Below are 144,179 nucleotides of genomic sequence, written 5' to 3'. Positions count from 1 at the left end.
TAACCCCTATCCCGAGCCACAACTCAAGGGATACGTTCCGAGCCACAACTCAAGGAACTCCAGCAACCTCACCTCTAAAGCACTACCAGAAGCCTTGTAGAACACCCTATGAAGTCCAACATACAGCAGCTAAACCGCCTGGCGGGGGACACGTACCGCTAGGCGCCACAGCTTCCAGACCGCTTGGAAGCTATGATGAGTCGAACCTTGGCTCACATTCAATAATTAACTTTTGGGGAATTTAATATTATTTTTGCGCTTACAAATTTGATATTAGTTGCATCAAATTTATTATTAGATATCCTTGGGTTTAATAATGCAAGTGTAATTTAATTTAGGTCCTTAAGGGTGTAAATAATCCAGGTACTAAATGCACCCCCAATTCTCATGTTTACACCCCTTTTTCCAAATGGAATATCTATTATTAAAATAAAATATTTCTAGAGCTAGCTGCACCCCCTGTTTTCAGGTTTACACCCCCTTCTGTAATTTAACTTTAAATTTCTACTTTGCACCCCTCCTTTTTACTAAGCTGCACCCGTAATGTCACTTAAGATCTAATCCATCAGATTTCGCCACATGGCAATCCTTCACTTAATAAAATAGCCACTCGCAGTTTGCCACATCATCAATCCTCCACTAACTCATATTACCAATCAAAACATGCCACCTCATCACTCTCTCTCTTTCTCTCTCTTTCACACAAGCAAAACCCTAACCCTAATCTTCTTCTTCTCTCTCTTACGCACCAATCCATTCCGCAGCCGCCACCTTCGTTGCCGCCACGACCTCGTCCGACCACCACTGCAGCTCGACGGAACAACTGCCATCGACTTCCTCCTTCGCGCCTACTACTCGCCGGAATAGCAGCCACCCTGTCGCGCTCACGCCGGAAAATGCAACCACCATCTACTACGACGCATTCCGCTGCCACCAACGCTGCATAGAGCTCGGTCCAGCCTCCATGATTCACGGAACCACCGCGTCATTAACCTCCGACCACCGTCTTCGCAGTCGCGTTGCCGGAACCACCGCTTCACTTGTCCATCTCCGTCACGCATCAAGCTCAGACTTGAAACTCCCGTGCCACCATGAACCAACCACCATCTCCTTCATCGCGCCTCTGTCTAGTCTCCTTCCTCGTTCATCTGCCACCATCTCCTTCATCGCGCCTCTGTCTAGTCTCCTTCCCCGTTCATCTCGCTGCCACCACCATGGCAACACCAACAGAGCTCGCGGCCTGCCTATATCGAGCCTGCAACTCGCCAGAACCGCGGCCACAACCACCGGCAACACCCGCGCCAACGCTCACCCGCACCTGTGCTCGCGCCTCACCCTCTTCCTCGCGACGTCAACCATGGAAACCACTATCTATTCCGTTCAGTTTCACCAACACAGATCTGCAGTGGAATCTGCACCTCCATTAGTCGCGAGAACCAGAAGCACCACCGTGAAGACGAAGGTACCCGCGACAGAAACCACGGTGGAGAAAGGAGGAAGAACCCTAGTTCTGGGAAGAGAAAACCACTGCCACGTGTCCGCTTCTTAGTGGACACTCACAGAGTCAAACTGGTCAACCAGTCAACTCTGGGCAAGGTTTCGTCACCGTTGGTCAAACAGATTATTTTTTTTTAGCATGTGGTTCCTCTTTAGGAACCCTAAATTGCCTAACAGAGGAAAGAATCGTCTGGCGGCAGTCCATCGCCGACCAGACAATTTCTGGAAATATTCCCGAATCACCACTTTAATTGGAATCCAACAATTCATACAAAATCATACCAAATTCAGAATATCAATCATAATTAAATTGATCGACGCATGAAATTACCCTATTTAGCATGCCAATCAAATTAAAATTAAAGTTAACGCGTAAAGCTCCCCTAACCTGGTTCCTTAGCTTAAATTAGAACAATTGATGAAGCTCTCCCTTGATCACCAATGGCCACCCTTGGTTTCCCTCAATTCTGCCTTCAACTCCCTCACGTCAGCCCCTCTCACTCACCCTTGCCTCTGTTTTTCTAAGTCTAGGTTCAGCCTTGCCAAAACCTTGCCTAAACTCCAACTTTTTCCTTTTAAACTAGTACTTTAGGTTACTTAAAAATATTAAAACGAATTTAATTTCATTTACCTTTTAATAACCCTCCATCTCTCATCATGAATGGGAATGCAGCCCCCCCCTTGGCCGTACTGCTTCCCATTGCCTCTGTTAACCTTTCCCATTTCCCTCTAAAGTCACCATTAGCAAAATAAAAACAAGCATAATTTCCATTTAGCCTTCCCAAGGTTTGAACCCATGACCCCTTTGTTACCACTCAAGTGCATAACCATTTCAACCAATCATGTTTCATGCTAACCTTCACAATTCAAGTATCATAACATACAAGAACATGTTTTCATAAATTTAAATAACAAAACCATAACATCAAAAGTCAGCATACATAGGACTTGAACCCAAGTCCTCTCGCACAATCAAAGTGCTCTCAACCATATGAGCTAGCACTTTTCCATGTCTTACCAACCATAATTTAATGTCATAATTACTACCCCTCCCGTATTTATTAATTAATTATTTATTTAATTAATTAAATTCTACGGGTCTTACAGTGACCGAGGCTGAGTATTGGTGGATGAGCATGCAACAACAAATGCTAAATAGGGCGGAAGAGGTGACATGGACCAGTTTCATGACGAGGTTCTTGGAGAAATACTTTCCCGACAGCGCTAAACATGAGCGCGAGGCAGAATTCCTCACCCTGCAGCAGGGAAATTTGTCAGTGCAGGACTATGTGGAGAGGTTTGAGTACCTCTCAAGATTCTACTCGCAGACAGTAACGGAGGAGTGGCGCTGTAGAAAGTTTGAGGGCGGCCTCAAACATGAGCTGAGGCGTTTCATTGTGCCACTGAGGGTGCGAGAGTTTCCGATTTTGGTTGAGCAAGCCAAGAGTGTAGAGCAGCTAGAGATGGGACCCAACCGGGTCAACCGCACACAGAAGAATAGTGCTGAGGGCAGATTCCAGAAGAAGCCCTATAGTAGACCAGTTGCGTCTTCATGGAAACCGAGGTGCTATAATTGTGGGGGTGAACATCTGTAGTGAGATTGTACTAGACCCGCCCGCGGCGGAGGCAATGGCATGGGCACTCGTAAGTGCTATGCCTGTGATCAGCCAGGACACTTTGCCAACAGATGTCCTAATAGAAAGACTACTTCAGCATCACGACCTCAGCCATCCTCATCCGACAGGCCGAGAGCCGCAGGCCGGGTTTTTGCCATGACTAGCGCAGAGGCCACCCGGTCAGGTAATCTGATTCTGGATCATTGTTTACTTTTTGGTAACAGTGTGTTAGTGCTATTTGATTCAGGAGCTTCGCACTCCTTCATATCACATGATTGCGTGAAGAAGTTGGGGTTGTCTACTCGTGACCTTGGATGCGAGTTGATAGTCTCGACACCCGCATCTGGACAGGTTTCAACAAATGTAGCCTGTATTGGATGCTTGATGGATGTAGAGGGCAGACGCTTCAAGGTGAACCTAGTTTGCTTGCCCTTGGAGGGAATGGAGGTCATACTGGGAATGGACTGATTGTCTATCAACCACGTGGTGCTTGATTGTGGACAGCGCAAAATTGTGTTCCCAGAAACAGAGGGGATGGAGTTGGTGACATCTGGAGAGGCAGTGAAAGAGATAAAGAGGGGGTCGACTTGTTTTGTGATAGTGGCCCAAGAGAAGAAAATGAGTACAGAAGAACAGATCAGTAAGATACCGGTAGTGGATGAATATGTCGACGTATTTCCAGACGAGATACCTGAGTTACCACCCAGCCGGGATATAGATTTCTCAATTGATCTAATCCCTGGAGCGGGTCCAGTTTCGGCAGCGCCATACAGAATGGCACCGGCTGAACTAGCAGAGTTGAAGAATCAAATAGAAGACCTGCTAGAGAAGAAATTCATCCGACCCAGCGCTTCACCATGGGGAGCCCCGGTGTTATTAGTGAAGAAGAAAGACGGTAGTTCTCGGCTGTGCGTCGATTATCGGCAGTTGAACAAGTTAACGATAAAGAACAAATACCCACTGCCGAGAATTGATGATTTGCTTGATCAGCTCAGAGGGGCAGGAGTATTCTCCAAGATTGACTTAAGGTCTGGCTATCATAAGATCTTAGTCAAGCCAGAGGACGTCCAAAAGATAGCCTTTAGATCGAGATATGGACATTATGAATATGTCGTGATGCCCTTTGGAGTGACCAATGCTCCAACTGTCTTCATGGATTATATGAATCGCATCTTCAGACCATATCTGGACAAATTCGTGGTAGTGTTTATAGATGATATTCTCATCTACTCTCAGACTAGGGAGGAGCATGCAGACCATCTGAGAATCGTGCTGGAAGTATTGAGGGAACACCAACTGTACGGTAAACTGTCCAAATGTGAGTTCTGGCTGAACGAAGTGCAGTTTCTGGGGCATGTAATTTCTTCGCATGGTATATCAGTGGATCCGAGTAAGATTGAGACAGTGTTGAAATGGGAGAGACCTCAAACTGTAACAGAAGTCATAAGCTTCTTGGGATTGGCTGGGTACTACAGGAGGTTTGTGGAAGGGTTTTCTAAAATGGTGAGTCCATTAACTCAACTCACTAGGAAGGATCAACCCTTCTCATGGACTGATAAATGTGAGGAATGCTTCGAAGAGATGAAAAGGAGGTTGACTACCGCTCCGATTTTAATTATTCCAGATACCAGTAAGATGTTTGAGGTATACTGCGATGCATCCTACCAGGGTTTGGGTTGTGTACTAATGCAGGAGAAGAGGCCGGTAGCTTATGCCTCTAGACAGTTAAAGGTGCACGAGAAAAACTACCCTACCCACAATTTGGAGTTGGCTGCTGTAGTGTTTGCTCTTAAAACATGGAGACACTATTTGTATGGCTCCCAATTTCAGGTGTTTAGCGATCATAAAAGCCTGAAATATCTGTTCGATCAGAAGGAGCTAAATATGAGACAGCGGCGTTGGATGGAGTATCTCAAGGATTACGATTTTGAGTTGCTTTACCACCCTGGTAAAGCTAATGTGGTTGCAGACGCCTTGAGTCAGAAACGGATGCACATCTCAACTATGATGGTGAAGGAGTTGGAGTTAATTGAGAAGCTCAGGGATATGAACCTGGGTATATAGCTGAGTGGGGATTGCATCAGATGCGGTGTGCTTACATTGACTAGTGACGTACTGGGGACTATCCGAGATCAACAGAAGGATGATGTTGAGTTACAGCAATTTGTGAGTTGGATAGGGACTGAAAAGGGGAAAGACTACAGGCTTGGGACAGATGGCATCCTAAGGTTCAGAGACCGAGTTTGTGTGCCTGGAGATTGGAGATTAAGGAAACAGATTTTGGAGGAGGGCCATAAAAGCCGTCTTAGCATACACCCAGGTATGACTAAGATGTATCACGATTTGAAACAGTCTTTCTGGTGGAATGGGATGAAGACCGACATTGCTGACTTCGTGGCATCATGCTTGGTATGTCAGAAGGCCAAGATTGAACACCAGCGACCAGGGGGTACACTTGAGTCGTTGGATATTCCTCAGTGGAAATGGGATAGTGTAGCCATGGACTTCGTAACTCATTTGCCGAAGTTTGCGAAGGGGCACGACTCAATATGGGTAATAGTGGACAGGTTGACAAAGTGTGCTCATTTCCTTGCTATTAATCAGAAGTGGTCAATGGACATATTGGCTGAGTTGTACGTGAGGGAAGTGGTCAGATTGCACAGTGTGCCGGCCAGTATAGTGTCAGATAGAGACCCGAGATTCACATCTCGTTTTTGGCAATCCTTACAAGCAACGTTGGGGACTCAATTGAGGATGAGTTCTACATACCATCCTCAGACTGATGGGCAGTCGGAGCGTACTATTCAGTCTTTGGAGGATCTGTTGAGGGCTTGTGTATTAGATCATATGGGGAGTTGGAGTGAGATGCTTCCCTTAGTGGAGTTCACATACAACAACAGTTATCACACCAGCATTGGTATGGCTCCATATGAGGCGTTGTATGGGCGGCGGTGTAGGACGCCATTGTGTTGGAACCAGGATGGGGAATCATTAGTGTTGGGTCCCGAGTTTTTACAGCAAACCTCTAAGAAGGTTAGGGCAATCCAGGAGAGAATGAGGGCTACACAGAGTAGACAGAAGTCCTATGCAAATAGGAGGAGGCGACCTTTAGAGTTCGAGGCTGGGGATCAGGTATTTCTCAGGGTAACACCGACGGCTGGTATTGGGAGGGCCGTCAAATCGAGGAAGCTAACTCCGAGATTTGTTGGGCCTTATCAGATTCTAAGGAGAATTGGCGTTGCAGCTTATGAAATCGCCTTGCCACCACACCTGACGAATCTGCATAACGTGTTCCACATTTCCCAGTTGAGGAAATATGTTGCAGATCCGTCGCACGTACTGGAGTCAGATGATATTCAGATTCGGGAGAATTTGACGGTGAGCACTAGACCAGTGCGAATTCTAGACTCACAGGTGAAACAACTGCGGGGGAAGGAAATTAAGACTGTGAAGGTGCTGTGGGATGAGACTACTCAGGAGATGACCTGGGAGATGGAGGATCGCATGAAGCAATCCTATCCGCACTTATTTCCTGGTAAGTCTTATTTTCGAGGACGAAAATCTTTAAAGGTGGGTGTAATGTAAGATCTGGGAAAATTAAATAGTTATTTAATTAGAACGGGTAATGAGAACATTTAAAGCAATAAATGTGTGGAGCTATGACGTGGAAAACTACTAGCTCATGTGGTTGGGAGTACTTTATGGTGTGTGAAGACTTGGGTTCGAGTCCTATGTGTGCCACTTGGATGTTATTTAAATTATGTGTTTTTGTGTGTTTATATATTGAATGCGTAGTGTAATGATAAACTCCTAAAATTGTAGAAGTTATCATGAAATATGAATTGGATGAGTGGTTATATACTTAAATTGTAAATTGATTGGTTGTGGGTTCAATCCTTGCTAAGAACAAAACTAATTTTCTTTTGGCAATTTTGGGTTGCATGGTGTTGAAGGGACGTAGAAACCCTAGCTGCAGATGAAGGCAGTCTAATGGGTAAGAAACCATTCAATAGTGGTTCATGAGTAGTCATTAGCAAGGATACTTAAGGTATTTTCATTTTAGCATTTAGCACCTTTAATTTGGGTAATAAGTGAGAGAGAACATGCTAGTGGGAGACGCAAAGAGTACCACAGTGGGTGTAAGGGTCGAATAGTAGGTTTTCAGAAGGGAAAAACTGATTGTAAGAGGGTGGAGTGGCTGGAAAACATTGTGGACGTGTAAGAGAGGGTTAAGGAAGCTTTTTGGATTGGAGATACATCAAGAATTCGTGGTTTGGCAAGAAATTCCAGGTTAGGGGAGTTGCTTATTGTGTTTATATTTGTGATCGATTAGTTTTGTGCTGCCATGTGTAAATGTATGAATTTCCTATCTGTCTGACGTTGTTTTCACGAAAATTCTGGGTTCTCGCCCAGAAACCACCTGGCGGGTATAAAGGTGCTGCCAGGCGGCACATCAGTTTGACCTAAAAATGTTGTTTCTGCTATGAACTGCCTGGCGGTGAGATTGAGCCGCCAGGCGATGTAAGCTGTACTGACACTGTTTTGATTGAACTGTGTTGTATGTTGTTTTGTGTTGATTGCCATTAACTGCTATAATTGCGAGGTTGTAAAAGAACCTGATACTCCTGATGTTGGCACGAGTTAAATTGTCATTGGGGTAGAAAAGAGAGGAATCGTGAGTGAAAGGGAGAAATTCCATGGTTATTGAATTGAGTATATAATGATGTGTCTGGAAATTTAATGGGATACAATGAGTGGTATGATCGAGAGCGGGTCTAACAAATTATGTGAAACTGATGGTGCGTTGTTAGAGGCGAAAGCGGAATCAAATTCTGAATTTTGGTGTTGAGTGCGAGTGCAGAAATCTGGGTATGGTGCCCATGATCTGATGCACCGCCTGGCGGTGGATAACTAGCCGACAGGCGACAATGTTTTATCAGAGTGGTGTGAGAAATCTGAAGTGCGTCTGATGGAGAATAAAACATGAGAGAATTATAAAGGAAAGGTAGGGTGGATAGTAGATCGAATGGGTGAAAAGGGTGAGTCAGGGTTGGGATTAGGAAATTCTAGGTATTGGTATGTTAGTTAAGGAAGGAGGGAGGATGAGAGAAGGCAAAACGAGGGAAGAAGCATATGAATTGGGTATGAGAGGAGTACGAGACCAGGGAGTTAACAAGAGTGTGTGGTATGTTTAGGGGTGTGATAAAAGATAATTGTCCTGATAGCAGTTTCCTAGGATGGATGAAGTGGTGATTTTATGTTTAAGCTCTTGTTAAATTATAGAGAACTTAAATGAGTGGATTGATCGGGGTATAGCACATGTATTTGGTTACATATGATAGTTATAGATTCCCCTATGTGAGGGCTTGATATTGGGGTTTTCATGTGAACTTTGTAAGGGAGTTAAATGGTAAATTGGATTAACGGGGGTGTCATAAACCAGAAAAGTACTGTTCTGGTATGGTGCCTGGCGGTATATTGATACCCGCCAGGTGATGGATTTAACAGGAGAGCGCGGAGTACTAAGGTACGCTTGGCGGCACGTCGAGCTCCGCCAGGCGGTGACGAGGAAACAGGGGCACTAGCACAACGCTAGCGCCTGGCGGTGAGTGGTTACCGCTAGGCGGTCTGGAACAGTTTCGCCTAGCGGCGTGTGGGCCGAGCCAGGCGGAAATGCTGTTGTTCTTTGCTTTCTGGTGTGTTGTTTTAATTGATAATGATGCTTTGCTTGGATCGGGAGATGCTGTGCCATGAGCGGGTAGGTTCATGGATGGTGTTTGACATGTGATGATATGAACGGGGAGGTTCATATCTAGTTACTCTCACGTGGGGATACGAGCGAGGTAGGTTCGTATGTTCCGTGCTCACAATGAGAGATGCCACGTGCGGGGAGGTACGGGGGCTGGTGGATCACATGTGTTGGACTACGGGAGGGTAGGTCCGTAGAGCAGGACTACGAGCGGGGAGGTTCGTAGAGGCAGGACCACGAGCAGACAGGTTCGTGTGAGCATCATATTCCCGAGTCCAAGGCTAACCAATTGTATGATTTGAAGACTGATAAGTCTTGGGGCTAAGGTCTTGGCCAAGAATTACATATATAATGAATAAGATGGGTATACGATTTATCTTGTGTTTTATATGTTTGTTATTTTATTTTCTCAGCTCACCCTTTCTGTTTGTGTGTGGCGATGATCGTGTAATTCGTTACATGGGAGCAGATGTTGATACAGGTGGTGTTGAGGATGCTCAGATGGCGGAGTGAGGGCTAGCATGAGATTAGAGCTAGGGTTTTGCTAATTTGTAATTTATGTTTTAGATACAAATTTTGGAAACTTGTAACCTTTTATGGATTTAGTTATGAGTTTTGGCACACTATTTTAATGAGTTTAAATTTTTCCCGCGTTGGGATTTTTATCGAGATGACTATTAATGTAATTATTTCTTTTAGTATTTATTTTTAAGTAATATTCCCTAGGGATGTTACATGCCCCACTAGCCGACCCCACCCCGAGTAGTGTCGCCCTCACCTTCTTCACATCCTTCCCCTTGCCGGCTCGAGGCGGCAACTCGGCCTTCCTCTTCGTTCCGCCATGCACGTGTACCTCGACCATCGATTCCTGCAGGTTGGGAACATCAGTCTTCCCAGCTGCCTTTGCTTTAGCAGCCATTTCTTTCCTTAACGACTGGAAGAGCGCCAAATTCTTCTTCAGTGATTGCGCCATGTGCCCTACAATAACATTTTAAACCCCGGTTAAAACAACTTAGAATAATTAACAAAATTTAAGTAACAAACAAATACCTTCAATATCAATAATCGGGTGCACCGAATTATAAACTCTAACTAGGCCCTTAGTGGGCAACTTATCAACAAACTTCATCAAGGTCTCCACCACCTCCTCATCCCCTGCCGACAACTCGTCGGTACCCATATCCTTATACCGAGAGGGGGTCCCCGTCTAGCTGAACGGGAACTTCGTACTCCCATCGGCGTTCAAGAAATAAGGCTTGTCCTCTTCCTTCACCACAACTTTGAAGTATCCGTCCTTAAAATGCTTGAAGGACTGGGAAAATGCGTCCAATCTGCTGATGCTGGGACGACTTATCAGAGATAGCCAAGTGGTCGGTTGGCGAGGCCTAGTATAATAGAAGTACAGAAATGCGTAAGGAGAAGGCTACAAATATAGGGATTGACACAAAATACGGAAGGCTTGCATGTAAGCCCAACTGTTTGGGTGTAGCTGCATAAGTGCAACATTCAGCGCGCGCAACACACCCATGGTGAAATCGTCCAGCGGCAATCGCTTATGTAGCTGAGAAAAGTGGCACATGTACATATAGAAGAACTTCTCGGTTCCCCCTTCTTGCCCGTGACACACATGGTCGACGGTGTTCACCCTCTCCAGGGAAACAATACCCCCGCTTACACCTTTTATGATAACAGGTGTACAATTCAGCCAAGAGTTCAACAAGCGAGACCACCGAAATAAGGATGATTGATTACGAACGTCGGCAGCCACCCACCCATAACCGCCCTTGGCTAGCCAGTTACTCTCCGCCAACTCCTCTGGGGGATCTTCTCGGACCTCCCTCACCGTTTCCACAGGGATTCCGCCCACCATACCCCCAGAACTGGTGCTCTCCTCTTCAACGTGTCTACCTCTACTCCTCCCAGACTCTATACTCTCACTACTAGACGTAGACAATGACACACTATCACTACTATACATACCTTTTCTCTTTTTTCTGGAAAGATGTTGGCTGGAATTGGAAACTAGTCGGACAAGAAAACGCACACAAGATCTCTGACTGGAAATTCTCGCAAATGAACCAATAAACCCTTACTCGTTTTAAAATCCACATTTATAGGCCAGAATCCCAAACGGAAAAAACCCCTTCCCGCCAAAATAACAACCCATACCAATCGACACAATCATTCCAAAGGACATAAGTCTTAAAAACGAGGGCACAAAAACCCCTTTGATTTGACCCCTGACATCCCTTCACCTGCAATCAACCCTTTCTCGCCTTTAGCCCTAACACTGTTCATCACACTTAAAGGTTGGGGGACTGGTGTACCACACCTAGCCGGCCCCGCTAACTTATCAACACATGTCACCCTTGACCGACACCTATATCGGCCAAGGCTGGGGGAACACCATGGGGTGCCATGTGATGTGAGCTTTAGCAATCCACATTATCTACATCATGCGGCTTTACATAGAAACAATAGAAAACGATTAGCACCAAAAATCCTACAACCCAGTTTCTAGTTTTGTGTCATTGTTCTTGTGAGAAACCGGATTGCTATTTGAGAAATTATAATAATATACCCTTCTTTTAATACTACTTCTTTTTTATTACATCAACTTAGCTGAAATATATTGCAAACTTTCACTGATGCTTTTCGGTTAAATTTGTTAAATTTGGGATAATTTTATTCAGTTCATTATATTTACAATTTATCTTTTTAATTCAGTAATTTTTTGAAGTTCTGCCACTAGTTTTGGTCATCTACCTAAATGTTAATTACCAGATTAAAAACTGTTAGGTTTTTAAAGAGGGGGTATCACTAGGGAGATACAACACCAATGAGATCTGAGCCTAACCATATAAGACACTAACACCACTCTCAACCCAAAACCTTAAGGCAATGGGTTTATGGGCCTTGATCCTTATATGGTGCTCTACTTTCTCATTTCTGGTCAATGTGGGACTTAGACTCACACTTGGATTCCTAACAATCTCCCCCTCAAGGGTGAGTCCCTTCAACCACATTGGTACACTCCCCCTCCAGCGGAAGCTGTCCAACCACGAGTACTCCTTTTCTGCCCTTTTCTGTACCGTCGTTCTTCTTAACGGGACACGCTTACCTGACCCACATTGTCAGGAAGACTTTCGATACTAGGACCATACTGGTACTGCACTCGTCTGAGCCGGTATTAACCATCGGCTCTAATACCACTTGTCAGGTTTTTAAGGAGGGGGTATCATTGGGGAGATACAACACCAATGAGATCGGAGCCTAACCATATAAGACACTGACACCACTATCAACCCAAATCCTTAAGGCAATGGGTTTATGGACCTTGATCCTTACATGGTGCTCTACTTTCTCATTTCTGGTCAATGTGGGACTTAGACTCACACTTGGATTCCTAACAAAAACTTTCTCAGAGAAATAAAATGGAATGTTTAAACATAAAAATATGAAATTAATGAAAGTAATTGTCATCTAAACTATTTATAATCCATTAGTTATGTAAGTTTAATCTTTAACTCTATTTCAGACAAGACAAAGGCCTTTTTTTTTTTCAAACTATATATATACACTATAACAATCGATTTTAAAAGGCTAAATAGTCTTATTTCATAATTTAAGAAACAAAAACCATATGTTCTTAGAAAACTAAAATATATATTTAAATTTAAGGAAAAATTACAATTTTTTTAAAATCATATTTATTGTTAACATGTATGTAATTTTGTTACTTTCAAATAATAATTAAGATATGTTAGTCAACACTGATCTTAATTTTTTAAAAGGTTGTAGAAGAGATAAGAGTGTATCACTTCCCAGCATAAAGTCGAATTGGCTTATCATAATCAGTTCCAATAAGAAAATAGAGATAACTATTAAAAGTGATAGCATGATTTTCGATAAGTTTTTATTTTGTTTTCATCGGTTCAAAAACTCCTCTAATCGAATATCTAAAGGAAGTGATTAGTAGGTATTGTTTTAAGCTTTTCGAGAATTTTGAGTATGGAATATTAGTTTTTCATGTTTACATAGTTTTTTTTTTTAAAAAAAACATCCATACAAAGTAACATTCTCAAGAAGGCTTAAATATACATTTGATCCCTATTTTTGTTGTTTTTATTCAATTTCGTCTCTATTTTCGTCTTGTGTTCAATTAGGTCCTCATTTTCGTCAAATTTTGGTCAATTTGGTCCTTTTCACTAACGGTGTTTAAATAGTTAACGTTTTTGAACAGTACATGCCACGTGTCAGCTCCTAATTTTTTTTTTTAATTTTTAAAATTTTTTTAATTTAAAAAAAATTGTCCACGTGTCAAGTCACAATTGTGCCACGTATCAATTTGTGGTAGTATTATTATTTTTCGTTTAATTTAGTTCCTATATTCGTTATTTTTGTTCAATTTAGTCCTAATTTTTGTTAAAATAAATCAATTTTGTCCCTTTCAAATTAACACTAAATTTAATATTTTTATACAAATTATATTAATATTTTTTCTAAAATTGATATTTGAATTTATTATTTTTTAAATTCAATTATAAATTATTAAATTTAATTATAAATGGAATAAAAACAACAAAACTAGGAACCAAATGTATATTTAAGCCTTCTCAAGAACTTGTTCCCTACATTTATCAACATATATTGCTATGACAGACATATACTAACTTTTGAAGAAGTTAGAATTTATATATTTTGTCTAATAATATTTTCATTAATTTTATTTCTTTGTTTATCTATTTTTTTTTTCAGTGTAATAGTTAAGAGTCAACTATTAATGTCTCCATATATTAAAATTCATTTAAAAACTAACTTCTCCAAATGAGTATTCTTTTATATTCAAACAAATTTTATCATTTCCACATATTTAAAAAATTGATTATCTATCAGTTTAATTAAAAACGTTGGTATTTATTTATGAATTTAGCTCTTACCGTAGGAAATCATCCGTGAGTTGTCTCACTTATTGATGAGGAATATATACAAAATATCATAGATAATTTCGGTTGCCATTACAATGACTAGCTATGATTTTGGCTAATCTTTAGGTAATTGATACTATAGAATATTCTCAAAATAATAATTTATTAGACACAATAATATCTATCACACCCCCTCTGTCGAAGCGGGAGGTTGACGAATGCTTAGACTGTTCCAAAAATCATTAAAAAGTATGCACAAAAGGCCTTTGGTAAAAATATCAGCAATTTGATAGCAGAACGGAACATGAAGAACACAGATTTCTCCACGAGCAACTTTTTCTCATACAAAAAGGATGTCCATTTTAATGTGTTTTATTCATTGATATTGTACAGGATTACCAGATATATAAATGGCACACACATTGTCACAGTACACTATTGTAGCTTTTTGAATTGGGCAATGAAGCTCAAGAAGAAGGTTTCAAATCCAACAAGATTCTGAAACAACATTAGCTACTCCTTTATATTTGGCCTTAACTCTACAACGAGATAATGTAGGTTGTCGTTTGGATGACCAAGAAATCAAGTTATCTCTGAGGAAAACTCAATATCTAGAGGAAGATCGTCTAGTATCTGGACATCCACCCCAACCTGCATCTGGTAAGAGAGGAGCTTGTTAATATTGGATTTGTACAAATGCAAGCCAAAATCAATAGTACCCTGTATGTATCGTAAAATACACTTGAGAGCATGCATGTGCTCTTCCTTGGGATCATGCATATAAAGGTATACTTGTTGCACCGCATAAGAAATGTCAGGCCTCGTAAAAGTAAGATATTGTAATGCTCCAACAAGCCTTCTATACTTAGTAGGATCCTCACATGGAAGGTCATTACACGCACCAAGTTTAGGCTTCGTGTCAACTGGTGTGGGACAAGGTTTGCAATTAATCATCCTTGCTCCGTCAAGAATGTCTTCTGCATACTTTTTTTGTGAGAGAAACATATTGGTTGTGGTACGGGTAACAGCAATCCCCAAAAAATAACTAAGTGGACCAAGATCCTTCATAGCAAACTCTGCACTCAGGAATGACATAATGTACCTTCTAAGAGAATTAGAGGAAACCACTAGAATATATGAAATATCAGATTCCTTATTCTATATGAATAAAGAGTGATCAAATTTACAATGTTGGAATCCAAGTATGGCCATGTAATCTGCAAACCGTTGATACCAAGCACGAGGGGCTTACTTTAGGACATAAATTGACTTCTTTAATAAGCAAACATAATCAAGATGAGATGAATCCTTAAAACCCTTGGGTTGATGAATATAGACGATTTCATTGAGATTACCATGTAGAAACACATTTTTGAGGTCCACCTGATGAATGTGCCATGATTTGGACAAAGCAATGGTTAAAATTGTTCGAATTATCGCTGGTTTCATTATTGGACTGAACGTTTCATCACAATCTATGCCTTTTTGTTGTGACTTGCCATCACCTACAAGGCGAGCTTTATGCCTCTCAAAAAAATCGTCAAAATTATGTTTATGTTTACAAATCCACATAGACCGAATTATATTGACATTAAGGGGATGTGACACCAACTCCCATGTCTTGTTTTGAATTAGAGCATTATATTCATCAGTCATGGCATTTTTCCATTTTAAGTCATGAAGAGCACTCACCAGATTCTTAGGCAAAGGTGAAATAGAAGTGGTGGTTGAAGCACTCAAATTATGTGAATATTTTATGTTTGGTTTAACCATGCCCCGTTGACTACGAGTGGTCATGGGATGGGACCTATGATTTGTAAGCTGGTTGGTTGAGGTTTGAGAAGGGGGAAGGTTAATTGGTGGGGTTGAGAGGGGATTGTTGTTAGGGGATGGTGGTGAGTGAGAAGAAAGTGAAGTCTGAGGGCTTAGGCCTGTATGTGATAAAGGTTGTGGAAGATGAAGTGTAGGTCATGTTAGTTGATTTTGTGGTACACAAGTACGTAGGTGATGGATTAAGGGTGGAAAGGGGTCATCACTTAAATGGTTATACTCACTTGGAGATGTGTCATGGATTTTTTAGAAAGGAAATTGTGTCACAAAAAATTACATGACAGGAAATAATTATCTGTCTAGTCGAAAGATCATAGCATTTGTACCCTCGATGATTTGATGGGTACCCTTGAAAAACACACGGGGTGGATCTGGCTTGCAACATATTATTGGTAGTGTTTCGAAATAGTGGGTAGCAAAGACAACCAAAGACACGAAGATGGGAAAATTATGGAATTCTACAATAGAGAACTTGCATCGGAGAACGATATCCTAAAACTTTGGTAGGGAGAATGTTTAGTAGATAAGTGACCATTTGAAGAGCATGGTCCCAAAAAGAAAGTGGCATGGATGAGTGGGCTAATAGGGTGCGAACAATATTGTTAATGGATTTAATATGCCTTTCTGCTTTGCCATTTTGAGGAGAAATGTAAGGGCAAGAGAACTTAAATTGCAATCCACTATGTTGACAAAATTGTTTAATGTCTCTTTCAAATTGGGTTTTAATTTGATTGTGATTTTCTAGAAATGGGAAAAGTTCACAAAAATTTGCTAAAGTCATTAAGAAATAAGACGTAATATCAATGGCCGAATGAGCTATATATTGGTGTTCCAAATATCACTATGGATAATATCAAAGGGAAATTCAGTAAAAGACCAAGAAGCTCTAAATGGCAATTTCACATGTTTAACAAGAGGACAAGAAGTGAAAAAAACATTATTGTATTTATTACAATTTATAAAATTTTGATGACAAAGAGAGTTTAAAATAGTAGCTTCGGGATGGCCTAAATGATTGTGCCACAAGGTGGAAGACATAGCTGGAAAGGTTAAAGTAAAAGTTGGCGAAGAGATTCTTTGATATTTGGGATGGATGGGGTAGAGATCACCAAAGCTATTACACCTCATTAGATGGTTCCCCGTGCGCAAGTTCTTCACCGAAAACCCAAAAGGATCAAACTCAAAAGAAACTAAGTTGTCAGTGGTAAATTTACGAACAAAGATGATGTTTTTAATTAATTTTGGTGCATGTAACACATTGTTTAGTTGTAAAGGAGGATGAGGTGGAGATAGTGAAGTGCTTCCATGACCACAAATAGGAATCAAATAACCATTACCAATAACAATATTGTTATCTTTGCTTAAATCAAAATAAGATAAGAGTGTACCTTGATTTGTTGTCATATGAGATGTAGCACCTATGTCCATATACCAATTTTCATCTGGTTGGGAGATTGCAAGAGTATGCATGGCCCATTAATGTCTGTAGGTGTGTACCCCATAGTAGATGGTGTGGATGATGTGTGGCAAGATTGTTGTGATAGTTGAGGTCCAATAACCTCATCTTAACGAGGAGGTGTAGGTTGCCATGAGGCTGCAAGATAAGGACAAAAAGGTTGGACCTACCCAGTCCAAGGATTTAGGAAGGGATGTTGATATGGTGGGTAACCCTGAGACTGGTGGTATTGTGGTTGTTGATATGGTGCACCATTTCTTTCAATGTTGGCACCCCCACCGTTGCCATGTCTGTCTCTACCACCACGGCTGTTGTTGCCTTTGCTTCTGTTGGGTTACTTACCTCGATTGTAGTTATGACGACCTTGTAGAGGAATTGGGGCCTTCATTCATGATTAAGAATCCAGAGGAACAAGATTCACAAGTTGCTCGCTCCTTAATCGTGGTCTCTTCCAGCTTCAATCAAGAACATGTTGTAGCAAAATTGGGCAAGTCATCCTTTTGCTACATAATCGTGACAAAACCAACATATGCTTTGGGTAAGCCAACAAGCAAACAGAGCACTAGACGTTAATCTAAAACAAGAGCCCCAACATTGGCTAATTGGTGCGCGAAAGATTTGAGGCGGTTGCAATATGCGGAGATTGTGAAAAAATCCGCTAAGTTCGTATTCGTGAACTAAGTTTCAAGATATACTGCCCTAGAGTTTTTGTTATCTTGAAACAAGTCAGTGACATGTTGCCAAGCGTTGGCAACAGAATCATTAGCCACAAGGATCGATGTGAGGATATTAGGAGATATTGTGGCATATATCCATTGGAGAACAACAACATCAAGGCGATTCCATAGAGGTAGATTAGCGGCCTTGGTTGTTTGGTACGTTGTTATGGTAGCAGATTCCGTAGGAGGGATGATATGTTTAAGTACGAAATGAACTTTAGCTTGAACTTTAAATAAGGTTGCCCATGAGTGATATTGGCTGGTTTCCATGTCCAAAGTGATTGGAATGTGATGTTTGATGTTGGTGACGACTAGAGTAGAATGAAATTTGGTGTTTTCAGCCATGGGCAACTATGGAAGAAAGGGAAAAAAAAGAAAAAAATGACTAGGTTTTCTAAAAGGGAGGAAGGAACCTAATCTTCTGATACTATGTAGGAAATCATCTATGAGTTGTCTCTCCTATTGATGAGGAATATATACAAAATATCATAGATAATTTTGATTGCCATTACAAATGAGTAACTACAATTTTGGCTAATATTTAGGCAATTGATACTACAGAATATTCTCAAAATAATAACAATTTGTTGGATACAATAATATCTATCACTTACTACTATGCTTTTGTATTTTATATTCTTCTGATACCACAATATTGGTTTTCATACTCTTATGAGCATCCGAAATAGTTTGTGAGATTTTTGAGTGAGAAAAGTTTATTTTTACCTCATCGTGAGACCTTGTGCTACCTCCATGATAAAGTTTGTACCTATTAATGAAAAAATTTGCAAAAGTGTAACGATACAAAAATGTGGGCAACAAGTGTAGTAGAAAATGATGGTAAAAAATGTCAAGCAAGTCAAGACTTACACTGATTTAATTAAAAAAGAAAAGAAAAATAAGGTATTTTTTTAATGATTATTCAATATTTCAATTCTACTAATCAAATAATTTATTAGATATAATCAAATGTTATGGATATACCGATGATGGAAGAATTACAAATATGAAAACAAGGAAAGATTTCTTTTATGAGAAAATACTCAAAAGAAAAGTATAATAAAGATAGAAGCTAAAGATTATGTTGAAGATTATATCTATGTTGCAACGATCATGTACATTAAATATTGATTGATGAGAAGACCCACAAAAGAAAAGAAAGAGTAAATCAAAGAATGATAACACAACTTTCTTATGCCTTAGAAAAACAAAATCAAGAAAATTGATACGAGAATATATTAAAGAAAAGCCTCAACGATCATATCCTAAGAATTCCTATAAATAGAGGTACAAAATTATGAAGAAAGACAAACAAGATATGATACAATAGAATATCATAAACAAAAACAACGAGAAATATACAAGATATATCAATGAATCTACACAATAAGTGGTATCAAAATATAAAAGAAAAAAGAGATAGAGACATTGAGTGCATAAAGTCAAATCCAGAAAAATTCTTGTGTGAAACATATTGGATTGTGACCTTCACCATTGTAATATTTTTCACTTTGTGAAGTATATCATGTGAGTTTTTATTGTACTCTCTTGCTTTCAGAGTGTTTCTCTTTATTCCACTAAGAGATCTTAATCTGGGGGAAGACTAACAAAGTTGTACTTAAAGAGGTTTCTACTTGTGATACCTAGAGAGGTTGATACTCGTGGTACCTAGAGAGGTTGATACTCATATTGTAATCAAATTGAGATATTTGGTTAGTGAAACTTCTTAAGCTTGGTGCTTAACAAACTAGAGGTAGCCCTTACATTAAGGGTGAATCAGTACAAATTTTGTGTGTGCTTTATGTCTTGTAAACTTTTATTTAATTGTTCTATATTTGTACAAAAATGTTTAAATTATCTACAGGCTCTATTCAACCCCCTTCTAGAACCATTTTGCACCAATAGTTGTTTCTCCACATGGAAGAAGATTGATGAAACATTTCTAGAATTTGATGCGTAGTAAAAAACTCAAGAGTTGGACTTACTACCGATGATATGAATCCTTATGGGAACTTAAGTAATAAACATAGTTCATGGTCAGTTTTGTTGATGATTTATAATTTTCCTCATTCATTGTGCATTGTCTATGATGGTTTCGAGACCTAGACAACCAAAAAATGACATTGATGTGTACCTGAAGCCCTTAATTGATGATTTGAAACTGTTGTGCAAAATAGTTGTTGATGTCTTTGATTCATTCAAGAAAATTCTGTTTATCTACAATGTTATTTTACACAATAAGTGATTTTCTAGCATATGGTAACTTGGGTGGTTATAATGTTAGAGGTAATTTTCCGTGTCCCATATGTGAAGAAAACATGAGTTATATTCAATTGAAGCATGGGAAAGGACCATGTACACTATGTATTAAAAGTTATTTCCTCGTAGTCATCCTTACTGTAGAATGAGGAAGGCATGAGGCAAAGGTGCGTCGAGACCCCACAATGGTGAAGAAGTATATGATTGAGTGAAAAATATTAACACTATGTTCAAAAAAAATCAAAAGAAGACCATTGAGAATAATACTTGGAAGAAACAATCAATATTCTATAATCTTTCATATTGATGTAAACTTGATGTAAGACATTATATAAATGTGATGCATGTTGAAAAAAAAAATTATGATAGTCTAATTTGAACTTTGTTGAACACAAAATGAAAGAAAAAATATGAAGCCAAAGCATGACAAAATTTGGTTGACATGGGCACTCGTTTGAGTTACATCCATAATTAGTTGGACGATGTTTGTACCTATCGTCAACTTATCATACTCTTTGCAAAAAAGAAAAGAAATTTTTTTGTCAGTGTTTGAGTAGTGTGTAAGCGTCACAAGGTTACTCTTTAAATGTTAAGACTCTTCTATGTATGCAAGATTTTTGAGTTAGTTTGTTTAAAGTCTCATATTATCATGTGCTGATGCAACAATTTTTTCCAATGGCTATCTACACCATCTTACTTGCTTCCGCTAGAGGTTTATAACATATTTGTTTTTGTTCTTCAATGTCATATGTAAGAAATTTATTGACTCCCAAGTGTTAAATGATTTGGAAAATGAGGCAACCACAATAATATGTCAATTGGAAATGTATTTTCTGTCGTTATTTTTTTATATCATGGTACATTTCATAGTTCACTTAGTGATAGAAATTTGATTATGTGAGTTAGTTTATTTTAGATAGATGTACCTAATTAAGAGATACATGAAAATCTTAAAAGGATATGTGTGAAGAATCAGTATTGTCTCTGTTCTTGTGGAAACAATAAAAAATTATCATGAGACATAAATCTTGTCTTACCCAATCTTGGAATCTCTTGAACAGGTACTCTTCAATCTTGTTTAGTATGTCTTAGTTTTGAAGGTTACCTATAGAAAGGACTCCAACGATAAAGTCAGCGAGAGCTCTCAAAATCAAATTTCAATTTTTAGTATTAGTGAATTGCATACCTTTAATTGCTAGGGTCCACCTATATTTAGAAAGCTTTAATTACAATTTATCTTATTTATGGGTTGGGCCCTTATTTGGGTTTGTATAGGCCTGGTTTAAGGCCTAGGCTTCAAGTTTGGCACATGGATTTGGGTGGCTTAACTATTTTATTTCAAGTTATAGGTGGCAACCTCTTCTGAGTAAGCGACCTTTCTTGAGTAAGTGGCCTTTTCGGGGCAAATGACCTTTTCTGGGTAAATGACCTTTTCTGGTTAAATGGGTTATAATGCACTTTAGCCGCTAAGCAGGTGTTCTTTGTACTTGATTTATGCTTATAGTAAATATTAGTTAACAATCAAGTTTGGGTATTATTTCATGCCTGTCTTGTCCGAGTTTTGTATAGTACACTCTCAAAACTTCAATTGTAAAATAGTACATTGTAGAAGAAGCCATTGAATTCTACTTGAATTTTATACTAAGTTGAGAACCAATAGAAGTTCCTTAGATTTGACATGAAGAGAGATGTGAAGGTAAGGATATTCGAACAATAAAGATTATAAATGTAAGTCGAAAATAAGTTGATTAAGCACATCTTGAACAACATTGATGAAGTCATTCCTTACATGTTGTAACACATTGATGAAATCAAATCTGCACATCCAAAAGAAATCAAAAGAACAAAACAGAAATTAATGCGTGATCACTTTTCAAAGAGTGTTAACACTAATTTAACAGAAAAAATCACATTGAATTCTTTAAAATAAAATAGAAATCAAATTGAGGACAAAATAATTAAATATAATATAAGGTTTTCTTTCAACGGTCTTTTAAGTTTAATTTTTTTTATGTAAATCAACATAATAATTAAGAAAATCAAATAAATATATTACTTTTATAAATTATAACAATTTTAATATAATAATAATAACAACAATATATTATTTTGTATTTACTTAAGTAGGTTAACTATTTTTGTATGACAAAAGCCTTTTAAAATGACTTTAGACTCCACAATTTTAGGCAAATGAACTTGTATAAAAGCCTGGATTTAACATACTTGCCAAAAAAAATTAAACACATTAAAAAAGAGGAATTGTTTAATTAAAAATAAGAAATATTGAACATTGATTTTTAAAATAGCTTTGTTTCTTATTCATAACTTTATTTATTATTATGAATATATATTTTTTTCTAACTCATCATTATTGTTATATCAAAAAATAGTCCCATATAATTAATTATGAATTAACCAATACAGTCGATTAGATTCACTAAGTAACTTTCTTTCGCGGTTGAATATAGAAAAATACATGTGGGGTCCACTAGCTCATTTCAGTTTTCTTCATACTTCTTTACAACCTTGTTACTCACCCTATCTATTTAATTTTTCCCTACCCTCCTCTTCTCTTCCATTGCCACCAAACTAAACTTCAGTTATGCTTTTATAATTAGATTGAATATTGTTTTATTTATGTTTTCTTAAACTAAAATGTTTCATAGTTTTATTAATGTGTTACGTTTATAAACCTATATATTAAATTATTTTTTTGTTCATTGTCACATCTACGGTTTATCAAAGATCAAATAGTATTTGTGAATGATAATGGCAGAACTAGTTGGGAAACCAAAACATATCAATTAAATTAAATATATTTAAATATAAAATTATTGTTTTAAAATATATATATAAGTAAATTAAAATTGTAAATTTTTGTGAAAAAATTATTGGAGATTTGCCTGAATATGAAATTTAAGTGAGAAAATTTAAAAACAGAAAACGATCTCTTCAATGTCATGCTTACTTCAAATATAATATTTATGTATATATATTTATTATATATTAAAATTAAATGATAGAAGATAAAATACAAATACTCAAGTAAAAAAGGTTTGATATATTTTTTTAAGATGTATTAAAACCATACTTAGTTTAATATCTATGTGTGTGTTTGTTAAGAATGACAGAGAAGGGACAACTTTAAAAGTACATTATAAATAAATAAATCTTTCAAAAATCTAAAAATGAATTATTTCAATCTTCGGAAGATAATTGATGCAAAACATATATGCAGATTGGTTTCACCTGTGACACACATAAGACTTCGATATGCTTCAATTACAACAAATAACTACTTTCTAAAACTCCAAAATTTCAATCATGAGTTATTCGAACCATGTAACAAGAAATGTTGCAAAATTATGAGTTTCCAGAGGGCTCTTTCTGGTCGAATCAACGCACAATCTGGCAGAGTAGCCATAAACATACATTGACTAACAAAAAGGGAAATTGTATGAAGCATAAGAAAGGAAAAAGTGATACACATCATACGATCAAAAACAAAAAAGGGTAAAGTCAAAGTCTTAGAACCCTAATAATCCAAAACAAAGTAATGATTCTGCAGTAACAGATCAGTAATCAGAATCAGACACTTCTCCCTCATCGGATAACTCATCAAATGATCTTATGTCAAGCTGGTACCGAAGAATTCCACCAATGCCACCAAACCCTCTGCAGAACTGTGACCCTTCTTGAGATTTGTTGGTAACAAATTCCAGGGAGCATCCAAATCGTTTGTACTCATTGGCAAACCACTCAAGCAAGGGCATCTTCTCCTGAACTTCCAACTCTGCAGAGGTTGCTGCATCACGGAAGTTGCTTTGATTACTCTCCTGTTCCTTGCTCAAGTGCTTTATCACAATTTCACCAGTGACACCATTTTTCAGCACATACCTATTAATATCCAAATTTTCCCACACAATGAGTGTTTCCACAGCACCCATTTCCAGTGCCTTCAGAGTGTCATCAACCCCAAACACATATCTCCCAGTGTCCTGACTGATTTCCTCAAAATATTTCCCTATCAAGCGTTTCTCTTGAATGAACTTCACATTGGACAAAATCTCAGCAGATAACTCAATAGCTTGATTGAATCCATTTTCCCCACCATAAGAAACATCCACCACATTCAATATTTTTGCTTGCAACCGAGGGTCGAACATGTCGGACTGACTCAGTTCAGTCTTGAAGTCAGCAGAACCAGCCAGTATAAGTCCAGAAACATTAGGTTGACTGGTTGCAGGATTGATGAAAAACTGAGTAGCAAGTTCTGCAGTTTTTCTTACATAGTTGTGCCGTTTTTCCATCCTAAGACGAGCAAAACGCAAAGCTGATTGACCTCCTCTACCGTGCTTCTTTGGAAGATCAACAGTAAATTTGTGAAGCACCTCACGAGTGTTTCCACTTAAGGTCCCAAAAAGGGTACCGTTTCCATCCATAACAATGAAACCGAACTTGTCATCAGATTCTAAAAGTTCATTTAGAGCTTCTGTGTGAAACTTGTTATCACAGAGGTACAATGATGCATTGATAGGCTTGAAAGGTTCAAAATCAATTGTCACCTTCTTTTCCTTGCCATCTTCAGTGACAATGGTTCCTGTGTAAAGAACCAACCCATTTGGAGGGACCTTGTTATATAGTTTCAACCTCTGCTGAGCAGAGGTAATGGCTCCCAACACCGACTGTCGGTTCACCCTACTTTTGATGTTTGAAGCAGTTCCAAATTCATCTCCCAACATCTTAGTGACCCGGGATATTTGATCACGTGGAGGCATGATCAGGGAAATCATGCTGGTCCCGTTACCTCTAGCAGCTTCCAATGCCTTGATCAATTTCTTGATCTTCCATATCTCAATGTTCTTGTCTGATTCTTGACCATCAGCCATTGTTTGTGATGACAGGAAGACTAGCCTACAAGCATAGCAGCAAGCAATTCAGCAAACAGAAAGTTAATCAGTTAACCTCCAATGCAATTGAACCATGATTGAATTATTTTTTATAAACACATTAGTATGCAATGATGCATCTGTTAAAACAAAATCGTGATTTCAAAATAACATAGCCCATTGGTGTTTTTTTCTGGCGGCAGATAGATGGCACGAATGTATTATGGATTGGATTACAATGCAGCTGGAAAATCCATTTAAGATCAATCAAGTAGTTAAACACCTAATGCACCCATTATTGGATAAATTGTCAATTTATCCACTAATAACTTTTTATGAATGATATCCAATACATCCATTAGTAGTTTTATCATCATTTATTTTTCAAACCCACACTCTCCTTCCTCTCATTCACTCTATTCAGTAATGCAACTAAAGCACCTGATTACGAACAGAAAAGCCTATTGACAGCTTGTGTATATAATAGCAAAGTTCAAGAATTAAAGAGGTGAACTTTGCTGTGGAGGATTCATCAGTTAGAATCACGCAGTGGAATGATTAGCGTGTGGACAAAAACCAAGAAGAAGGAAATAACTCCAACTCGAAAGTCTCTGAAGGTTTTGAGGATTCAATCAACAATAAAAAGTGTCAAAAACCAAAAGCAAGTTACAGGAAAGAAAAGCAAATCTACCAAGAGGATTGATGGTGGAGTGCAGCAGAAAAGTTGGGAAAGGGCAGCAGCAGTGAGTGATGATGAATGATGACAGCAATGAAAAAACAGTAATGAACTGATGATGACAACAATAAAAGCGTGAAGAGAGGGAAATATTCCGAACTTAGACAGTGGTTGCAGGGTTTTGGCTATGAAGGAGGCACAATAAGTAGCTGAGGAGTAGATAGACGAGCCTGGTGATCCTTCAACCACCCAATGACGGAATTGTAACACTAAATTTAGCGAAGTAAAAATCAATACACAGATGGATGGATAATGAAGATGTGCCATACTTGATATTGAAACTACTTTAAGTTTATACATTATCTATAAATAAATGGCACATCTTAAACAATGTATAGTGTAATTGTGCATTATACATAAAATCTTGGTAGCTGGCACCCTTGTATATGTGATGATATTCTTTCTTACCAGAATCCATCAAGAATCATATATTGAGATCCCCACAAGCTAATGTAGCATCATATTTGGTAATGAAAAATAAAATAACAAACAACTGGAAAGCGAAAAAAATGAGTAAGACATGCAAAACTGACAGATGGAAAAAGATTATAAGGCCTTACTTTCACACAAGGCTCAATGAGTTGAATTTTTGGACTAGGATGAAAAAGAAAAAAAGTGGTTAGATTTTTATTTTCCTGCATCAATAAAAATTTATATTATGCATTGTTTCATTCATGCGTATGTGAACAAGCAAGCTTCCCTATAAATACACACACATATATTTAGACACACGGGGCAATAGAGAAAGAGTTTGTAATGTGTTGCAGGAAAAACTTAACAAAATTGTAACGATACAGGGTAACGCAGAAACTCAAATGTTCAACAACAACTTGAAAAGCACTTTCTAAATCGTTATAATCAAGATTGTCCCCGCGCCCCCAATATCATAATATTAGAGAAAAATACTGCACTTTGTTAATATATTCAGTTAATACAAAGAATACGAAAGGTGATAATATCTTTTCAAGCATTTTGTTCGAGATGAAAAAAGAAAATAATTTTAATTTTCTAGCAGGGTCTCTGTAAAGATTGTCACACTTTCAAGCAATTAAAAATCATCTTAGGTATGGGTTAACTATTATAAAAGTCTACAAATTTATCATAAATGGTTAGATAACATAATAAGAGCATTCTAATTAAATTTTAAAACAAGATCCACACCAGCGTCCTGATTTAGACTTCTAAAGAACCTGAAAACATGGTAAGAATAAGAAAGGAAAAATTTAATCTACCTACAACCTAACATGTAAAAATGTCACAGCAAAAAATGAGATCTAAGTGAAAAAAAGGGAAAAGTATGTTTCTGAACTTTGTACTTTTTGTAAAACTTGGGTTTCGTCGGTGTATTTTCAAATTAAAGTCCTCTAACTTCTGCAAATATTTGATTTTAATCCTTGTTTATATTTAAACCTCACATGTAATGACATTTTGTTTACAGTCATAACATCGAGGGAAGGAAAAACTCATTTTCTTTGTAGTTCGAAGACTAATTCATCAATTTGAAAGAACAATAACCAAATCCAAGTTTGAGAAAAGAATACAAGGACAAAAAACATATCTCTCCAAACAATACATCCATAAACATAGTAAGCACTCTTAATTCAACAATCCCAAACTTTTGAGTTAGAAAACATCCATCAATTCCAAAAGATAGAAATGAATTCGATAAGTAACAACTTACCACAGGATTTTTTTGCTAAAAGAAATCCTTATATTTTCATTTTACTAGAAAGCAGAAAACTTGTTAGACCCGTATAAGAAAATGCATAAAAGAAAAGGTAACATAGCTGTACTGGTCAAAACAGATTCAACTTTGTAGTCAAAACATGAAAGACACCAGCTCAAAACTGCATATTAACACAAAAGTGAGATTACCAAATAAATCAAATCCAACCACGACGAGTTCACTAACATCATCCCTAAACAAATCAAATCAACCCAAAATGAAACCTCTTGGAGTCCAGTTAACAAAAAGGCTACACATATTGCAAATCGAAAACAAATTGTTCAATCTAAGGATTTGAGTCCAGCATGTGAGGCTTCAGATGTACGAGAAAAAACAGATTGGGAAAGGGTTCGTACCTCTGTGACGAGGATGCTGGAGATGAGAAAAGGGAGTGAAACTGAAACTCTTCCAATTAGGGTATTAACAGTGGTGCTTGCTTCTTCAACCTATACTTGTTCATTATTATTATTATTATTTTTTATTTTTTTTTCACTTGGATTTGAATAATAGTTGCGTGGACCCACCACCGGCATGTTGCTGAAACGATGATGCCTCCGTCTCACATTTTTTTAATCTTTTCTTTTTCCGTTACCACCATCGTTTTGCCCCCTGATTAGGCACTAACTTTCTGATAAAAAAAAACTTCCAAATTTAATTAGTATTTTATTAATTATTTTGTGTTTCTATTACATACTTATTTTTGTTTAATTTGCAAACCACGACAATATAACCGTTTCAAAGTTGAGTCAAGTTATTTAAAAAGTTTGCAATAATATAATTGTTTATTCAAATTAATGTTATTAGTTTTATTAATATAAATTATTTATAGATAAGTTAAATTGTTAATATTTTATTTCGTTAAAAACTCATACTATATAGTGAGCAATGGGTGACAATACGGGTTGATCTGTCTGTTCAGGCCTGCCCTGCACTTGACATGCAAAATGCAGGCTAAAAAGTATGCTCCGTCCTGCATCAATGTGGGTTTGCAGGTCAGCTCATCTTTTTTTAAAGAAAAAATTATAAAAGTTTTTCAATGTTAAACAAATTGGAAAATTTTAACAAGTTCACAAAATTAAACAAAGACTTTGGAAAGTTGGATGATAATTTGATAATTCAATATTTTCATCATATTCATATTTGTACTCTAACATACAAGATGTCTTTTTCAAATTTTAGCACATTCAAAAATACATAATACTTGTAATTTTCAATCATACAAGAAGTTGGAATGTTCATGTAGAAGTCTAGAAGGAAATTAACCAATATACACTAATGTAATTTTTTTATGCGGGCCAGCGAGCCAATCTGTGCGAGTTGCGGCTATGCAGATTGGACTTTTTCTAGCCAACAGACACAATATCTCAACTCGTCCCGCGCTTTTTTGGTGAGCTTGCCGGTCCAAGTGCAAATTATCACCCCTAATGTGAATGTGAACTTTGATCTCAGATCACAAGATTTAACAAATAATTTAATGTTATCACATTCAATAATCCATTAAAAAAAGATAAAAATAAAAATAAAAAATGGCAACAAACCAAATTGATGCTCATAAACATAAAAAACAAACTCCATTAAACTTTAAACTAATAATAGGAAGAATTGAACTACTTAAACTCTTAATCCTCACACATCTTCGTGCATTTTTTTCTACTTACCTATAAGGATTTACAAAACAATTTGAGGGAATGAAAAAGATTAATTGACCAAAGAATCACATTACAACCACACACTACAAGAAAATATCATCTTACCGATAGAATTTTACTAACGTAATAAAATTTGTTCATAAAACAGAACTTACCAATGAATTTTCTCAATGAACTTTATGATTTTAATTATCAATAAAAAATATTTGTTGGTAATAAATCCATTGATAACATTTATCAGTAAAATTCGACATCAATTCAACATTAATATTACAGACAATTTTTTTGTCAGTAAATTACGTAAGCAAAAAATGGACAATTTTTTTGTCAATAAATTACGTGAGCAAAAATAGAAGAAGAAGAAGAAGTAAGAAGTATTAGGTTTTATCCATCCCACATCTAGAGGAAGAATGTGACCCCAATAAGCCCTAATACACCTTCAAGCCCCATTTCGAGTGCAAGCCTACTTAAAGGCCCAATTACAAGATCAATGATGAAGAAGATTCAAAAGGGCCTCCCATTAAATGATCACAAATTCAATGGACTTCTCACATTATTTACATGGGCCAAAGAGATCATAAAGACTTGAATAAGTGTATATAAATCTAGTAGTGTAGATTTAAATTGGGTCATTGTTTGCGCTTTGCTTTCAATAATGCATAAGACATAAAAACATGTTGATTGAGATACACATTGGGCTCGACCCAATTTTTGCTTTGCATGGCCGAGAGCATCACATGGTGCAAGGGAGGAGAGCTCACAGATTCATCACACCTTCATCTAAGGGCTAGGAGACTTGGCTTCCTTTTCAAGCTAGGATCGCACGGCCAAGATCAAGCCTTTTTCTCCAAGCTAGCATCAAAGGCCAAGATGCTTTCTCCTTCTCATCCGAGGGCCGAGATTCCTCATGTGTAATAGTATAAAAGCCTTAATTTTTCAGCATTGTACTTATTCTTGAAATTTTATGCAATAGATGCTAATTGAGTGAGATCACTCCTCCATCTATTGCCTTTGAGAGTCACTCTTTCTAGAGATTTCCTCTCTCTACCTCTAGCCACCTTCCTTAGGCTAGCAATGGTTAGGAAATCCTATCACCTCTTTCACCTACCATAGCTTGCAAGTGCCTTCAAAACTTGCCTCCACTCATTCATCCAATTTCCGCTGCACCATGGAGTTCTTCATGCACCTTTGGAGCTCCACCAAGAAGAAGAAGAAGAAGTATTAGTATTAGGTTTTGAAGAAGAAGAAGTAGTATTAGGTTAAGAAGAAGAAGAAGAAGAAGAAGAAGAAGAAGAAGAAGAAGAAGAAGAAGAAGAAGAAGAAGAAGAAGTATTAGGTTTTATCCATCCCACATCTAGAATCTTTTAAATGACTTGAATAGGTCTTGCTTCTTTTCTAAGCTTAGTTCCAATATCATAGAACTTAAAAATAGAAAAGTCAGTCATATCATTATTCATTACTTTTATGGAACAATTACGTAATAGTTTGACGTACCCTTTAATAGTGTGTATGTTGAGTCGAGATTTATGTTTTATTCCTTACATGGTTTCTCATTTTGCATAACATCCAAAGAATACAAATAACAACTACAAGGTGAATATCCTTCACCAAAGGAATAACAATAACTTTGAAGAAATGAATAGTATCATTAGAAGGGGATAAATCACACTTGAAAAAGCTTGTTGAAGCTAAAACTAGATTTAAAGGGCAATTACATTTAAAAAAAAGGATTAAAATACTCGTTAGTCCTCGTTTTGGTTTAGACATCTCAAATTGGTCCTCTTATTTTTATCAATCTCAATTTCATCCTCTTTTTTGTTAATGTGGATTAAATCGGCCCTTTCAGTTATCTGTTGGCAAATGACGTTTATATATGATGATGTGGCTATAATGTGTATTATTACGTGTCATTCACTTGTGGTTTAGCACTGGAAATAGTCGTTCTTGGTTTCCCTTTTAAGGAGAGGTATGTGCCCCTAACATTTGAAGGTAAGGGTTTGAAAGAAATGGAAGTTGTCTTCTCTGTTTTGATTTGTTAATGTCTGGTAATGTCTCCTTCTCATTCTTGCTCGTCCTACACTTGTAATGGTTGGGGGATGAAAAATTCTAGCGTTTCTTCTCATGCGGGTGTGGTGAGGAGGTTCGATTTAACACTCGTTTGCTATTGCGGTGAGAAGGCAATCACAAGAACTGCTAGAATTGCTAAGAATAGGGGAGAAAATTTTGAGATTGCCCAAAAGTTCAAGGTATTATGTATGGAACTGAATTTAGTTCTATTTTTTGGTGGATGTTGTTTGTATATTTTGGTTTTTGAAAATCTAATTTTGTAATTGGTGGTATTGCTTTTTCGTTGGATAGTGTGGAGGTGAAGAAGTTGTTGGCTACAACTTTTTTTCATGGTGTAGTGAAAATGTGATTGAAGAAAGATGTGGTCGCACTATGAAGAATGATGATGATAGTGATGGTACTACGATGAAGATGGTAGAAAAGGATGGGGAAAGGAAATTATTAAATATCGAGAAATATGTTTTGACTTTGGAAAAATGGGTCAAAGTGTTATTTGGAATAGTTTGTTTTTTGTATGTATTAAACATATTCTTATTCACAATGTTGCTGAAAATTCCATGAATGTGAAAGTTCCAGCATTTCTTAATATCTTATCTTTGGAATGTAATGGATTTTCATAATAAAATATGACATGGATTTATTTCAATAAACTGTGTTGAATCATGACCTAAATTATTCAACCAAATCCAAAAGTTCATCACAGCTTAATTGTTATTGAATAATTGTATATGATATTAAGTGAACCTAATTGAAAATGATATCAAAGCTTATGTGATATTCAATCATTGCACACATATTATTGAGTCAAACTAAGAAATGATAAATGATATATACTGACTACACAAAATATGGAGTCAAACTAATTAAAAAGTTCATCACACCAAAAGTTGTTGGCTACAAAAGTTAATCACACCAAAAGTTGATCATGACTAAAGCACAAATTGTTCAAAATATGAAACATTGTAGCAGATTCACAATACTGGAAAGTGGACTGCCTATCAAAGGCCCAAAAGTCTTCATGCCTACGAATCTTAAATTAAAAAAAGTTTGAAACAAGATCTACAAAGCATATTCAAATTTGTTATCTAAAACTACTAAGGGCTTCAAAACATATCCCCTTCTAGCCTAGATTTTGTTCCTCATTGGTTGGACAAATTGGTTGCTTGATGGGTGTTGAGATGGACCGTTAAATGGTTGGGAATGTTTGGCTGATGTTGAGGCATGCGTGCGTTGTTGTTGGGTAGTTTGTGTAGGTGGCACAGGTTGTGTATGTGGTGATGGGGTTGGCATAGATTGTGTGGTTGATGCTGGTGGTGGCCCACTTTGTGTATCTATTGGTGCGATTGTTGCTGGTTGTTAAGATGGAGCAACTGATGATTGAGTTGGTGGTGGCATATGTTTTTTGGGACAAGCAGTTTTGTTATGACCAATTTCCCTACACAGCACACCTTTTGCGAATTCCTCCCTTTCGTAATGTAGTTTAATCCTTCTTCAGCTCCAAGGTTCTAATCTTCTCTTCTTCTTAAGTCTTCCAAGCATTATTCTTTTGGTTGGGGGAAAGACATCAGGATAGGTTGTAACTTCCCACACTTGCTAACCATTAACCGGGTAAACAATTGAGTTGTATGTCTCCTCGTAAGTTGACTTCCTAAACCAATGGGATATGAAATCTTCTCCTTTTAGATTCAAAAATTTCATGACATAAAGTGCATGGCAACAAGGAAGTCCAATTATGCTCCATTTCCTGCATGTGCATTCCATTTTGTGAATATTTACCACAAACTGTTCGCCAAGATTTGAAGCATGCCCCACTTCAAACAACTTCTCTACTGACCACCTGCGTATAATACAACAGAAATAGATGACTACTAGAGAAATAAATTGAAGCTTCTAATGAAGAAAGCTAAAATCTGTTAAGTTTGTTGACATAAATATATTTCAAGTTCTTACCTTGGTAACTAGTGTCTTGTTAAGCCTGATTCCTGCTTAAGCCTGTCAACAATTTTGGGACACACTAAGCCTTTAAAAGATGTCACCTTTGATTTGTTTTGGCCCATCTCTTCATGATATAAACACGAATGTCCTCCAACATGATTATGATGGGCTTAGTTCAAGTCTTGAATAGAACATTATTGAATGTCTCACACATATTATTGACTAAGGTGTCATATTGAGATCTTACGATGAATCTAGATCTCGACCAAAACCTAGTATCAGGTAAAGAAATTAGTACGTTAGTATTACTCATACAGTAAATATGATGCAAGAATTGTGGATGTGTTACCTTGGAGGAATAATAATCAAGTGTTTGAATGAGTCTTCATTAACCTCCTTAATGTCCCTCATTACTTTCTCCCAAGCTTGTGGATATGTGGCTGTTGCAGCCTTCCACATGAGACATTTTAGATATTTTCCGGGAATTGCTTTCTAAAATTTTCATACAGATGCCTAACACAAAATCTCTGGTCAACTCTAGGGAGAAGTTCTTGCATAGCTGGTAGAAGACGTTTACATATGAAAAATAGTAGTGTTAAAATTTGCATACTACATGATGTTAAAGTAGAAAATAATTGAAGTAAAACATCAAAGGTTTTAGGAATAACCTTTTGTTGGTCTGATATAAAAGTCCATGATGCCCAAAATGCATCCCCACCAAGATCATTAATCAAAAGATCCAAGAACCATCTTCACGAGTCCTTATTCTCAACTTTTACAATAACATATGCTAGAGGTAGAATCTGCTCATTCTCATCTCTTCCAATTGTTGTTAATAACTCACCACCATACCTACCTTTGAGAAAGAAACCATTCAATCCAATGAAAGGTCTGCACACGTGAAATTATCTTTGCATGTCTTCAAACATGCATAAAATCCTTTAAATATGACTTCACCTTCAATGTTCTCAACATTTACCTTTATTGTGGACCCTAAATTTGTTCTCAAAAGCTCGTGTGCATAATCATATATTCTTCTGAACTATTCAGAAAATGACCCATCCACGTGGTCTCTAGCAATAGCTTTAGCCCGAAAAGCCATATTTTTAGAGATACCTACGTTTCATTTCCTACTAACCTTGTCATGAATGTCCATGACCTTTATATTAGGGTTTTCTCTAACTTTCCTCCCCATCTTCTTACTTAACCACTTTGCATTCAATAATTTGATGTTAAAATCTCTAGAACAAGTATGCTCATATATTGTTTTCCTTAGTTGCCATGACTTCATTACAGCCATATAACATAATAAGCATACAATTTGCATTTTCCCTTTGCTCCCAAACATTTCACTGAAACCTTCTTTTTGTCATTTTTTACAAATTTCAAAATTTTCCCATTTGCAAGTGCATAGGTTCTAATTGCTTCCGTGAATTCATGTTTCTTTATGAAATAAGTTCCTATTTCCAATCTATATTCGTCCATCTTTTTTTGGCATTAAAAATGTATGAAATGTCCCATAACTCTCAATATCAACATTGACCTCATCAATGTCTGAACCACTAACCAATTCATCTGAATGTAACTCAAAATCTGACCCTCCACCGTCAATCCTTACTTCATCATAATCTGAATCATTTGACTTTTGTGTTGTGTACCAACCTTCTCCAGCGGATACACTTCCACATTACTATCCCATGAATCACTATGTCCATCACAATTAATGTTTACATCAACTAGACCTTCCTCATTCATTGCTTCACCCTCACCTTCATACCCTTCCTTTGTCACATGTTCACCTACACCGTCACCTTCAGCCCCCTCCCCTAACACTACATCAGTTCCACCATCACCCTCACCTTGAGCCCCTTCCTTTGCCAACAATTCACTTGCACCTTCTTCATGGTCATGACCATCATTTTCACACCCACCTTCATCAACATGCCCATTCCTTAACACTACTCTAGCTGCAACATCACCTTCACCCTCACCCCTCTTTCCCAGTACTTCGCCTGCATCATCACCATGCTCATCACCCTCATTGACACAATTAACTACATCAATAACCTCAAAAGGACCAACCTCCCCATACCAACACCCTCAATCATGTTTATTATCTCAAGTTTCGTCATTTCGTGTACCACATACAAATGAACTTCACCATTTAACCTTGCTAAGTTGGCCATATGCGTAACCCCCTTATCATCACAAAAAAACCTCTAACATATCTTTTAAAACAGTCCCACCTCCTAAAGAGTACCAAAACTCCTTCAATGTTACATGTCCTAACTTTTTTAATCCAGCAATAACCTCAAAATACCCCCACGTATCAAGGTCGCAGAACCACATGGTTGTTTCCCCATCATATTCCAATTTCCCATTACTAATAAAGTGGTCACTATGGTGGACCACCACTACAAAACGATCAACAAACATTCTATATATACACCTGTATATATTGCCCCTAAGTCACACATTACAATGCATACCAACACATAACCATGCATTCAAATTGGGGACCACAACTTAAACAAATTTCAATGTGAAGCATGGGGGGAACAACAACATTAAAAAACACATACTACAATCCATACAGTCACTGAACCATGCATTTGAATAAGGGACCACCACTTAAACAAATTTCAATGTCAAAAATGGGGGGACCAACAACATTAAATAACATAATATAAAAGCAATAAAACATCATACCCAACCACCATAACATCACAAAACCAATACAAACCCAAAACCTATAAACGTGAAAAAACCTACACCTAATCAACTAAAACAACCAATGATCATCCACAAATTCAACTCACGCTCACCTTCAGGGTTGACGCTCAATCACGATCACGATCAACGATGGTGACGCTCTGAAATCCTCGATCTCACCTTCAACTTCACGGCCTTCGCTCATTGTGACGGGATGAAGAAATCCCTTATTACCTAATTTAGGTTTTCACTTAACATCAGCCTCACAATCCACTTTTTAATTTTCAGTCTAAGCACACAATTTTCAATCATCAAAATAATAGATAAAGCCACGTCACAAATTAAAAAATAACTTAACATTAATAATTTTAACATTGTTAATGATTGGGCTGATTTAATCCACATTTACAAAAAAGAGGAAAAAATTGAGATCAATAAAAATACGAGGACCAATTTGAGATTTCTGAACCAAAACAAGAAATAATTGAGTATTTTAACCTAAAAAAATGTGTAATGAGTTGCAACCTACACAAAAAAAAAAACACAAAGCACATAGAAATATATCTATGTTGAACATTATAATTTGAAGGAATTTTATTATGTAAAGTTTCCAATAATATAAGAGATTTTGTCAGAAGAATAAATTTCATCCAAATTAACCTTCCCCAATCATATGGATTGTGAGAATTAAGAAAGAAATCCTTAGCCACCTTCAAACTTAAAGTATCATAATCATCTAAAGTCTAGTTAGAAATGTCAAGAAACATAGTGAAAATCATGTTATCAAGATTATCCAATCTAGGAATATTAGACAAAGAATGAGATAAGACTATGTGGAAATTCAAAACTAGAGAAAAAAGAATAAAGTCAGAGAAATAAATGATTGATGAAAAATTCAATTCCAAATATTTGACCTTGATCCCTAAATTGATCCTCAAGAGTTAGTTATCAATGGATGAAGAATAGAAAAAAAAATAAGAAAATAAAATGAAAAGAGAAAATGAACAATTACTAAAATTGAAAAACTAAACTAATTTTTTTCTCTCCCCTCATTAGAGCGTATTTAGGTTATATATATATATATATATATATATATATATATATATATATATATATATTGTGTAGTGTGAAGTAAACATAGGCCTAAATGTTAGCTCTAATTAGGTCTATAAGTCGAATTCAAAAGTCTAAACTAAAATAAGAAAATTAAACTACATAAATTTAACTAATTGTTAGCTCTAATTAGGTCTATAAGTCGAATTCAAAAGTCTAAACTAAAATAAGAATATTAAACTACATAGGTTTTTATACAAAAAATTAGGAAATTTGCATTACTTCAAAAATACCATTAAAAATAGTAGAAGAATCTAAACCTAGAAAACCATGTCTCTATTTTAAAGACCTAGAATTATAGAACTTAATGCAACCGGAATCAACCAAAAATAATATCTATGAAAAAAATTATGGCCAAAATAGTGAGTAAAGGTCAAACGAGTTAAATTCAAAGTTAAAGAAATTATATATATTAAACCTATTTTATCAATTTTAAAAGGAAATGATTAAAAACTAAAAATGAAACATATTAGAAGAATTTTCAAATTGCAATAAAGTTGTAAATCTATCCAGAAAATATGTGTCATTAGTAAAGAATAATTTTTTAGCAAATTATGGATTGTACTGATAATTTTTAATGTGTTTAAAAGTTGTATTTGTTAAATTGTTTAGCTACATGAAGTTAATTTTATGATATTTTTGTTAGCATTAGACGAGTTTGATATTGAATAGATTTTGATGACAACAAATCATATAATGAAATAGAGAAAGATAAGTATATATATATATATATATATATATATATATATATATATATATGTTACAAGTAAGTTTAAGATGATTAGAACTATATCTTAGATAATGTTTTGCACATAGAGAGGATTAGTCAGATCACGGACTTCATTAGATACATGAACATGACCATTAGACGATCCAGGAACGTGTGCATTATATACTTATAAAGGTGAATGCATATATGTATGTATTTTATTCAGCTAATGTGATGTGACCCCACCAAGCCCAAGCCCATTAAAAGGCCCAATTACAAGATCAATGATGAATGGGATACAAAAGGGTCTCCCATTAGATGATCACAAATTCAATGGGCTTCTTACATTCTTTACATGGGCCAAAGAGATCACAAAGACTTGAAGAAGTACATGTAAATCTAGTAGTGTAGATTTAAATTGGGCCATTGTTTGGACTTTGCTTTCCAATAATACATAAGACATGAAAGGAACATAGGATGGGTTCAAATTGGGCTCGACCCAATTCTCTTCATACATGGCCGAGATTATCAAGATAATGAGGCTCCTTTACTTCATGGTTTGACTAAGGTTGGTCATCACATCTAAAGGCTAAGAATCCTTCTTGTTCTTCAAGCCAAGATCCAAGGGGCGTGATCTTGTCTCCTTCTCCAAGCTTGATCTAAGGGCCAAGATCAAGGCCCACTCCATCCAATGGCTCTCCTTTCTCATGTGTAAATGGCTTCATATAAAAGCCAAAATTTTAGTCATTTGTAGACACTCTTGAAATTTTATGCAATAGATGCAACTTGAGTTAAGAGCACTCCTCCCTCTATTGCCTTTGAGAGTCACCACTTTCTAGAGATTTCCTCTCTCTACCTCTAGCCACCTTCCTTAGACTATCATAGATTAGAAAATTCTATCACCTCTTTCACCTTCCATTGCTTGCAAGTGCCTTCCAACTTGCCTCCATTCCTTCATCCATTTCTGCTGCCCATGAAGCTCTTCATGCACCTTTGGAGCTCCACCATAATGTTTGGTCAATAAGTGAAAGTAAAAGTACAACAAAAGAACAAGTGACATAGAGAAATATGAAGCCTAAAGTCTGAAGCAAACACATGAAAGTGAAGCTTGAGGGGGTGTGGGGTTCCTTGCGCATTATAACGTGTAGATGTGTGATTTAAGTTATAATAAACACTACAAAAAAGTTGCATATTTCTAGCTAATTCTTCTCTAATCCCTCGCTAAATGAAGTGAGAAAGTTTTAGACTTTCTAGCTAATTTGTAGCTAATTTGTCGTAACTTTGATCTCGCTAATCTGTAGCTAATTTATCGCAAATTTGCTCTCACTAATTTATAACTAATTTATCGCAACTTTGTTTTCGCTAATTTGTTGTAATTTGGTTCTTGCTAATACGTAGCTAATTTGTCGCAATTTTGTCTTTGTTAATCCGTAGATAATTTGTCATAATTATATTATCGCCAATCCATAACTAATTTGTTGCAATTCTATTAATCCCTCACAGGTATTATTTTGCTAATTGCATTTACATCATAGTTATTCACTTTCCATGATTGGTCAAGTCCATAAACCTGTGCCCATAATGAAAAGGGAGATAGAAAATAAATGATTCACAAGAGCCTTTAAACAACTCCAATATTTGCATATATATTGAAAGAGGAAAGTAGACAACTAATCCTACAATGATCAAAGTATATCCATCAATTATAAAAAATAGTACAAAAACAACATAAAAGTTTCCATTAGTATATAATGGTTTTTGGACACAAAAACATTAGAATGTATTAACAAAAAGTAATGTATTAATACAATTAAAACAAAAACAAAGTTTTGGATTCTTTGAGGCACATCTTCACTCTCGTGTCTTTAAAGCAGACAATAATTCTCTCTCAAGATATTGAATTTGCTCTTGCATCTATTATTGCATAATTGCTTGCATTTTTGCTTGTTTCTTCATTTGTGTTTGCATATCAATATGTTCTTGCAACTGTGTTTTCACTTGCTCTTGCAAATTAGATATTTATGCAGCTAATGTAGTGATTTCTTTAGTTGTTCGATTTTGAAGTTGGGGAGAGGGGCCTTCAACTATTGAGGATGAAACATGTGGAATAATCCCAAGATCTAAATTGTGACCGATGCCATAAATTCTACCCTTACTATTTCCCCACTTATTTTTATCCAAACATCAAAGTCAACTATATGATGCTTTGCTGTGTCCCCTCCATATTTTTCAATCGTAGCATTTTCATATGATTCCTACATCAAATCAATATGTTAGCAATATTATAAATAAGTAGTTTAACATTTACAAAATATACACATACTTACAATAAAGCTTTTTGCTTTGTTAGACACATATTGACCATCTTTTCTTTTATGAACTTTGTTGTTCACCATAAGAAATAGGGCATTAATATTCCTCTTCTTGTGAAAAAATATGCAATTCAAGATAACAACCAAGTGAAGCAAGAATTAATCATACACATGTTAGAAACCATACATGCATGAGTAGGTGCAACTATTATATTAGTTGTTGTATATGAATCATGGGTAATACATAATATATGAAAAATATTAGAATGGAACAGAGTGTGAGGGAAAAAATAAAGAAAAAAGACAATATTACATTGAATATGACTTGACAAGTTGGGTTGATTGATGGTATGTTAGTTATGGGGTTTGTCTTATTATTATTTAAACATACAAAATGATGAAGAGGCAACATAAGATTGGTTAGCATCAATTGGTGGGCTAGTGGTTGTTGATTGATTACCACCGGTTGAATGACTAACATCAGTTGACAATTCAAGGATGGAAGTAGCACCTAAGACAAAAAACAATGAGATAAGACATTGTATTCAAATAACTAAAAAGTTAATAAATTGGATATCATTAAAGTATTTTTACTATACTTGTAAGACTCGGGAAAAATTAAATAAATAAATAAATATTTATTTAATATAAATGCATATAAAGGAACCTTTATAGTATTTAATGCGAAGAGTTATGACAAGGAGCAATGATAGTTCAAGTGGTTAAGTGTGTGGAATGGTGTTGAGAGGACTTGGGTTCGAATCCTGTGTGTGCCATTAGTTTGATGTTTTAATTATTTATTCTATTTGACATGTATACAAGATCACGATCTTTTTACGCCTGAGGGGAACTTTTAGACCACGAATCAGATTACTAAGATTCTGCCCAAAAACCGTCTGGCAGCAATGAAGGCCCCTTAGGAGATACCAACTAGATTGAATGGGTACCTTTGGTTGTGGGTAGTTTTCTGCATGATTGATGAACCTTTGTTAGATTTTGCATATTTGAGTACCTTTAAATTGACCAAAGTAAGTGCAATTACGATGTTTTTCATATTTTTTGTGTAGTAGGGACCGCCGAGCGGTGGTTTTCAATCGTTAGGCGCAAGGTCTCTGGTTTTGTTTCGTTGAGCGACTATGTTTTTTTGGTCTGTGCACTTTTCATACAATTGCATTTTCTGGTTCGTTAACCATCTAATTTAATTGAATTTTTTATAGTGGGTTCATAACATTTTATTCTTTAGTTTGAATAGGGTGATCTTAGTTTGGATGTCTGTAGTTGGAGATATATGATACACATGATTGCTGGTTTGGAAGTCTTTAAAATGCATGATCATGTAGGGATGATAAACTGTGGGCTTCACATAATGCATGTGAAGTTATTGTAAAATTAACAGATTGTTATTGTGGGATTCATATGTATGAAATTATTGGCATGTGACAAGGTTAAATTTGGGTTGGTATGCGAGATTCAAGGGAATGTTACAACTATTATTTGAGTTATTTTATAAATTTCATGAGTTGGATGCATATTGGGTTCCGATTTTGAGTTCCTTATAACATGAATGGTTCTTATTAAACCAAGTATTGGCATAGTATAAATATATGAGTTCTTGTGTAAAATTATATATGTTTGACTCTTATGACTTGTGGAATGTGCGTTGAGTTTCGCTAGATGTATAAACATCTTTTTGGTGTTTTGGATTTGCGTGTGGGGTGAGTAGGTTCATTAGAACCTATTTTGGAGTGCCAAAAATCAGTAACATTGACGCTACTAGTGTGGCGCCAGGCGGCATGGGGTAAACCGCAAGCAATAGTGGGTGCAGGAAAGCTCTGTGAGAACACAACATCAGGTGACATAGGTGACCTGCCAAGTGGTTACGTGGAATTTTGGGTCTGGACCAAATCTAGTGGGCTGAAGCCTGACGATGTGTGGTCCTCTGCCAAGCGGTCTGCACTAATTTTTCCTAGCAACACTAGGGTTGTGCCAGGCAATACTGAGGGCGGTGATGGTTTGTGTTAGAGGTTTTACACAACTTTGGATGAAGTCCTTGAGGAGATGACTTGTTGAGGGCCCATTTACGAGTCGTAACTTGTAATGGGGAGTTAAACACGTGACCATTCTAGGTTAGAGCCTGATGGTAATGGAATTCAGTGTGAGTGTGCTAGTTGTGGCTAATACGAATGGTTTGCTTGATTGCTATTCACGATTTTAGCCAGTGGAGCTGGTAGTCTCGTGATGAATACAAATTATGGTTCATATTGGGAGCTCCATTCGATGGTAACCAACAAGTTTGTAACTAAATAATTCCCGCGCGTGGACATAGGTGGTGGCTTATAGTCGGAGGGGCGAGATGTCACTTATTGCAACATGTATCAACTTAAGGATATCATCAAAGGGTGTAGAATCAAAAGGCAGACAATAGAAGAAGTGAATGGTTGGGACTAAGGGTTGTAGGTCTTCAGAAGAGGTTGAGTTGATTTTAAATACTTTGGATGATGGCTTTAGGGTGGAGACTTGGTGGAGTATTCCTTGAGTTGTGGCTCAGAATGACATCCCTTAAGTTATGGCTCAGGATGGAGGCTAAACACGTGGTGATCCAGGGTTGTGGCCTGGTGATATTAGTAACCGGTGTGAGTGTGCGAGTTGTGGCTCGTATAGAGGGTCTCCACTTGCTTAGGCAATCATAGGTTGTGGCCAATGATGTTGCTAATCTTGTGTCGAGAGTACGAATTATGGTTCGTATTGCGAACTCCACCAGCATTACGGATGGTGGTTCGTAACAGGATACACATGTAACATCTTAGCCGGATATTACTTATTTAAAAAATTAAATAAGGTAAAATAAATTCAAACAAAATTTATAAAATATACTTTCCCAAAAATCACGGGAAAATTTTCATCTTTATTTCATAAACGCCAAAATATAAAATCCATAAATGCGTTCAACGCTTACAATTATCCAAATAGTAAATAGAAAATGATTACAAAATAAACAAGAAAATCCATAAAAGAAGTCCATGAAAATTCCCCATGTTGGCCCCTCTCCGGCTCTAAGTATCCACGAGCTCACTTGCATCGACATCTGCTCCCATGTAACGAGTTACTTGATAATCTCTAAACACACATATATAGGGTGAGCTCAAATAAAATGAAACACAATTTAAAATACAATAACAACTTCAAACCCATGACCCTTATTAGAATCCCAACTCTTAAACCTTACTTTCATGTATTGCTCTGAACGCATCTTGATTCTACACCCTTTAATGATTCCATTGATCGATCTTTGTTGCCACAAATGTCTACTCGCCCCTCCGACTACAGGCCACCACATATAGTCCACACACAGGAATAATCTTGTCACGACCACAATCTGCAACATCAAGTGGAGTTCCCCAATACAAACTACAGTCGGTATTTTTCCTAAGACTACTACTCGTCGGATAACACCGAGGAAGGCAATCTTCCATAATCCATCTATACGAGCCATTATCTCGCACACTACATTGGACTTCCAAAACCACCAGGCTACAACCTCGAGTGGCCATGTGTTACCCCAATACAAGATACACTCGTAACTAGGCCCCTAACAAAACATCACATCAAGACATCCATCCAAAGCTATATAGAATCCCTCGCGTAATCCATCGCTGCATTTGGAACTGCCTAGTGCCACACATCCACGTCGCTAGGCGCACTCGCGCTCTAGGCGGCCTAGCGGCCACCTCACACTGCCAGGTGCCACGCGCCTTCCAAGTCTCTACCAGATTGCTTCCGCATGGTAGAACCACCTCTTCCGCCAGGCGCCACGCTCCCATTAGTTCCTTGTTTTACCCTTATCGTCTGGCAGCTCATCTTGTGCCGCTAGGCTCCACACCAGTAGCGTCACTACTACTGGTTTTTGGCATTTCAAAACTAGTTCCAAGGAACCCAACACTCCACATAAAATAAAGCATCACCACAAATACTTATTCCATAATAATAACATGATTATTATGCATTCCACCCACTCACAAGCATTATAGATTCATTACACCATTTATTTGCTCAAGTAAAGCATGCCATGAAAATTCCTACCACATCACAACTTGCACATACACACAATACTCAAACAGAGCATATTACCACATCACTGTGAACATAACACAACAATTACCTCATGAATTCAGAAGCTAGAATTATGCAATCACACATGTTGTACCAAGTTTCTAATCCACATTTTTATTTTCACCAAAATAATGCATAACTTATTAGATAACGTCAAATTATAGGTAGCACATAAATGAATTCCAGACCAAGGTAGGTTCACTGATACTGTCCAAACAATGACTACACCATTTACTCTCTTTTACCCCAAGTATCACATATTCATCCATAATTAATCAATCTTTCATACAAAAATCCCCCTTCCAATACTTCTTGTCCAATACTCCATATTATGCATACAAATATTCCAGATAAATTTTCCAGAACCTACGCGAAAGAACAAAACCATTGTCCACTTCTTCACTGGTACGTCGCTTGGCGACAACTTGAGTAATGCCAGGTGGGGCCTGCAAACTTCCCTGCACAGATGCAAGACGCAAACCCCCTTATAATCATACACATTCATGCAATTTCACAGTCTGACCATACAATTATAATTCCAGCTTTCATACATTTTATTTAGGGTTAAGTATGCTTTTAATCCCCGAACTTTGAGTATAAATTGGAATTTGTCCCTGTCTGAAACTTCGATACATTTTGTCCCTAAACTTTAGAAATGAATGAATATAGTCCTTTTAACCCAATTATGTTAACTTTTTTTTGACGTGTCGAACGCTTTTCATATTAGTATTGGAGTTTTTTACACTGTTTGACACATTCTTGGTTCAATATCTACTGAGAAATATGTTTGACACTTCAAAAAAAGTTAACGTAATTGAGTTAAAATGACTATATTCATTCATTTTTAAAGTTTAGGGACCAAAATATATTCAAGTTTCGGATAGGGACAAATTTCAATTTTAAATCAAAGTTCAGGGGACTAAAAACATACTTAACCCTTTTATTTATCACAACAATAATTCAATTCATAATTTGAATTCTAGGTTTCCCATCAATCCCGAGTCCCAACATCATCCCCCATGATTAACCATTTCAACATTCATTCAATTGCAATAATCACACGACTATTCCATCAAACATTGTCAATCTCACGGAAGCCCCAAAGAAACCTTAAAATTCCCAAAGAAAACCACAAATCACATAAAATGAATCATGTCAATGCACGTCACCTAGCGGACGTTCCTCACTGCCAAGCAGTTCTTAACAGAACCCAAAATCTGGGTTTAAACCCCATGAGTTGCTTGGCGGGCCTTCAATGAAAATGCATTGAAAATATTTTTAATTGCCATTCAAGAATCATTATTAGTTGTTTTTTTAGCCTTCTTGGCTACCCCTCTTCCAGCTAGGGTTTCTAGCTCTTCACCTTCCTGCCAAAAGTAATTTTAGCAAAAAGAAATATTAATTCATGTCTATCAAGGTTCAAACACATAACCATGCCAATGTCAAGCCAATGGACAACCACTCAACCACTTCATGTTTCGTGATACTTCCTATAAATCTAGGATTATAATATCACTCCTCCTTATCAAGCAATTACCAAAATAATAAACAATTAAAATAACACATAATTGTCATACATAGGACTCAAACCTAAGTCCTCTAAACATAGCCAAATACTCTCAACCATTTGAGCTAGTACTATTCTACGTCATAAAGGCTAGTATTATTTCCATAAAGGCTCCTCTACATGCATTTATTAAATAATTATTTATTTAATTATTTAAATTCCTCAAGTCTTACAATATACATGTATCTACGAGTTGTGGCTTGTAGATGGTGGAATCACGATTGTGGCTTGTGGCAGCAAAGTATATCTTAAGGTCATCATCTAAAGATGTAGGATGTGAATTACATGATGGTGGTCATGTTGTCTGGGCTTAGAGGATAAGGGTTCTCCTTCGAGTGTGTGTTTGTGCACTTTAGTTTGTTTGGGCTTAGAGGATAAGGGTTCCCTACCTTTACCACAAGTAAGCGGCCTGGGTCGAACACCCTTAACTTGATGTTAATTCGTTTTAAGTTCCCCACCCTTACCACAAGTAAGCAGCCTGGGTCCAACACCCTTAACTTGATGTTAATTCGTTTTAAGTTTCCCACCCTTACCACAAGTAAGCAGTCTAGGTCGAACACCCTTAACTTGATGTTAATTCGTTTTAAGTTCCCCACACTTACCACAAGTAAGCGGTCTGAGTCGAACACCATTAACTTGATGTTAATTCGTTTTAAGTTCCCCACCCTTACCATAAGTAAGCGACCTAGGTTGAACACCCTTAACTTGATGTTAATTCGTCTTAAGTTCCCCACCCTTACCACAAGTAAGTGGCTTGGGTCAAACACCCTTAACTTACGGTTAATTCGTTTTAAGTTCCCCACCTTTACCACAAGTAAGCGGCTTGGTCGAACACCTTTAACTTGATGTTAATTCGTCTTAAGTTCCCCACCCTTACCACAAGTAAGCAGCATGGGTTGAACACCCTTAACTTACGGTTAATTCGTCTTAAGTTCCCCACCCTTACCACAAATAAGCGACCTGGGTGGAACACCCTTAATGCAAAATCGCATTTGCTTACCATAATGTTTCTTATCAAACTAAACACCCTAAAGCAAACACTACGTACATCAAACTCCCATTCACGATTATATCATACCATAAACGCGCCGCTATAACACGAGTCAACGATATCAAATAAACACTAAAGCATACACAAAGCATTCGTCACATAGCACAAAAGTAATTAGTGTACGATTTATTACAAACTTAGAATCAACATCAAATTGGAAGTATTAAAATAACGGTTCTAAGTCGCCTCTTGGTCAGCATCCTTCGCAGCTTTACCATCAACGTTCACATCCACTTCCTCTGTCCTCTTTCCCGCATCCTCCTCGGGACTAGATTTCGCCTCATCCACAAGCATACCGTCAACACCCAATTTCGTCCGGGTAAAAAAAATTATAATTTTGTTTTCAAAAAATAGATAGGAAGAGGAAGAAAAAAAAAGAACAAAAGAACAGTGAACATTGATTTGAGTATGGATATATTCCTGCTTTATTTTCATCTCATTTTACATTTAGTTTAATCTTGTTTTATTTAATCTTGGTTTCTTTATCTTGTTTATTTTATTTTATTTTATCCTTTTTATTTTATTTGATGTTATTTTTATTTTTTTATTTTAATTCTTAATTTTGATTTTAATCATATTTTGTTTACTTTTTATTTTATTTTGTTTTATTCCCTTTTCAAAAAAAATGTATGTAAAAAAATGAAATAAAAAGATAGAGGAAGAGGTTAACATAAGATCTAAGGTCTCTGATAGGTAGGGATGGTAGCTAGTTGGCCAGGGTCATCATGGATGAACAAGGAAAGAGCAGGAAGCAACATCTGCTTTCAACCTTATCCCACGTCTCAAGGTAGGAAATGAACAGAGCAGAGGCACAACAAATATCATCAAGGTTCTTCATTCAAATGGACCTTCACCTTCTTCACTCAGGGGACTTTCCCTCATTCTGTTTTCTAAAAAAATAAAAATAAAACAGCACCTTCATCTTCCCCAACCTTCTTTCAACGACACCACCATAATCCATCATCCTTTCATTTTCACTCCACCCCAATATTCCTACGCAACACAGATTCTCTCCCATGCATACACTTCATCTTCTACCTACACCAAATAACCAAAAACAGAGAGCCTCCATTCACCTTCCCCAAAAACACTTCATTCACATAACCATGCTATCCCATCCCATTGAGCTCTCCATTACCTACATCGATCATTCATCCCCATCCACGCAAACACAAACGGAAAATAGGGAGACAAACGGAAAACAGGGAGAGGAATGAGTTGGAGTCTCAAACAAAGGCAGTCTTGATCCCGGCGGCCAAAGGGTTGGCTTCCATGGTGCTCACGAACCCAGTCGCGGTGGTCGGCACAATGGTTGCGAGTCGCAAAGCCTATGGCGCCTTTCTCTCTCGCGAAGGAAGAGAACCAAGGATTGGAGAAGAATGGAGGACCGACAGTGGCTGAAACCGGTGGCGGTAGTCTCCGGCAAGCATGGCCTTGCGACCGTGAGAGGATCTGGTGTCGTCTGCGATGACGAGGAAGAAGAGGCAGCCATTGTCTCGCACGCAGGAAGAGGAAACGAGAAGGGGGAAGATTTGGGGAGTTAGGTTCTCGCTAGCGATGCCTCCGCTAGTGGCTGGCGTTGACGGCGGCGTGTCTCTCCAACCACGGGATGTGAAGTGGCAGCACCGTGCTAGAGTTGTGGTGTGCGGAGATGAGAAGGAAGAAGCTGCTAGAAAAGGGGAAGTTTTAGTTTTAATTAGGGTTTTTAAAAGATTTGAACTTGTTTTCTTCGTGCACTCTCCATCTTAACCTCTGCACCTCTGTTTTCACTTCATACACCTCCATAATTACTAACTTCGCACCCCTGCCACACTTGTTTCACATTTTACTCTACGCACCTTTTTTTTTTCTTTATCTCACACACCTATTTTAATTTTATGCTGTGAGTACCCCCTATTATTTACTAACCTCGCACCCTACCACACTTGTTTCATGTTTTACTCTGCGCACCCCCTTTTCCTTTATCTCACACCCCTATTTTAATTTTATGCTCCGAGTACCCCCGAATATTTACTAACCTCGCACCCCTGCCACACTTGTTTCATGTTTACTTCATGCACTCTCATATTTACTTCACGCACCCTGCCTGCTTACTGCGTGCACCTCCCATATCTTATAACTCGCACCCCCTATGTCTTTGTTTCTCATTTTTGGGCCTATGTTTATGCATTACTCGTTGCACCTCCCACATTACTCTTGTACCCTACTATTATTGTTTTTTTTTTACTTTTATTTTTTTGTTATTAATTTTTTTTTCTCTTTTCCTAAAAAAGAGAAAATGAAAATATTTTAAATTATAAAAGATTACAAAAAAAATTGAAAAATCTAAAAAACGAAAAATGTTCTTTTTTGATTTATTGTGTTTGTTCGGTCGCCCGCACCGTGTTCTTTCTCTTTTAGTATCTGTCCGACCGTTCGTGTCGTATGACACATTATTTCAAGTAATTAAAAAAAATACAAAAAAATACAAAATTTTCAAAATATAAAAATATCAACATTTTGAAGCAAAAAGTCTTTTTTAAGAACTACGTGATTCTTGATTCTCCATTGTGAGATACGTAGGAGCAAGGCCAGTCCTTGTCAGGTTCACCTCCAACAAATCAAATCATTTTCCAAATAGTTTTTTAAATATCTTTTCAAGAACTACGTAACCCTGATTTCTCATCTTTAATGAGAATACGTAGGACCAAGGTAAATCCTTGTCGGACCCAAAAAATTAAAAAAATATTTTTGTTTCTTTTTAGCATTTTTGTCTTATTACTTTTTCTTGGGGAAAATTAACATTTTGAAAACCACATCGAATTTGCATTTTTAATTAAAGGTACCGCCCACGGGCGGGCGCGTAGGGTGCTAACACCTTCCTTACGCGTAACCGACTCCCGAATCCAAAATTTGGTTTTTCGCAGACTTTCTTTATTTTATGGTTTTCCATAGTTTTCCAGAAATAACTATGGTGCCGACTCCCAATATCTTTTTAAACCCGTTTTCTTTTTCGATTCGCCTTCCCGTCGCGATTCCGGTTGCGACACATACCATCCACCACATCCTTATTACATAAAACCGCGAATCATTAACATCAACATCCTTATAGAAAAAGGACGCTTGCCGCAAACCCTTCTGGAAGCCATTTATATGCTCCTAGATAACACATCTCTTCAAATCTTCCATCTCCACCTCCAACCCGTCACATTTCTCTTTCAATCCGGCCTCCAGATCCGCAATCTGGCCCTTCAACTTTTCTTCCAAGTCTAGGCAGCGCACTTTCCAAGTTGTCAGCCTTTTCCTTTCTTCTTCCCATTCTTATTTCTCCTTCTTCCAGGCCTCTTTCTCCTCAACATACTTGTCAACCTTTCATTGCAACTCTACAATTTTCGCTTGGCTCCCCCCTTCAACTCTCTCTAATATAAAGATCCCACCTGCCGGCCCAGTATCAGCGTTTTGTTGCTAAACTCAACCATAGCCTTCACTAAAGCATTAGGCTCCATATTATCAATTGAATCAATCAACGATTTCGGCATATCGATCTCGATGTCTTTTCGCACAGTTGTCTCCGGAAGCTCAATCAAGCCAGCCTCCGGTCCTTTGCCTCCGCTTGATGACCCCAGCCCCATCAAGGTGGCCCGCACTTTCTTCACATCCTTTCCTTTACCGCAACTCTGCCCTCCTCTTCGCTCCACTGTGCACATGCACATCTACCCGCGACCCTTACAAGTTGGGAACCTTAGTGCTCCCAACGACTCTAGCTTTAGCCGCCTTCTCCTTCCGTAACGCTTGGAAGAGTGTCAAATTCTTCTTTCCCATCTGTGCCATATGACCTACAACCCACAACATACAACCGTCAGAATGCTCAAACATAAAGTAACACTCAAAATTACAAAAAGATACCTTCAATATCTATAATCGGGTGAACCGAATTATAAACCCTAACTAAGCCCTTAGTGGGCATCTTATCGCTAAAGAGCATCACTGCATCCACCACCTTCTTGTTGGCCACCGACAACTCCTCCCTCGTCATCACCTTATACCTCCAAGTGTTGCCGGTCCAGAAAAATGGGAACTTAGTATTGCCGTCAGCAGTGTAAAAATGCGAACGACCAACTTGCTTTATCACCACTTTAAAGAACCCATCTTTAAAGTGTTTAAAAGATTGGATAAAAGCATTCAATCTGTTAAAACCGGGCCGACTTATAAGCGACAACCACGTCGTTGGACTTCTCGGCCTCGTAACAAAAAAGTAGTGGAATGCCCGCGGAGACGGTTACAAATACAAAGCCATACACAACGGCCGAAACACCTGCAAGTACGCCCATCTGTTTGGATGCAATTGAGTAGGAGCAACATTCAACAGCCGCAACACTGCCATGGTAAATTCATCAAACGGCAGCCGGATGTGTAGTTGTGAGAAATGACACATGTACATGTAAAAAAACTCCTCAGCAGGTCCTTCTCGGCCATGGCAGACACATTCTACAACAGTTACCCTCTTTGGCACCACTATGTCCCTTCGAGCACCTTTCTAAAAGATTGGCGTACAGTTCAGCCACGACTTCAGCAATCGCGACCATCAGAATATCGACTGTTGTGTTCGCACGTCTGCTGCAACCCACTCATATCCCGTCTTTTTCGGCCAGCTGCTTTCTGCCAACTCCTCAGGTGGATCCTCCCTAACTTCAAATATCCTCTCCATGGGAATCCTCCCCACATTTCCCGATTCCTCCCTATCACTACTATCCGATTGACTACTCCCGCTCCCCCCAGACCTCTCACTACTCGAACTCGACAAGGAAACCTTATCACTTCTACTAGACATACCTGATTCTTTTTAGGATGACGGTGGACATAAGGAAGATATCGAACAGCTCTAACGCACATAAAGTAATTGATCTCATATTTTTTACAAATGAAGTAACATGGGCACACTTTCAACAACATCTTCATTTATAAGCATGAATTCCAAACGCCACAACTTCTTCCCTCCAAAAGTCACAACCCATACCAATCGTCACAAGGCACACCAAAGGTCATGAGCATAAAAAATGACGGCACAAAACCCCTTTGGATTGGACTTTTGACACCCCTTCACCTGCCACAAACCTCTTCAAATTTTTAGCCTTAACATTGTTCATCACATTTAAAGGTTGGGGGACTGGTGTACCACACCTAGCCGGCCTAGCCAAACATGCCAACACTTATCATCCTTTTTCGTCATAGCTATACCAGCAAAGGCTGGGGGACTGGTGTACCACACCTAGCCGGCCTAGCCAAATAATAACCATAAAACCCGTCTGTGTAACCACCAAGGACGTAAATAATAGCAATCACCATACATATGTTGAGTGAAAAAAATTAACCGGCCTAAGCCACTAAAAGAGCAACAGCGGCCAAGGCCACTAAAATAGCAACAGCGGCCTAAGCCGCTAAAAGAGCAACTGGCCTAAGCCGCTAACAGGTAACCGGTCTAGGCTGGTAACTCTAGGAAACTAAGCAAGAACTTGACAAATTCAGAACATTAATGGTAAGACCCATAGGGCCCAGGATGATCGAACCAAGGGACCTGGACTAAGGCCCAAGCCCACTTACAGCCCAAACAAGGGCCCAGCCCATGATGTGACCAGACATAATTAATAATCTTTAAATATGCATAGACCCCACAAATTAAAGGTACGCATTCATTACTCTTCTAATTGCGAGATTTGACTTTCTAAGAGATCTTGCTGACTTGAGCATCAGAGTCTCTTCTACAGGTAACCTCCCTCGGGTCCAAGCCAATTCATACCGAGATATCCACAAGCAACACGTATCAGTCGGGAGGAAGCCTACTGAGGAGATTGCGAACCGGAATAAGGTAAAACTTGTGTCTGACGTATCTTATTTGTTCTCTACAGGAACATCCATCTTTCTTCACCATAAAGAGCATTCATAACCATATCATGATAGGGATTTGATCTAACATAAAGAGCCTTCATAACCATATCATGAAGTGGAATTGTATTCGCTTCAACACGGTCTTGGATGACAGACGCACCATCTGTCCATCTTGATTTAACAACAATTGTCTTAAAAAGGTTGAGTACATACAATACATTGAAAATTTTTTTATTTCCCGCATGTGTTACAATGGAAATGGTTGTCATTCCTTTTACTAGAATATAACTCCCTTGAACTATCTGAACTTTTGAAATTTGTTAAGGCTTAAGTTCCTTAGAGAGTTCCTTGTCATGAGTCATGTGATTAATGCACCCACTATCAACTGGCCAAGATTCACTTTATACATTTCTTGAAAAACAAGTCACAATAAAAAGTTGATCTTCCTCTTTTTCGTTTGCACTTTTAACAACTTCTTGTTGTTGGATTTTTTTCCTACAAATCACAACTTCATGTCCAAGTTCATTGCATTTATTACATTTAGCATTAGACCTTCTCCAACACTTGAATGAAGGATGTCTATCTTGTTGCAATGCTTGCGAGAAGGATACCTTCCCTACTTCCAACTTTGTTTTCATTGTTTAAGGAACTTTCTCTATTTTCTTACATCTTGTTCATGTTCTTTATATCTCCCACCATATACATGTTCGGCTAGTAACGCTTCCTCACTAAATCTTTCTTCTCTTATAGGCATTCCTTGTTCTTATGCTTGTAAAGAATTCAACATTTATGCCAAGGTCTAGGAATCGCAAGTGTAGGAAATATGTATTCCCTTTTCATACACATGCTTGGAGGAAGATTGTAAGGTGTTAAAAAGACCTACCAACACGAGTATTGGCTACTTGAAGTACTGAATAGGTTAAAACCATATGTGCAAAGTCCAAGCCTGACATTTTGTGGATCCAAAGCAAATGTAGGATGAGTTACATTATTTTTCCCAAGCTTCTGCATCAGCTAGATGTGACATCATTGATTGATGTTAATGTACTCCATCTACATGCCATCACATATATTTTGAAGTTTTAAGAACCATAAAGATGCGTTGAAGTCTTGGAATAATGCAGAAATATCTTAACACCGAGTAAGGCGTAATCTTTTCTTTTTTTTGTCATGGGTTTAAATCTTGGTTCTTTACATAATAAACAAACATTTTTATTTTCTTTGTAATATACCATACAATGATTAGGCCATGCATATCTTTTCATATCCTAATCCCAATTCATTCATCATTCTCTTGAATATGTACTAATTTTCTAGCAACATTTCTAACTCTGAAAGCATGCTTTTGATCACAACAATCATTCAATCATAATAACTAACATTCATGTTAAACTCTAACTTTAAGTTTAAAAGTCATGTTATTGTTGACAATATTGTATGCTTTTTATTAAAGGTTCATCATCATTATTTAATAAGTTAAAAAACTTCTCAACAGATAGTTTGGATCCTCTCCCACCTCTTATTCTTCTGGATTTGATCTAACATAAAAAGCATTCATAACCATGTCATGATATGCATTTGTATTCACTTCAACACGGTCTTTGACAACCGACACACCATATGTCCATCTTTCTTCAACATAAAGAGCATTCATAACCATATCATGATATGGATTTGATCTAATATAAAGAGCCTTCATAACCATATCATGATGTGGATTTGTATTCGCTTCAACATGGTCTTGGACAACAGACACACCATCTGTCCATCTTGATTTAACAACAATTGTCTTAAAAAGGTTGAGTACATACAATACATTGGAAATTGTTTTATTTCCCGCATGTGTTACAATGGAAATGGTTCTCATTCCTTTTACTAGAATATAACTCCCATGAACTATCTTAACTTTTGAAATTTGTTAAGGCTTAAGTTCCTTAGAAAGTTCCTTGTCATGAGTCATGTGATTAATGTATCCACTATCAACTGACCAAGATTCACTTTAGACATTTCTTAAAAAACAAGTCACAATAAAAAGTTGATCTCCCTCTTTTTTGTTTGCACTTTTAACAACTTCTTGTTGTTATTGGATTTTGTTCCTACAAATCACAACTTCATGTCCAAGTTCATTGTACTTATTACACTTATTACACTTAGCATTAGAACTTCTCCAACACTTGAATGAAGGATGTCTATCTTGTTGCAATGCTTGTGAGAAGGACACCTTCCCTACTTCCAACTTTGTTTTCATTGTTTAAGGAAGTTTCTCTATTTTCTCACATCTTGTTCATGTTTTTTTTATATCTCCCATCATATACATGTTTGGCCAGTAACGCTTCCTCACTAAATCTTTCTTCTCTTATAGGCCTTCCTTGTTCTTATGCTTGTAAAGAATTCAACAATTATGCCAAGGTGATCTTGGATAGGTCCTTAGTGCTTTCTAACGTGGTTATAATTGCCTCAAATCTTCCAAGTATAGTAACTAATTTTTTTCCAACAATGTGAAAATCATTAAATTGAGTACCAAGTACACTTACTCTATTTTCTATGCTTAAAAGTCTTTTAGAGTATTTCTAATGTCTTTTTATTCTTTCTTATTATGATTTTGATGCTAATTCTATAATATGTTCTAGAGAGAGAAACACTTAGATTAGTTTAGTTCTTAATAAATATCTTGCAAAAGCTATGGAAGGAAGAAAGCTACTCCATGTTCATCTTGTATACATCATCATGAGGGCCAACCCGGCCCGTTTTGGCCCAGCCCGCTTGTGGTCCGCCAAAAACGGGTCGGGTTGGGCTGGCCTGGCACCAATAAAAAGGTTGGATATTGTAACCCATCCTGTCTTAGGGCGGGCTGACCTATCTTTTTTTTATTTTTTTTAATTTTGTTTTTAATTTTTTTAACTTTTTATAAATTTTTGTTTATAAATCTATTTTATATATATATATATTTATTTATATAATATAAAAAAATATTATTTTTTAATTATTTTTAATTTTAAACATAAAAAAATTTAAAAAAAAATGGGTTGGCGGGCTGGCCCATTTTGGCCCGCTAAACTAGCGGGCTAGGCAGGCCGAGTTATAGTGGGTTGGCGGGCTAAAAATTTTAACTCGACCCATTTTGACATCCCTAGTTGGGATTGAATCTAACTTCTAAACTCTCTTTGTATTGCACCAGATGATATATGCATTGTGTTCTGGTTTTTACGTGTTGGTTACTTGATTTGTATTTCACTTTGTGGTAATTTGGCCAATCATCATACCTCATCGACACTAGATGTAGAGACATATGGTCTAGTGTTTAGATCCAATCAAGTCTCCTAATCCTTGGCATATATCAGACATGGATATGCGGGTTTAGTTGGTTTAAATAGTCTTGTTCTTAAAGCAAGGGTTCCACCACTTGGATTGGGAAATCCTGCATCTGACACCCCTAGGTTCTTTCTCCAAGGATGTGGTTAGATCTACAAGTGAAGCATACTTCTAGGAACACTAGAAATAAATAACCAATATATAGATAATTAAAGGCAGTACAATGAAGTTAAGAGGCCAGGTAAAGTCCCAACGTCTTAATTAACATCATCTCTCTCAAATATATTTTAATCTATCTTTAACAAAACCAAAAATCAAAAATAATGTTATTTTTCTCTTTCCAAACTCAGGTTAAATTATAGACCGCTAATCTAGTTACCAAATCCTTGTGGATATGACCTTGTTGCACTACAACTGACCCAATACACTTGCTGGAAAAGTTACACCCTTAATTGGGTGCAAAAAATTAACATGTTCATCAGCTTCTCCTCTTCGAAGTTTTTTAGGCTTCCTAGGTTGTGTTTTCTAAATGGGTAGGAGTAGTTCTGGTTGATTACTTTTAGGCCAAAGTTGTTGTCCATTGATTGGGGTAATTTGAGACCCACAACAAGCTTGATAAGCATATCTTCTATAATATGCATGAACATAATCCTCAGGGTTTTCTATCTTATAGTTAATTGTTGCCACAACATGTCTACAAGGTATGCCCACCAAATTCCAAAAATAACAACTGCAATTATGCTTACTTAGATCAACCACAAACTTTTCCATTGTGAAACCCCCCAAGTGACTTTAAACTCACCATCCCCTACCTACAAAGGAAGTCAATTCCCATTTTTTCCCATTTCCTTATCAAGCCTTTTTCGTAGTTTAGGCATAATAGTTCCAAAAAATGCATTTAATTTTTCTCTTAGTGTTGTAAACCTACTCATGATGTATGACCTAACCCATTCCATCATAGTAATGATTGGTTTATTTCTAGCCAGTAAAATAGTACTATTAAATGACTTAGAAAGATTATTCCTTAACACATCAAATCTTGGATAAGTGCTAAATGTGTGTTTACACCATGACTTTCTAGGAATGGCAACTAGCCAATTAAAAGAATCCGGATTAACATTCTTCAACTCACCCATTTTATTTTCCATCCCGTGTAGAAATTTGCCTTTGCAGGCCTCATCATAATATCTCTTATGACTACACCACCACCAAATTTCTTTTTGAAATTGCTATGTAGGTGCCTCAAACAGAACTGATGTTCCACGCCATTCAAATTCTCATGAAAGACTATCATAAGTCCTTGCAAACAAATGTATTACTGTGTAAAAATATGATACGAATTAATTTGTATTTTGTTAAAAATTAATTTATTGAATTAAAATGACCTTTTTGTTGACCTGAAATGAAGACCCACAATGACTTTTAATGTTCCCATTATCTGATGGAGCTCAAAGCACGATTTTGGAGAGGAGAAGCTTCATAAGGCAGCGGAAATGTGTGGACCAAGGTTGGATGCCCTTGAGCAATGCTTTGGATTGGGGAAGTGAAGCTCTAGGAAGGAGACCTATCCTAGGGAAGGAGGCTAGAGGAGCTAAAGGAGAAACTTAGTCTAACTTTGACTCTTAGGGCAATTGTGTGGAGTGATCTCAACATCATTCAATTACCAAGCAAAGAGTAGCCAAATACAAGTGGTGGAGGCTCTCATTTATAGTAGAAAGGCCGACCAAAATGCAATGCAAATTAACATTGAAATGAAATGCAAACTTGGCTTACACTACAAGAAGCCTCTTGGATCCATTGATGCAACAGATGCAAGGATCATGTGCCAACTTCTTTTTCACGTTTGATGCTCGGTGCCATGTTCAACATGTGCCTTGAGTACAACTCACGACCAAGCTTTACAATTGGGCTTGAATTAGCCCAATTTGAAAGCTAATCAACAATGTACATTTGCGAATTATTTTATAAAGCATGGCCTAACATGTGGCCCAAAAATAAAGACTATACTAATGTTTTTACATGAAACCCATCATATTTTGATGTCCTCTTTAGCCCATGAGAAAAGCATTTGAAGCCCTTGAGGATTATTACCATCTTGATGTAAGCCCTCTTGAATATTTCTCATCATACTTCTAGTTATTGGGCCTTTTAGTGGGCTTGGACCTTAAGGTGAAAGTGGGCCATGTAATTGGCTTTTTGTGGATTCATCATCTCCTCCCCCTTAGAAAGGATTTGTTCTCAAATCAAGATTTTCATCATCATCCACGGTTCCTACAAAAGGAATTAAGTCAGATATATTGAAAGTGGAGTGAACACCATACTCAAAAGGAAGATCTAATTAATAGGCATTGTCATTAATCTTCTTGAGTATTTGAAAAGGACCATCACCATAGGGATTAAGTTTGGATTTTCACAAATGTGGAAACCTTTCTTTTCTTAAAAGCAACCAAACTAAGTCACCCCTCATTGAAACTCTAAGCTCTCTTGCCTTTGTTGTTATACTTGGCAACTTTTTCGATTTGAGTTTGGATTTAGTTTCTCACGTTTTCATGTAAATCTTTTATGAACTTAGATTTAGATACCTCTTCTTTATGGACAAAATCAAAAGAAGTAGGAAGTGGTATCAAATCTAACGGTGTGATAGGATTGAAACTATAAATAATCTCAAAAGGAGAGAGTTTGGTGGTGCTATGGACCACACGATTGTATGTAAATTCAATCTAAGGAAGATACTCATCCTAAGATTTATAATTGCCTTTTAGGTTGACCCTCAACAAAGTGGATAGAGATCTATTAACTACTTTAGTTTGCCCATTAGTTTGTGGGTGACAAGTAGTAGAAAAAGATAGCTTAGTTCCTAGCTGATACCATAAGGTTCTCCAAAACTGGCTAAGGAATTTAGTATCTCTATCAAACATAATTGTTTTAGGAAGCCCATGAAGACGAACCACCACTTTGAAAAACAAATTTGCAATATTGTTAGCATCATCTACTTTGCAGCATTGAATAAAATGTGCCTTCTTTGAAAAGAGATCCACCACCACGAAAATAGAATCAACACCCCTAGAAGTTCTTGGAATTCCTAGGACAAAGTCCATGCTTATGTCCTTCCAAGGGGTGGAAGCAATAAGCAAAGGAGTATAAAGGCTAGAAGACATTGCAGTAGATTTGCCATGTAAACATGTAAGACAACTAGAGCAATGTCTTTGAATCTTTTTCCTCATATGGGGCCAAAATAATTTTTCTTTAAGCATGACTAAAGTTTTAGCAACCCTAAAGTGTCTTATAAGTTCTCATTCATGCATTTCTTGGATAAGAAGTTTTCTATGTGAACCATAAGGAATACAAATTCTTCCTTCTTTAAACAAATACCCATTGTTCACATAGAATCCTCTTTGGGACTTTGTTGACAATCCTTGTAAATGGATGAAAAATAAGGATCTTGAAGATAAAACTCACAAATATTGTCAAAGCCAAGAATTTGAGAACCTAAGGTGGCTAGAAGAGTATATCTTCTTGAAAGTGCATTAGCCACAACATTGGTTTTCCCTTTCTTATATTTGATAATATATGAAAATTGCTCTAAAAATTTCATCCATTTAGCATGCATTTTGTTGATTTTGTGTTGGCCCTTAAAAAACTTGAGTGATTCATGATTACTATGAATGAAACAAGGTAATGTTCCCAAGTATGAAAAGCCCTTACAAGTGCATAAAGCTTCTTGTCATAGGTGGGATATTTACGCAAAGGCCCATTTAATTTTTCATTGAAATATGCAATGGGATAGCCATCTTATAATAATATAGCATCTATGTCAACTCTCGAAGCATCACATTCAAGCTCAAAGGTTTTCTCAAAATTTGGAAGAGTAAGAATGTGAGCTTGAGTGAGCTTAGCCTTAATCTTACCAAAAACATGTTGTTTCCTTTCACCTCAAACGAAAGGAACATCTTTCTTTACAAGCTTATTCAAAGGTGAAGCAAGAATTGAAAAGTTGGGTACAAACCTTCTATAGAAGCTTGCTAGACTATCAAAACTACGGATGTCCCCAACATTTTTAGGAATAGGTCATTCTTAGATGGCCTTGATTTTCTCAGGGTCAACATGGACCCCATTTTTGTTGACTACAAAACTTAGGAAGACTACACTATCTACACAAAAAGTGCATTTTTCTATATTTGCAAAAAAGTTGATTTACCTTGTTAATTGAAAGAACATTCCTAAGGTGACCTACATGACCACTAAGACTCTTACTAAACACTAAGATATCATCAAAATACACTACAACAAACTTACCAATACAATCCCTCAAGACATAATTCATTAAGCACATAAAAGTACTTGGAGCATTGGTTAGGCCAAAGGGCATGACTAACCATTCATAAAGGCCAAATTTGGTCTTAAAAGTAGTTTTCCATTCATCACCCTTTTGGGTACGAATTTAATGGTAGCCACTTTTAAGATCAATCTTAGAGAAAATATTTGTTCCATGTAACTCATCCAACATACCATCAAGTCTTGGGATGTGATGTCTATATTTTATGGTGATGTTGTTGATGGTTCTACAATCACAACACATGCACCACTTGCCATCTTTCTTGGGCACTAACAACACCAAAACAACAAAAGGACTCAAACTCTTTTGCACACAAGTCTTATCCAAAAGATCATTCACTTTACTCTCTATCTCCTTAGTTTCAATTGGATTTGTCCTATAGGTAGGTCTATTGGGAAGACTAGCCCCAGGTACAAAATCAATTTGATGCTCAATTCCTCTAACAAGAGGAAGTCCATGAGGACCATCCTTAGGAAAAACATCTTGAAATTCTTAAAGAAGAACAACTATGGAAGGAGTGAGATTCTTAAGTGAAGAACATGAAATACAAGTGAGTGAAGAGTGACACAAGAGGAGATAGGAAGGTTTTTCTTCATGAAGCAAATTGAGTAAATATTTTTGAGTTAAGAGTGTTTCATGAGAAATGACCTTAGGATTTGAACTTGGAGAATTCCATACCTTACTCTTGGGACTTAAGGTAGAGTTCATGGAACTCTCTTCCTCTCTCCTAGCTTGCATTTGAGCTTGATCACTAGCAACTTGAGTAGGAGTGAGGGGGTGAAGAACAAACTTTTTAGCCTTTTGTAGAAGGGTGATCTCATTGGTATGGCCATTGTGGGTGGTGTTGTGATCAAATTGCCACGGCCTTCGTAAGAGAATATGACAAGCTTCCATTGGAATAACATCACATAAAACTTCATCTTTGTATTTTCTAATGGAGAACTTAATGTTCACTTGATGTTTAACTTTGATATCCCCATCTTCATTAACCCAATGAAGTTTATAAGGTTTGGGATGAGGTATCAAGGCGAAGTTCAACTTCTCAACCAACTTTGTGCTACAACAATTGCAACATAAGACACTATCAATTATAAGAGAACATATGTTTTTCAAAACATCACATCTAGTGTGGAAAATTTTTTCTCTTTGATCATTGAGAGGAGCACTAGGTTGATTACTAAGAAGCATCTTTATCATGAGAAGACAACCTTCATTAGGATAAGCATCTTATTTAGAAGACGCTTGTGAATGGCTACCCTTAGAGCCACTTGAAAAAGAAAACTCATCTTGGCTACTATAGAGGTCATTACCCTTTAACACAATAATTCTTTTTGTAGGGCATTGGGCAGCCACATGACCTCGGCCTAAGCACTTAAAACACTTAATTTCACTACCTCTCTTGGTAGAGGTTTCACCTTTGTCACTTACCTTTGTTGCATTCTTAGGAGTAGACTCCTTCGCTTTTGAAAAATCCTTTTTGAAATCCTTTTGTGGCTCACTTTTAGGATATGAGGGAGAAGAATCCTTGCGAGAAGGTCTTCTTAAAAGTTGTTGCTCAACCCTAATGCACATTTGCACAAGATCATTCAAATTATTGTAGGGGAGCAATTCAACTCTATCTCTTATTACATAATTGAGACCATTAAAGAATCTAGCAATGGTAAGATCCTCATTTTCTTCAATCCCATCTCTCAAAATGTATAACTCCATTTTTTGTTTATATTCCTCTACTGTCATAGACCTTTGTTGGAGTCTTTTGAGTTTATCCATGAGCTTTTTTTTGTAATAGGATGGGACATGGCAAGCATGAAGGGCTTCTTTAAGATCAGACCAATAGTCAATTTCATGAAGCCCTTTTTCTCCTTCTTTGGAGGACTAAGGAAGTCCACCAATTTAAAGCATGCCCTTGAAAGCTAAGGAGACACGTCGTTCTTCCTCTACAACATGACTCTCAAAAAGTTGTTCAACTTTTGCAACCCAATCAAGATATGCTTATACATTATCCCTACCATGAAAGTGAGGAAATTATATGCTAACTTCTTTAGGATGTGGAGGAATGTGCCTTTGCCTTCTCACAAAAGGCGATTGTCTATTAAAGTTGCGCTTCTCATCTTTTTCCTCTTCCTCATTTTCAAAGTCATTATGCCTAGAAAAGGCACGTGAAGGCCTAGGAGAGGCACGGTGGGGACGTATGGGTCTAAGTTGATTAGCAATGACTTGGAGATTAGCTTGCATGTGAGCCATTTGAGCTTTTATGTCCTTAACCTCTTGAGAGAGATGAGTAAGGACTTGAGGATTGACTTCAACCTCCTCTTCCATTGTGGGAGAGAAGTCATGGTTATCATGTTCATCTCTTTGAACTTGGGCACTTGAACAAGTGACCCTTCTTGTACTCATAATGATTGAAAAAACTTAAGAACTTCGACAAAAGGGTGAAGGAAGAGAACTTGCACAAGTGTACCTCCAGGTAAGCGAGGTAAGTCTCACGAACTTCTTAAGTACCAAGGCTAATCATTGCCAAGGTTACACTTGCAAAAGATCTCAAAAGTTCACACAAATGTTCAAGTAATAAGTAGATAGAATCACATGAGACAAAGCACACAAACAAGCAAACAAAACACAAAACAATTGGTGAGAAACTTTGGTTTTGGGAATCAAACCACTAACATGCAAGAATAAGAGAAAACAAGTAAACTAGTTATGTGGCCTATTTGTAAGGTCAGAAAGCACTTAGAACTTTAAACACACTCACCACTAAAAATAATGCACTATTGGTGATTGCAAGGTTCTACTTAAGAGATGGGATTAAACACCTTTGGCTCCCCAAGACACCTAAGTAGGCAATGATTACAATGAGCAAAAGAGAACAAATTTTGGAACACAACTAGGTGCCAAAGTGAAGGATTCTGAGAGCACAATGGTTGAAAACGATTGGCCAAAATCAAGTTTAGAAACTCACAACTTTGAAGCCATTTTACCAAAACTTTAGCAAACGGAATACTTCATTTTGCACCACTTAAGTGACCAAGAACGATAAGAGCTCAAGAACAAAATACAAAGTGAAGCAAAGGAAATGAAAGGGCTAAATTATGTTGCCAAAAGTCCAAAATCCCGATAGCAAAGTGCTTGTTGGAGCCTCTTTGTTGGTGGCCAATGATGGACCACAAATGGAGTCACTTTGGAAACACCTCTCACAAAGAAAGTAAAGTCCAAAAGAGCACAAATCAGCCATGCAAATCTGCAAAAACAAATAAAAGAAAACACAACTTTTCCAAGCAAAAGAGTTAGCACTCACACTCACAATGAAAAATGGTTCAAGACTCGCTTAAGGTGGAAAGAAGATAAGGAAGCACTTAAGAAATCAAATAAACTAAAAGTCTACTTTAAACTTCACCTCCTAAGATGCTACCACTAGCATATAAATCATTCATAGAGCCTAATCCCCCACAATATCACAGTGACTCGAGAAGACAACAATCTTGAATGAAGCAAAGAAGTAAAGCAAGAAAAGCTAATTAAGGATTCTAAACCAAAGTGGAATTGATATTAAACAAGACTTGAAAGAATGCCAAAAATACAAGCAAATAATTAAAGGCTGAAAAAAAAGGTAGCACCATAAAAAATGAACCTAAGAAGGGCACTAGAATGGAAGAGAAATACAAGAAGTACTCAAGCAAAGGCCATGGTACTCATTCCAAGTTTATGCCAAAATGAATGAATTACATCCACTTCTAAGCAAGGAAAACTTATAGCAATGTAGAGTACACAATCAAGACATTAATCATAACAACAAAGAGCTCTACAAATACTACAAAGCAAGCACAAAACATCACTGAAACGTGAAATTCTAAAACTAGCAGACTAGAAAAACGTGAAATTGTGCCTTAACTTCAAAGATTTATCATATTTTTTGTACTTAACATTTTTGAGTGATTCTTTTTTTTTCTCTTTTTTGTCCATGTGTTGTGTAAAAGAGACAAAAATCATATTAAAATTTGGTCCAACCAGTTGTTTAGGATAAATTACAAATAGTAGGTGTGCGTGCAATGACTTTTGGAAAACTGAAAACTAGAGCAATGTGCTCACTAAAAATATAAGATGTTCTATGGAATTCAAGTGGAATGAACTTGATTATGGTCCAGAATCAAGCATAAAGCATAGAAGAACATCTATAACACTCAAAAGCACAATTCCAATCGGTGAAATGGAATGAAAATAGTGAGACTGTGCCTTACACATCCACAAGCATTACTTTGATGATCATTGCTTTATTGTGTGATGTAGGACTTGGTTCTCATCAAGCAATGGAAGAAAAACAACAATTAAACAGTACAAAACATAAAAAGAAGTAGTAAACATGACTATAACAAAATTGAAATGATAAAGTGCAAAATACAAGAGATTCATTGAATAAAAATGAAAGAAAACACTAAGAATCAACAAGAAAGGTGTTGGACTAGAACACTTGTGAACCAATAATCATGGAGATCTACAATTTGAATCCAAGGAATTCATGTAGACTCAAAGATGATCGGGTGAAATGAAAGAAAACTTGAAGAAGAACATAAAAATGGAAGGAAACAACACGAAAACAAAAAAAAAACACTAGAAAGGATGGAGAACCTTACAAAAACCTGAGACAATGGATGAAAAAGGCTTGAGTGGCTTTAGATTCCACTTGATGGAGCTCCAAGAGGCAACGAAAATGAGTGGAGCAAGGTTGGAAGCCCTTGAGAAATGCTATGGATTGTGGAAGTGAAGCTCTAGGAAGGAGACCTATCCGAGGGAAGGAGGCTAGAGGATAAGCTTAGTCTAGCTTTGACCCTTAAGGCAATGTGTGGAATGATCTCAACATCATTTAATTACCAAGCAAAGAGTAGCCAAATACAAGTGGTGGAGGCTCTCATTTATAGTAGAGAGGCCAGCCAAGATGTAATGCAAATTAACACTGAAATGAAATGCAAACTTGGCTTAGGCTATAAGAAACCTCTTGGATCTGTTGATGCAATGGATGCAAGGATCATGAGCTAAGTGTCCTTTCACACGTCTCATGCTTAGCGCCACATGCAACATGTGCCTTAAGAATAACTCTCGGCCAAGCTTTGCAATTGGGCTTGAATTAGCCCAATTTGAAAGCTAATCAACAATGTACTTGACCAATTATTTTATAAAGCATGGCCTAACATGTGGCCCCAAAATAAAGATTATACTAAAGCTTTTATATGAAACCCATCATATTTTGATGTCCTCTTTAGCCCATGAGAAAAGCATTTGAAGCCCTTGAGGATTATTGCCATCTTGATGTAAGCCCTTTTGAATATTTCTCATCATCCTTCTAGTTATTGGGCCTTTTAGTGGGCTTGGCCTTGAGGGAATGTGGATCATGTAATGGGCTTGGAGTAGATTCATCAATATCACTTCCAACAACCGCGTGAGAAACCACCTCCACGTCTATTTGCATTCGTTTTCAACAATAGCAAAGGCTAATGGGAAGTATTGGTCATTAGAGTCTCTACCCACTGCAACCAATAATTTACCACCATAGGTTGTCTTCAAGTGGAAACCATAAACACCAATGAAGGGCCTGCAACCACCCAAAAACCTCTCCTTACAACACTCTAAGCACATGTAAAAATAGCCAAACCTTGGTGGCAAAGTGGGTTGGGGTTGATTGATCTTAACCTTGAATGTTCCAGCCTTAATTTTAAGAAATTCAACAATGTAATCATATAAACGAGCATATTGGTATTGTCCATCCTCGACCAAATAGTCCATTGCAATTTGTTTTGCTTTGTCAGCCCTCCAGGGTGTTATGCCTACATTGTATGTCTTCTTCACTTCACCAATAATTTGGTTCACTGTCATTAAACCCCACATTCAAAAATATGTCTATTAACACCTAAGCAATCCAGTCTTTATTTATTTTTCTTCCCAAATACCTTTCCACAGTTATGACACCCAACAAATGTCTTAACCCTAAACATTTGTCTACCTCCAACCTTGCTCCCTATAATTAAAAAATCGCATATTTTTTTACAAATAGCTCTCACTCTCTTTTGATCATTTTTCACAAATTTAACTTCTTTACCATTTAGAACATTATGCTTCATTGGTGCACGTTTAAAATCCTTCAAAGAACAAAACTCCATTCCCAATTTAAATTTGAAGTCATTGTTCATATCTTTAGGTCTATACTTTGAAAATTTTGGCCCCACATTCAAAACACCCTCATCACACTATCCACATCAGAATCCAACTCATCAATATTGTATTCTTCATTTATGGCATGCACTTTAATTTCTTCATTAGTCACAAATGACCCTTCACCAACATTTTTGGTACTCCTCACTCTTTTTGAATTTCGTTTCAATGATTTCCACCTACCCAAATAGGGCCAATATTTTTATGAGGTGGATCATTGTCCATCCTAAATCCATCCTCATCATCTGTAACCCTTTCTTCTTCACTATCATCTAGCTTATTTGTAGCTGAACCTTTTTCCTCTTTATCCTCAATCTATTCTTCCACCACTTCCTCTTGACCCACCACATCCTCTTGACCCACCACATCCTCTTCGCCAACCACATCCTTTTGACCCACCACTTCTTCCTAACCCACCACTTCCTCTTGACCTACCACTTCCTCCTGACCCACCATTTCCTCTTGACCCACCACTTCCTCCACTTCGTCCTGACCTATTGTTGCAACCGAAATCGCGAGGGGATGACCAACAAAAAATAAAATTTGAAAAAAAATAGAGTTTGGAGTTGCCGTCATAATTTATTTTGGAAAATTACAGAAAAACCAAAAAAAAATAAGATAAGGTATGAAAAAACAAAATGTGGGTCCGGGAGTTGGTTACGCGTAGGGAAGGTGTTAGCACCCTACAATGTTCGTCCTAAGACGGTAAATTTAACTAAATGTGCAAAAATTATGTGATTTTTCAAAATGTTTATTTTCCCTAAAAAATAATAGGTTAAAATACCTTTTTGATCCCAATTTTCGTCAAGTTTTTTCAAATAAGTTCTAATTTTGGTTTTGTGTTCAAATAGGTCCCAGTTTTCGTTAATTTTGTTCAATTGGGTCTTTTTTTGCTAACACCGTTTAAATCATTAACGGCCATGAACAGTGACTGCCACGTGTCACTTCGTGGTTTTTTTGAATTTTTTATTTTTATTTTTATTTTTTTTTAATTTTTTTTAACTTTTTTTTTAAATTTTGTTAATTTTTTTTAAATGTACACGTGTCAACCTAGGAGTGTGCCACGTGTCACTTCGTGGTTTTTTTGAATTTTTTAAAAAAATTTTTAATTTTTTTTAAAATTTTTTTTAAATGTCCACGTGTCAACCTAGTAGCGTGCCATGTGTCAAAGTCAATATTCTAAATTCAATTTGGTCCCTATATTTGTTATTTTTGTTCAATTAGGTCCCAATTTTTGTTAACATTAACCAATTTGGTCCCTCTCCAAATTAAAACCAAATTTAATTTTTATATTAAAATTCATATTTTTTATTAAATATCTTTATATAATATATTAAAATTCACATCATTATAACTTTGATATAAAAATTAAATTTGGTCACATCTTCTATAGGGACCAAATTGGTTAATCTTAACAAAAATTAGGACCTAATTGAACAAAAAAAACAAATATAGGGACCAAATTGAATATAGAAAATTGACTTTGACACGTGGCACACTACTAGATTGACATGTGGACATTTAAAAAATAATTCAAAAAAATTCAAAAAAAATTCAAAAAAAATTCAAAAAATAAAATAAAAAATTCAAAAAAACCACAAAGTGACACGTGGCACACTCCTGGGTTGACACGTGTACATTTAAAAAAAATTTTAAAAAATTTTAAAAAAATTTAAAAAAATAAAAATAAAAAAAATTCAAAAAAACCACGAAATGACACGTGGCAGTCACTGTTCATGGCCGTTAATGATTTAAACGGTGTTAGCAAAAAAGGACCCAATTGAACATAATTGACGAAAATTAGGACCTATTTGAACACAACACCAAAATTAGGACTTATTTGAAAAAACTTGACGAAAATTGGGACCAAAAAGGTATTTTAACCAAAATAATAATAAAAGAATGTACAAAAGAAACAAAAATATTTTTTTAATTTTTTGGGTCAGACAAGGATTAATCATCATTTCTACATATCTCCATTTACAATGGAGAATCAGGGGCTATGTAGTTCTTTATTAAAAACCTATTTGAGAAAAGATTTGATTTTTATTTGGTGAACTTAACAAGGATTGACTTCGCTCCTACGTATTTTCGTTCATAATGGAAAATCAAGGATCACATAGTTCTTAATGAAAAAAATTGATTTTTTTTTGTAATTTTCAAAACTTTTTTATGTTTGTTTTTTGAATTTTAAATTATTTGAAAATAAGTGTCATGCGAATGGCTAGTCAAACACAAGAAGTAAATAAAGAAAATTATTTTTTATTTTTGGTTCTTTATATGTATATTTTTTATATTTTTTAGAAAAAAAATGGAAATGAGTGTCACGTGACGCAAGCGACCGGACAAACACTAAAAGAAATAAGGAAAAATATTTTTTTATGATTTTTAGAGTAAAATATTTATAAATAGTATAAAATAATGTCCCAGCATAAAATGTCAAAGTTATGTGTAGAAAACAACACGTACAATATTATAACAAAATATAATAAAAATTGATAATTCACAAATCAAAAGAAAAGAAAAAAATAGGAATGGCATATCTTCTAAACTTTTCAATGCCTCTTTTTCTTTGTCAATCTCACTCTCTTTTTCTTTACATTACAATTACCTTTTCTCTTCTTTTTTTTTCTTTTTTTTCTACCTTCTTCAATATGTTTTATTTTTCAAAAGTAGGATAAAAAAAAGGTTTGTATGTGTGAGTGATGATGGGAAAGAATAAGAGAAGGGTAGAAAATATTTTTTTCCGATCCATTTTCATATGACAAACTATGTATTTATGTCCACACATTACAATATCAATGTAATCCTAGCCTTAATCGTAACGAATAATATTAAGAGAATTGTCATATTTGGGAATCAAATCACAAAATATCAGAGCACAATGCCAATCATGGTCAGCAATATTGATTCTATTTATCAGAATAGATATTGCTTCTAATTATTAAAATCATATCATTATTTTCTCTATTAGGAAAAAAGGGTACAAAAACAAAGAGTGGGGACAAAAATATGTTGGGTTGTTAGACTCATGAGGAAGGGTGTGATAATTAAAAACAAATTAGGTTCTTTCTTCTTTTTTTTCCTTTTTTTTCTTTTTTCCATCTCTCTTTTTTACTAAAATTAAAATTTGAAAATCTTTAAAGAAAATTTTATTTCACCTTTTTTTAGTTACCATTAACTAAAAATTTTTTTTTTTATTTTTTATTTGTTTTCAAAAATAAATTTATTCACCTAGACGAAATTAGGTGTTGACACTCATCACTTCGTGACCCACCACTTCCTCCACTCCACCACCAGTAATAAAGTGAACTACTTCAGACTCATAAGAAACATGTTGAACATATATATATATATATATATATATATATATATATATATATATATATATATATATATATATATATATATATATATCAACCTCTTTTAGTTTCCTCTGCGAAGTTAGCTAACTTTATAGCTTCCTTATCATTACTCAACAGTCTTAGATTGTTTAATAGACTTTATTTTAAATCCCTCCACCAAAGTTTCACATCACCATATTTGAACTCTTTCACGGTGCCTAATGCTCCAAAGAATGACCAAAAATCAAGATCAATCCCTTTAACTACATGTATTTCACCCCCAATGTATTTCAATCCCCTAATCTTTTTGAACCTACCCATATGATGAAAAGTGACATTGAACCTCATTTCCAACCCTACATTTTAAATCAAGACAGAAACTAAAAAAAATACCCTAAATAAACTCAACAAACAACCAAACCAAACATTGCAGAAAATCAAAATGCTTTGACAAACTAACCTAACTTCCAGAAATCGTGATTTCGTAGATGAAACTACTATCTTCCAACGCCTTCTTCGTTCTCTAAATTCCTCTTCCTAGCTTTCGATAATCTTGCACAAATCAATAGTCCCTTTTGTCAACACAACAATGCCATTCTCCATTCATTCTCAAATGCACGCGCAATTTCTTTCGTCAAAAGACCAATCCTTTTCATCCTCACCAAATGGCCATTCTTTATAATTACAAGAAAACCTATTAATTATGCTACTGCACTTTAACTCAACTCACATGCAAAAAAAGAAATTTTGATGTTTTATTTACTACATGTCAATCAAACACTAGACAATGCCTAGAACGAAATCCTAACATGGCACTCTATTAGCCACATGAAAAAAAAATTAACATCGTTGCTAAAGGAGGACTAAATCCACGAGTTTTATTACGAGAGAGACATAGATACATCAAACTTTGAAAGAGGGACAAAAACCAAAATCATTCAATACTTTAAGGACCAAAAACATAATTAACCTAAAAGATAACACAATTGAAGTCTTAAAGCAAACTTCTAAGAGGTTGAAGACATTGACAATGGAAATGTATTACTCATAAGAAATCGCCAAAATTCTAACTTGAATCGTAAATTTACAAGAAAACCTATTAATTCTGCTACTGCACTTTAACTCAACTCATGTGCAAAAAAAAAACATTATGATGTTTTATTTACAACATGTTAATCAAACATTAGACAATGCCTAAAACAGAATCCAAAATTGGAACTCTGTTAGCCACATGAAAAAAAAAATTAACATCATTGTTAAAGGATGACTAAATCCACGAGTTTTATCACGAGAGACATAGATAAATCAAACTTTGAAAAAGGGACACAAACCAAAATCATTCAATACTTTAGGAATAAAAACATAATTAACCTAAAAGAAAACACAATTGAAGTCCTAAAACAAACTCCTAAGAGGTTGAAGACATTGACATCAGATATGTATTACTCGTAAGAAATCGTCAAAATTCTAACTTGAATTGTAAATTCTACACCCTTTCTTACAAAAAAAAAGCTTTTCTTTCTTCACCCAATAATTTCCCACGCTTTCCAATTTTTTTAAAACGACCATATTATACTTGTCTATTATGTATGGGTAAGCTTTTCTTTTTAGATTTCGTTATGCATAAATCATTTGAAGAGAATAGTTCGAAATATATTTGTAGAGATTTTGTATCGTTACAGATTAAATCTTTTTTTTAAAATATATTATATTCTAAATAATAGCATACATAGATATAATACAAGTATCAAAAATTCAGGTAGTGTTACGTTGTTGCAATTTTGAATTGTGAACTTTGAATGAATTTTTACCAATTCCGGATAACGAAATTTGTTAGCTATAGGTTATAAGTAATGGAAAAATGTTATATTTAGCAAAGCTGTGATTTCTGTACATAAGAAATTATGAACATTATGACATAAAACATTGACTCACATCTGAATAATAATCAATACAACATAAAATAACAAAATGGAAATTCCATTAAGCAGTTTCAGAAGACTGTTAGTTATGTGAAATGATACAAAATAATTAGCCCTTTCTGTTTCTAACAATTGGTCTATGTTTCCTTTGGTTTCTTCTTCTCAAAGCAAAACACATTTATTTGTATCAATAAATACCAACATTTTCAATTTGAAAAATAATAATACAAATACATTTAAATTAGTTCAAACAGCACACGTCACATATATCATTGCCACGTAATGGTATTTTGCCGACTTGTACTATTCACCATTAATTATTTTAACGCTATTAGGGAAAATGACTCAATTGAACAAAGTTGACGAATATTATGATCAAATTGAACAAAAAAAAATTAAAAGAACTTAACAAATATATGGAAAAAATTAGATATTAAACCTTTAAAATAATTAGAAGTAAGGTTATATTTACTTGTTAAAAAAGTCTGGGTGGTGTAGTTGGTTATCACGCTAGTCTCACACACTAGAGGTCCCCGGTTCGAACCCGGGCTCAGACATTTGCTTCTTTTTTCACTTTTAATATTAGTGAAAATTTATGAAACTAACTTTTTCTTTTTTTGATATAAAGGACATTCAAATTTTGTTTAAGAAAGTAGATTGAAAAATGCTCATTTTTTCAACTCCAATAACAACACTAAATGTCATACATGTTTCACAAGTTCAATAACAATGCTATTGTCAAGCAAGTTTCACAAGTTAAACAATGAGTGAAACAAAAAAAGAACAGAAACAACTCAATAAGAGTAGGTGGGGAAGCAATACCGACAACAAAATACGCAAAATAGAAGACAAAGTGGGATAAAGAAGTCTATAAAAAATTACTCAACTAACAACAAGGACATTAATCAATTCATCAAAATCTAATAGCAACAAAACACACTTCACCACCGAACCCTTAAAAGAAAACGAAATAACATGATGAAATTGAAACTCACCTCTTTGATGCTTAACTTCGTCTCTCGTCACAAGAACTCGCCAAATATTTGTGAACGATGAGGAATTCCACCACCTTCAGCTCACCCAGTTGCTTTCTTCCGGAACCAAAATGCCTCAATCTCGCACTCATGTATGAAACGCTAAACGCACCAAACATTAGAAATAATTTCTCACATTTTCAATTTCAAAAATAATAATACAAATACATTTAAATTAGTTCAAATAACACACGTCACATATATCATTGCCACGTAACGGTATTTTGCCGACCTGTACTATTCACCGTTAATTATTTTAACGCTATTAGGGAAAATGACTCAATTGAACAAAGTTGACGAATATTATGATCAAATTGAACAAAAAAAAAATATTAAAAGAACTTAACAAATATATGGAAAAAATTAGATATTAAACCTTTAAAATAATTAGAAGTAAGGTTATAATTACTTGTTAAAAAGGTCTGGGTGGTGTAGTTGGTTATCACGCTAGTCTCACACACTAGAGGTCCCCGGTTCAAACCCGGGCTCAGACATTTGCTTCTTTTTTCACTTAATATTAGTGAAAATTTATGAAACTAAATTTTTCTTTTTTTGATATAAAGGACATTCAAATTCTGTTTAAGAAAGTAGATTGAAAAAAGCTCATTTTTTCAACTCCAATAACAACACTAAATGTCATACATGTTTCACAAGTTCAATAACAATGCTATTGTCAAGCAAGTTTCACAAGTTAAACAATGAGTGAAACAAAAAAGAACAGAAACAACTCAATGAGAGCAGGTGGGGAAGCAATACCGGCAACAAAATACGCAAAATAGAAGACAGAGTGGGATAAAGAAGTCTATAAAAAATTACTCAACTAACAACAAGGACATTAATCATTTCATCAAAATCTAATAGCAACAGAACACATCACCACCGAACCCTTAAAAGAAAACGAAATAACATGATGAAATTGAAACTCACCTCTTTGATGCTTAACTTCGTCTCTCGTCACCAGAACTCGCCAAATATTTGTAAACGATGACGAATTCCACCACCTTCAGCTCACCCAGTTGCTTTCTTCTGGAACCAAAATGCCTCAATCTCGCACTCGCGTATGAAACGCTAAATGCACCAAACATTAGAAAAAATTTCTCACATTTTCATTTTGAAAAATAATAATACAAATACATTTAAATTAGTTCAAACAGCACACGTCACATATATCATTGCCACGTAATGGTATTTTGCCGACATGTACTATTCACCGTTAATTATTTTAACGCTATTAGGGAAAATGACTCAATTGAACAAAGTTGATGAATATTATGATCAAATTGAACAAAAAAATATATTAAAAGAACTTAACAAATATATGGAAAAAATTAGATATTAAACCTTTAAAATAATTAGAAGTAAGGTTATATTTTCTTGTTAAAAAGGTCTGGGTGGTGTAGTTGGTTATCACGCTAGTCTCACACACTAGAGGTCCCCGGTTCGAACCCGGGCTCAGACATTTGCTTCTTTTTTCACTTTTAATATTAGTGAAATTTTATGAAACTAACTTTTTCTTTCTTTTATATATAGGACATTCAAATTCTTTTTGAAAAAGTAGATTGAAAAATGCTCATTTTTTCAACTCCAATAACAACACTAAATGTCATACATGTTTCACATGTTCAATAACAATAATATTGTCAAGCAAGTTTCACAAGTTCAACAATGAGTGAAATATTGTTGACATTTAAGGAGATTTTGACATGCACCTAAGACTTAGAATTTTTTTTCAGATTTATCATTCCACCTACCACAAAAGTAGAAACTAAATCTGCATTTCTTAACCTCATTCTTCACATTTGCTTTCAGGAACATATCCTGAAGATCCCTAAACTCACATCGAGACATTCAATGAACGTTGCACACAACAATGGGAATTGGAATAAGGGGCTCTGAATACTTGACTAGTACTTAAAAAAGACAACTAGCCAATACTAAATCTGGCCAAATAAGTTAAGGATTTGAACCAAAAACACAACTTACCAGTACTAAAGTTGACCATCAACTTGCTAGTCCTGAAGCTGACCATCAATTTGTCAATACTGAAGTTGGTCAAACAGTTAATAACTAAGTCATAAAAAAGAGGTAGACCTCTAAATTTAAAGATGATAAGTTCTTTGACAAAGTGGTTCAATCTAAGAGATAAATAGAAGATCTTGATGTAGAGAAAGTTTAAACCAGTTGTTTTAAATTTTTGCACATTTAGTTTTCTGCACTTTTTAGTTTTTGGCATTAAGCTCAAGTTTTAATTTCTTTGCACGTTTTGGGATATCATAGTAGTTGAATAGTTGAATTATGTTTAGATATAGTTATTAAACCCTTTGAAAATATGTTTTGAAAGGTTTAAAGAAGAACCAGGAAAGCAATATTTTTTGAAAAGAAAAACCATATTTTGGATATGGAAAAGTAGAAAAAAATTTGGAAATCCTAGTGCTTAAATGACAAACTAACAATACTAGTGAGGTCATAGTTAAAAATCAACATGGATGAATGCACCTATAAGTGAAAAAAGCAGTCAAACACTAAATTGAGAACCGAGTGAAAACATATATATTCGTTCACTATGATAGATGTAGAAAATTTTCTCACTAAGGCCACGCTTGTTCCAAAGTATGGAAATGCATGCACAAATTTACTATTTATTGAGAAAGTAATAAATAGAAAATAAAAAACTCACAGTAATCAAAAATTTGCTTTGGTTTTAAGTTTCTCTTCAACACAGTAATAATTTTATTTTTAGATAAAGTTAATTTTTATTTAAATAATAATAATAATAATAATAATAAATGCAATATAATAATAATATAAATAATGATAATGAATATAAATAGTAATAAATAATAATTTTATATTTTTTCAATTAAAATATTTTTTTAATCTATTAAATTTGTGACATCATTCCCTAACTTTTATAATTTTTTTCAAATATTCTCATTTCTTACCATTAGCATGTTTTTTTAATCAAAAAAATTTCACATTCATTTTTGTTTCTTACAAATTCACTTTTTCAAATTCATCTTCAAATCCAAATATAATTTAAATATTTTATAGCATATGATTTGGTTGTGAACTCTATTTTCCCGTCTATCATAACATGTTTCTTCCGGTGAAAAACCCTCTTGTAATGTAATTTATTCAAACATATAACTATTTCATTAGTGCGTAAAACACATTAAAAAAATACAAATAACTTAAAAGACATGTTTACTTTCAATTGTTATATATATATATATATATATATATATATATATATATATATATATATATATATATATATATATATATATAAAAGAACTTGGTTCAATGCGAAGGGAGCACTGGTCTTCACATTTATTTTTTTGCACACACATAAATCAATATATAAATAAAAATACTTTTTAATATATTTTTTCAAAATTTATCACTTTTATAAATATAAATTTTATCATCTTCATTTATATCGTTGGGTGGATTTAGAGAACAATCTTTATTTATATCGTTGGGTGGATGTAGAGAACATTCTCACTAAGTTTCTAGCAGAATTTGCTCAAACGAAAATACTCTTTTTCCATTTTTCCATGCGTCTCATGACATGTTTGGTTTAATAAAGAAGGATTCTTTTGGTAGTAGTACGTTCCACAATATACAAAATTATCACCATGATTTTTTTTATAATGTATTTCATTTTTTGTCTTGTAGCTTGATTGATTCGGTAAAAAATAAAAATATAATATAAATAATTTAAGAGACATTTAATATCTAATTATATTTATATTTGTTAACATCCTATCTCACTAAACAACTAAAACAATTATAAAAATAATATACAAAAATAATATATAAAATTATATATATTAAGGTTTTTAATAATGGTGAAAAGATAATATTTTGAGAAACAACAACAAAACAAAAATTGGAATCCCATGATCGTAAGATGAACTTATTATGTACAAAAGTTAATATAATTAAATATAGATACTTAAAATCTAAGAATATGCGGGAGATTACTTTAAAAGGTTGTTTTCTCATAAAATTTACAGTTAAATATGTTTTGTCTCTTAACTTTTAAGTGAAAATTAGAATTAGTTCATTTTTAAAACTTTAACCCAATTCAATCCCCAATTTTAGAAATGTACGGATAATTCTTTCGACCAAAGTTTGTTAAGTTTATTTGACATTTTAAATGTGTTTCATAATAGTTTCTTAGTTAATATTGAAGTGAAAATGTGTCAAACAGTATAAATAACTCAAATGATATCATAAAATGCACTTGAAACCTCAAATAAATCAAAATTTTATTAAAATAATTAAATTCATGCATTTCTAAAATTGGGAAACTAAATGAAGTCAACGTTTTAAAAAGAAACTAATTCCAACTTTCCCTGAAGATCAAGGATCAAGGGACCAAAAACATAACCCTAAATTTTATTTATCATGCAAATTTAGTTTTGTCTATTCATGATGAAATTATTAAATTTGATTTGGATAAATTTATTCATATACACTTCTACGACACGAGAAAAAAAATGAAAATGAAATAATTTTTTGTATAAATTAAAAAAAAAAAGATTTTGAAAAAATTATGACTCCTTCTTTAAATTAACTCATATTTAATAGCTAATTTTTTTATAAAAAAATAAAATTATATTTATTTTATCCTCACAAAGAAAAACAGCTTAAAGTATTTATTATTCTTCATTGTTCTAAGTGTAAAATCATCATCATTATTATTACTAGCAAATCTCATTTAAACTGATATCTAAATACTTTGAGATGTTGTATGCACTTTGAAAGTTAATAATATGTACAAATAATTTTATTTTTTTTTTAGTTTTTAGGGTTATAGTCAATGTTTACAACTAAATTCCTCGGTCATTAAAAGAGTAATAGTTAAATAGTTACTCGTACAAAACTTAAATGATATTTACGTACCTATTAATAAATTAGTGCTAAATATGAGTCTCAATTATTATCAATTGGAGTAGTTACCCAAATATTATTTCTAAACCAAAATATTTTGTTAATTCAATTTTTTTAAATATTTAAATAGTTTTTGTTTTTGTTTTCAATTAAACTATTTCGTTAAAAGGTATGAATAAATTAAAATTTTTGATTAAAGTATGTTTCTAATTATTTTTATTTTACTCTAAAATGGTTCATATAACACTAATATCTTACTCTATTTCTCCGAAAATTGAATAGATTCAAAGATAGTCATTTCTCACATTGCCTCAAAAGAGTTATACCTATATAATACAAAATCAGAAAATCTCACTTCCATCAAGTATGACATGGTAAATTCTATATTTGTAATATCAATCACTAAAACTTAAAAGATAAAATCTTCATCAACTTTCACAACTAGACATCTTCCTCTATATGAGTAGGAGACTAATAAAGTTAATATAATCTCTTCATGAAACCACTTCTCAATATACCACCTAATATCACATCAATGTAGTACTCTCTTCCTAAAAGTTGCATTCAGATCATAACTCACATATCACATTGTCATGTAATCTTAAATTATCACATCACATCATGTCATACATTCATACATATGTATCTTAGTTCAATCCAAATCAATCTAGAAAACAAAGGTGTATTGAATAAAATCCAAAGTGGAAATAGTAGACACCAATTTGATAAAAAAAAAACAAAAAGTTCAAATTAAAACAATAGGGTGTAAAGAGAAAATCGGAAGAACCATACCCATATCCAGATTTTCCTTATTATTTTTTATTACTTGTTTTTTATTTTATTTTTATATTTCTTATGCATTTTTATTTTTCTTTTATTTCATTCTCTTTCTCCTTTCCCAAGACGCTATTTTCCTTCTTCCTCTCCATAGCGCTATTTTCTTAAACATACATTAACAATAATTTTTTTCAAATTAATTTTATTTCAGTTCTCTATATCTTTCCGAGTCTTAAAAGTATATTAAATATAATTTTAGTTTTTGTTGAATTTGTCTTTCAGATTTTAATTTGAAAGTTTAATTAGTTTTCAAACTTTAACACAAATATTTTAATTTATTTTTTTATAAACGTGATAGTTAATAATCATTATTTAAATATTTTAACTCTATTGATATTTTTCTATCAAATCACAGTATACACAATTACAAATATTTAACATTATGAGATGGGTGATGTAAATAGTTATCACGCTAATCTTACACATTAGTGTCCCTGATTTGAGACTTATTGGGTTTAGGCAATCTCACCCACATATATTCAATGTTAAAAGATTTTAAAACAATTTCACACATGCTTGTTAAGAGCAATTCTCCTAAACCTAGTTATCATGCTAATCTTACGCTTTGAAATTTGAAATCTCACACTCGTAGACTTTTAACCAAAGATTTTTTTTTATTTGCTAGTTGGATCTCTATAGATTCCCAACCGATTTTAAATGAAATTCTGAAGAGCCTTTTACAAGTCGAAAGCTTTTAAAAAGAATTTCACAAATGAAGCATTTTTTCATGTTAAGAGCCAGCTCTCTTAAGTCTTACATTATGTCCCAAATACTCTTTGCATTTATTACTCACGCACCAAATTGTACCACTGAAAAGTTATGATAAGTCAATCGCAAAATACATGAGCAACCGTTTTGCACCAAAATGTATCCCTGACTTTTGGACCTACTTATTTAGTATTACACATGATTCAAACAGTAGATGAAGTTGAGTAAACTGTTTTAGCATGATTTGTCATTAGAGAGTGCTATCAAACCTGAAAGAAAATTATAGGGAACAATTTCTATATACAAGCCATAAATGCTAAATAGAAGTGAGTCTGAAGGTCAACTAAAGTAAATAATTGAGTAGAATAGAAAAATGATAAATAATTATACGTAAAATAAAAATAAAGAATATATTGCAGTAAAAGTTTGAGTTGAATCCTAAAGAGAAGATAACAATTTTTTTTCTGCAGTTATTTATGTGACAAGAATATAGGATAACCTAATAACAAATGTGAATAAAATGAAAGTAGATCGAAACTAAGAAGATATTTTTATTGAGAGATCAATTGTGTAAAAAATAGTGTCAGTTTTGGCATTTTTTTATTGACTTGATGTATGTTGAGCTGATGAACTGTAAATTGATCGCCACTTCTTTTATTGACACTTGTTTATTAGAGAGAATTGCAACATGTATCAACTGGAGTTTATGTTTATAAGAAGATCAAATAAGAACTGGAGCAATAACCAATACTTATAAAATTTTTGATAGTATTTGAAAACAAAAATTTATTTGGTATTATCTGACATAAAGTTCTAACCAATTTGTGTGGCATGCATCTCTATTGAAGATATGTGGCATGCATCCACTGACGGATCTTGATCAAAAGTTTTGGAGGGATCAGAATAATATAATTTTTTTATCATTTGATTGGACCATTAGTATAACACTTTAAAAAATGACTCTTCTATAAAACAATTGGATCTAGATTGGATTATTAGTATGATACTTTAAATACTTTAAAAGATGTGAAGAATATAATTTAACTTGTTTTCATCTTCACATCTTCACGTGTAGCTTCTTCCCTTTTACTACTTCTACAAAATAAATTCATTATTCTATTCTTCATCAATATATATATTTTTAAATATATTAAAAAATAATTTATCATAATCTAATAAAATATTGAGAAACATAAGTATTAGAAGAAAAATATAATATAATCAAGTCACAATTAAAAATCGGTTATAAAAAACACATAATATATTATTTTTTTTCTTCTATAATCATAGAAGGTAAGTATACAAAAGGCTCATGAGATAAAAAATAATTTTTATAACTATTAAACTAATATTTCATCATCAAGTAAGACAAGAGAGAGTTACATTTTTTTCTTCGAGAAGTAAAGGAAACAGGTGAGAAATGAGAAAAAACATAATGAGTACGTGTCTAACTTTATTTTTCTTCAAAACAAAAAACATATGATAGATGTGTACAATTTTGTCAAAATTTAAAAAGACAATGACAGAAGAAAATAAAAAATATTTTAATAAATATTTGGTTTAATTACTCTTTTGGTTATTGTTTCAAAAAATATAAGTTGATCTTCCAGATCTTTTAGTTTCAATTTAGCGGCAATTTGATATTTTTAGACGAAAACAGATAACTAATTAAACCTAAATATTTTTTTTATTTTTTATTATTTTAGATTTTAGATTCTATTATTTATTAACATTAAATGTTTTATTTTATAAAAGAAATAAAGAAAACCAATTTAATTATCATCAATTTCTAAAATATACTATTTAAAATTTTAAATATTTTAAAAATTTTAAAAATTAAAAAAATAGATATATAATTTTGAAAGAAATAAAAAATATTGGGGGGCCTAGCCCTCCCCGCTCCTATGATGCTCTGCCCCTGCATGCATCTCTATTGAAGATGGCAGAAGGATGATGATACCTGTTGGTCTCAGAATGCTAGTTCTTGGTCTACTTCACTCTGAACATGAGCAGTTGTAGGAAAACGAAATCCTGCTAGGGCATGTTATATTGAAGAACAAAAAGAATAAAAAATCTTGAAGTACAAACCTAATTGCAAAAATACAAAAGAAAAATCATAAAGTAGAAGTAGAGGAAGAAATCAATCACGATGGGTTGAGTGTGTGTCTGGATAACAACAAAAAAACTTAAACAAAAAAAGAAGAGGAGAAGAAGATAGATGATAAATGAGGAAGACAAAAGAAGATGAAACGTTTTATTTTATAAGAGGAGTATATAAACATAATAAAAAATCTTGGAAGTGTAAACCTAATTGCAAAAATAAAATGTCATAGAATAAAAAGAGAAGAAGAAATCGGCATTGAGTATTTGATTGGGAAACAAAAAGAAAAAAGAATAAATAAAGAAGAAGAAAAGATCACACTGTACAATGAAAGAAAATCGAAGTTGCATGAGGAAGACTAAAGAAGATGAAACGTTTTGTAAGGAATACACAAACATCATAAAAACTCTTGAAGTGCAAACCTAATTGCGAAAATACAAAATAATAATAGTGTAAGAGTGAAGAAGAAATCATGATGCGTTGAATGTGTGCCTATGTAACAAAAAAAGCTTAAACAAAGAAGAAGAAAATATTAGAGTGTATTATGAAAGAAAACTGAAGATTGAAGATGCATGAGGAAGACGAAAAAGATGAAACATTTTGTAAGAGGACAATAAAAACATAATAAAATATATGCAAACCTAATTGCGAAAAAAAAAAAACATAGAATAGATAAGAGAGGAAGAAATGAATAACGATGCCTTGACTGTGTGCTTAGGTAACAAAAAGAAAGAAGAAAAACTTTCCTAAAGACGGTGTGAATCACGACACAACTAGAGATGTCAAAAATATATGTACCCGTGGGTATCCGCGGATAAAACTCGCAATGGGTAGGAAACGAATATTAAAAATAGATACCCGCTACCCACGGGTGCGGGTATTTTTGAGACCCGCATGTTAACGGGGCGGGTACGAGTATCATAGTATCCGTACCCGTGGATACCCGTACCCGCTAAACTTTAATTCACAAAAATACCCTTATATTATATATATATATATATATATATATATATATATTAGTAAAAAACATTATGATATAATATTTTCTAAGCTGCACATCTTATCTTCTTCTGTTTTCATTCTTTCAGCTTTAAGTATTGGTACGTTGTCTTCTTCCAAGTACACCTCCCAGCTTTAAGTATTGGTACGTTGTCTTCTTCCAAGTACACCTCCCCTTAACATTCTTCTCTTTTTTTCCTTTGAAATTGGGCATATACATCCAGCCCTATATAGACAGTGACGTTTATGGTATGCTTGTTGTCAAATGATAGAATCAAAATAAGAATACTTGACACGTGGTAGTTGGGGTTTATTATTTGATTATTTTTTAGAAATCAATCGGAGAAAGTGAACTTGTTGATCAAAACATTAATTAAAGAATTTCATTGTGTTGGACGTCATTTTATATTTATTTTTATAATTATTTGGACGTGTATGGACTTGAGTTTGTTTTAACTTTATTTAAAATTAATGACAGTGATGTATTTTATTTTATTTTATTTGAATTTATGATTAAATATTTATTTTTTAAATAATTTTATAAATATCCACGGATACCCGTGGATATCCGCGGATATGAAAAAAATAGACAAATACCCGTAACGGATACCCAACAGATATAACTACAAATATAGGACGAATATTTATCCAACAAGTAAAATATAGAGAAGATACTACCCATACCCTACCCGCCCTGTATCATACAGGTCCTTTCTGTTTCTGACAACTGGTCTATGTTTCCTTTGGTTTCTTCTTCTCAAAGCAAAACACATTTATTTGTATCAATAAATACCAACATTATACACTGTCAGTATGCGTATATTTTCAAACATGAGGCATTTAAGTATGTCAAATCAGGAATGTACTTTCTCTTTCTCCTGCTGTATTGCAAATTCTTTTTATTTGTTCAACCCCAGCTACAGATTGTTCAACTTTCTTTTTACAATTATTATATGCACAATTATCTATATTATCTGTGGATGAATTAATGTATCCTTTGAATTCAATATTTTTATTCCATGGCCTTATTGGTCATAATTCAATCCCCATGCACCTTTCGGATCAATCCACAGAATAACTTTCGGATTAGAATATTCAAAACATAATTTCTAATTACCTAATCAGAATTAACTACCATATTTATAATAATGAATTTCACTGTTTAGAATATAATATATAATTTATAACATAAAACCTTTAAACTATATTCCCTATGAATTTCAAATAATAAAATCCAGAATAAAAAGCTAACATGTATAACGGAGACAAAGAACACTGATATTTTTCAAAAACTAGGAAACATTATGAAATTATGGAGGTGGACGAGTACGGTCATAGGTGAAAGAGAAAATATTAACAGTGCAATCTTCTGAATGGACAGCCTAAACAATATTTAACTTCTTTTGAAAGAAACCCCTAGCGTGATCTCTCCTAGTTTCATAAACAGCTGCTAGACACCACTCAAATAACAAGAAGACTTTTTTTTATCTATATGAGTTCATGAAAATAACCTTTTAAGATACTTTCGAGAGGCCAACCAATAGACAATGCAATCAAACTTGATCATTCTTAAACTTAGATTTTAAATAATTAAATGAAGGAAATAAAACAACATCATAACATTTACAAACTTTAGAAGTAATGTCACAAAAGAAATTATATGACAACCAGCAGACTTGGATCCTTGAGTTGTTGAATAAAATACTACATGGTCATGCTAGAACGAGACAGTTCTTTATCAATATAAAATACATTTTATTATTAAATTCACACAACAATTGGTTTAAAACCAGCATCTGAAAACACATCACTGATCGAGGTAGTTATAAACTACTAAAGACATGAATGCAAAGCATTCGATTGTTCAGAGATGAAACTATAAAATACAATAGAAGGACTTAGGTGCCACTCAGGGAGCTTCATAGTACTCTTAGGATTTAGGAATTAAGTCCATTGACAATGCAAGAAAATAACAACAATAATACCTACACGTTGCAACAAGTAGAAAAACATCTTTGTTAATTTTCTTCCCTGTGCTATTGTCCTTTTCACATTAATAAAAATATTAAATGTCTGCTACCAGCTCTTCATTCATCTATGACCCACAAAAGAAATTATTAAACAAATAAAATAGATTGCGTGGAATTTGTGCATTTACTCTGTTCGGATTCAATTGACAGGCATGGAGTAGTGTCCCAAGTTGAAGTATGAGATTCCAATGTGGGGTTTACAACGCCTGGAGCTCTGCAACTACAATAGTTAGCTTTTGTGGTAATATTCTCACCAGGTTTTAAGTGACACAGGTGACTTTGACAATCAGTGTTTGCCCAATTCTAGTCAAAGGAGGGAGTCAAGGCTATGTGTGTGCATAGAACATGATACGATGTTAGGATTCAATTACAAGGTATCAGATTGAAGTCTTACGTAGGACCTATTGGATTCCGAAAGGCCTAGAGCTTCAACCACAACGGATAACGTTCGTGGTGAGGTTCTGCCAAGATTCAAATCACTTGGTATCAAAGCCTTGGCGAGCATTGTGGTGGTGAGACCAACACTGTAGTGTTGGCCAAGACTAGTGAAAGGACTAGTGCATAGTCCAGCCTGTGTGGGCATCAAGACTCATGAGTGGTGGAATGTCAAGATTCAATTCTAAGGTACTAGACTTGAGTCCAACATCCATAAGTATGAAATCCCAATTTGGGGTTTATAAAAGCCTTGTTTTCTCCACCTACAATAGTTAGACTTTGCAGGGTGATTCTCTATGGTTCTTATTAATCAGTATCAGAGCCTTCCACCACGTCTCTCAACTTTACGAGCAATGCAGTGGTGACCAGTCATTGCAGCGTTCGCCTGATACTAGTCAAAGGACTCCTGCATAGCCAACTCGTATTGGATTTGAGTCCCACAACGGATGTGTAAGATTCTAATGTGGGGTTCATAAGGTCTTGAGCTCCAACTACAATAGCTAGTTTTTGTGGAGTGATTCTCAGAAGGTTCTTATCACATTCCTTTATACAAACAATAATTCTAAGTAGAATTGAGTTTGACATGATATGATCTCCAACATAAAAGCATTAGGTTTGAGATTTCTAATCCATGCAGAAGGCTATAGAAGTATATACAATTTTTTACTTGAAGAACAAACAACAATTGAATAGACAATGATGCTGCTCATTGAATATGACTAAGAAAGGCAAACATTTGAAGAAAAATTACAAGCATACATGCCTAGAGGTACTTATTTTATCTTGCCACCTCCATCCTATGCATTGCACAATCAGCAGGAATTAAATATTATATTCTATAATATGCAGATTAGTTTTATTCAGTCTCAACTTTAGGAGCAGTTTCCTTCAATGCAAGCTTTCGTTTATTTTGAATTTGGTGGACAAATTCAGAAACTAATACATGTAACTTCACAGTAGGCTTACGATTAGAAGGGATAGCATTCCCTAACCCTGCCCTTCTTAATGCACGAGCTAGACACCTTTCACCGAATTGATGATGAGTAGGGCATGCAGGAGGAACCATGGTTTTCAGTACTGGCTTATTACAAAATGAAGGCCCTGTTGGCAAACTAAATAAAGAAAATATTTGTGTCAGTAAAGTTGTCTGCTCCAGATATTGGTAAGTATTTCAAAGAAAAAAAATGTCAGAAACGTTTCATGCGTGTGGCAAATAATATATATAATTTAATTTCATAATAAAATGAAGGAACATTGCCCTAATAATGACAAAGGGATGGCTTTTGAGAAGGAACCTGACAAGTTTAATTGATTGTCAAAAGCAATAATATATATCAAAAAAAAAAAACAATAAGTCACTGCCTGTCTGCTTGGTTAAGTATGTATCTAGATTTCCATCAAGTAAGACATAACAGGGAAAGAGATAAAACTTTATATTGTTCATAGCAATTTCTACAAGTTTTAAGGAATCAGTCTTTCACAATGGATAATGTTGCTTAATATTTTTCTACTAATTCTGTCCTATTATTGAGAACTATGAACTCTCAAGATCCTTATTCTAGATGATTCAAACACGCAGTACAGAATTTGAATCCATAAAGACATGTTGATCGGTCCAGTGCAATGGGCTGAAAACTCTCAACATGTGAATCAAACTACTTTTTCAGACAGCGAAACCTGACTGGTCTTGAAAAACATTCATTCTTTGTAAACATTAGAAACTTTGATATGACATCAGTAGTCACTAGGTTGCACATTTTTTCTAATAAAGTAGATTTCGAGCACCAAAATGACCTTAGTAAGACGTGGACTCGGTGAAATATTTTGGTTCATAAACCCAGGAACTGTTTGATTTGAGGTAGCCATAACTGAAATAATGTGATGGAAGAGTGAGGCTCTAAAGTGCACGGTGGGTGAAACAAATATGATATAGTGGCTATTTATCTATGAAATTCAATTAGAAAACAAATTTCTCCAAAACAAAACTGAAGCAGAGAAAAAACCCAGAAAATGTAGAATGGTTGGAAAATGCTTGAACCTCGAATCTTGAGCAACTTACCCAAACACCCAATTCTGAAGTTCTACACTATGGTACACGAAATTAAAAATAACCAAGCTTAAACCCTAAACCTGAACCCAATCCCAAAAGCACTCTACAAAGCCAACCTTAGAAGATTAGCAACACCGACTATAATATAACTTTCATCATCTTTTTAACTTTTCACTTCAACATCCATATGTGCATTTTCAATTTGAAAAAAATCAGAAAACAGTTTTGAAAACCTTAAAAAAATAAAATAAAATAAAACTCACTTTTTAGCCACGGCTCTGCATCCATGGTATAGCCTCTGTTTGGAATCGGACAATATATGAGAGTGACAGTATGTCGTCAAAGCCATGGCCTTAGTCTTACAGCCGCTGAAACGACACCGCACGATGTCGTCGGCGCCACCGAGAGCAGGGACGCCGCCGCCGTTTTGATTGTCGATGTCGGTCTCATTGTGACCCTCCTTGAAGGGGCTCTTTCCGTAGGTCCAGCTATAGTCTCTGTACTTCGACCTCATCTCCTCCATTAGGGCCCAATAGTGGGCCCGATAACACCGCCCTAGCTGCTTCACTCGCCGGAGCCGCCGCCTGAGAACCTCCTCCCGAGTCAGAAACCGGGACTTCGCCAGCGCGGCGTCGGCGTCGGCGCCGTCAACTGTTACCGGGCGCAGCGGAGAGGAAGCGGAACCCGACTCGTCCATGGATGTTGCTGAGTCGCCAACTCGAACTGGTGAAACAAGTGACGCGGGTTTAGTGGAGGAACTCGAAGAGTTTGTTACGTTTTTTTTTCTTTTTTTTTTTTTCTGTGATGGTTTGATTTTGAATCCTGTTGTTGGGAGAAACAACTTTCACTTTGCCACTGCAAGAGTGCCAGCTATCAAATGCGACAGACACAAGAGAACAAGTTAGGAGTGTCAGGACAGAAAATTCACAAATTTGATTTGATTCCTAGTGACTCAACCTGGGTTCGATTTTTTTTGTTTTTTTTTTCTTTCATTTATTTTTTCTGAATTTGTTTGAATACAGATTGAATTTTATAAATCATTGAGCCTAATCCGTTGATACATTGATAACACATTTAATTTATTAGAATTATTATATGGTAAATTTTGAAAATAAAAAAATAGTTTTATGAGTTTTAGTTATATTAGTGAAAACACACGTGTATTTATTAGTAAAAATAAAATTAATAATAATATTTTATTATTATAATTATAAAAATAAGTTATTATTGTATGTAGTTTTCTAATTAAAGACTTATTAAGTTTAAAAAACATCAAATTAAGATATTTCTTTATATTATAAACATAAAAAAAATCTTATTATATATAGTTAAAGATATACTCATGTTAATATTTTAGAATTTGATTAATTATGTTACTAATGAAGAGAAATGAAAATAAAAATAAAATGTCAAAATAAAAATAAGTGAGAAATTAGAAATTCTAATTAAAAAAATGTAAAAAGAAATAAAGCAAGATGAATAGAATAGTATAAATGAATTGAGTTTCATCACTCCTAAAAACTCTAATAAGTACTGTGTGAATTGATTATACGTATTTATCAAATCATTATAAATAATATAAAATTTTGTTAGAAAAATATTTATTATTTAAAAATATAATAATAATGATGCTAATTAAATATTAAAAATAATAATTATAAATTATTGTTTAATTTATCAAGAATTAACTTGTCTTTATCATTACCAATATATATAGAATTTTTTTTTCAACTGTTTTGTATAGTTTAGCAGAAATCAGATCAATGATAAAATTTAGTAATATCATTTTTTTGTTGAATTTTCAATAATTAGTCAATAATATTATAATATATATATATATATATATATATATATATATATATATATATATATATATATATATATATATATGGAACATTCTTTTTCAAAATTTTCAATTAATATATGTTTATACACCAACAACTACGGTAACTTAATTGCAAAAGGATAAAAAAGTATGAGGTTCAGTTAGCATATTAAAAGCAGTATGATATCCTTAGCTATTTTTGTAACTAAAATATATCCATAAATAATACAATAACAGAAATATTAATTTCAAAATAAAGGATGCAATATCGAAATTTTTCACTTTTTTATATTATTATAACAAATCAAAAGTTTAGTTGTATTTTTTAATTTTTTTTTTACTCTTTTTCAACTCACCTACGTGTCACTCTTAAGTGGTATTATTATTTTTTATTTTGAATTTTTTTTAAGTTGTATCTAATACTATATACAATTCTGAATTAACAAATGGAAAGTTTTTCTATTAAATAATATATCTAATCCAATTCAATTCAAAAATTTTATTCTACAATAGGAAAAAGTGCTAACGTGTCAATCAAACAAAATTTACAGCGTTCAAAAAATAATTCAAAATGCGAAAGTTATCTCACCTTTTTTTTTTTCTGTATCTCTCTCTTTTCTTCTCAGGTCTTTCCCACTCACACACACTCTAGACTCTTCAACTTCTTCTCAACCTTCCTCTTTTCTTTGTTTTTCTCACGCGCACACAACACCTCTTCATCTTCATACTTTTCTTTTTCCATTTCGCTAACTTCTTCAGATCTGTAGTTTTTTTTGTGGTATATCTGTGTTATTCATTCTTTTCAGCTGTTTCAAATGAGAAGATATGAAGATATCATTTTTTTACCTAGATCTGAAGATGTTGTATCTCTGTTTTCGTTTATGTTATCACCTTTCTCAAGCAAACAAGTCATTTTCTTCTTATATTTTGTCAGATCTAACTTTTTCATGCGTTTTTTTACAGGTTTAAACCCAGAAGTCGTCTTTATTTTGAGTTTTCTCAAGCGAACAACTCATATTCTTCTTATATTTTCTCATATCTAACTATTTTTTGCTTTTTTCTATAGGTGTAATATGTGTCAGTGCGACTATAGTTTTTTGTATCCAGATTTTGTTTTCATTTCTACGTTTCTCAAGCGAACAACTCATATTCTTCTTTTATTTTCTCAGATCTAACTATTTTTTGCTTTTTTCTATAGGTGTAATATGTGTCAGTGCGACTGTAGTTTTTTGTATCCAGATTTTGTTTTCATTTTTACGTTTCAACAACTCATGTTCTTCTTTTATTTTCTCAGATCTAACTATTTTTTGCGTTGATGGTATTTTTATTTTTTCTACATGTCTAATATGGTTTACTGCGAGAGATCTAACTACATGTCTAATATGGTTTACAGCCTTCAAATGAAGATTTCAAACACATGCAAAAGTCTTTCTCGCTCTACAACTTAACTAGTATGTATATTTTTTTCACCTTTTATTTTTACAGGTTTAAACCCAGAAGTCGTTTTTATTTTGAGATTTCTGAAGCGAACAACTCATATTCTTATATTTTCTCATATCTAACTATTTGTTGTGTTTTTCTACAGGTCTAATATGGGTCACTACGACATATGGTTTTATTACCCATATTTCGTTTTCATTTTGACATTTCTCAAGCGAACAACTCATATTCTTCTTCTTTTTCTCAGATCTAACTATTTTTTTGCGATAATGGTATTTTATATTTTTTTCTACATGTCTAATATGGTTCACTGCGACAAATCTAACGACAGGTTTAAAAAAAATAGATCTAACTATTTTTGGCGTTGATCTACTTTGATCTAACTGTTTCTTATATTTTTCTTCTGTTTACAGGCTTCAAATGAAGATTTCAAACGCATGCAAGAGTCTTTTTCGCTGTACAACTTAACTGGTATGTAATTTGTATGAAAATCTTCCTTTTTCTTTACCAATTTATCTGTATTTTTCCACCAATACCAAGCAAACCGTTCATCTTCTTCATTTTTGTAGCTTCAACTCTATTTGTTTCATTTTTGTTCGTTGATGGTATTTTTTAATAATGCATTCTATCAACAGATCTCTTTATTTTTACCCGATTTTCGTTTTTATTTGGACATTTTTCAAAGAGTTCATCATACACTATATTTTTTACCCATATTTTGTTCTTTTTCATATCAGATCTTACATTTTTACCCAGTTTTCGTTTTCTTTCATCTTTCTAAATCAAACAATTCATCTGGAAATATTTTTACATTTGATTTATTTTTACCCGAAACAGTATTTTTAATCTTTTTCACCATGGCCATTCCTAGAACAATTTAAGAACAATTTTTATTTATAAATAATTTTTAATTCACCGTTTACTCAATGAAAACCATTTCGTTTACAAAACATTTTGTATTCCAACCCCTTAAAATACTGCTTCGAATTTTCTCCAAATCAACGTGTCAATCAGTATTCAAACGTATTAAATTTTGCATTGTTCGAGATAATGATGAATAAACTGCTCCATCATCTGCCACTGCTCCATCATCTGCCACACGTTATAATTATTAAACTTTATTATATTCCAATATTAAATACCCAATCCTGAACCAAATCAACAATAGTAAATTCATCTTCTGATATTTTTACATTGATTTATTTTTTTTCAGCTTTCTCAAAAAAACATTGAATGATTTTTCTTATACTTTTATGACGCTTCATAATTCATTTTTTGTTATTTTACGTTTTATTTTTAAATTCGTATTTATTAACCTGTCATTTATTCCAAAGCAATACCAATAATTATTGTATAGCAGACTATCTAGTATGTACAGTTACTTCCAACAGCTATGACTTCTCCTATTCTGTTTATATATATTCCCTATGTTTGCCAAATTCAAAGTCACAAATATGATTTTTCTACTGTTACCCATTTTCTTCTCTTGCAATTTTTCTTCATCACCAACCTATTCTCTTGCAATGGAATCCATGCCCACACCACAATCCATACTTTCTTCACAACTGGTTGGCGGATTCATTTCTATGTTTTTGAAAGACCAGGTATATTTTTTTATTCCTTCTCATTTATTTTTGTTATTTATATTTATTTCTTTATTCTTAACTTGCTAATCTTTTAAGGAGTTTGGACACGTCGATCGGGTGTTCATAATACGCTATTGGAAGGAACTTGGTGCTAAATGGACCGTTGTTGATTACCAAAGTAATGTTCACCATGTTACCTACAACATGGATATTCACACTCCAATGATTACCCAAGGCTGGAACCAACTAAGATTTTTCTATGCAGATCAGTCTAACAAGTTGCTTGTGCTAAAAAACGTTAGAAATTCATCTTTCGTAATCCACGTCTCTACACGTTCTGCAGATACACGAATCAAGACCAACTTCCTCAACAATGTTGCCATCCGTCGTCCTCTCTTTATGTCGAACTTAATCCATTTTCCAGTTGAACTATTCACATACTACTGTCAAGCAAGCCACCTGGTTAGTTATTATTTTTTAATATTATTTAAAATTTACATTCCTTTCTAATAATTAATATCTCTTCAAATTATTTTTTCAGTATTTGAAAAAAGAATTTGCGACTTATTTTGAAAAGAGCGGACTTTCTTATGTTGTTTTACATGGACCAAGGGGCGAATAGGAGTGTAAATTGATAATAAGACCTAGGTCTGTTAAGATAGGATCTGGCTGAAAAGACTTTTTTGCTCTTCATCAACTCTCTACAGAGGATCACCCTGAATTGTTTTTGGAAGTTGAAAGTGAAAGAACAAGCAGAAATATCAAAGTTCCTTATCCATTATTTTGGTATTAAAGTTGACAATTTTGTATGTAATTTTGTTTGAACTTCTTATATATATCAATATATAAGAAGATTTCAATTGGACTCTTATTTTGTATGCAGTTATTATATATCTGAATATATAAGTTCTGTTTGATTCACTTTTATTATATGTATTTTCTTTTTTTGTTATATATTTTGTTCAACTTCATTTTAGAATTATTCATTTTTTTTATCAAATTAATGGAAACCAGAATTTTTCAGTCAATATAAATAATTTTTAATTAGAAATTTAATTAATTAACATTAATTACCATTCCATATAAATTGGAAATTTAAACGTATGTGAAATACGATAACTATTAGTTATTAATTATTATTATTATTATTAAAATCATATAACTTAAAAATTATTTATAATCTTTTTCACCATGGGCATTCTCAGAATAATTTAAGAACAAATTTTATTTAAAAATAAATTTAAAATGACCATTTACAAAACGTTTTGTATTCCAACGCCTTCAAATACTGGTTCGAATTATCTCCAAATCAACGTGTCAATCAGTATTCAAATGCATTAAATTTTGCACTGCTCGAGATAATGATGAATAAACAGCTCTATCATCTGCTACACGTTATAATTATTAAACTTTTTCAAATTCCAATATTAAATACCAAATCGCGAACCAAGAAACGGTTCATTTTTTTAAATTTCTTTTCATTATGTTTCTCACATCTCAAGATAAAATTGATTGCATTGTCCAGAGTTATCAACACTTTTCAAGAAGATAATCATGATTGCTCTACGTAATATTATTATCACTAAAACGTTTTGATTACTGCTACCTCTCTTCACAGTCAAAAAATGTAGCGACGTCTACAATTTTCAACTTATCTTCTTTTTGTCATACTCATCTGGGTCCATCTGTGTATATCAGATTTCCATAAGTGCTTCTCCATTACACAAAGGTATGCATGTTTAACTTTTACATTTTTATGAACAACACGCTTTTATGACCTATGCTTCTGTTCATCATCTTCTCTGTTTCATCATCATCATCATCATCTTCTTTATTTATCATCTTCTTTGTTTCATCATCACCAACTTATTCTCCATTACAGAAAGATGAATAAACTGCTTTATCATTTGCCAAACGTTATAATTATTAAACCTTTTCATATTCCAATATTAAATACCAAATCGCGAACCAAGAAACAATTCATTTTTTTAAATTTCTTTTCATTATGTTTTTCATTTCTCAAGATAAAACTGATTGCATTGTCCAGAGTTATCAACACTTCTCAAGAAGATAATCATGATTGCTCTACGTAATATTATTATCACTAAAATGCTTTGATTACCGCTACCTCTCTTCACAGTCAAAGAATGCAGCTACGTCTACAATTTTCAACTTATCTTTTTTTTGTCATACTCATCTGGGTTCATCTGTGTATATCAGATTTCCATAAGTGCTTCTCCATTACACAAAGGTATGCATGTTTAACTTTTACATTTTTATGAACAACACGCTTTTATGACCTATGCTTTTGTTCATCATCTTCTCTGTTTCATCATCATCATCATCTTCTTTGTTTATCATCTTCTCCGTTTCATCATCACCAACTTCTTCTCCATTACAGAAAGGTATGCATTTTAAACTTATACTTTTTTATGAACCACAACCTTTTTTTACCTATAATTCTCTTCACAGTCCAGATCAAAAAATTTGTTTTATGATATTCTCTTTTTCATCATCATCATAACCATCATCTTCTCCATTTCGTCATGTTCTCTGTTTTTCAATGTTTCTAAAATATTTTATACGATCTACTTAGATGACGACGACACAATGCATACTTGGTGATCAATCCATACTTGCAATATTAGGTCGTGAACTAGGTCCAGTTTGGACTATTTCTGGTAACAAGGGTCATGTGCACCATGTTACCTTTAACATGGATATTTATAATCTGAGGATTACTGATGGCTGGTGTGATATAAGAAAATTCTATTACTTAAAATCACCGAAACTATGTTACTTAAGGCATACTGGAAATTCACTTTGAGTTCCGCCTTTCTAAATACAACTACAAATCAAGCTTTTTGGTGAGGTTTCTTACCTTTTTTTTTTATAATCTGTATACCATTCTTTATGTCTTCTCTTTATCTTCACCTTAATATAAATTCAATTTTATTTCAAATTATTTTATTTAATTTGTTTTCCGCAGGATTTGAATTCAGACCTATGTAAGTATTTTCGCAATAGTAATTTTTTAGACATTGTGCTTTGCGGTCCAGAAGTAGAAGTGCAATGCAAGTTGTTGATTAGAGCTAAATCGGTGAAGATAGGCAGTGGATGGAAAAAGTTTTGTGAACTTCATGGACTAGAGGAAAAAGATATAATACTTCTTGAGGTTGACGGTGAAAAAGCAAACAAGGATGTGAATGTGCTACTTAATATATATGAATATTCTCATGGCCACTGAAATCATCCATGAAAAATATTATTTAAAAAAATTAGTTATCTGTAATTTTTTGCATTAATTATTATGGAATTTTATTATATTATATTATATATATATATATATATATATATATATTGGTAAATCCAACTTTTGAAATCTTATTTAATTGTAACTGCTACATATCTTCTTCCATATACGAATATCTTTGCCAGTTAATTCATGTCAAAGACCAAAATGTCATGTCATTGATTTTGCCTTTTTAAAATAATTATTATATTTTAAAATATAACACTAGGAGTTATTTCATATACATCTCATTTATTAAAATTGCAACCAAAAGTTAATATGATGTTAAAAAGTGGATTGATATAACTTTTTGCACTGCTCGAGTACCTTTATATCTTTTCCACCACATTTTTTTCTGTTGTACCAATCCCTCATATAATTACATTTTTTATTATATGAATATAATTTTTTTAGAAAATTTGATATTATACATTATTAAATCAATGCATCCAACACATTTGTCTTGTCTAGGAAGTTTCTCGCAGTATTGAGATGTCATCTATTTTGTTCTGATCAAGTATATTGTGCACTACACTTCTTTTTTCACTTTTTCTAGAATTTAATTAATTATTATTCAGCCAAATGACTTTTCTCTGGCAAGACTGGATTCATACAAACCATCTTCCACCAAAGGTATGTACTTCATTTGTTTTTGTTAACAAATATAGTAATACAAGAAGCTATGCAGTTCATATGTTGTTTTGTACATATATAGGGTTTGTCCATTTCTTTTGTAATTCTGAAAATACATCTTCGCACATTTCTTCTTTGTTAAATGCTTTATACAACAATACTTTTTTGCAGATGTTCATTGTTTCCACATTAGTGATTCAACTAATGGTTCATTGCTCAATACATCACGCCAAGAGGTGATGTTTTCATTTAAAAGTAAGCTGTTCATGGTTCATCTTCATTAGAATGCTTTTTTTATTGATTTTCCTTTTCTATGAAACCTGTGAATAAATCAATTGGAACAAATTACTGGTTTTTGACATCAATAGCTGTTTTTTGTAGTTTTCACCAAAATATGTTACTATGAATTCTGTAAACTTAGGTGATGAGTCATTATTTTCTTCCATTCCATTAGCCTTTGTGTACCCATTAGATAGTTGTTCAGTGCTTAATTGTTCATCTTTAGAGTGTTTTTCATCTATTGGGCTTTATTAGGCCATTGTTCCGAATTTGGACTAATTTCACATTATTTGGCCTAATTTTTGTTTTTAATTATTTTTAGGTATTTGGGTGAAGCAATTTTGGAGTTTGGACATCAATATTCAGTTGAAGAGAGTCGCCACATCATTTCCATGTCATTTCCACGTTAGCAGAGTGAATGGGTCAACATTAGAGGCCCAGGAGTGGCATTTTTGTAATTAAATGTGGTAGAATGACATTTTTGTAAATACTAGTGGAAGGGGTGAGGTGACCACGAGTTTTTAGGTTTCTTTTCCATGCACCAGCCGCTACCTCTCCTTTTACATTCTCTCCAACCTCCATTTTTGATGTTTTAAGCTTTGGAAGGTCACATATGGAGGCACAAGCTAATTTTTCACGTTTTCCATTCGTTTTTCACGTTTTATGAGTCTTGGACAGCACATTGAACTTGTATTAACGTTTTCTACCGTTTGGGTAACATTTATATTGAAGTATTTTCGTTTTTGGTTGCTATTTTTGTTGTTGCCCCTTTCTTTCCTTGCATATTTTTTATTCCTGCACCAATTTAGGTTTTCTGCATCAATTTGCACTCATTTGGATGGTTGAATCAAAATTTATGTTGAAGCCTAATTCGGATTCCATGAGGAACTAAGTTTATGTGTTGATTCTTTGCAGATAATGGATTGAAACCTTGAGATTAGTGTTTTGTTCGGTGAAGTTATGTTAATCTCTCAATTCTGAATTTGCGTTTGGGTTTAAATGAAGAAACCATTCTGTTTTTGCTTAATTTGCAGAGTGGAATCATTGTGTGTTCATGCTTAGTGAACTATATTTGATTCATGGATGTGTGCTTTGCTTAATTGCACTTGAGTTCGAGTTAATTTGCGCTTAGTAGTTAATTCGGGTTCCATGAGAGTTAATATAACCATTTTGAGTTGTAATCCATGATTGGTGGATGTTCATTTGAAGCAAGGAATCAACGCTGTTTTTACATTGATTTTAGACGTCTATATTTAAGTTTTCAATTGTGTGTTGCATCCGTAAATCTGCCAAACCCCCCCTTTTGTGTTATATTGTTGTGTTCATCGAGAAATTGAAGCTTTGAATGAAAATATTGGTCGTTGGGAGACGACTTGGTTCACTTTCATATACTACATTTATTCTGTTTTAATTTGGTGGGCTACGGCCACTATCAGTAGGTCAAAAGTATTTATTTCTATTAACATCATATGTCTAATACTCCATGTTTGCATATTACTTATTGCTTTTGTACTTCTTGCTTTCTTTAACCATTTCAAAGTTTTTACTCCAATAACATATGAACCTTTACTTTTTCAAAAATTGCCAAATCCATGTTATCTTTATTCCTTACCCTTCTTTTACCATCCTTTGACCAAACATATATATATTACTCTATAGCTGCTTTGAACCTTTTATTTATTTGTATTTATTTTAGTTTTCTGAATTAAATCTTTTTATATTAATTATTATCTTTTGTATCTGAGTTTAAAGATGTCACCAATCTAATATTCACTTTTTTACTTCTCATTTCTTCAATATCGTTGTTTTGAGTTCAACATGTCTCTCTCTGAAGTTCAAAAGCAAAGCCAGAATGTAAGCGAAGTTACTCCAGAAAAGGAGAACTGGAATATCATCGTTAGGGTGATACGTTCATGGTTTGTTCCAGATTTCAGTAAACAGAGGTGTACTTTTTCCATGGAGTTGGTTATTCAAGACAAAGAGGTTATTATTATTCTAATTCTTTACCATCATTGTTATGAACAAAATATGTGTATCTTAAAAATATTCATATTTATTATATTGAGCTTTTTCAGGGTTCTAAAATACATGCTTCCATTAGACGTACTCTAATTTGCAAATTTCAGACTGAAATTTCTGAAGGGCATGTTTATGCCATCCAAAATTTCAGTGTGGCTCCCAATTTTGGAATATACAGAATTACGCACCACCCTTATAAGATTAATTTCCAGTTTGGTACAAAAGTTAGTTTGCTTCATGGTAACTTGGTTCCTGATATGAAACCACAATACACACCTTTGTCCTTATTGACAACCAGTGGATTTGATACTGATTATTTAGTTGGTAAGTTAATATTTTTAGTTTTTCTACCATTGATATTTTTTAGTTATCAACAATTATTTTTACCTTATATGATATCACATTTAATAATTGTTATTAAGATATCTTGGGATTACTGGTCGGAGTGGGGACTAAAAGAGAATTGCAAGTTGATGGAAAGACAACAAAATTAAATGTCATTGCAATAGAAACTGATGGGTATTTTACTTCTATGTTATACTACATACCTTTTTATTTCTGTTTAAATAATGATTTCACATAACATTTATTGAATGTTTAGGTTTCGAATAAAATGTACTTTGTTTGGTATTTATGTGGATGAACTGAATGTATTTCTTTCAAGTGGAGAAGTACAAGATGCTGCTATAAGTATAGAATTTGCGAATGTCAAAAATTTTCAAGGTAAACTTCTGTTATTACTTTTATACATTTGTTATTATTATTTATTCCATGGTACTTTGACATACACTATCTTTTTAAATTTAGATAAGGTTCAAGTTCAAAATTGTAAGTTCTGCACTAGGATTAAGTACAATGTTAACTTCAAGGAGGCATCTGAACTAAAATCAAGGTAATATTCAAATTGTTCTTCATTTTATTCAAACTTTTTAATTTTTTATTTAATCCATTTTCGTTACTTTAATTTGTATTGCACAAAATGTTTGAGAACAATGAATCTCCCTCTCAAGGATTAACGCAGCTCTCTCAGACTTCCAAACATACTGTGGAAGAAGACTTTTTAACTCTTACACCTAGGACGACCATTCAAGGTCTTAAAGATTGTAAAGAGGTTAGAGTGACTTCTAAATTGTTACATGAAATTTTGTTGTTCACAATACCTGTTTTCATTAATCTTTTTTATATTGAAAGGTTACCACTTACATATTGTTTGGAACCATTAAGCATATTTTGGGTGAGGATGATTGGTGGTATACTGCTTGTGTTTGCAACAAAGCTGTTTATCCATATTCAAAGATGTTCTTTTGCGAGAAGTGCAATAAGCATGTTATAAAAGTCTTTCCAAGGTTAACTTTACCTGTATTAAACTTAATGTCCATTTAAATATATGATTATAATTTAAACTTTTGTTAATTAATACTGTTATTTATTTGACAGATATAGGATCAAGATCCGAGTTATTGACTCATCCGATTCAACCACATTTGTGCTGTTTGATAGGGATGCAACCACCCTTTTCAAAAAAACTTGTGCTGATATGTTAGACACTCATGATAAGGTATACTCTTCAATATATCCACTTATATATATACATACACAATGACAATTGGATCAATCTTTCTGAATATGATATTAAATTATTTTGTTATCGTAGATGAATGCTTCTGGAAATTTGCCTAAGGAGTTTGATGAGTTAGTTGATAAAAGTCTACTATTTAAAGTTGAAAGTAGGAACGATCACACTTTCAAACTTGAACAGTCTTTCAGAGTGAAGAAAGTATGTGTTGATGATGATATATTTCAGAAGTTCAATGATTCTTCGATGAAATCTGTTGTAATATATAATTTCAAATATAGATTTTACATTCAAGATTTTACATATATTTAAGTTCTTAATCATTTCATTTTCTATACCTTTTTGAAGGATGTTTATGCTGTCAATGGTGAGTTTAGCGGGGAAAAACAATGTGTAGTCAATGAGTCCATTGTTGATATTGCAGAGGTATAGAAATTTCATAAATTTTATTTTTTTGTTAATGACGTATTATTTAATTAATGTTATTTCTTTTTAACATGTACTATAGGATTTATTAGCCAGATTTACCAAAGAAATAATTGAGTGTGAATCCCAATCTCTTGACTTAATCAAAGATAATGCAACGAATGATGATGGTAACAGTTCACTTAAGAGAGAATCTGCAAAGAAGACTGCATCACTTGAATCCATCGAAGAAGACACTGTTCCATTGAAGCTGCTAAAAAGAAATATTAAGAAGGAAAAATTAGTTATTTGAGATATCATTTTAGTTATAATATTTGAAGACAATTTGTTTTATGTTTGACAATTTAGGATTGTAATATGTCTATGCATGGGCCTGTCTTTAATTTCATTTGAACTATAACTTTGATGTTAAATTTTATGATAACTATATTATGCGTTTATTATGCTTTTATTTGTTACAATTTGTATACTTTTATTTATTTCATCCGCTGGTTTGTAAAATATTGTTGACATTTTTCAAGTTTTGTCAACAAACATGATTGCCAGCTACATCAAAACTTATCAAAATTAATCTTATTTTGTAGCATGAATTCATGAAAGTCATAATCAGATAAGTTTTGTCAAAAAGGAATTTAGAAATTTCAATTTATTAGTTATATTTATTTTCATAAATGACATATATCTTCTTCTTTTAAAAAAAAAAACGAATTTATAAATGGTCATTTCTTATTTACATTTCTTTTCATAAATAATATATATCTGGCAAACCAATTAAATGTTGATAGATTTTAAGTTTTGACAATAGAATTGGCTGCCATACACAAATTTGAATCATATCTCTTTGTAATGGTTAATAAGTTTATTAAATAATTTCCATTTGAATTTTTATATAGATATACATGTAAAATTTAATATTTCAAAAATTTCGAATCAAATATTATATATTAACTTACTACGTAAATTTATATTCGATTATATATATATATAGATATATAAATCTAATTTTTGCTTGTTACTTTATTCTATCACCAATATTTAATATTATATATAAATATCTTAATTTTATTATATTATATTATATTATATTATATTATATTATATTATGATATTATTATATTTATAAAATCATTTATAATGTAATATCTTTATAAAGTTATATTGTCATTTTAATCGTCTGCCCGTTTTCCCAAGACAGTAATAATTACATTACTGTTTTGAAATCTAATTGTAATTGTCTCGTCTTTTCATGTGAGATTTTTCTTCTATAAATATTCATTTCCATTCTACCATCAACATCACACTTCAAGATAAGTTCAATCATATTCTCTATTTTTCCAACTTTATTTCTACTTTCATTCTAAAAGTCCAAGCAAATGGAATACAACTTCAACGAAGAAGAAGTTATTAATAGAATGAGTAGGTACCAGTTCTCTATTATTGACTTTCAGGACGAGGTACGTCTTTGGTAAATATTTGCATACATTTTTTCTTTTACAAAAATTCTTCTACTCTTCTTATTTGTGTCACGGATTTCAAATGATATCCTCATTTTGTCTTTAACTAATCTATGTTGTTGTTAAAAAAATTGTATCTTTGGAGGCTGTTGGGTTTGTGGATCGTGCATTCGCCATTCTTTATGATCACGATCTTGATCGTCAATGGACTTTAACAGATGTTGAAGGCAATAGACATGTCGTCACTTATAACAAGAATTTACAGAAACCAATGCTAATTGGAGGATGGACTGATTTAAGGGACCTTTATCAACTACACGATAACCACACTATTTATTTTGGATGTGTTGGTCATTCTTGCTTCCAGATCACTATTTTTCCAAGTAAATGCAAACTTTTATCTATTGGACGTTTTCTTAAAAGACTTGAAGCAGATGAACCACTTTTCAATGGACCGAAGTTGCATTTTTGCATATTTCTGAATCCAAACCAATGGCATGCTAGCCATCTGGTGAGATTCATTTCAGTTACTCGGTGGATGTTTATTTGATATTTATATTTATGTCTTCTAATTCTTTTAAAACATTTAATCCATATCTTAAACTGATTATTAGTTTATATTTAATTCTTTAATTTCATTCAATGTGTTAGGATTTGCCAACTGATTTTGGCAATTATCTTCGTCAAGGAAGATTTAAAAACATTTTTCTTTATGGACCGCGCAAAATAGTGAAGTGCAAACTACTCTTGAGAAACCATCCAAAGAAGTCTAGCAAAATAGGAAGTGGCTGGAAGGAATTTTGTACTGCTCATGGTTTTGATCAAACTATTGACTTGGTGTTTGAAGTTGACTAGATGAAAAGCAATCAGAATGTCAAAGTGCTTACATATTGTAATCTTTAATTTACAATTTGTTTTATGGTGTTATTTGGAACTGCCGAGTATAAATAGTTTTGTTTTTATGTATGCTACTTATGTAGTTGTCAAGCTACAAGTTTTTATATTTTCAGCAATGCATATGTATAGTTCTATTTTGTTATTAATGAAATTTCTTTGAAGATTGTCTCAATTTCTATGAATGCCAATAAAAAGTTTATTCTAAAACTTTAATTAAACATCGAGTTAAAGTGAGACATATTAGAATTTAAATAAAATATGGATGATGATATTCATAGATTAAAAGTAGGAGGATAAATTTTCGTATGTTATATAATTATTATATATTTCATTGCTATATTAACATCAAAGCAATATTAATTGAACTTCTTTTAATGTAATTATTCAACTTCATTTGCGATTTATGTTTTGGTAGTCTGCCATTATCTTTTTAATCTTTATGTATGGATGTATGTTGGTTTAGGATGTGCAGACACTGATTGTATGTTATAATTTCCAAACATAATGAAATAAAAATTGCAGATACTTGCTATGAAACTGTCCTCTTTGTTGTACTATATATAGTACTGCATAAAAAAGACGTGTTGTTATACCTACATAAAAAGCAAATGTTTTGTTAGTTGCAAGAACAAATCCACTATGAAAGAACTGCTATATATGAATGATTTTGATCTATTACAACTCAGCACTGCATGCTCTTTCTATTTTTAATATTTGTCTACTGCTAAAAACTTTTTGTAGTCTTACAAGTGCTTGCTATCACAATTACAAATATTTTTCTTTCCACAATGGTGATTAGAGGTACAATCTCCCAAAAAAAGTTTAAGAAAGACATTCACCAATATAGTAATAAAACAGAAAACACTTTTGCATCCATTGAGTCAACTTATCTTTGTTTTTGCTTATTCCATTGACACCTTTGAAAGTATTCCATATGTTTTTTGCTGAAATGGAGGAAAACGATTGTAAAAATGCAAGGCTAAGAAGGAAGTTGGTGCTACAAATAAGGTTGAATGCAAGAAGTAATTAACATTCATGTAAGTTTCTAACATCTCACTTGAATCATTTGACTTCCGAATGTGTTCATCAAACATTTATTTATAACTACTACATTTCTATGTTTATATCTTTTTTGCAGATTATAAAGAAGAAAATGCAAGAAAAAAAACAAAATTTGCCAACCATTCTTCTCAAAGTATCAAAATATCAGGTTTTATTTTCATAATTATATTTGAAAATGTTTATTTGGATTTTTACTTGACAACACAAATTCATAATCAAATATCTTTGCTGTGTTAATGAAAGATAAAAGAACTCAATCTGAAAAATTATTCCAAAACACTATCCAAAGGAAGCCATTACAAGAGTTGGATCTTAGTAAGTATTCTTCTTTTAACCTATTTCTTTACACACTGTTCTTACATGAATGACTGAAGTATGGTTGTTTATTGTTTTACATTCAATGCTGCCACAATAATCCTTTTTCAGATCTGCAAAACAACAACAACAACCTTCACAATATCAATTCAATATTTTAAACAACAATTGGTAAGTTATCTTTGTTGGTTTTTCAATATTATTAATGCAATATCATTTTAAGAAATTATAAACAAATCTTTATTTCAATGCAGTGCCTGAAAACAATATATCAAATTCTTCCATTGCTTTAGTTGAAGATCCAATCAAAATAAACTTAATGACTTCACAATCTGCAGCTTCTACTATAACATACAATACTCCTTTCGGTAAATTTCTACATTCATCTTTATTTCTTATATACCTATTGTAATTGGATGAAGATGACGAATTTTAAATTTCTATTAATGTTTTTTAATGATTTCAGTTGTTAGCAATAACATTCAGAGAAATTATGGACAAAATAATTACAATTGCAGTGCAGGTAAGTAGGTTCTTATTCATATATACAAATGTTCATACTCACAATGCCAATGAATGTAACGTAATTGTTTTAATAATTCTTTTGCATAGGTGGCACATCTGAAGTTGTAAATGATTCATATTTTGTCTCTAACAATAAAGTTGTCAAATATCCTTTTCAAGTCATACAATTACTTCAGAACAAATTCACTCTTGATGATGAAACAACAACAGAACAACATTGTTCAGACACAACAAATGATGATTCAGCAACAATAACACATGAAGGTAATTCAGATATTGAATTCCTAACTTATTGATGTCAATAAATAAATATTTTAAATGATTACTTAGTTCTCATATTACTAATATTGAAGGAGATAGTACAAGTACTACAATTACAAACGAATTGTATTGCAAAGGGAGTTACAAGGTAATGTGACACACAATTGTACATAATTTCAGAGATAAAATATGCATTTCAGGCTAATGCTTTATGCTGATGTTCAAAACTACTCAATATTGGAGAACCTTGCTTGGAATGCCAATACTGTAAAGCTCAACTGTGGTATGAAGAAAGAGCAGAAAAAAGTAACACATCAAAGGAAGTTCAATTCTCATTGTGTTATCAAAAGGGAAAAGTGCAAATTCCACTATTAAAAAAACCACCTAATCTTCTTGAAGGTTTGTTAAATGGTGTAGATCATAGAAGCAAATTATTTTTACAGAATATAAGATTATACAATAGCATGTTTTCATTTACTTCAATTAGTGGTAAGATAGATGCTTCAATGAATAATGGTTCTGCTCCACCACAATTTATTCTTAATGGATAGAACTATCATCGTATTGGAAGTTTATTGCCAGAACATGGATCAAAGCCAAAGTTTGCACAACTTTACATATATGATACCGAAAATGAAATGAGGAACAGACTGAAGCATTTCAGGTTAGTTAACAGGTCAAGTAATTTGCTTAAATGAAATATTTAAATACATCTATTCACATGTCTTCTCTTTATTATGTTTTAGGTCAAACAACAAGGAATCTGATATAGATCAATCATTGGTTGCTGATTTGATTCAAATGATTGACACTCACAATGTTCTTGTTAAATCTTTTAGAAGAGTAAGAGATTTGTCACTGCAACATATGGAATCAGATTTCACACTAAGACTATTTAGAGGCAGAAACAAAGACTCTAAAGTCTACAACACACCTTTATGTGATGAAATAGGTGCTCTAATAGTTGGTGATTTTGGCAATATGGATGTAGGCAGAGATATAATTGTCAAAAAATGTTCTGGTGAATTAACAAGACTGCATGAAACTCATACAACTTTCATTCCACTGCAATATCCTCTCATGTTTCCATTTGGAGAAGATGGTTATCAAGAAGATATTCCAATAAGAGAATCCCATTCAAGAAGTAAATCGAGGGCGAGAATTAGAATTTCTTTGCGAGAATTTATTGCATTTAGAATACAACAAAGATCTATAGAACCTGGAAATATTGTGAATGCATGCCGATTGTTCCAACAGTTTTTGGTTGATTGTTATACAATGGTGAAAGCACAACGATTGTCTTTCATTAGAGCTAATCAAAAGTTAATTCGTTGTAATATTGTTAATGGATTACAAGAGGCTGTTAATAGAGGAGAGACAGATCCTTCTTTAATTGGAAGGCGTATTGTATTGCCTGCTTCATTCATTGGTGGTACAAGATACATGTTCAACAATTATCAAGATGCTATGTTAATTTGTAAAAAATTTGGATATCCTTATTTGTTCATTACTATAACATGCAATGTTAATTGGAGCGAAATAAGAGACTTTGTTTTAGCAAAAGGGTTATCACCTTCAGATAGACCTGATATTGTATGTAGAGTCTTCAAAATGAAGCTGGATGAAATGATGACAGATTTAAAAAAAAAAAAAACTTCTTTGGAAAAACCACTGCAAGTATGTTCTATAGGAAGTAATATAGATTATATCAATATTTATTAAATTAACTTTTTAAAACTATTTTATTTGTTCTGTGATATATGCATGAATGTACACAGTAGAATTCCAAAAAAAAGGTTTACCTCATGAACATATACTTTTATGGTTGGATGGAGAAAGCAAATTGAAAAATTCAACTGATATTGATAAAGTAATATCATGGACCATGAGAACCTGCAAGATATAATTCACCATGCTATAAAAGACTTGATATACCATGTTCCAAATTTTATCCTAAAAAATTCACATCTTCAACTTCAATTGATGAAGATTGATATCCATGCTATAAAAGACTTGATAATGGTAGATTTGTTGAGAAGAATGGAATTAAGCTGGAATATAGAAGTGTTGTTCCTTACAATCCACCCCTTCTAATGAGGTATCAAGCTCACGTCAATACAGAGTATTGCAACAAGACCAATTCAATAAAATATTTGTTCAAATATGTCAACAAAGGTCCTGACAGAGCTACTCTTAAAATAAGCAACAACTTTGCACAATCTGACAAAGAAACTATTATTGATGAGATCAAGAGGTATTATGATTGTAGGTATCTATCACCATGTGAAGTCGCTTGGCGAATATTTGCTTTTGACATCCATCACAGATGGCATCCTGTTCAGAGATTGACATTCCATCTTCCTGGCCAACAATCAACTTTGTTTAAAGATGATGATGATATTAATGTGGTCTTCAACAGATACGAAAATACTAACACAATGTTTCTAGCTTGGTTTGAGGCTAACAAAGTTTATACACAAGGAAAAGAATTGACTTATTTTGAATTTCCAAGCAAATTTGTGTGGTTTGCTAAAGAAAAAGAATGGAAACCAAGGAAGAAAGGCTACAACATTGGTAGACTTACTTATATTCCTCCGGGCTGTGGAGAACTTTATTATTTGAGGATATTACTGACCATTCAAAAAGGTTGTATTGATTATGAAAGCATTAAGACCATTGATGGGAAATTTTATGAAACATACTAAGAAGCTTGTTCTGCTTTGGGATTGTTGGCTGACGATAAAGAATATATTGATGCAATAAAAGAAGCAAGTGAATTTGCTTCTGGGTATCAACTTAGAAGATTATTTGTTACTTTGTTGTCGATGAATATAATTTCTAAACCAGATATAGTTTGGAATTCTACGTGGAGTATCTTATGTGATAGAATTTTGTACCAAAAAAGAAAGGAGATGAACTTACCAGGTAATTTATATTGTGATCTATTTAATTGAATATAAATATAATTTTTAATTGCATTATTTTGTTTATGCAGGTCTTGAAATTGAGACTGCTGAATTACAAAAAATCTGTCTCATTCAAATACAGGAGATGCTAATGTCAAATGGTAGATGTTTGAAAGAGTATCCTTCATTACCTCAACTTGATATTTCAGATCTACATACATTTAATAATAGATTTATTGTTGATGAGCTGCAATACAATAAAGAAGAGATGGCGAAAGAATATGACATTTTGTTTAAAGCACTGAATGATGAACAAATTCATGTATATCAGGATATCATGACAACAGTTGTTTCAAAGAAGGGAGGATTCTTCTTTCTATATGGCTATGGTGGTACAAGGAAAACTTTTATGTGGAAAACATTGTCAGCTGCTCTAAGAAGCAAGGGCATGATTGTTTTGAACGTAGCATCAAGTGGAATTGCTTCTTTACTACTTCCTGGTGGAAAAACAACACACTCTACCTTCTGCATCCCACTATTAATTAATGATGAATCAACTTGCAACATAGCGCAAGGTAGTCTCCGTGCTAAACTTCTGATGGCAACCAATTTGATTATCTGGGATGAAGCATCAATGATGAATAGAATGTGCTTTGAGGCATTTGATAGAACACTAAGAGATATTATGCGAAATGTTGATGATGTCAATAATGACAAACCATTTGGTGGCAAAGCATTGTCTTGGGAGGTGACTTCAGACAAATTCTACCCGTTATCAAGAAAGGATCTAGGTTTGATATCATCAAATCAACAATCAACTATTCAGAGTTATGGAATTGTTGTAAAGTGCTAAAATTGTCCAAGAACATGAGATTAAGTACTACAACAAACAATCAAACAGCCAATGATATCAAATAATTTGCTGATTGGATATTGAAGATTGGAGATGGACAAATGGATGTAAATGAGAATGGTGAGTGCATGGTTGAAATTCCAGAAGAGTTGCTGATTAGAAATACATATTTACCTTTATTGTCATTGGTTGAATTTGTCTATCCTCAATTTGTGGTTAACATGATGAAGCCTAATTATTTTGATGATGGAGCAATCTTGTGCCCAACTAATGATTCTGTAGAGCAAGTAAATGATTTCATGTTGTCTTTATTAGGTGGTGAAGAGTTGACTTATTTAAGTTCAGATACACCTTGTCAATCTGATGAACAAGATGAAGTTCAATCTAAATGGTTTACATCTGAATTTTTAAATGATATCAAATGTTTATGGATACCAAATCATAAACTCAAGCTGAAAATAGGTGTTCCAATTATGCTCTTGAGAAATATTGATCAAGCGAAATGTCTTTGCAATGGCACAAGATTGCAAGTCAACCATTTAGGAAAAAATATAATCTCTGCAATTGTAATTACTGGAAAAAACATTGGTGACAGGATTTTTATACCAAGAATGGATTTAGTGCCATCTGATTCAGGGTTGCCTTTCAAATTTCAAAGAAGACAATTTCCAATTTCCTTATGCTTTGCAATGACGATTAACAAAAGTCAAGGACAAACACTTTCTAGAGTGGGCCTTTATCTTCCACAACCTGTATTCACACATGGCCAACTATATGTTGCTATTTCTAGAGGGAAAACCAAAAGAGGATTGAAAATACTTATACTGGATGAAGATGGAAATGTCACTAACACAACTAAAAATGTTATGTACAAAGAAATTTTTGAAACTCTTTGACAAAGAAGACATTATAGGTATGTAATTTATAATTTTCTTTTCATTTGAAAGTTTGTATAAATATAGATGAACTTATTTATGTTCTGTTCTGCAATGCAGGATCTATTGCCTAAAATCCAAGGCTTACAAGGAACATCATGCTAAAACAAAGGTTGAATTAAGAAGTAATAAAAGTTGTGTACAAAAGGAATTTATGAAGTTGATTAACAAAAAAAGACATTATAGGTATGTAATTTAGTCTTCTTTTATTGTTATTTTAACAAAGTAGTGTATATGTCATCTTTTGGTTAATGGTTGTTGCAGATAAAAGAATAGACAAAAGAACATAAAATGAAATAAAATATAAACTTCAAATACCACTTTAATTACATTTTAAAATGATTTATTCTATTTATACACTTCAAAAATTTTTAAAGACATTATATTTTCATCATATAGGTTATTAAATATCCCAAAACCACTTGCTATTACAAAAAATATTACATTTAAAAAAGCCCGTGCGTTGCACGGGTAGAAAGACTAGTTATGTGACAATATGATTTCGTGTTGGAGTAGACAAAGTTATGTGCATGAAAAAGAAACTCCATGGTTTAGAACAAGAAAAAGTTAGTTTTTTAAACTTTTATCTCTTTTCTTTTGGCGTAGTGGTAATCCACTTAAAAATGTTGGTTTTGTTGTAGTAGTTGAAGAGTCGTCGTTGAAGTGAGAGCAAGCGTATCGTTTTCCACATTCGTCTTCATTCATGGGTCGTCCATGACCATTTTTTAACCCAAATTCAAGTGTGAGAAAGAAACTCCGTAGTTTGGATATTATCTTCAAATGGTTTGCACGAACGAAAGAAAACTTTGGAGCGAAGTCGAGAAATTTGATTTTCATCGTTGCACGTCGCAGAATCCCCAAATGAAGCAGTTGAAACTGGTCTTGCATTCTTCATCTGGGCTGAACGTAATCATCTTCAATTTTATCGGGCCATTTCAAAGAATAAAGGTTGGTTTTTTGAACACGAATGTGCATTGGCATTCCTCTTTTGTCTTCATCCCATGGTAACCCATAGTGAAATGTTGGTTTTGTTGTAGAAGTTGAAGAGGCTTCGTTGAAGTAAGTGCGTACAGTTTTGCATTCCTCTTTATTCGTGGGTCTTCCTTCATCGATGACCTAGCTAAAGTAGTGAAAGTTCTTCCTTCACTGGTGGCTCTTTTTTTTTTTGTAAACATTGACAATATGAAATATGTGTATTATTCTTCCTATTTTTCCATCTCCAGTAATTGCATTTTTAATCTAAAATATGCATGTTCTTCATGTATATTTTTTGGACAACTATGATGTTAGTCAAATATTTCTTGGTGTGATGGAAAAACGTCAAATTATTCAATGTACAACCTTTGATTATGTTAACCTATCTTTTGGGATGTAATTATATGAAAAATCATTAACAAAATCACGTCAAAATTTGGAAACTCCACTCGGTGCAATAAGTACCTTTTTCGAGTACAATATGTGTGTTCTTCAATTGTAATTAACAGAATGAGAAATATTTTATTTTTTTAGATTGAGTATAGAAATGAGATGTTATTACATATATGTCTCATGTCTTTCCATCTTACTTTAAAATTTTTAAAATATTTTTAATATATTATGTAATCTAATAACTAATATTAATTTTTCTTAGGTCTTTACTTTTTTTAACTTATTTCTAAGATATATTTATCATTTATGCTATGCTTTTATTTGTCATTTATCTAATTGTTAATTTATGTTTTTAGTTAATATTTATATAATTACAATTTTTTCTTGGTATTTATTATAAAAAATAAAATATATATATTATTTTAACATTAAATATTACAGAAGCATCGTTATGGTTTTTATGTTTTGTTAAACAAATATTTATTTGATAGTTAGTACATTAAATAAGTATACACATCTTCCAATAAGATGCTCCCATGAAAGAAAATTTTTATACCAATTAAGCATATATTTTCTTTTTGTTTCTGAAAGTGGAATTGAGTGACTTTAACTTGGAAAAATAAGAAAAATATTGGTTGTGTGATCGCGGGAAAGACGGTAAGATTTGAAGGAAAGATTATGAAAATTGGTGAATGATGTAATAGATGTGATAAATTAAAAAAAAAAGACACTTTAATTGACAAGAAAATAAAATTACGAGTATATAGTTATATATAAAAGTAATTTAAATTAAATTTTAATTAGTGTAAATTATATTATAATATAATGTCAGTTACTATTTAAACCGAAAAACAAAATTGATAAAAATACCATTTTTTGAAATTAAGATGGAATAAAATTTTGGAGATTAGTTTAAAAAAATTTAAGTAATAATTTGACATTATGAAATTATTTTAAATTAATATGTGTTAGTTAAAAATTAATATAAATTAAATGGGAGTAATTTGTTAAATAAATTATATATTGATAACAATAATTTAAATTGAAAATTGTCCATTTGAGAAAAAAAAATCTAAGTACAAGAAATTTTAAAGATTAATTTTGAAAGAAGGTAAAAGAAAAACCTAGTTCACCAAAAAGTAAAAAAAAGTGTAAGAGTGGAAAACTAAAAAAGACAAATATAAAACAGTAATTGAATTCGGAGTGACTCGGCTTTCCACTCAAATCTTATCATTCCAAAAAAGATTACTCTCTCCCCACTTCTCTAAATATATCTTTGCAAATTAGCTCAAATTAATAGATACAAACACAACATTCACCTCCACTTCCATCCTTTACTACAGTAAATTAGAAACAAAGAAAGGCTAAATGAGAGTAAATTTTTGGTTAAAATAATTCGTCGGTCGTCGTATTTGTTCAAAAATCGCAATTAGGTCTCCATATTTTGATTGGTCTCAATTAGGTCCTTATTTATTTAAAAATGTGTAACAATTAAATTCTCTCTATTAGTATCATTTTAAAACGTGTAACAATTTATTTTAAATTGTTATAAAATTGTTTTAAAATTTTACATTTGAATTTATAAAATTGTTATGACAGGCGATGACTTGAAATGTGCCAAAAAAAATAAAAAAATAAAATTTAATAAAATTAAAAGATTAAAAAATTAAAAAAAATCTTAAATTGACATGTGACACATATTTAACGTAGTTAGTGTAATACTAACGAAAATAACCTAATTGTTACACATTCTAAAAAATAGAGACCCAAATAGACCAATCAAAATATAGGGACCTAATTCTTTCTGTTTCATTTGATTTTAATATACGTTGAAGGTTCCAAGTGTTTGTGGAATGTGGCTCCTTGGATTTCTGTCTTTTGCTAATTATAATAGAATATATTTAAAGCTTGAAGTCTTTGATAGGACTTGTAGTATGTTGTGGGGGTATATATGAGATGGTGTGTTGCCTTCTTCATGGTTTACGTGCAGAGTTTTAAGGGAGTGCATATCATACTAGGGTATATTACAAGAAAGGGTGTGTGGGAAAATATTCAGGGTTAGCATATAAATCTGTATTTTTGTTTCACTCAAGTTGTAGTAAGCGTATTCCCGTGGGTTGCAAAGAATGGTTTTCCCTTTTTGTTTGTCATGTGATGTAACCTAGTGTGTTCTCTATTTCGGATACGTGGGGCATGGTTACGTTAATTTTCTTCTCCATAGACATAACATTTATTATTTCTTTTGAGTTTGTAGTTTGTAGTATGGATTGACTTTAAGAATGTGTTTGTGGGATTTGTTTTTGTTAGTTTTTTCTTATGAACAAATGTGGTTATGTTTATTTATGATTATGTGTGGTGCAGTACATGCAATTGTTTATATTCTAATGTTTTGTATGAATGGTGTGCGAGTACCTTGATTCCCAGTACCATGGATATATGTTGATTCAGTTTGTTTACGATATATTTCATGTGTTTGAGTGGTATGTTGGATTTTGTGATTTATAGAAGATATCTACTTTTGTATGTGGCAAGTGTTATGTTGCTTGGGTTCGTATTGTTGGTGGAATTAAGTGTTGTATGAGGTTTTTCACACCTAGAGACCTAGTGAAGACTCTTTCGCTTGTGTGAAGGGAAATGGGTCCTCTTCGCCTGTGTGAAGCAGTGGTAGAGGATTGGTCTAAGTACTGAACTGTCTCACCTGTGTTAAGTAGTGGGGAGAGGGAAGATGTTTCACCTTACTTCCGGCTCGTTGTTGAGTATAGTGTTAGGTATGCGATGCACCGACATTTTTACTCATAAGTCCTTGAGAAATAAGGGAGATTTGTCTATTGCTACGATGGCTGGACTACTTGAACCGTGTGATTCTAGGAAACTAGATGTGTGGTGGGGTAAAAGGTGGTAGAAAATCAAAGCTTGATTATGATTAATGATTCTAAATGAATGTGATAGTCTGTTTGGTTTGGTATGGTTGTTTGGATTTTTGGGGGTGGTGTGTGTTAAAACCAAAGCTTGATTATGATTACTATGTTTAAGTATTTTACTTGGATGAGATTCTAAATATTATTTGTCATGTTTTGTTTTGCTGAAATTCTTTTATATATCATTGTCTATGGTTAGCTTACCCCTATTTGTTTGTGTATTTGTTGTGTGTGCGATGATCGTAAAACGTGTGTATTATATGGGAGCATATGACAATGCAGATGATTTTGGCATTGAGTAGATTAACAAGAGGCTGGGGTGAACTCGGGAGTTCTTATAATTTATTTAGTTGTTTTAAATCAGATATTGAAGACTATGTAATTTTCTTTTCGCAATTGTTATTTTAAATTTTTTTAGACAAATTGACGTTTTGAACTAAGTAATTTAAATGAAATTAAAAGTTTTTTATTAGTACATTTTCAATGATAATCATTTTTTGCCAAACACGTTCATTTTCTAATTATCCGTGACATCTCAAAATTGGGGTGTTACATTTATATAAGCGAAATAATTTTTTACATTAAATTTGTTTGGCCCTTTTATCCCAAAAATTAAAGAACTAGTTCTATATATACCTTTCTATACAATCTCTTATTTTAAGTTATTCTTAAATCTAAACATGATAGTCGGTTAACCATGAGAACATTACAAATCAAAATAAGGAAAATTTAAAAAACCTATAAGAAAATCACAAAGGTATATTTTAGGGGTTTGAGTTAAATCACCTTACCTTAAGAACTCTGATAACGTTGTCGTTGACGCGATCAAATTAATACTACTTATCTATAACAACTTCAATATTGTTAAGAAAGTAGTCAACAAAATAGAAAGGGTAAAGTAACCCTAAGTCGTCTCCCAACAAACACGGAATTGATTTTTAACAAATTAGTTCTTATAAAATCTATATAAAAGAGTTAGTCAAATAAAATAAAAAATATGGGAGGATTAAGATAAACAAGAAAGAAATAGGAAAGATAAAAAGAGATAAAAACAATAGTAAAGAAAATAGATTGATTCCATTGCTTTTTCAAAATAGATTCATCATCGGTTATCTAAATATTATTGCTCAATTAATTATTGTTGTAGATTTACAAATTCGTCAATGTAAAGTCTCAATTAATTTGTTGGCGTTCTCACTTTTAACCAAAGTACAGTCTCAATTAAGAATGAGAACTTTTAGATTATCCACAGTAAATTCAACCAAAGTACAGTCTCAATCAAATTTACTATGCCTAATCATGTCTATTCTTTTATCTCCTCACCAAATAAAAAGCTTAATTAATTAAAGTAAAGTCTCAATTAATTTTAGTTAGAGTAAATACCTTTAATCAAAGTAAAGTCTCAATTATTAGTAAAAATTCATTCAATCACATGAAAGTTTCTAAATAAAATCAAAGTAAAGTCTCAATTAAATTTAAAAACCCTTGAACTCATATGATCAACATGCATATAGATTTAAAATCATTACTTTTTGCATGATTCAAAGATAAAAGACATAGATGAATTAAAACATCAACATTAATAAAAAGACCAAAGAAATTATTTCATTCTAACCTCAGAATCCATAATGAAATTACAATGGAATCAACCCAAGAAGTTTAACAATCCATAAAATGCGAAAGTAAAATAAAAATAGATAGAAAAATAGAGAGAAAAAGGAAACGAAATTAAGCCCCCCTAAGGGTTCCAAAACTCCGAAGTCCCGAGCTTGTCTCTGCTCCCCCTTGGTCTCTTTATATAAGACTTGGACTAGGCTTTTCGGTTGCTAAATCTCTCAAATATCTTTTAAAATAAAAATAAATATTAATATTCAAAGATATTTGGAGAGATACAGACTATTTGACAAATATAGTTGGTAGTCCAATTTTGTAGAGATATCCAAAAATATCAATATTTGCAAATAAACCCCTCTCCTTTGACCACTCTTTGACTTTTTGACCAGATTTGACCAACTTTGACCATTTCAGTGTCCATTGAGAGGATGACACATGGCAGCCTTCTCCTTCTCTCAAAATTAGGGTTTCGTAGATGCTTGTGGTTGTGAATGACAGTTGCCATGCTTCCAGGTGAGTGGTGCATTGCTTTGTGTTGTTGCCGTTGTCAATGGCTGAACTCGCGTCTCTGGTGTGCTGTTTGCATGATGCTTCTCCGCTGTTGCAGGTCTGATCTGGTGTGGACGAACCATGCGAAAACTGCTGTGATGTGTGCATGATGATGGAAGCTCGCAGCAGTGGCAAAGATGGTGGAGAGGCGTTGCTGATCTGTTCATCGCGCATTGCAGCAGTTTTCGTTAACGATGACGGCACAATGGTTGCCGGCGGTGGGCGGTTTCAAGGAGAAGAAGCTAGGGTTAAAGATGATGATGTGGCAGCCTTCTATTAGTTAGGTTTTGTTTGATAGGATAGTGACACATGGCAACAGATGGTTGGACAAATTTGGAACTTGAGGATTGCCACATGGCAGTATCTATATGAATTGAATTTAAGTGACAAAAGGAGTGTAACTTAGTAGAAACAAGGGTGCAAAACAGGTTTTTAAGTGGTCCACTTGAAATAGGAGAGTGTGTAAAATAAAAAATGGGGTGCAGAAGTGATTTTTCCAGAACTTGTTAATTTCAGCCTTATTTAAAGGTGGTTTGTAACTTCAATCAATTTATTTTTCCACCTTTAAATGAGCTTAAAACTTAACTTCAACTGCATCAACAAACGTTAAAATATCCAAAAATAATTTATGCAGCTAAAAATCACTTTTTAAGACATTTTTATCACACAAGCTCAAACAGCTTAATTATCAAAACGGTTAATTAAATCACTCTTTAAGCACACAAATTCAGTTAAATACTCAGAATTAAACATTGAACGAGGGCAAAAATGCGCACTCATCAAACTCTTTGCTAACAATATAGAAAAAAAGAAGACTTTAATTACTCTTTGGTCCTTGTTTATATCCAAAAATGTTAAGTGGGTCCTCTAGAATATTTTAGTCTCGATTTGGTCCTGATTTGTGAAAATTGATGTAACTTGGTCATGATTTTTAAAAATTGATGCAATTTGGTCCTTTCATTACATTTTTGAAAGGGATCAAGGATATTTCATCAAATTTTGACACTAGGGTTATGTTAATTACATTAACAAAACAAATTATCCTTATTAAATACTTCTATTTTAATGAAAAATCATTGACCTGTTTCAAGAAATTTAACAAAAAGGACCAAATTGTATCAATTTTTTACAAATTATAATCAAATTACATCAAATTTTCACAAATCAAAACCAAAGAATTCCTATGATTAAAAAGAAAGATAAAGTAGAAAAGAAATTAGAAGCATTTGAATGAGAATGAAATTACGTTGAATTAAGAATATAGATGGTAGAAAGCAAGAAGAAGAATAAGAAAATGAGAACTTCGTGTTGCTCTCTTGTGTTTTCTAACGGGTGAAAATGAGAGAATCAGAGAAGGAAAGTGTTGTTGTTACATCAAATATGTTTTTGTTTGTATGGCAAGTTTTTAAAAAATGTAAAAGAAAATATTCCTCTCCTTTGCAATTGTATGTTCATAGAATGGAGATAGAAGAATGAGTAATTTGTCCTAAAGATTCTAGATCAGTCCATCTTGTTGCAACAAGGGTTTTAGGAATATGATTCAATTAGTGAACAAGAGCAAGAGTAAGCAAGATTAGGCCATAATGTACTTTTTGAAAATTTGTTTTGCTAATTAGTTCCAAATAAAGTAATTAAGGATAATTAATTCAGACTAGTTTTTAATTTTTTTTAATTTAACATATATACAATCTAACAAAATATTTAAATTACATATTAAAAAGCTTATAGTTATTGATGACCATATATTTAATCTTACTTTTCTTGGATTCTTTATAAGATTAAATCGAATGTTTTAATTTTTATTTTTTTTTGCAATTGGAATTATTTAACCTCAATTGAAATCATTGATTAAAATCAAATTTTCACCCTAAATGTTAGACTACCATTTGTGTGCTATGAGTTTTAATGATAAATAACTTACATGTTTTAACCTATGCATATCTTTTGAATGTTCTAACATGTTTTTTTAAACTAAGGAAAAAAAAGGACATTACATAATCTTTATAATTTGTACAATGATAAACAGTCTAGTGGACTTATCAAACCATTTATATGATTTGAAAGTTTGAATTGCATGGTTTTATTCCAAAAACACGTGTAAGACCCAAGAATAGTTGTAAGTAATGTACTAGATGATTGGAATAATCACTAACACAAAAAAGAGATTTTTAAGTCTTTTATTTTTTGCCTTGTATGTCTGTTTTGGATTAGATGTAGATTCAAGAAACGTAAATTTACCTATGTTATTTTAACGTACGTAAATTTACCTTTGGTGCTAACCAGTGGCAGATCTTGACCATATAAGTTTTGGAGAGGTCAAAATAATATAATCAAAATTTATATATGTTTCAAAAAATTAATAAGAAACTCCTCACCTACACTAGTAATTCTTTGAATCTTAAGAAAATGTTCCTCTAATTCAACAATTGGATCCTTAGTATCATGTTTCAATTGGATCCTTCCATCATTTAAAAAAATGAATTTATTCTTTTATTCTTCATCAATATATCTTTCAAAAAATATTAAGAATACAAAATAATTTATCAAAATCTAATAAAAAATTGAGAGACGTAGATACTAAAAGAAAAATCTATGATAATCAAGTCACAATTAAAAAACAATTATGAGAAAACATAGTACATAGGGATGGGCAAATAAACCTACCCATGTGGGTATTGCCCGAACATCCCATTTTGATGAGGAATCCCATTTTGATGGAGAATTCTCGCATTGACTGAGTATGAGTATGAGAAATATCTGACTTTTCCAATTGGGGATGGTGATGGGGATGGAGATGTACATATGAGAAATGAGACCAGAAAGAATGAATTTGTGTCTAACTTCTTATTTTTCTCCAAAAACAAAAGAAAACATATGAGAGTGAAAGATGTAACATCCTATCTGGATATTACTTATTATAAAGGCCGCATTTATTCAATACATTTTCCTAAAGCGCGGAAAAAAATTAAACTTTATTATAAACGCCAAAATGTAGAAAATATAAATTAAACTCAAGTTTACATCTCCAAATCCAATAACAAATGCAAATTACAAAATATAGTAGTAATAAATTGTAGAAATAAAATCTCCTAGGTGCCCCACTCCGACACTAAGTCTCACCGACACCTCCTACAACATCATAGGCTCCCATGTAACGACTTACATGATTATCGTCAAACACACACGGATAGGGTGAGCTTAACAGAATAAAAAAATGCATTACAATGTACAATACAATAACCATTTAATATCCTAAACACTCCTGATAACCCCAAACAACACACCCAAGTCTTCACCACTTCCTCTAGACGCCTCTTGATCCTACACCTTTTGATGATTACATTGGTCAATACTTTCTGCCACGAGTGTCTACTCGCCCTTCCGACTACATGCCACCACCTATAGTCCACACGTGGAAATTATATTGTTACAGACTACAATCTGCAACACCAAGTGGAGTTTCCCAATACGAACCACAATCCATATTTGTCTCAAGACTTCCAAGCTCGTCGGCTAACACCGAGGAGGGAAATCTCCCGAGACCCATACGTACAAGCCACGATCTTGCACACTCTATTGGATTTCCAAAACCACCAAGCTACAACATCGAGTGGTCACGTGTTACCCCAATACGAACTCCACTCATAACTGGGCCCCAAACAAATCATCGCCTCAAGACCTCCATCCAAAGCCGTGTAGAATCCTTCACGCAATCCAACTCTACACTTGAAACCGCTTGGCGCTTCACACACGTCGCTAGGCGAAAACTAGTTCCAGACCGCTTGGCAGAGGCTACATGTCGCTAGGCGCCACGCGCCTTCTAATGCCTCTTCTAGTCCACTTTCACCTAACAAAAACCACCCTTCCGCCAGGCGCCACGTGATTCCAATGGCCATTGCCACTGTTTTGGGTCTCTATTGCTTGGCTGGTCTTGCGTCGCCAAGTTCCATATCATTAGCGTAAGTTCTACTGGTTTTTTGCATTTTGGACAAGTCCTAAAGGACCTCACACTCAACATTCAATTCATGATATCACATAACCTCGTTCTGGCATACTCATATAATTAAATTACAGACCAACATAATCTCAAGCATCATGGATCCATTATTCAAACTCATTGGTCAAGTAAATCATGTTATTCAAGTTGCTAACCCATACACAACATTGTACCACATCAAAGTTAAGATAACATCACTTTTTCCCTCTTTTAATTCCAATCACCACATCATCATACATATGTCTAATTTAATTACATGCCTATATTTTCTTCTTACACCCTCTGCATAATTACTCAGTATTATGCACAAAATTTCCAACGCGAAGTAGATTTAGATTGCCCATCTGCACCTGATGTGTTGCCTAGCGGCATTTCATGTACCGCGAGGCGGTGCATACAAATTATGGGTTCTTCCAAGATTTTCCTACACCTACGCGAACCTCAAGCCCCAAATCATCATTCCATGTTAAATCATTTCCATGAAAACAACACACCAATCATAACAAAGACCACGTTTATTCATCCCTAATCCCAACATGAACCCTAATTCCCCAATCATGCAAAGACTCATACACGTAAAACAATAAAATAATTAAATTAATAAATAATTAGCATACACAAGACTTGAACCTAAGTCCTCTCACACATTCCAATACTTTCAACCACTTGAGCTAGTACTATTCCTTATTTTCTTTCTCCACATTTATTAACTTAGAGGTTCTCGCCCTTACATTAATTAAATAAATATTTATTTATTTATTTATTTTTCTCGGATCTTACAAAAGATAAATACAATATGTGAGAAACTCAAAAGATAATGAGAGAACATAAAAATATCTTAATTAATTAATTTATTCTTTATTATATTTAATTTTATGTTTTATTATTCATTAACATTAAATATTATATTTTATAAAAAAAATTACCTAATTTAATTTCCATTATTACAATATGTACTACGTATAATGTAAAAAATTTTAAAAAAATGTGGGGGCATGAACCCCTCATCAATAACTAAGATTCACCTCTGATGTTAACTAACAAATGTAAATTTTTCACATAATTTAAAATTAAAAAAGAAACTGCAACATCCATCGTAGCCACGATCATGTTTAGGTAGCCACCAACATCCATGCAGGCCACCTCCAACATCCATTGGACCGTTGCACCACTCCCAAACACCGAAGGCTTGTAGGAAGCATGAACAGGAAGACGTGTAGAAAGGCACGTGTCACACACAACAGTGAACCACCACTATGCAACAATGTTAGAGATATCGTAGACCGTGAGCCATAACATAAACTACCATGAGCACGACGAGCAAGTGTAAAATGGAACAACCACATTGGACATCCACAACAGATCACCAAAATGTAACAACCACACGAAATCAACCTATCACCATTACCTCATCGTTGTTAGAGAAACCACGTGAAGTTGGAGTTTTTTTTTTGGAGAAAATACATTGTATTAGAAAAATAATGGCATGTTCACTCGTGAGGGGAAACAATGGTACGAGTGTAAGACCCGAGAAAAAAATTAAATAGTTAATTAAATAATTATTTAATAAATGTGGGAAATAGGAGCCTTTAAGGCATTTAATGCGGAGTGCTATGATGTGGAAAAGTACTAGCTCAAGTGGTTGAGAGTACTTTATTGTGTGAGAGGACTTGGGTTCAAGTTTTATGAATGCCAATTGTGTGTTATTTTAATTTGTGCATTATTTATTGATATATTTGAATGTGAGACGTGATAATGTAATCCTAAAATTATAGGAATTATCAAGAAACATGATTGGTTGAATTGGTTGAGCACTTGCTTTGTGATTGAGTGGTTGTGAGTTCAAACCTTGCTAAGAATAAATTCATTCTCTTTTTGCCAAATTTTTCTTTGGCATGGATATGAAAGGGTTTAGGAACCCTAGCAACCGAGAGAGGCAGCTTAATGGGCTGGGAAAACTTAGATTAATATTCATTGAATAGTCATTAAGCATCTTTTATGGTAATTTTCGTTTTTGGGTGGAGTAAAGAGTAATTAGGTGGTAATAAGTTAGAGAGAGAGAGAGAGAATTAGTGAAGGGAGAGGTGCTATACTGCGTGTGAACCCTTGGGCAGAAGAATTCTGGCGAATTGGTGCTGATTGCAGAAAAGAATTTGAGTGGGAACCAGTTTTGGGAGTGCAAGCAAAGAACAAGAGTGTTTTGGGGTTAGAGACACATTAAATTTGAATTTGGAGCGAGGATTCGAGGTAAGGGGAGTTGTTTCTTGCGTTTAGTGATGTGTATTTGAATAACTGTGTGTTGCCATCAAATATTGCATGATTCCCACTTTGTTCTGCACTGTTTTATTGAGGTTTCTAGATTTTTCCCAGAAACCGCCTGGCGGCTCATCCCCTACCGCCAAGTGGCACATCAGACATTGGTTAAGTTCTTGATTTTGGCTTGAACCGCCTGGCAGCGATGAATATCTGCTAGGCGGCGTGACACTATTCACTTTCTTTTTGCTTATTTTAATGTTGTTTGTATGGGAATGCATGTGGTTTCTGGAATTGATGCGTGCAGCCTTTATTGGATGCCTTACTGGTTTGAAATCAATTAAAATTGTGGGTATGGCAAAGTCTTAGATATACTCGTGCACGATAATCCATGATTATATGTGTAATGGTGGAAGGGGACACAAATTGGGTTTATTCAAGAGAGTAAAGATGAGAAACCTTTATGAATTGAATTAAGAGCAGAAAGTTAGTCCATTATATACATATTGTCGCATCTTGGTGAGTGTAGGTGGTAGGGACGAATATTGGAAAAGGGTTGAATCTATCGCAGGTATGAAGAAGTCTGGTTTAAGCTGGGTACTGATACACCGCCTGGCGGCGCTTTGCTTGCCGCCAAGCAATGGCGAGGCCTAAGTGCTGTTATTGGCAATTTCAGGTAGTGAAAAGAAATGAGGGAGGAACCTAGGTGAGTGCGTGGTTTTAGAATTTAATTGGTAACATTGGGAGGGGCAAAATATTATGGTAATTAAGTATGTGAAGGATAATGGATTTGAAAGTATGACTCAGGTATAGTGTGTTGGTAGGAATATTAATGAAAGAAAGGGAGAAGAATAATTTTAATTAATAGTTAAGTCTCTGGAAGCACAGTCTTGCATATGTGTGATTGGATATTTGTTGATCATGAATTGTTGGCTTTAGGTGTCATTCGTGACTATATGCATAGATAGATGATATTTGATTAGGTAATATTGCATGGAAATACCAGTTAAATGCCTTGGAGGTGCTGGATTGGGTGATATTGGTGCTAAGTTAAACAAATCCTTGGAGAATGTGATATTATATTTGCTAAATGCCAAGTCATGATTAAAGAGAATTAGGAAGTGAATCATAGGTAATGGACCATGTGTGGTGTGACCATATTCCACCAATTCGAGGTTGAAGAATTAGAGAACATGATCATCATGGGATTATTTTCGTAGTATAAGTTCATATGCTCTATCATGTGTAAGAAAAATCAGACATTGGGTATGCTACTGGTGTAGCGCCTGGCGGCACGGGTGTGCGCGCTAGGCGATAGGACTAGCGTCAGAGGTCCCTGCACCATGTGGCGCCTGACGACATGGTGTGCTCCGCAGGCGGTGACTATAAAACAATGGGTCTGAGAGAGCGTTGGCGCCTGGCGCTGAGGAGGTCCCGCCAGGCGGTCTGGACTTGTTTCGCCTGGCGGCGCTGGGGCTATGCCAAGCGGAAATCCCATTAACTATGCTTCGTGTACATGTTGCGTGTTAAGCAATGATGCTATACTTGGATCGGGAGATATTGTGCCATGAGCGGGTAGGTTCATGGATGGTGATTAACATGTGATGATATGAGCAGGGAGGTTTATATCTAGTTACTCTCGCGTGGGGATACGAGCGACGTAGGTTCGTATATTTTGTGCTCACGCTTGAGAGATGTTGCGTGCGGGGAGGTTTGTGGCTGATGGATCACATGTGTTGGACTACGGGCGGGCAGGTCCGTAGACTAGGACTACGAGCGAGGAGGTTCATAGAGCAGGACTACGAGCGGGAAGGTTCGTAGAGGCAAGACCACGAGCGGGTAGGTTCGTGTGAGCATCATGTTCTCGAGTCCAAGGCTAACTATTTGTGTGATTAAAGGTTGAAAAGCCTTCGAGTTTAAGGTCTTGGCCAAGAATTAATTAAATTGAATAAGATGTGTGTCTTGCTTATATTTTTGTGATGTTAGACTTAATTGTATTTTTATCAGCTCACCCTTTCTTTTTGTGTATGGCGATGATCGTGTGATTCGTTACACGGGAGCATATGTTAATATAGGTGATGATGAGGATGCTCAGACGACGGAGTGAGGGCTAGCTTGGCGAATTAGAGCTAGGAGAATTTTACTATATTTTGTTATGTTTCAATTATGAATAAGAATTTTGGAACTTGTAATACTCTTGTTATTTATGTTTAATAAATTTTGGCGCATGTTTTCACATTTTAAATTTTCCCGCGTTTGGGAATAATAATATTGCGACTTTTGAGATTCAATTTTCTATTTTAATTATTTATTCAAGTAATATTCCTTAGGGGTGTTACAACGAGAACGAAAATTTATGCAATAATCAATGTTCCAAATTTCAAAATTTATGCAATAATAAAAACATGTAATAGTATCTGATAGTTAAAATTGTTCCAAATACATTCAAAATAAAAATCATTCTTCTAACCCCAAGCTCCTTGCTATTGTGCATCCATAATATCATTTGCAACCTTATATGTTCTTGTAGAACACAAGCCATATGATCATCATAGGTGGAAACCACACCCACAACATGCAAAGGTGAGTTAACTTAACCAAAACATAATAATTAACATAAGTTATATCAACAATAAAAATATCATCCTACACCTCACCCAAACCATTTTATCAATTCATCTTATATCACACAATCAATAACAACAATTGTTGTCTCATCCAACAATAACACCCACGTGTAGTCTCAACCTAAGAGGTTCATTCATCAAAATAACCCTAGCACGTTTACCATTCAAACCAGCTCACCAATATGGCTAAACCAACTCTTCCTTCCTATTCCTCAAGAGTCTTCATACAAAGTCTACTTCCTCTACTCATCCTCGAGTCTTATGGGTGAAGTCAAACATTGGTACAACTACGTTGAGTCCATCACTACTAGGAATGTCAAAAAAAATTCGTACCTGTGGGTATCCGCGAATAAAACCTACAACAGGTAGAAAATGGATATTGTAAATGAATACTCGCGGGTAACAAGTCGGGTACTATACCCGCATGTTTACGAGGCAGATATAGGTATCATAGTATCCGTACTTGTGGATACTCGTACTTGCTATACTCTAATTTAAATAAAAAGAAAATTAAAAAAGAATGACTAAAACATTAACACATTGATCTTGAATGAGTTATTTTTAATCAATTGGTTTTAAAAAATCTTCATTTCTTTGCAAACTATTATTCAACATTATTTAAATAAGTTATTTGCACTTTGTTTGAAATTTATGAATGTTATGCATTGTATTTTTATTTGAATTTATGGTTAAAATATATTGTTAAATATTCAATTTTTCTTTTGTAAATATCTGCGGGTACTCGTGAATATTAGTGGATATTAAAAAAATGTGAATACCCGCATAACGGATATCCACACAGATATGTGTACGGGTACGGGATAGATATTTATCCAACGGGTAGGATACGAGGGAACTACAACTCGTATCCTACTCGACCCATTGAAATCCCTACTCCTTCTTGCTATCCCAGAGACTACAACCGTAGTCCTTAGGGTTAGCTCCTAGAACCCCTTTAGGGTCTACTCCCATAACCCTCTCACATCTTATCCTTAGGGTTAGCTCCCAAATCGCTCTCACCTCTTATCCTTAGGGTCAACTCCCAAAGCCCACTCACCTTTTTTCCTCGAGGTTAGTTCCTAGAGTTCCCCCGCTACTTATTGAGACATATGCTTCTCACACAACATCACAATACATGCATGTATTTCGTATATAATAAATAACTCATCACCGTTATTTTAAATTATCCAAATAGAATAATGCATCATCCATTATTCAAACATAGCTAGAAAATATCCCAAACAACAATATGTGATTTTCATACATTTGTACAAAAAATCAAGTCTTGCTCAACAAATCAGGTCTTACTCAACAAGCCTAAAATCCTGACCTGAAAATATAACACCTAACCATTATTTTCCTTTTCATGTAATCTCATCAATAATTCCATTAGCCAATTGTTGTCAAAATCACAATAGAAATTCATCCAAAATTGTTCCTAAAAAATCTTATGGATATTTAAATCACGTAAATAAATACCTACATTTCCACTTGCACCAGATTATGATATATACGTCATTATAAAATAAAACATAGTAATAGAACGAGATATCCAAGTGTTGTTAGATTTAAAATAATGTTATTACAATTTGTCTAACTCGATTAATTCTCTATAGCAACAACACCATTTTCTTTATAAAGCATTTAACCTTTTATTGCATTAATAAATGCACTCATCTTTCACATAATAACTCCATATTTTCGAATTTCATAATTAGTGTTTATCTAAGGAAAATATATAAGCATTGTCCCAACAATTGTTATCCACTGATTCAATTTATCACCATTGTTTAAATCGTTATTGACTTACATATCTCTTAACATAATATTTTAATACTACTTTATAATTAAAAAATGTTTTTTTTATAAAATGAGGTTGTTTTGAACTCGTATTTAGAAAATAGGGTTAGTTGACCTTTTTTTGTTGATTAGGGTTAGTAAACATTAATATATTATGACATTGGTTAAAAATTAAAAGGCAACAATAGCTTAAAAAATTAATAACACATTCATTTGTGGCCTTTAGTGCCACATAAAGGTCGTCTTCTTGGTCTGGTAGGTCGTCTGGGTGGTTGTTGTTGGTGTAGTTCATCATCATCATCTTCATCCTTATGAGTTTGAGGAAATTGGGGATGGTGAACAATTGTTTGAGAAGTTTGAAAATGCATTATCAGAGGATAGAATGGCATTCATTATGAAGATCCTGGATAATAGGCATACGATGGTGTGATAACTGATGTGCCAAACATGTGTGATGGACCTACACAATAACTTGATTGAGTGGAAAAGAATGTGTATGACAATGGGACTCGTTGGAAAAGGGTGTTTGATAGGTTGCCATGATGAGGGTGGGAATACCATAACATTTCATCGTGACCCATAGATGATTATCCAAAAACTTGATGTGGATGATGTAGAAAATGTAGAGAAGACCTAACATGGCCAATGTAGGATTGTGAAGAAGGTTGAGGAGGTTCTTGTGACGTATTATAAATAGCAGGGTTATTAACATGAATAATTATGCATGATAAACAAATGTACAATATTGTAGTAAAACTAACCTCATCGTCAAAAGATTGTGCAGATAGAGATATATAGCAGATAATGTGGTTTATCTACCACTGCATGTAGGGTGCTTCATCATGCAAATGGTCATTTCCGAAGAATGTTGTACCTTGAATGACACAATTATGTCGGTCATTCTAGATTGTAATCTACTGGTGATGATGTGTTGTCCAATCTCTATCATTTATTCCCCTCAAATCGTCCATGTGAACCTAATTGAGGTTAACCGGGCCAGACTGGATATTTTGTCTGAGACCAAATTGACGCATAACCTGATCTGCATGATGGATTTCATCCGTTGTGAAGCAAATTATAGGGTCTGTCGCTCTTAATACTAGAGGGATGTCAATGACAATCAACCGACTGATTTCGATTTGCATGTAAGGCCTCCATAAGAACCGAAACCAAATGGTCGACATTAGATTCAAATATTTAAAAAAAATGTATTGCAGTTAGCTTAAGTATTACCTATCTTGTACGGAGCTGATCAAATCTCAAACGAAATTGACTAATTGAAACATAACTAGGGTTTGTCGATGCGTTAGCCTGGACCATCTAAAAATAGAATAGTTGCATGTTAGGTAAATTACAAGGCAACAAGAACTCGTTCATTGAAAAAGAGTTAGCTTTTACCTTTTTGCAAGGGGGAAACCATCCCTTATAGCCACCTCCTCATCACTTAAAGGCTCTAGTTGTGGAGCTATGCATGTCCCAAGCCTATCATTGCAAAAGAATCATGCATCCTCCAACGTTTTTTTGGCTAAGGTGAATGCCATGATCTAAGCCACGATACAAACATGCCAAAATTGCAGACCCCAACTATAATTTACGACTACATTCAAGTTAGCTAACTTCAATAAGTACATCACATGGACCCTAACTATAGATGTGTCTGGCATTAAAATGCTACCAATCAATATCAATATGTATGCTCTTGCATATTGAGCAATAACATTATTTGTTGCATATTGTGACAATTCTTAGAAAGTATTATTTAGTCAGGAAACTCTAATTGAGTTTCATCTTATGGCTATGGGTGGTGGAATGATCCCCAGATATTGATGGAAGGTGGAGAATATATCTTCCTCAGTGGTGGGACCGATCACCGCATCTCCATCTATAGGTAGGCCAAGGAGGACGACCACATCCTCTAATGTCATAATTGTCTCTCCATGTGGGAAATGAAAGGTGTGTGTTTTTGACCTCCACCTTTCTAATAAGGAAGTGACTAGAAGGTGGTTGACATCCATGTTTGGCAAATTTAAGGCGTGTCTGAATTCAGCCTGTTCAATTAATTTTTTGACACGTAAATCAATTAAGTCTTTGTTGTTGAGAATCCAAACTCCAACACGTATGGGTCTAAAAGCTCTTTCATTCCCTTCCCATAAGTCTTTAGTAATATCTTTTGCTGAAGTCAAAGTAGTGACATATCTTAAGGAAGACGTCAGTTATGTGCCATGCTAAAAAATACAACAAAAACGTATGAGAGCAAATATGGTTACAACTACACGTAAAGTAAAGTTAAAAAAATATTTAAAATGAAGGTAAGTGAATAACTCAGACCTTGAAAATGGCAGAAACAAGAAGGTAAGTGAATAACTTTGTCTTGGAAATGAATGCACAATGAATAGGATTGAAGCAATGCAAGGGTTTTTATTGACGTGAACTTGATGTACAACTACCCTCACTCAACTATTTTTTAATGCTTTCAAATTTGTAGTGAATGTGGTTGTCAAATTAATTTGGGCTCTAAACAGGTTTAGAAGCCCAATTATGGATCCACAAGGTTCTATTTACAAATATTCAAAAAGAAATTCTCAACTTCTAAAAATTGTAAAAAAAAAATAGTATATGAGTTCAATTTCAACAATCCATATTTCTACTTTGAAGCCTTGGAAGTTTATAATCTAATACAACTTGAATAAGCCAAAAATGATATCTACAAAAAAAACCTTATGGTTGAAGTAGTGAGCAAAGGTCAAATGAGCTAAAAATGCATAAATTAAATCAATTATTACAAATGAACCCAATTTATTAGTAATGAGAAAAAATGAACTAAAAACTGAAAATATAGACAAATAGAAAGTATAATTACTGAGTAATTAAGATATAAATGTGTACAAAATATATGCTTTAACCTCTACACTCCATTCCACTACTTTTTCTACTTTTGTAATTCATTTTTGTCTTCAGCATGGAAGGCTAAACCTTTTTGGATTGATTCTCTTGTGATTTCATACTGTTTTATACTGTTTTATGCAATTTAAGTTTTTTTTCTTCACTTTTTTATAACGGAGTGTGTTTATATCGTCTTTTCTTTTTTAATTTTATTTTTTGTTATTGGGACTGTTGTTTAACATTAGTTGATAATTCAATCATGTACTTTAATTGAAGTTATTATAAGTTTGCTTAAATTTAAGAATCTCTTTTGTGCTTAGTTTAATAGGTAAATCCTAAATCGATAATCACTAATAATGTGGAATAATCTCGCTCTTCAATTCTTTCATCTTCTTCACACAAAATGTCTCAACCTATCATTCCGTTTTCACCTTATTGTTCAATCCAACCTACCCAACCTTTATCTTATCTTACACATTACAAGTCCTATCTATTTCCTCTTAAGTATGTGCTTCTTCAATTGCTCTTATATGATCTAATCCTTTGTCACTCATAATTTAATTTATCTTTCCCATCACTATTAATTTGTGTCTTTATCATCTAAATTTGAACCAAGCAATTTTCGAGAGGTTGTCAAGGATCGTTATTGGAGAGAAGCCATGAGTTGTGAAGTAGCAACCTTGACAATGAACACAACTTGGGATATTGCCACCATTCCTTTGGTATGACCCATTGAATACAAATGAGTCTACAAAACCAAGAGATTATCAAACAATGATGTTTAGTATTACAAAGCTCGTCTTGAAGCAAATGAGTTCTCCCAAATTGAAGGTGTGAACTATTTTGCAACCTTATTCCCTATGTTGAAATGACCACAATTTGAGATGTCTATACCCTAACTTTCATCAATAGTTGAAATCTTGAACAACTTTATGTGAATAACACCTTCTTACTCGACAAAATATTTGATAATGTTTATATGGTGATACAACCTGAACTACATGGCTATAACTCTTTTCAAAGTTACAAGCTTAACAAATCCATCAATAATTTGAAACAAGTCATAAATGATGTGAAAAATTATCTACTTTACTCTTCTTTTATGCATAATGCCATGCACATGATGATCATAACCCTTTTATTAAGATAAAAGATTTTGAGTCCAATGCCCTCATCATTTATGTTGACAATATTGTGTTGACTAGTTATTTTGTACAAGAAATAACTAGCATTTTTTCACTCTAACTTTTATATCAAGGACTTGAGTACCTAAAGTACTTTATGATAATTAAGGTAGTTCCCTCTAAACAAGGCATCTCTTTATGTCAATAAAATAATTGTCAGAACCTTCTTAAGGATTATGAGGTGCTTGGATGCATGACATCTTAAAACATGAACAACTCTCCATGTCTTCATATTGATTCCTATAACGTTCTTTCTAATCCTCGTATATAATGAAGATTAGTTAAACACCTTCATACCTTACTAGCACTTGGCGAGAGACATTGCTTATGCTCTATGATGCACCGATACTTGAACTTGGGTCACATATCCATGTCTGACACGTATCCGTATCTGATACTTTAGGATACTTTATCGATACTTATCAAAAAAGTATCTAATTTATGAAGTCATAGTAGACTATAAGAAATTTTTTTAATAATGACCAATTTTTGTGACAAAAAAAATTAGTCACTGTAGTGACCAATTTAGGTATCAATTTATAAACTAAACATTATTGGCAAGTAAAATAATTTAAAAAATTATAATTGGTCTCTAAATTGATAACTAAAATAGTTTATATTATAAATTGGTTTTTAATTTTTTTAATAACATTAGTTACTAAGGTTTTAGTTTGGATTCACACAATAACAATAATACATTTATTATGTTTTTAAGAATTATTGCACACTTTTCAAAATTCATATATCACGTATCTATTACCTATCATATCCTATTATTTTCAAAATAAATGTATCGACGTATCGAATACATGTCATATCTGATACACGTATCTTATTTATGCATCATAGCTTATGGTGCATAACATTTAAGGTTGTTCATGTTAAAACCCACACAATTACATCATAATGCACCACTCAAAAGTTCCTTGTTATCTTTAAAATAACCTCACATTATCATTTGTGTTTCCTTCGATTGTATTATTATTATTATTATTATTATTATTATTATTATTATTATTATTATTATTATTATTATTATTATTATTATTATTATAGATTATAGATATAGATATTTTAGATATAGAAAATTTATGAGATATAATTATAATTTGAATAATGATATTTTAATCCATTTTTTTGACCAATTTTTAACCTACCACTCTCATCACCTTTAGATCATCTATTTTGATTCTTTTTAGTGATGTGATGTGATGATCTAAGCGTGATTGAAGTGGTGGGTTAAAAGTAGATAAAAAAGAATGAGTTAAAATATCATAATCCTTATAATTTATTTTTAATAAGGTTTAGCCGTGTGAAGTGGGCCTAACCGTGGACCTCACTTTCACAATCAACAACACACATATGGGTCTTTTTTGCTGTACCTCCAAAATTTTTTCTACACCTCCAAAAACAATTTAAATCACAAAAATACCCTTCAACCATTTAAGTGAAGTCAGGCACATCACATCCCCAAAATTACTTCTGGATGTTGACTTCCGGAAGTCACAATATATAACTGGAAGTCAATTTCCGGAACTCAAAATATATAACCGGAAGTCAAAATATATTATCGGAAGTCGACTTCCGGAAGTCAAAATATATTATCGGAAGTCGACTTCCAGAAGCCAAAATATATTACCGAACATCAACTTTCGAAAGTCAAAATATATTATCGAAAGTCAACTTTCGGAAGTCAAAATTAAATAAAAAAATCATTTTTCGTTTTGTTTATTTAATGTTTAATAATACTTTAGTTTTATTTATTTTCATATTTGTATTTATTTTTTCAGTACATTAAATAAAAATAAAATTATATATATAGATATTAATATTTTATTTTATTTTTCAAATATATATTAAGAAATATCAAAACATAAAAAATAAAGAAAATAGAAAATAATAAATTAATAAAAAATTATAATTTAGAAAACATAAACTTTAAATAAAATTAAAAATAGTTAAAACAGAATTAATATATTTATAATATAAAGTTTAAGTATTTTAAATTTAATTTATTTCTTAAGTATTTTTAATATATATTTAAAAAGTAAAATTTTATATATATATATATATATTAATTTTTTATACATTATATAAACAAATTATATATATATTTGGAAAGTCGATTTGTGTAATATATTTGTAATTTCAAAAGTCACTGGTAATATATTTTAACTTCCGGAAGTCGATTTTCGATAATATATTTTTATTTTTGAAAGTTAATTTATAATAATATATTTTAACGTCTGATAGTTGATTTCTTGATAATATATTTTAATTGTTGGAAGTTGACTTTCAATAATATATTTTTACTTCCGGAAATTAATTTCCGATAATATATTTTAGGCTTAAATACCTTTTTAGTCCTCATTTTCATAGTGTTTGTTGCGGTTGGTCCTCATTTTGACAAAATGTTTAAAATAGTCCTCATTTTTACCGAATGTTTAAAATGGTCATCATTTTCGCAATTCGTGTTTTATTTGGTCCTTTTCTGTAACGTCGTTTAAATCATTAACAGAGCATTGTACAGGTGGCACGGTTTGTATTAGGATATGTTACGTGTACTGTACAGGTGTGGTAATTAGATATTTGGAGATAAATAAGTGAGCTAGGGTTTTGGTAAGGAATGTTTGGGCAGTTGGTGAGTTTTGGCAATCTTGTTCCTCCATTCCCAATTGGTGTTGCTGCAATCTTCTTCTTCCTGCAATCCCATTATATAGGTATGTTACGGTCCCGATTTTCTTCCTTTACCTTTGATTGTAATTGTTGGAGGCAACCGTGTTGTATTACTTCGTGCACTGTTGGTGGTTCAACGAGAAATGGATTAACCCCGATTTGTAGCTGTGGAGAGATGGCAGCTTTGAGGATGGCAAGAACTCCAAAGAATATTGGTAGAAGATTTTGGATACATTCTGTTTTTATTTTTGTGTTAATAATAAATTAGTTTTAATTTTTGGTTTAGTGATTTACAGAGTGGTGGTTCCAATAATGTGGGCTGCAACTTTTTCAAATGGTGGTGTTGATGAAAAGGATGTCATCATCATGACACAAATGAGGCAGATTAATGATTTGGAGAAGTCATTGAAGGTTGCTGAGAAGAGGCTTCAATTAGTAATATGGTTCACTTGTGTTATTGTATTATTCGTACTATTATTGTGTGTAAATCTTTTAAAGTCCAATATGTTTTGTACTATTGTTAAATGAAGAAGTGAATTAGTTTGATTATGTTGATATTAGTCCCAATATGTTCAAAATGACATGTTAATCTGAGCATTGAAGTAAGTGATATTGATCTAAGCTAGGGAAAAATTAAATTGATCTAAGTCTGGAAAAAGTTAAATTCATAACATTAATTCATCCTTATCAAAATACACTACATCAATGTTTGACAAAAGTGAAATTGAACGAAGTTTAAGAAAAGTCAAAATGCAGTTCATCAATAATGAATTTTACATCAGAAATTCCAAAAAACAACTAAGACCTCCTTTGCTGATTTGTGTGTTATCCTTTCTCAACGATTACAACCAGAGGTAAAGGAAGAAGATTGGGACCGTAACATACCTATATAATGGGATTGCAGGAAGAAGAAGATTGCAGCAACACCAATTGGGAATGGAGGAACCAGATTGCCACACCTGTAAAGTACATGTAACACACCCTAATACAGACTGTGCCACTTGTATAAGTCTTTGTTAATGATTTAAACGGCGTTACAAAAAGGTACCAAATAAAACACGAATTACGCAAATGAGGATCATTTTAAACATTCGGTAAAAATGAGGACCATTTTAAACATTCTATCAAAATGAGGACCATCCGCAACAAACACTACGAAAATGAGAACCCAAAAGGTATTTAAGCCTATATTTTAACTTTCAGAAATTAACTTCCATTTGAGAGTTTGATGTCCGTAACTTTGATTACATGGTCAAAAGATATTTGGGAGATTTAAAAAAGAATTTTGAAGATGTAGAAAGAAAGACCCACACATATTCGCATAATCGTCGCAACATTGTTGTCGCCACTTGAGGTGAATACAGTAAACCCTAAATTTCATCGCTTTTGTTTTCTTTTATACTCTCACCGCTGAAATGCGAGCTCATTTGGGAATTATAGCGTTTTAATGACAGCTCCAGAGCAAACTCTAAATATTAATAACTGCACAACAAGTGAAGGCTGGACGGTTGTTTTACCCCGTCGCAGCAGACAAAAAAAGAAAAACTACCAAATCTGGAGTTTTAGAGGAAAAACAAGAGCCATGGACTTTGACAGATTCTGTGACTAATCCAAGCAAAGAAGCAACTTTGGTGCAGAAAATGGAAAATTGTATAAATAAAATTGATAAATCTGAATTCTATCACACTTTCAAGGATCGAATTCAAACATCAGTTGCTGATTACTTCAACAGGGTTTTGGGCTCAGAGTTAAAGATGCAAATGGTAATTTATGGTATTGGCAGCATTCAATTGTATGAGTCTGTTGGGTTTTACCGGTTTATCAATATTGTTAAGTTTATTTTTTTTCTGTTTTTAGAACTCTCTATATAAGCCTTGTATACCTAATCTTTTCATAACACTGAATATATCAGATTTTTCTTTTCCTTCTCTCTGTCTCTCTTGCTATCAAAAGGATAGCAGTCATGAATTCCCAATATGGTATCAGGAGCATTTGCTTCCGCTAAGACAGGTCTCGCTCTTGGTTCTCTTCTCTTTTCATTTCAAAATCCTTTTGTTTTCTTCTTGCTTTCTTGATGGCGTCAGGGGATACCGCTACCACGGATACAAATGAATCTCAGAATCCTTCAAGTTCTTTTTACTTGCATCCTGGTGAAAATCCAGGGGCAACGTTGATCAACATTCAACTTGATGGGGCCAACTACCATGCTTGGAGTCGTGCCATGAAACGTCCCTTGATTTCCAAGAACAAACACAAGTTTCTCGATGGTAGTGTCAAAACTCCAAAACAAGGAACTGCCCTCCATGACGCCTGGGAACGATGCAACATGATGGTAATACCATGGTTGAAGCGCGCCATGAATGCCCAGATCGCTCAAAGCGTCATGTACATCGAAAACGCGAAAGACTTGTGGGACGATCTTCGCGAACGTTTTTCGAAGGGGGACCATTTCAGGATCTCTGATCTCCTTCAAGAACTACACTCAACCAAACAGGGAGAAAGATCTGTCACAGATTTCTTCATAGATCTAAAAGCGTTGTGGGAGGAACTTGAATCTCTCAGACCAATGTTGGGCTGCACCTGCAAGGTTAAGTGTGAATGTGATTTCATTAAAACGGTTATCAAGCACAAAGAATCTGAGTACATCATGTGTTTCTTGAAAGGTCTCAATGATGTTTATGGTACTGTGAAGACCCAAATTTTGTTGATGGAACCTTTACCAGGTATGAATCGTCTTTTCTCTCTTGTTATGCAACAAGAACGACAACTTGTTGGACATACCATAGAAGCCAGTAAAATCTTGATGAGTGCAACCACCACTAAGGATCAAAGAACCTCCAAAAGTAATAATGAGAATTGGAAGGGACAAGGACGGGGCAAGAACAAAAATTAGAATAATGGCAAACAATGCAGCTACTGCCACAAATTATACCACACCGTAGATGAGTGCTATGCAAAGCACGATTATCCTCCCTTGGTACAAGACCAAAGGTGAGAAGGTTGTTAACAACACTATTACTGAGAAGGAAGAAACCGTGATTAAACAGCAAGACCAACAAATAAGAAAGGAAAGTAATTTTTTCTCAGATGCACAGATGCATCAAATCATGAAGTTGATTCAAGAAGTTAAAGGCGACGTTTCACATAAGGTTAGCAATCTCGTGATTGATTCCACTGGTGAGAAAGCATCTGATGGTAAGAACAGAAATAATACATGAATTTTAGATACAGGGGCAACAGATCATGTTACCTATAATGCTTCTAATTTTGTGGTTTTTAGAAAGATAAAACCCACATGCATTAAACTACCGAATGGATCACATATATTTGCACATTATGATGGCACTGTGAAACTTTTTGAGAATTTTTTCCTGCATAATGTGTTTTTTGTACCTGAATTTTCTTTTAATCTTATCTCTGTGCAAAAGATTGTTAAATACCACAACTGGAAGCTAATTTTTTCCTCTGAGTTGTGTCAGATCCAAGATGTGTGTTCTTTGAAGATGATTGGAGAAGCTAGGCTCCAAGAAGGGTTATACATACTAAAACTGTCAGAAGCAGCAAGAATTGTGAACTCCTTTTCCAACATTAGTGAGGCACGAAGTGACAGCTCAAAAAGTCAAGACGATGGAATATGGCACAAAAGGCTGGGGCATCCGTCAAATAAAGTTTTACATCTTATCAGTAAACGTTTTTCTTGTATTGTGTTTAGTGAAACCAAACCTTGTGATGTTTGTCATTTCTCTAGACAAACTAGGCTTTGTTTTAATAATAGTAGTTCATATTCTGAACATATTTTTGATTTGATACATGTTGACATTTGGGGGCCTTACGGCACCACCTCTATACATGGGCATAGATTCTTTTTGACTATAGTAGATGATCACAGTAGGTTCTGTTGGATATTTCTAATGAAAACAAAAGTTGAAACTAGAGATGCTTTAACTAAGTTTATTATCATGGTTAACACTCAATTTCACAAGAAAATTAAAGCCATACGTTCTGATAATGGAAGTAAATTCATATGTAAAGACTTGTATGATAATTTTGGTATAATTCATCAAACTAGCTGCATAGAAACTCCCCAAGAAAACTCTATTGTACAAAGAAAACATAGACATATTCTGGAAGTTTGTAGAAGTCTCACTTTTCAATGCAATATTCCCATGGTTTTCTGGTCCTATGCTATTATGCAGTCTGTTTTCCTGATAAATCGTTTGCCTACTAAAATTCTGAAAGGAAAAACCCCTTATGAGTTAGTCTATCAAACCACACCCAATTTTGATGATATTAAAATTTTTGGATCCTTGTGTTTTGCCTCTAGCTTACAAAGAAATAGATCTAAATTCGACACTAGAACTAGGAAATGTGTGTTCTTAGGCTATCAAAATGGCACTAAAGGATATGTTATGTTGGACATTAAGAGTAGGGAGATTTTTGTTTCTAGAGATGTTAGTTTCTATGAAAAAGTGTTTCCTTATGCCAATCAAATTGATCCTGTTTACAAGAAAATGAAGCATATCAGATATCTGAATTTAATCACTTTTTTGAACCTATCAATTACAACACTAATAATACTCAAACTGAACAAGTTCAGCCCTGCACTAAATCTCAAATTCAAAACATCACTGATCCTTTGAGACGTTCCACTCGAAATAGAAGAACTCCCACTTTTTTACAAGATTATCACTGCCAACTTAGCTCTCATATAAAGAGTAATGACACTAATGTTCTTTATCCTTTATCTTCTTGTCTTAATTACAGTAGACTTTCTCCTTCACACATGAAATATATTCTTGCTGTATCCATCAACAAAGAGCCATACTCTTACAATGAAGCTGTTGTTTTTCCTGAATGGAGGAAGGCCATGACAGAAGAAATTAAAGCCCTTGAACAGAATAAGACTTAGGAAGTTGTTGATCCTCCACAAGGCAAAAAACCCATAGGATGTAGATGGGTCTATAAGATAAAATACAAGGCAAGTGGTGAAGTGGAACATTACAAAGCAAGACTTGTAGCCAAGGGCTACACTCAACTAGAGGGCATCGATTATTTGGATACTTTTTCCCCTATAGCAAAATTGACCACCATCAGATTTCTCCTTGCTATTTCCTCCGCACAAAATTGGCATTTGAAGCAGCTGGACGTGAACAACGCTTTCCTTCATGGAGAGCTAGATGAAGAAGTTTATATGCTTCCTCCACCAGGGTGTACTGGTATAAAGGATGGGTAGGTTTGGAGACTGAAAAAGTCCCTATATGGCTTGAAGCAAGCCAGCAGGCAATGGTTTGCCAAACTTTCATATCACTTTAAAACTTGTGGTTTTTCACAATCTGCATATGACCATTCCTTGTTTACAAAGATATTCAAAACTAACATCACTATTCTATTAGTCTACGTTGATGATATTATACTTGCAGGAAATCATCTCCCTAACATTGAGCAGATCATGCAATCCTTAGATGACACCTTCAAGGTAAAGAATTTGGGAAATCTGAAGTATTTCCTCGGGTTGGAGATTGCTAGATCAAGAGAGGGAATACATGTTTCCCAAAGGAAATATGCCTTGGACATCTTGTCTGACAGTGGTCTTCTTGCCTCAAAAACATGTGCTACCCCTATTACTAAAGACATTAAAAATATGTTTGAAGATGGAACTCCTCTTAAGGACATCACTCCATATCAAAGGTTGATAGGACGTCTTCTTTACCTTACGAACACCAGACCCGACATCGGATACGCGGTACAGTTTCTGAGTCAATTCATTCAAGCTCCCACAGAAGAACACCTCACAGCTGCCAACTGTGTGCTTCGATACATTAAGACAGCACCTGGACAGGGTCTCTTCTTTCCCAGCAACTCAAACCTACAAATAAAGGGGTTCTGTGATTCTGACTGGGCAACTTGCCCCAACTCACGACGATCCACAACTGGATTTTGCGTCTTCCTTGGGTCATCCTTAATAAGCTGGAAATAAAAAAAACAGTCCACTGTCTCACGGTCTTCATCAAAAGCAGAGTATAGGGCCCTTGCCACTCTCACTTGTGAGATACAATGGCTGAAATACCTGATGGATGAGCTAAGGATTAAAACCAAGGAACCAGCTGTGGTTTACTGCGACAACCAATCAGCAGTCACATTACTTTGAATCCCATCTTCCACGAATGAACGAAACATATAGAAATAGATTGTCACGTCGTCCGTGAGAAGGTTCAAGCCAAGCTTTTTCAGCTCCTTCCGATAACCTCCACACATCAAGCAGCAGATGTCTTTGTAAAGCCTCTTGATCTTGGCATCTTCAAAACTGTTGTATCTAAGCTCGGACTTATTGATATTCACTCATGAGCTTATGGGGGCGTGTTGGGTTTTACCGATTTATCAATATTGTTAAGTTTCTGTTTTTTCTGTTTATAGAACTCTCTATATAAGCCTTGTATACCTAATCTTTTCATAACACTGAATATATCAGATTTTTCTTTTCCTTCTCTTTGTCTCTCTGGCTATCAAAAGGATAGCAGTCATGAATTCCCAATAGAGCCCCCTAGGCTGCAACTTAGCCTTGCAATATTGTTGAGAAGAGATTTCAGTTGGATTGGAATCATAGAGGTGTTTGATCCTATTATTTCTGCAACTGAGTCTCAAGTTTTGGAATCTCTTGGTTGTGTTGTAATGTCCATAAACAAGCACGGGAGAAGGGAGGCACTAAAGCTCACAATGTTCTTCATGGCTCACTGTGAGGCAGAGTTATATAACAACCTATTGCAAGCAAATTTGAAACTGAATCTCTTGAAAAATATGGTATTATTTGGGAACAACTTTGAAACATATAGTAGCATGTGTCATTATGCAAAAACTCATCTATTCTTAATTCAGTGGGGGCATATTTTGGCTGCTCGAGGATTCACACATGAATTTAGAATCCAAACAGTTTCAGATGATTATTATAATGTATTCCATGATTCTAGTTGGCATTTTTTCAGTCCAAGCCTTGAGACGGAGTTGCAATTTATCAACTCTTGATAGAGGCAAACATTAATATATTTGAAGGTAATTTTTGTTGTGCATCATTTAAGCATATTATTGATCTAGTGTAAAAACTACTAGGGTATATTATCATTTAGGTTGTGTTCGTATGACAGGAAGGATCAGAAAAAGAAGGAAAAGAAGAGATTAGGTTGTGTTCTTATGATAGGAAGGATTAGAAAAAGAAGGAGAGGAAGAGATGAGAAGGATTAGATGGTGAAGTTGATGTTCTTCTTTTTAAGAGATTAGGAGGTGATTTTAGAATAGATTAAAGAATGAAAATCATGAAAGTTTGTGAATGAATTGAGTGATGTGATATATTAAAAAAAAAATTAACAAATAAAAAATGAGATTATCAAAATATCCTTAATGTTAAAAATAATATAAAATATTATATATATTATATAGAATAATTTATTTAATTTTTATTGATTGTGTGAAATAATAAAAAATATATTTATAAAAAAATTAAATAATAAAATTTATTTGATATGAAATTAAATTTGACATTTATCAAATTTAATGTTTATATAAGAAATAATTTATTTAGTTATATATATATATATATATATATATATATAACTAAATAAATTATTTTTTATGTAAACATTAATTTGATATGAATATATTTTTTAATTTGATTATATTTGTTAATGACATAGATAACGTTTCTTAATAAATTTTTTTTCTTTACTTCAAATTTTATAGAATTATATATTGTTTATATATTTTTAACTTTTAAATTTTTAGATGTTTATTAATAATAAAATTTTTATTAATAAATTAAAACTAAAATTACATAGATTTATTTGTTAAAAAATTAAAATTGGTAAATATTAATAAATTAAGTTATCTAAAATTTTTAAAATAAATAATATTTTTACATGGTACGTAAAAAAACATATCAAAATTGAAAGACTAGAATAAATTAAAATAATTTTTTTATTATTTCATTAAATGATTAACAAATAATTGAAAACAAAATTTTATTAAAATTTTATTAATAATAAATATAATGAGGATAAGTGATAATTTCTTATTCATTATCTTTTAATCTCTTCAACAATAGTGGGATGAAAAACAAGGTGGTCACCTCATCGAAACTTGGAGAAAATATCTAGAGGTGCCAAATTAGATTTTTTATATATAATTTTCTTAATTAAAAAAATTTATTTCTTTTACTTAAACCATGCAATTCAAAATTTTCAATTTTTAATCTTCCTAATTTATTGAATTCACATAAATGAGCATTTTATTTTTTATTTCAATTGAAGACTATTCAACTAATTTATTATATGTAGTTAAAAATACAAAATATCAATATTTTATAATGTTGGGTTATACTAATTTGAGAAAATATAATTAGGGTTCATGCCAATTTCATACAAAAAATTTCTAAAATCATAGTTAGGGTTCATACTAATTTGGGAGAAATATCGTAATTGAAGGATCATAAATCTAATATACATAAATCATATTAGGATACTTATTCATGAGATCATGTGAGTATGCATTATTTATTCTCTATGTTCTCCAATTTATTTTTTCTAATATGTCTTTCTTTTATTTCACACTTTATGATGACTTATTGTGGAAAAATCTTATAACCAGATATAGAACCTTAATCTCTTTAATCCAATTATTAATCCATTAAATTAATTTTTATTTTACTTTTGAAACACTAAAAATAATATATATAAACATATAAGATAAAATTAAAAGTTTGGGAGAGCTATGACTCCCCTTAATCCCAACGAAGGTTCCCCGATGGTCACCCTCTATGCCTTCCTCTCTAATCCTCTTAAACAGTAGATCCACTCAAAATAACAAGGCTCTTTCTTTGTTTAGGGTATATTTAAAGCAAAAGTATATTGTTAATAAATAATTTTTTTAAATAAAAGCAGCCCATTATCACAATCCCTATTTTATTAGGAAGTCTTAGACTCTTAGATTCAATTATGTGATTGATCACACAGACCAAACCATTTTTCCTAATTATACGTTCTCAGAACCTTTGGGTGGATCTTCTATCTCTATTGAAGTAAATCCTCCATTGTCCCCTAAATCCTTTATCGTCTTTATCTCTGAATCCCGAAACCCCAATCACTAATAATAGGGAATCATCTCCCTCTTTGATTTTTTTTGTCCTTTTTGCACATGTCTGAACCTATCATTTCATCTTTACCTTATTGTTCAACTCAACCTAGCCAACATCCGTCCTTACTTGCTCTTTACAAATGCTATCTCCTTCCTCTACAGTAGTGCAATAACAAAAGCTTTGTTCAATGCAGTTTTGTGAATGATTTTCTCTTTTATGTTTTTGTAGTCTTTTGTTTGTCCCCTTCTGTTGTCTTACATTGTGTTTGTTTTAAGGAGAGCAAATTTGTGAGAAAAGAAATTAGCCAGTCTGGAGTGTTCGTTTTAAGGGATTGTGTGCAGAAGTGAGAGCGAGGATATGAGGGATACATCAGATTTGTAATCGTGGCTATTATGCGAGGATATGGGGGAATGGGTGTGGGTTTTACATTTTTACCCTTGGCATCTCTCTCACTGGATCAGATATGGTGGGAGCTGGATCGGATACGAGCTTAGCGGGATCGAATACGCATATAGGAGTGGATCGAATACACAGAGGGTGGATCTACACTGGCTGGACGCTGCTGGATCGAATCTGGTTGATTATACGGGCTTAGTGTTGTAAAGAAATTCATTTCCAACACTAATTTAACTAAGGGCTAAATGATAATTTGATTATTACTTCTACTAAAACATATTTTTTAATTTATCACTTCAATCAAATTTTTTCCAAACTTTCACAAAAAATACTTCTAAATTTAATCACTATCACTTCTAAATCCCTTAAAAAAATAACACAAATTCACTCTTAAATCAACTCAAACCCTTCCACTCACTTTCTCTCAATCACTCTCCTTCAAGTGAAGAGAGCATTAAGTGTGGAGGTGTGATAACTCTCCATTTGTGCATATTTTAGATAAATAAAATTATCTTTTTAGTTTGTTTAGTTTGTAATTTTTTGGAATTAAATAAATTTCTGAGTTTTGGTGTAAAAATAGGTGTTTTGTAATAATCGTGATAAAATTCTGTTTTTAATAATACTTTTTGTTTAGATAGAAAATCTAGCTTTTTCTTTAGGAAAATGAAAAATAAAATAACAATAAAAAGGTAGACTAGAATTTTATTTTGCTTTATTAATAGGTTTTAATTGTAAATTTTAACTTCAATCCTTGGTCTATTTTCTGGTTAACTGCATATATATATATATATATATATATATATATCCAAAAAAGGGTCTAGTTTCTCCTTAGACAAAGTCTGACCTAACCCAAGGCATTGACCTAAATGTTGGACTAGGAGAGCACCACAAGTGAACCATAGTTGAACCAGTGCTGTGCAGATGGAGCTGCCTTGAGGGCCTGCGACCAGTCGAACTGAGACCAAGCTGGAATCAACCCAAAAGCCCAAAGTCGAAATCAAGAGAAGTCATACGCGCAACCTGGGTTAGCTAGAGGGGGAATGGCGTGTTTTGAAGCCTCATTGTGACCAGAGGGGGAAGTCCCTTTATCTTTTCTTTCTGTAGTAGAGAGTCTCCCTTGCTTTTAAAGGGGTAATTAGTCAAAAAGAGAGGCTAGTTTTTCTCGTTGAGTAGAGTTTTTGTAGAATTGTGTTCGAGAGTGAAGAGTTGTATGTAGAGAGTTCATTAGAGTTAGCAGCGTGAGTGCACCATTACTGAGTGCAAAGTAACCGGTGAAGGAAGCTTGGATTTGCTGTACAGAGGGGTTGTTCTTAGGACTGTTGAGAGTGCAAAGTAACCTCGAGAGCTCCTCCGTGTAACATCTCTGTACAATTCCTTTTCTGGAACTTAATACAATTCAAATCTTCACCTTCTTTCTTGATTTCATGCTTTAATTTTGCAATCTTTACTTTCTGCATTTCTTTAAATTTCCTGCACTTTAATTTTCTATTCTTAAGTTCTGCTATACACTTTGATATTCTTGTATAGTTATAACTCAGTTCTGTCATTGCCTGTTAATTTCTTGCACTTGCTTTAATTTGCTGAAGAAAGTTTATTGGTTTTCAGAGTTTATTTTTAATTCTGCTTGTGCAACTTCACCTAATCTTGAATGGTTAATTCAGAATTGATTTCTTGAATGTGATTGATGGGATAGATTTTAAAACTCTGCACATATGTGATTTTTTTTTTAAATTCAAGGACCCCTAAGTGGGTCTTACATAACAAGAGGTCTTCATGAGCAGAGTGAAACTTGATTCAACAATTAGA

The 144,179-nt window shown here is 33.8% G+C and overlaps 4 protein-coding genes, 3 non-coding genes and 2 pseudogenes across 9 annotated transcripts; 6 read left to right on the top strand and 3 right to left on the bottom strand.

Annotated features, from left to right (window-relative positions):
• The first annotated feature begins 2,684 nt into the window (after nucleotides 1–2,684).
• Nucleotides 2,685–3,092, top strand: LOC114180656. Its single transcript, XM_028066958.1, has one exon. The coding sequence runs from the start codon at nucleotides 2,685–2,687 to the stop codon at nucleotides 3,090–3,092; it is 408 nt and encodes a 135-aa protein (XP_027922759.1).
• A 14,661-nt stretch (nucleotides 3,093–17,753) lies between these two features.
• Nucleotides 17,754–18,140, bottom strand: LOC114180655. Its single transcript, XM_028066957.1, has one exon. The coding sequence runs from the start codon at nucleotides 18,138–18,140 to the stop codon at nucleotides 17,754–17,756; it is 387 nt and encodes a 128-aa protein (XP_027922758.1).
• A 5,213-nt stretch (nucleotides 18,141–23,353) lies between these two features.
• LOC114181828 (eukaryotic peptide chain release factor subunit 1-3) lies at nucleotides 23,354–27,927 on the bottom strand. 3 transcript variants are annotated; one of them, XM_028068420.1, is made up of 3 exons: nucleotides 27,762–27,866; nucleotides 26,240–26,273; nucleotides 23,354–24,968 (listed from the first exon to the last, which is right to left on the bottom strand). In XM_028068420.1, the coding sequence occupies exon 3, from the start codon at nucleotides 24,941–24,943 to the stop codon at nucleotides 23,630–23,632; it is 1,314 nt and encodes a 437-aa protein (XP_027924221.1). In that variant the 5' UTR covers nucleotides 24,944–24,968; nucleotides 26,240–26,273; nucleotides 27,762–27,866; the 3' UTR covers nucleotides 23,354–23,629. The 3 variants fall into 3 exon arrangements, with proteins under 3 accessions (XP_027924221.1, XP_027924222.1, XP_027924220.1); XM_028068421.1 differs by having other exon boundaries at nucleotides 26,240–26,314; nucleotides 27,762–27,860; XM_028068419.1 differs by lacking the exon at nucleotides 26,240–26,273 and having other exon boundaries at nucleotides 27,762–27,927.
• Nucleotides 27,928–72,093: 44,166 nt separating this feature from the next.
• TRNAV-CAC lies at nucleotides 72,094–72,167 on the top strand. Its single transcript has one exon. It is a non-coding gene; the product is annotated as a tRNA-Val (tRNA).
• Nucleotides 72,168–73,064: 897 nt separating this feature from the next.
• On the top strand, nucleotides 73,065–73,138 carry TRNAV-CAC. Its single transcript has one exon. It is a non-coding gene; the product is annotated as a tRNA-Val (tRNA).
• An 891-nt stretch (nucleotides 73,139–74,029) lies between these two features.
• TRNAV-CAC lies at nucleotides 74,030–74,103 on the top strand. The gene has a single exon. It is a non-coding gene; the product is annotated as a tRNA-Val (tRNA).
• An 11,235-nt stretch (nucleotides 74,104–85,338) lies between these two features.
• Nucleotides 85,339–87,608, bottom strand: LOC114181443 (INO80 complex subunit D-like). Its single transcript, XM_028067905.1, has 2 exons — nucleotides 86,967–87,608; nucleotides 85,339–85,765 (listed from the first exon to the last, which is right to left on the bottom strand). Exons 1-2 carry the CDS (start codon nucleotides 87,398–87,400, stop codon nucleotides 85,510–85,512), a joined length of 690 nt encoding a protein of 229 aa, XP_027923706.1. The 5' UTR covers nucleotides 87,401–87,608; the 3' UTR covers nucleotides 85,339–85,509.
• Nucleotides 87,609–97,576: 9,968 nt separating this feature from the next.
• On the top strand, nucleotides 97,577–108,948 carry LOC114180654 (annotated as a pseudogene).
• Nucleotides 108,949–134,303: 25,355 nt separating this feature from the next.
• On the top strand, nucleotides 134,304–139,876 carry LOC114181784 (annotated as a pseudogene).
• Nucleotides 139,877–144,179: the final 4,303 nt, after the last annotated feature.

This window comes from Vigna unguiculata, chromosome 4 (genome assembly GCF_004118075.2).
Source record: "Vigna unguiculata cultivar IT97K-499-35 chromosome 4, ASM411807v1, whole genome shotgun sequence".
Lineage (NCBI taxonomy): Eukaryota > Viridiplantae > Streptophyta > Magnoliopsida > Fabales > Fabaceae > Vigna > Vigna unguiculata.
Note: the sequence above shows the minus strand (reverse complement) of the source record. Positions and strands in the feature narration are given on the sequence as shown.

What these genes read in the sequence shown, in the direction of transcription:
- LOC114180656 (XM_028066958.1), top strand. Translation starts at nt 2,685, where the DNA reads ATGACGAGGTTCTTGGAGAAATACTTTCCCGACAGCGCTAAACATGAG.
- LOC114180655 (XM_028066957.1), bottom strand. Translation starts at nt 18,140, where the DNA reads ATGGCTGAAAACACCAAATTTCATTCTACTCTAGTCGTCACCAACATC.
- LOC114181828 (XM_028068419.1), bottom strand. Translation starts at nt 24,943, where the DNA reads ATGGCTGATGGTCAAGAATCAGACAAGAACATTGAGATATGGAAGATC.
- LOC114181443 (XM_028067905.1), bottom strand. Translation starts at nt 87,400, where the DNA reads ATGGACGAGTCGGGTTCCGCTTCCTCTCCGCTGCGCCCGGTAACAGTT. An exon ending in TGCAGAGCCGTGGCTAAAAA is followed by an intron (nt 85,766 to 86,966) that starts GTGAGTTTTATT and finishes TTCTTTATTTAG; the next exon opens with TTTGCCAACAGGGCCTTCAT.